The 114802-nt window shown below is 50.5% G+C and overlaps 5 protein-coding genes across 10 annotated transcripts; all 5 read left to right on the plus strand.

The window, feature by feature from the left end:
* The first annotated feature begins 39875 nt into the window (after positions 1–39875).
* CSF3R (colony stimulating factor 3 receptor) lies at positions 39876–62220 on the plus strand. Of its 3 annotated transcripts, none has more exons than XM_048825713.2 (16): positions 39876–40051; positions 41916–42053; positions 43227–43526; positions 44134–44257; positions 45180–45367; positions 46947–47101; positions 48849–49002; positions 50029–50111; positions 50458–50671; positions 51557–51748; positions 52592–52693; positions 53258–53404; positions 56333–56473; positions 57498–57588; positions 58230–58311; positions 58992–62220. In XM_048825713.2, exons 2-16 carry the CDS (start codon positions 41987–41989, stop codon positions 59523–59525), a joined length of 2574 nt encoding a protein of 857 aa, XP_048681670.2. In that variant the 5' UTR covers positions 39876–40051; positions 41916–41986; the 3' UTR covers positions 59526–62220. The 3 variants fall into 3 exon arrangements, with proteins under 3 accessions (XP_048681670.2, XP_048681671.2, XP_048681672.2); XM_048825714.2 differs by having other exon boundaries at positions 58995–62220; XM_048825715.2 differs by having other exon boundaries at positions 43287–43526.
* A 3030-nt stretch (positions 62221–65250) lies between these two features.
* On the plus strand, positions 65251–78012 carry MRPS15 (mitochondrial ribosomal protein S15). Its single transcript, XM_048825728.2, has 8 exons — positions 65251–65434; positions 67407–67469; positions 67979–68054; positions 71335–71383; positions 72907–72991; positions 74975–75033; positions 76768–76959; positions 77807–78012. Exons 1-8 carry the CDS (start codon positions 65311–65313, stop codon positions 77924–77926), a joined length of 768 nt encoding a protein of 255 aa, XP_048681685.1. The 5' UTR covers positions 65251–65310; the 3' UTR covers positions 77927–78012.
* A 548-nt stretch (positions 78013–78560) lies between these two features.
* LOC142069600 (cornifelin homolog B-like) lies at positions 78561–86628 on the plus strand. The gene is made up of 5 exons (XM_075121361.1): positions 78561–79175; positions 80669–80802; positions 81137–81273; positions 84890–84987; positions 86563–86628. The coding sequence occupies exons 2-4, from the start codon at positions 80691–80693 to the stop codon at positions 84983–84985; spliced, it is 345 nt and encodes a 114-aa protein (XP_074977462.1). The 5' UTR covers positions 78561–79175; positions 80669–80690; the 3' UTR covers positions 84986–84987; positions 86563–86628.
* Positions 86629–86748: 120 nt separating this feature from the next.
* On the plus strand, positions 86749–105437 carry OSCP1 (organic solute carrier partner 1). Of its 2 annotated transcripts, XM_048825726.2 has the most exons (11): positions 86749–86945; positions 92080–92109; positions 97990–98144; positions 98853–99020; positions 99478–99558; positions 100264–100367; positions 100820–100948; positions 101637–101706; positions 102500–102639; positions 103430–103493; positions 104236–105437. In XM_048825726.2, the coding sequence occupies exons 1-11, from the start codon at positions 86834–86836 to the stop codon at positions 104350–104352; spliced, it is 1170 nt and encodes a 389-aa protein (XP_048681683.1). In that variant the 5' UTR covers positions 86749–86833; the 3' UTR covers positions 104353–105437. The 2 variants fall into 2 exon arrangements, with proteins under 2 accessions (XP_048681683.1, XP_048681684.1); XM_048825727.2 differs by lacking the exon at positions 92080–92109 and having other exon boundaries at positions 86751–86945.
* A 1403-nt stretch (positions 105438–106840) lies between these two features.
* LSM10 (LSM10, U7 small nuclear RNA associated) lies at positions 106841–108991 on the plus strand. Of its 3 annotated transcripts, none has more exons than XM_048825734.2 (2): positions 106841–106982; positions 108162–108991. In XM_048825734.2, exon 2 carries the CDS (start codon positions 108179–108181, stop codon positions 108548–108550), a length of 372 nt encoding a protein of 123 aa, XP_048681691.2. In that variant the 5' UTR covers positions 106841–106982; positions 108162–108178; the 3' UTR covers positions 108551–108991. The 3 variants fall into 3 exon arrangements, with proteins under 3 accessions (XP_048681691.2, XP_048681693.2, XP_074977400.1); XM_048825736.2 differs by lacking the exon at positions 106841–106982 and adding an exon at positions 107028–107162; XM_075121299.1 differs by lacking the exon at positions 106841–106982 and adding an exon at positions 107489–107724.
* Positions 108992–114802: the final 5811 nt, after the last annotated feature.

The following is a 114802-nucleotide window of genomic DNA, read 5'->3' on the forward strand; positions in this document are numbered from 1 at the left end:
CAGGGCCCTGGACTAGCTGGACCAGAAGTCAGATGTCTTCAGGAGGCTGGATGGTCACACTGTTCTGATCGCCAGCCCTCAAAATCAGGCCCCTGGGAGATGGCTCAAGCTGGGCACCCAAAATGACTAGCCATTTTGGACACATACGGCAGCAGCCTTTCTACTCTCCACTCGTCTCTCGCACAGTGCTGCCAGGACAGCTTTAAGGCAGGGTGGCTGGGCAGACGCTCTCTATACATCTTACAGCCATGGCCATCTCTCTTCGCATCCCCACACCACTGCCAGTCCTCACCCGTTGCCACATGCAGTCAGATTTAGGCTCTTGGGAGATAGGAATCTTGGCCCCACGCAGATCCATGACAAAACTCCCATTGACTTCGGTGGGGCCAGGATCGCTCCCTTGGGATTTAAGACAAACACCCCAGGTTTTTTGAGGCGGGGAGGGAGATGTTTGCCCTACATTGGCGGCTCACCATCCCCCATGCACACAAATGTCCTTGAGCAGGAACTTCTCTGAGGAATCCCAGCTTCTCTGTCCATTGTGAGGCAAACCATGAGGCAAAGAGAATTCATGGGCAGGAAAACACTCCTGAGACTCCGAGCATCCTCCCTGCCACGGGATGGAAACGGCTCTTCCAACCACTGACCAGTTCAAGTGTAAACAATCCAGGTGGCTCCGGCAGTCAGCCGGCTGCAGCCACCTCCTTTGTGTGGTAGAAGAAGCAGAAATTGGATTCAGGGAAACAGAAAACAGTTCCCTTGAGAAGATGTACATTTCCATTATACTTAGGTGCTGAGTAATTGGTGGTAATACAAGAGATATGGGCAGTATCATTATACTCCAGACTGTGCTGGAGATGTATTATCATCATCTGTCATTATCTGGGCTTCCTTGTGGCTGCTAAATTGTAGAACATGATTTTAATAACCCTGGCAGGCAAAAATCATTTTTCTTTTGTCACTTAACAACTCGGCCTTATTCAACAGTTCCTTTAAATAATAAAAAAAAGAGAGAGAGAATTAATTTCTGGTGGAATACGCAGAGCCACAGTTTGCCTTTCTCTGCATTTGCAAAAACTCCCCAGTGCAGCCAGACAGCACTCAAGGACATTGCAGATAATGACGGGTGAAGTTGAGAAAGGTCGGGGACTCGTACAACCATCCAAATGTCTGGACAAGGATGATAACGACAGCAACACCACATGCTCCCCAAACTGTTTTGCAAATGAATGTCCACGTTATATACACTAGGGGATCGCTACCTCCGCTGCTGAAATGCAGCCACCTCTAGTGTAGGACAGTAGCAGCTGCTGGGAAGGGCAAATTGACGCCACACAAGCGTTTGGGGCAGTTTTTTTAAGTTTTAGCCAAAGATCCTCAGATATGCTTGGCCTGGAAGTCTAGTGGCCAAGGGATGGATAGACTCATTCCAGCAGAGGTGGCCGCAAGCAGCTATGGGAAAGGCTAACCTGACAGCCCAGGAGTTGCTTCTGGATCTGACACAGACACCACCCTGCCCTTACAACCACGGTGCTTCGTAAAGCACCTTGCGCTACTCTGGGCTCAAAGACTGGCCCAGGGCAGGAAATCTGGCTTCAAGCCTCCAACACCACATTCAAGCTCTAGGGTGTGTGGCTGTGACAGGGGCTGCAGAAAAACCAACCCCTTTACAAAGCTGCAGAGAAGTTCTCCCACACTCTAGCCAGAAGAACGGTCTTGCCGTGTCCTGCAGCACTTCTCACTCACAATGCTGGAATCAAGCTGCCTGGTGAAATCCCAGTTTGTTTGAGTCACTTCAGATCAAATGACCTCAGAGGAGACAGGCTGGGGAAACTGATAAAAGAAAACAGGCTGGTGGGGAGACTGCACGGAGATTGGCTCAGCATTGACTCTGACACCTTCAGCAGCAAACTCACAGAAGAGACTAGATTGAAGAGGAGAGTCCTTAATCTGCCTTGTCAGAAAAGCCTGGCGAAATTAATTGGAATTTGCAGACAACAAACCAGCCCAGGCGTGTAACAATGGTAGCAGTGATAAGTGTTCTAAGCATTCTGTTACTGGGATAAGGCCTGCCACAGCTGTGTCTACAAAATGGATTAGGTGTCACTTTGGCTGATTTATAGCTTTCAACTGTTTAAAGGAGCAGACTTGCCACCTGACACAACCCAGGGATTTTCACTCCGATACCAAGGTTGATGTAGGTTGGGATTTTTTTTTTCTTTTCCTTTTTAATTGTATTGCGGAATGGAAGGTCTGGCGATATTAAATCCACGGGCCTGCCTGGCTCCATACCTGTGAGGAGCAGGAAGGAGACTGGAAAGAGGCACTAACTTTTAGCCTTTGATACAGGACACTCAAAGGAGCCTAGAGCTGTTAGGTGCCCAATTCCCACTGGAATTCAATGAGCCCCTAACTCCCCTGAGCTCCTTTGAAGACCCTAGCCTCACGTTTCAGACCTCTCTGTTCTGAAGATCCATCCTGTCCAATCACTCCCATGGAGTGAAACTCACCCAGAACCAGGCAAGGCCCACGCGCTATTTAGACTCTCACCACTGGACCCAGGGGATGCTGAAATCCTTGTTCTGCCTCCTCCGTGCTAGGGTGAATCTCCTCCTGAGATCAGCCCGCAGTGCTCTCCTTACCCTAATCAGTGTTGTGAGGCTGCACCCCGTATTCTTCATAAAAATATGGTTATGACATGAATATGGCATACCTAAGACATATTGTATGCATGAGGGGTCACGTAAGGTATCATTCGAAAGGTTACGATTTGCTGAATGTGATTATCCAATTTTTGTGCATGTATCATTTCTGTATCTGAAGTTAGGAATATTAACTAAGTAACAATTACAGCTGTGTGTGTACTTGGGGGAACGCGCACCAGACAGTAGGCAATCAGCCTGAATGGGCCATTTAGGAAGGACAATAGAACTTTGAAGATACTACTCTCCCACCTTCCTGAGGAGCTTCCTGGGATGTTGCTTTGACCCTGCAGGGGCATCTGATGATGTCACCTGGTACAAAGTACCACCTTGGACATTGCTGGGATTTTTCCACTGGAAACAAAGGATTCCCGCCTCATGTAAATCCTACTTAAGGCTGGGAAGTGAATCAATCGGGGCTCTTCTCCATTGCCTGAAAGCACCTGACGAGACAAAGAAACTAAGCTGGGGAAAGTCCAGGGCTGAGTCCAGGCTGAGACAGGGGTCTAGTCTGTAAAGAGAAATAACTGGAACTTTAAGCTGCAGTAACTCTGCAACCTGCCTAAAATGACATTTAGGGTGAGAAATTGTATTTAATGTCTTCTGCAGCTTCCACGGTATGCATCCGATGAAGTGAGCTGTAGCTCACGAAAGCTCATGCTCAAATAAATTGGTTAGTCTCTAAGGTGCCACAAGTCCTCCTTTTCTTTTTGTGAATACAGACTAACACGGCTGTTACTCTGAAACCTATTTTCTAACCTGTTTCTTTAATGAATTAAGTTTAGGTTGTGGGTTTTGTTTTATTTGCTCAATAATCTACTTTGTTCTGTTTGCTATCCCTTATAATCACTTAACATTTACCTTTGTAGTTAATAAACTTATTTCTTGTTTATTTCAAAACCCAGTTTGTGCAATTCATACTTGGGGAGGGCAAAAAGCTGTGCATATCTCCCTCCACATTGAGGGAGGGGCAATTTTTATGAGCATGCGCTGTACAGATCTCTCTATACAGCACAAGACAATATAATTTTGGGTTTACACCCCAAAGGAGGTGTGCACGTGAGTACTGGGTAAATCCCTGAGCTGAATCCTCCCACAGAGAGCTGATTTCAGTCTGTGTCTGCAGCTGGGTGTGGCCTTACCTGGGTGTTGCCAGAGAAGGCTTGAGGGCCTGGCACAGCAAGGCTGGTAGAACAGGCAGGCTCAGTGGAACCCCAGAACATCAGGTGGCATCCCGGATGGGGGGTCCAACCTGTCACAAGTGTAATTCTGAGCTGCCATCAATCATCCACAACAGACATCCAACAGCTCTTGAGGGTCACTTTGGATGCTAATTCATGCCTCTGGCCTGGGAAACTCCTATAAGCAGGGTTTCTCTTGAGATTTCTAGGACTGGGGTGGGAAGCCCACCATAGAATCATAGAAGTGTAGGCCTGGAAGGGACCACAGTAGGTCATCTCGTCTAGTCCCCTGCGCTCAAGGCGGGACTAAGTAATAACTTTTACTAGACTATTCCTGGACAGGGGGTTGTCTAACCTGTTCTTAAAAACCTCCAAGGGTGGAGATTCCACAACCTCCCTAAGCTTAACGACTGTGACAGGAAGATTTTCCTAATGTCCAACCTAAACTGCTCTTGCTGTGATTTAAGCCCATTGCTTCTTGTCCTTTCCTCAGAGGTTAATGAGAACAGTTTTTCACCCTCTACCTTGTAACAGCCTTTTATGTATTTGAAAACTGTTATCATGTCCCCTGTCTTCTCTAAACACACCCACTTTTTTCAATCTTCCCTCACAGGTCATGTTTTCTAGACCTTTTATCAGTTTTGTTGTTCCCCTCTGGACTTTCTCCAGTTTGTCCGCATCTTTCCTGAAATGTGGTGCCCAGAACTGGACACAATACTCCAGCTGAGGCCTTATCAGTGCGAGCAGAGCAGCAGAATTACTTCTTGTGTCTTGCTTACAAGACTCCTGTTAATACTGTGACAGGGAGGTTTGAAACTCTGCCCGGACATTCGGAAGCTCAGCAGGTGCGTTCCAGGATCTTCCAGCAGCGCCGCTGATGCATTTGACCGTAGTGTGCCCCATATTGGTCCATCCATGCTGCAGGGCTAGCATACGTCACAGAGAGATGGGGCATTCAGAAGCACAGCAGATGTGTCCATCCACCTTGACGTGCCCCGAACAGGTGACAGTACAATGCATGCCTTGTAGCTGACGGCACCTGCAGTTCTGGCAGGGGCCACAGGGTTAACGGCCTCATGTTATTCTGCAAAGCAGTTCCCATTACCCCCTCCCTCCTGCGCAGCACGCCCTGTGCCACGATCTCGGCCTGACGTCTACCCACCAGCGAGAGCGTTCCAGCAGAACGATATGGGCACCTGCGGTTACTGAGATGGGGAGGGGGAATGCACCCTGGTTTATTCTCTCCACTCTCCGAGGCAGACGGAGCACATATTAAAAGGGCCACCCTGGGACACCAAGAGACGCTTGTACTTTTAAGAAATATGCCTTTTTTTTTTTTAAAGCGGTTGCTTAGCCCTTTCTGCAGTTGCTACAGGCAACAATCTGCCCAGGCCCCGAAGAAAAGCCATATACAAGAAACACTTAACAGGTCTGACACCATCGGGTCAGTCTATCTGCAGAGCTCACTCTCCCCTGACGGGAAATCAGTAACGCCACAAGTGATAAGGGGTATTTATGTGGCAACAGCTTGTGTGCCGGCAACGGCACCTCACCCTGGGATGCTGCTTTCCATAACCGACTGTCCTCATAACCCAGCCTCATCTCTTCGCCGTCTCCGTCGCTCCTGGGAGGGATAACTATAAGTCGACACCAGCACGTTCATTGGGGCCAATTATAGACCATTTTATTATTATCTGAATTACCTCTGGGCAACGTCTTACACAGGAAATTCATATTTAATGGCCCGGGTGCCGCCGCTGGGGTTCACATGGCAGCTCTGTTGGCAAGGAACCTCTCCCCTGTGACACCTTCTTTTTGCCCGTCACGGTGGGGAAAGCACTTTGAAAGCATCACCCCATCTTCCTGGGCAGAGCATCTGTGTTATCCCTGAGCTGCAGATGGGGAAACAGAGCTACAGAGGTTCAGTGACTTGCCCAAGGTCACAGAGAGAGTCCGTGTCAGAGCTGGGATTAGACTGCAGGGCTGGCTGGCTCCCTGGCCTGTGCTCAGAGCCCAGGCCTAAGGGGGGATTGCTGGTGGGCACTGGAGCCTGTCACCTCTAGGCCACCAATTCAGCTCTGCGGCCAGGTGGGGAGCTGGAGCTCCTGGAATCCCAGGAATAACAGTGTGTTGTTATCAGAGAAAGAAAAGGGTCGGCTGGGCCGGGCTCCTGTGGTTAAAACTCTCCCACCACAGAAGCTGCGCTGTGTCCCATGTGCAGAGAAGGGCAGCAGCAGCTTCTTATCCGAGCTGCGTGTGACAGACACGTTCCAGGAAACAGGAACATGCCTGTCGTCCCAGTCTGAACCCTGGACTTGGCAACCCCCCCAATGCAACCCTGCTCCCACCTGGCCTTCCGAGATGCTCTGCCGTGGGCTGGGTCTCTCGTCGCCTCCAGCGACGCAGCACCTGGTTCGAAAGCTCTGTGTTTGTGCAGCACGACCGGTGAACTCCCTCTTGTCTCCACGGGGCATGGAGCCCCGGTGCTCGGGACCCCGTTATAATGTCCCCTCGTTGTGTTTCGTTTCCAGGGAGGATGCCTCACACCATGTGCTGGCTGGGCACTGAAACGGGTCCTGTGGTCAGCGCCAGCCCACAGCCCAGCTCTGTAAACAGGAGGGATGGCAGGGGGCGCTGCATGCTGCCAGCCCTCAGCAGAACTCAGGAGGGTTCTTACAGGAGCATTTCACTTTCCTGTACCAGAGACACGTCCCTGCAGTGTTCCCGAGCATTATTGCCCAGCTCTGCCTTCCTGGTTAGTTGGTGTATCTGCCCAGCTCCTTTGCTTCCCACATCCCGTGGCTCTTCAGTGAAACGATCCCCTTGAAAGCTGCTGGGTTTCATGCCTCAGATGCTAGAAGGAGTTTAAGGGATCATCCCAGACCGCAGCAGTGATTCACTGAGGTCTCTGGGAAGCTCCTGCTGCTTTGCAAGTCACCGTTTGCATAGGGGCTTTTTTTTCTCTTCTCTCTGAAAAAAACCATCAGAGCATCAAGGCTGAGTCAAGCTCTGCCTCCAGCATGGTTAGCTCACGCAAGGGCTAGCTGGAGAAAGCGGTGTAAGAGTCCATCGCAAAGTCGCACGTGCACCACACAAACACTCACACAAATGTACACTAGCACCAATGCAGACACACACCTAAACACACGTGTGATCACACAAAGACACACTATGTAGTGTCAGGCACACACAGGTGTACACTCATACAAGCGTACGGACATCTACTTGTAGGTACACACACACACACACAATCACACACACCTGCTCAGATCTCTGTCACGTTTGCTCGCTGCATCACTTTCCTTAATCTAAGTAGTTTTTCTGCGGATTGGCAATACAAGTTTCCCCAATGCCTCATGGCTGACAGAGTCCCATATGGCACAGGCCTGGTCACTGACGGGGGCAGTTTTGCAGGGCAATAGGTGCCAGGTGCCCGCACCGGCTGCCAGCTCCCTCGTTGAGACAAGTTATTGTTACAGAGCGATTGTGTCTCGGACGCTGGCCAAGCTGCCGATCAGTCTCCAGCCCGAGGTCAGTGCTTGTTGCATGAGCAAAGGAATCGAAAAGCACCGCTGAAGCCCATTTACAGCTCCTGGGAACTGTTCTGCTCTCAGCATGCGTGTGTGTGTCGATGTGCGTGCGTGGGGGTACATGTGGGTGTGCAACGTGTGCGTGCACGCGTCTGCATGCATGTGCGCACAAGCACTTAGACCTAGGCGAGTGTGCAGCACACGCAGCATAATTCAGAGTCCTTCCCACAAAGTGCGGCTCGGTGCCATGCAAAGGGCGTGCACTGTACCCGCTGGGTGGCCTGGCATGACAGTTCTCTGCCCTTGCTGGAGGGGATGGACTAACCCTTCGCTCAGCCAGACCGCGCTCATGGCAGACGGGCCACATCTTCTCCTGCACGCTCTAGCTCACACCTCCCTGCAGGGCCAGCCGCCCAAACTGCCCCACATCCCTCTGGGCATTCACCAGTGGTGTCATGCCACAGCCCATTACAGAACTCTGTCATCATGGGAGGAGGTCTGCAACCCCCCCGGGTGTGAACAGAACAGAGACAAATACAAATACAAATACACCTCTGCCCCCGACTGAATGGAGAGAACCCCGAAAAATGCTCCAGGTGGCAACACTGGCAGCAGCTCTGCATTCCCTGCAAACATCCTGCTCTCATGTGCCATCCTGTTCCCCCAGCACCATCCCCTTCTCACCGCACCCCAGGCTCTGCGGACATCCCTTGTGATGGTCTCTGCCCTGGGGACACAACTACAAAGAAAATCGCATGTTCTGGAGGAGTGAGCGTAGGCCAGGGAGTCAGGACTCCTGGGTCCTATCCCAGCTCTGCTTTGGGTTCCCTCTGTGCAAAAGGGAGGGCAGGATCTGGCCCCAGAGGTTCATGGCAGGGCCCTGGCGTCATCCACAAACCCCTCAGTCTTTGCTGATGTTCTCATTGTCACCTGCACCCCTAGTTCTGCACCGCAGCCAGGGACCATTTATTCAGCTCCCTGCAGGGTCCCTTCCATTGTAAGGATCGCTGCACGTGCCGTACTTCCTGCGGCGTTGCTTTCTCCCAGGAAAAACAGCACCAGAAATCCAATACCTACCCAGCATGAATTCTCCAGCATTGCCACAGCTGGGCGTGAATGGGGCTCTCTCTGCTACTGGGCATGTAGAGGAGAGAGAAGGCTGGATCTTGGCTGGGATTCCTCCTCACTAGCTCTTAGCCCTGTGCAATCCCACAGCTGGCTGCTGGGCTGTGCAGTTAACCCTGGACACAGGGCAGACCGAGCTCCCCGCGGCTCACAACGCAGTCCAGGCCACAGCAGAGAAACAAGCCCAGCCCAAGACGAGCCCAGCTCGGCTGCTCACTGACGAGGAACACAGGCCACCTGGGAGCCTTCCCTCACCTGGGCACAAACCAGAGGCAAATGTAGCTGATTGTAAACTCGGATGTGGTTGGCTGTTTGAGCAGCACGGAGTGCGCCTTTCCAGAGCAGCTGCGTGGGCCTGGAGGGGCCAGGTGGGCACGGGCAGCCGGGGCGTGGGCAGAGGGGAGGTGGGCTTTGCTCTGACATCCCGAATCCCTGTGAGTATTTAGCAAAAGATAATGCAGCTCACAGAACACTAGAGAGGGAGTGTGGGGCAGGACACGCATTCCAGCTGGAAAGTGGCCGCAGGGACCAGCCTGCTTCCAGAGGAGAGAATCCCCCGGCTCCCCGCACGCACCACAAATAAATCCCCCAGCTCGCACGCAGCCTTGGGCCCTAGCAGCTGCTTTGACTGAGGAAGGAGATGTTGGCCAGGACGCCTGAGGGATCTTTGGCAGAAGTGAGACAGGGCGGAAGGAGCTTCACTTGAATGTCTCCTCTGAAAACCAGCAGCCTGGAAGGCCCCTTGCGCAGCTCAGCCCAAGGGCTGGGGTGAGCTTTGCCCCAACCTTGGGAGTTTACAGCTGGGCTGGGACAGTCACCTACTGCGGCTGGAAGGGGCAAGACCAGAGCTGGTGTAATTTGGATAGATACCTGCAGATAGCCACACGTTTACTCTTTGCTGCAGGAAGACTGTCCCCTCCTGGGGCAGGGAATCTGGGAACTCAACCCCTTTGCCGCTATGCATGTGCCAGAAATAGAGTTGCTCTGAGGTTTCAGTCCCAGCCTTGCCAGTGGCCTGGGACAAGTCCCTGCCTTTCTCTCTGCCTCAGTTTACCTAGTTGTGGGGCTGTCAGGATGCACTGGGGCTCACCGAGCCTCCTACTAAGAGACAAAGAAGCTAAATCCTGCCCCATCGCCTTTCATGGCTGCCAGAAAATGGGGCAGCCCCATCGACGCTTTCCCTTGGCCTCTGCCAGTGCAGGCTCTGAGCAGCGCTGATGCAGAATAAGGACAGATCACGACAAAGGAAAGACATAAACGCCTCCCCCCGCCCCGTTCTCTCGCCCTCTCTGGCTCTAGGGGCACGACCCCAACGCACCGTGAAGCCACACTGCACTCAGAGGCCACGTGTACGAGAACGAGCCCAGAAGGGGGGAGGGATAGCTCAGTGGTTTGAGCATTGGCCTGCTAAACCCAGGGTTGGGAGTTCAATCCTCAAGGTGGCCATTTAGGGATTTGGGGCAAAAATTGGGGCTTGGTCCTGCTTTGAGCAGGGGGTTGGACTAGATGACCTCCTGAGGTCCCTTCCAACCCTGAGATTCTATGATTCTAAGAAGAGGAAGCTAGAACCTGCGAGACAGGCACAGAGGTGGCCTCAAGACCTTAGGGGAGGAGCAGGGCTCTGGGTACATTGCTGGGGTGTCAGACAGCTGTGCCGAGGGGGGCACCATTCCCTCCCTTCCACCAGGATCCAGGTCACTCCCCTGGGGAGACCAGAGCCCAGGGACCTGTCTGTTCCTGAGACGTGCAGGTGGCCAGTGCGGGGACCGGTTAGCTTAAAACATCCCAGCAACTGGCCCCCTGGCCAAGCTGGGGCCTCCATCCTGGAACCCAGTGGAGCAAAGAGGCTGCCGGTTTCCTCCTGAACAAAGGGCTTTTCAATCCCATTCGCTCCATCCTCTCTCCCGCAGCTGGTTTTAAAGCCGGCTCCTCTCCTTTGTCAAGCTGCAGTCGCCCTGTTTAGACAGAACCGTCTGCGAGCTGTCCCCCATGTCTGCGGAAAGCGCTGCGAAAGGGACGTCCACCCCCTTCCCTGGCTGGCCCCATCCCCCAGCATCTCACATGACTATAAGCCCCCCGAGTCAGCCGGCCGACAATCTCTCTCTTCATTCCAAGGGTTTCTACAGCAGACCTGGAAATGGAATGGTGTGATTCAGTCCCCACCGTGAAAATCACAGCCGGGCCGCCCTCCCCACTGTCAGGTGCAGCCGCTGCTTTTGGCTTCGCCCCACTTTCATCAGAACCCCCCATTCGGTCCTGGCTCCTGACAATATTCACCCTGCCCTGGTCCTCTCCTGCACAGGACTCGTGATCATTCACAGCTGTCTATAATAACCTGTTCTTAGGCTCTGATCAAAGGCCCTTGAGTGGCTTTCCATTGGCTTCACTGGGCTTTGGATTGCATGCCTGCCAGTGCTGCAGGGAGTGAGCCCTGCAGCTGGGCAGACAAACTCACGCTAGCTCAGTTCAAGCTAGTGCACTAAAAATAGCCATGTGGATGTGGCGGTTTGGGCTTGCCCATGGATCTTTGTACTTCCCTGGGGAAAGTCTAGCTCCGTTTTTCATTCACTCCTGCACCAGAATCCTAGTGCACGGAGAGGCCGGAGTCTTACCGCTCAGCATGGTATTACGGATGGCTGGAGTCTCTCTACCCCCTTGCCATGCTGGCTCTGTGCGTCAGATGCTCTGGAAATACAGTGGATGCAGTTTGCTGGTTATATTGTAGCTTTGCAGGTCACAATCTCCTGGCTCCCAAAGCTGGTGTAATAACTGTGGCTGCTTGTCACAACCGCCAGGAGGAATTGGGGGATCTGAGTCATTTTGACCCAGGCTGACATTTTCTGGTTTATTACCCTGAGAATATCTCATTTGTCCCTCCCCTCCCCTTAGCACATGTCGGCATCAGGCAATGAACAAATCAAATTACAGGGAGGCTAATAAAAATGACGGGGAATAATGTACTTTGGGAGGATACCAGGCTGCTCCAATGGGTTTCTAGCTCTATGTATCATTTGATTTAAGTCACTGATGATTGAAACCACCAAATACCCATCATTTAATTTTCCTTTGTGATTATTTTCAACTCAACTGACTGAACGTGTTCATACATTTATGGCTCTGGACATTTCGCCAATAAAAGACAGCAGATCTGCCCGAGCTGCCTATTAGCAGAACAGTCTTGTGGCAGCATTAATCCCATAAGCAACCAGAGGTATCTCCTCCCACGTGCAATACGCACTACGCCAGGAAGCGAGGGATAGCATGCAGTGAATCCACGTAAAGTGTGCAGAGGCAACATAGGTGGTGGCTCGGGCTAGTAGCCTGAGTGCGTGCCCCACGGCTCTGAGTGCGTGCTCCGCAGCTCTGAGTGCGTGCCCCACGGCTCTGAGTGCGTGCCCAGGGGCTCTCAGTGCATACCCAGGGGCTCTGAGTACGTGCCCCGCAGCTCTGAGTGTGTGCCCAACGGCTCTGAGTGCATGCCTAGTGGCTCTGAGTGCGTGCCCAGGGGCTCTGAGTGCTTGCCCAGGAGCTCTGAGTGCATGCCCAGGGGCTCTGAGTATGTACCCAGGGGCTCTGAGTGCATGCCCAGGGGCTCTGAGTGCATGCCCCCCGGCTCTGGGCAGCTCGCCTGAGTGCGTACCCTGCGCCCTGACTCAGCAACACACCAGGAGCACAAGCAGCCAGCTGATGTGCGGAGGACCCACGGGCTGGCTCTCGGCTGTCCGTCAGGATGGGCAGAGTTTGAGCCAAACCTCTCGAGACCGATGGAAGTTCCCCAGGCACTTAACTGATTCCCGGCTCCTCCCAGCTGCTCCTAATCCTGTGCCGGTCTCACTGCATGAAGGAGCTGTCAAAATATGGCAAGTCTCCTTCTGAACAAAGGGGAAAACCAGTGTTTGGTTGTTAGAACAAAGTATTTTGACAAGAAACAAAAAGTGAACTTCACAGGGTGAATAGCGCTAGATCCAATGTATCCAACATCTAATTGGCACTTGGCTCAGGCATGTTTTATTCATCCCCTTCTAAATGGTTTCCAGTGTTTTCTTAGGAGCGACTCTCCTGCTCCACGTTACCCTGACTATTGATTACGGTGCCTTTGGGACTTACCGGTGGTACTATCGCTGTGAAATATTTCTAAAGATGTTTTAACCAAAGGGAGGAGCCACTGAGGTCAGCCAAAGGGTCTCTGCAATTAATACCGGGTAGCATAGAGGTCTCAGTAGAGCTACAGTGCATTTTAACTCAGGCAGTTGGATGGGCTTGTGATTATGGCCCTGGCCTGGGGTGCAGGAAACCTGGGTTCAAGCCACAGACTCTGTGAGCCTTGGGAAGGGCCCTGGTTTCCGATCTGCACAATCAGGACAGTAGATGTGCTTTGCCTCACAGAACTGCCAGGAGGATAAATACGTTAAGGGTTGCGAGGCCGTCTAAGCCCTAGCACAGACAAGGTGCTGAGCGCCTGCAATGCATGGAAGCCAGTGAAGAGAAGCCAATGAGAACTACCTGCACGCTTAAAGTTAAGGAAGGGCTTCAGGGCTTTGCTAAATGAGTTTGGAGGGAGTCTGAGCCATTGGGGGTTTAATTAATTTCTGAGGCCCGCTCTGCTAGCTGGGCTAATTCAGAACCTGCGCCTGAAAGCTCCAGCTCCTGATTCTAGGGCCTATTCAGCAGGAGCTTCCAGCCACCCATTTACAAAGCGAAGTATTCTCCACAGGATGGAAATATCGATAGCCCTGTGCAGAAAGCAGTAGTGATTGTGTGTATATTTAGCCAGGCTATTGTGAGATTTTTTTAAAGCATTTCTAGAAACGGTTCTGTTCCTTCAAAAGACAACCCCTGTCAGGCATTCGCTGGGGCTAACAACCTCGTGCTGCAGCTATTGACTAAGAGTAAATAATTTTCGGATATATTTTCCCCCCGATAAAAGCAGAATTTCTCTATTATGTTTGGGGGTGTTTATTAGAGCAGAAAAATGACAGCACTGCACTTTCAGCATGATTGCCTGGAAATGTCAGAAATCAGGCAAGCACCGAGTGGCACTTTGGTATGAAATGCGCCTTTTTGTGCCTTCATCAAAAGGGAAAAGGTTGGGGGTGGGGATGGGGGGAATTAGTACAAAAATCTGTCTCCTCCAGTAGCTTCAAAGAGGCCACATGGGACTGCGCTGACCTCCTGGGTGGAGGGAAAATCTGGCAGGTGGAGTTTTCGAGCCACCTGGCACCGCTCTAGAGCAGCAGACAAAATGCAAGGGGGATGGGGACCTGCATGGAGGGGACGTGCGTCTTGCTTGGCTATGGCACTGCTGCAGCAGAGGGGACCCCACTCGCTGGATCTGACCTTCCTTTAAGCCACTGTCAGCATCCGAAAGGTGAGCATCACAGAGGGTCAGCGAGCACTCGCAATGGGAGTGCTGCAAGGAACAAACCCGTAACGACCAGCCAGATTCTGGAGGACTCGCTCTGCCCCAGCGGAGGCTCAACAGCTGCAGGACCTTCCAACTGACTTGATTTTGAGCAGGGAGGAAAGCGTGAGGAAGGGTCTGAATGCCCCCGGATTTCCCTGCCCTGCTCCAGCGAGAGGTGCTCTCTCTGTTCCAGGGCCTGCCCATCCCTGCTCCAGAGGCCTCCCTCAGTAACTGGGAGTTTTGCTTTAATCCTTGTGAGGCCAGCACTGCCCGTGTCATCCCAAATCCCGGCTCCAAGGAGTTAACAGCGCGGCACTTGGAGCTGGACGACTGATCCCCTCTTGTACTCTAGATGCAATTTCTCATTTGAGATAACATCATAGAAGCAGCTAGCTCAGACGCCTGCCAGGTTTCATTACCTGGCTAGTAGCAGGTAGGAAAAATGTCCAGTGGCATTTTTCTTTATACTGATAACGGGAACACACCAGATATATTGTTACCTTTCCCTCCATCTAAACAAAGCTTAAGCCTTGACTCGCACTGTCTAAAGACGCGCTGTACTGATTGACTGCTGCTGAAATGCCTCATGCTAAGTACCCTTGACAACTGTCTGCTTTTGAGGCAGTAGGGATGTGTCCACGAATATTCCTTCAAGCTAAAAGGGAATTTACATTTGACCCCATGAAAGGAAATACTTTTTCCACACACTTATCCAGTGGAACTCACTGCCACAAGATGAGGCAATGAGCTGGTAGCCAGCCATAAAAACTTTCTGCAGCTTGGCAGCCCCTCCTTCTTCCTCCAAAGCTGGAGCAGCAGCCTGGGGCAGGGCACTGCTCCCTGCCATGGAGAAGGGGTCTCTGGTTGTGTCTGGGGGTTGGGCTGCGCTCAGCTCTTGCTCTGCTGAGGCTGGGGCACCCCGCTGTGAAATGCACTGGGGAGGCCTCGCTCTGCCTCCTGGCAGATTCCCCCGCAGTCACCTCCGAGGAAACAACCTCTCCCCCACACACACCCCAATTCTCAGCAGGGGCAAGGCAGGGGGTACCGTTCCCATAATAAGCTGCAGTTCCATTGTGTCCCGTTCCCTGCTCAGATGAGAGAAGAATAGTCCAATCCCAAGCAGCGACCAGCCCCCTGGCTCCCAGGAGGGATTTTCTGGATCCCAGCAACAAGGAAAATTAATATTCCTTCCTGGTTAATTACCGTACCGTGTTGGGAGCCTTGTTCAAGGTCAGCCTCTTAGACCCTGTGTAATCAATTCATGACTAATTTACATATGCATCGTTGGCCAGGCCTTCGGCAAAGGGAGCCTTGCTGCTGCTCGGGGGTGATTAACTCCTGTAACGTGAGGGGCTGGGAAGAGCTCCGGTGCTCTTGTTTGTATGGCAGTAGCTCGCAGAGGCCTGGGTGAGACACACTCCCTGCCCCAGCGAACTCACCATCTCACCGGGCCAGACAGACAGAGGGGAAAGTGCGGCCAGAACCGGGAAGTGGCTTGCCCGAGGTGAGTCACCCAGCAGGTCAGGGCGGAGCTGCGATCAGCAGCCAGGTCCCCAGGCCACCACTACTGGGCCCTACTCCCAGGGCCATGCTGCCAGGATTCGTACATCCTCCTGAGAGATGCTCCCTGCTCTAGCTGTTGGCTCTTATATTTTGTCCATTGGTTAGGCAGGGCCTTTTTCAAAGCCTCTCTCCAGGGGGCCGGCACCTTCACTACGATATTAAAATCCAAACCCAGCAAGACAGGGGAGGATCAGCGCAGCAGGCTCCAGGCATGGCCAATGCAGCTGTTTCACATCAGTCACTAATATTGTTCTGCGGGCACCCATGCCTGTCCTTCTGCTGAGGGCACGAGGTCTGGCAGTGGATATGCCGGAACCACCCTGTGACCAGGAGCCGCGAGGGCTGCAGGGGCAGCTGACAGTGATGTATGGCTGCAGAACCACCTTGGGTTTGAGGAGAAGGCAAATGTGTGTGTAAAAAGCTGTGGCGGGATAAATTGCGGTTGCGTGGCAGGCTCCAGGGCAGAGGCAGAGCGAGGAAGGTGGCAGGACACACTGGCAGGGAAGGCCCCTGGTACCCCCCTCACCCAGCAGAGTAAGCAGGAGAGGCCCACACCCGCACCAGGGACATTGTACGCCGAGAGAGAACAAAATCCCAGCAGCAAACAGCCCTCCTGTGACCCCACCACGAGGAGTCCTGCTCTCAGCATTGCCCGAAGACACTTCTCTTGGCAGGTGGAGTTTCTGGAACTAGTGTCTTCTCCTGATCCCCTGTGTGTGGCACTGAATTGCTCTTTCCTAACAACACATCTCTTACCCGCTTCCAGACTCCTTACACAATAACAAAACTGGCCCTTAAAGAAAAAAGGGAAAATGAACGGGAGGACAACATACTATACAGAGTCACAGCCCTTCTGAAACAGGAGGTGTTATTTAAGGAAAATAGCTACAACCGCAGACACAAATAAAAACTTTTCTGCACAGCTTGAGCCCCAGCTTTGTCTCCGTTGTACACCAGGGATTACGTCATGCCCGGAACTCTGTCCTGCAAACAGGGACATCTAGTGGCTGAACAGTAAACTGCAAGTGAACATATCACATTCCTGAAGGTGATGCAAAGGGCAGCCTGACCTTTCACCCCTGCGGCTGGGGTTTAGAGCTTGCTTGAGAACCTCCCCATCCAGCGCTCTTGGTTTGCTCTGCAGTCCCCTGAAATTATTCCGCCGTTAAGAGGGACACACCAGGGTGTTTGATGTCCTCTGAGCCTGGGGGGGGCAGGGTTAGGGTCAGAGGTCGGGCTTCCTGCTACTCACCATCAGTGTCTGCTTGTGTCCCCGAGCGAAAAGACTTTGGGTTTCCGGGGCCCCATAAGACTGACGGGCAACACCTGGTGAGCTTTTAGCATGCGGATAGGAACGTGTATTGTTTTGATGTGTTTTCTCTGCAATGTACGAACGAAGGTGCTGCTTAGAAGGGGCTGGATGGTGACCCGTGGCTCCAGTGGTCATGGCCCTCGGAGAGAAAGCAAAGTGCAGGCGCTGGCCGTGAGGCAGTCTGGCTTGCAGGGGTATCACAGTGTAAGGCAGGGAGCTGAGCAGCTTTAACCCCACCCCACCCCGAGTCAGAAAGGAGGGGGATAAAGTCCCTGCCCAGAGACAGGTGACAGCTGGAGACGTGGGACCTGGAGTGGACCACGGGGTTGGGGGACAAGCGCAGTTACCCTGAAACTGTGACAGGCATTAACAGTCTCAGGCTGGAGACACTCCCGGCCCCAGTGCCTACACTCCCTCCTGACCACACTTTCCCAGCAGGTTCCTCCCTTTGAAGCCCTGCTCCCTCTGACCCCTTGTTCCAGTTCTGAGGGGGACACGCAGAGCCGGGTTTGATGGAGTCAAGTTCTGGGTCTCCTTTTAACTCTTCCTCCTTGTGATGTCGGCGCTTCCGGGTTCCCCTGCCGCGGTGGGTTAACACGGCTCCACAGTGCCGTGTCAGCTGGAGCCCTGGTGCTTCAGAGGAGCTCTCAGCTGTTCGCTGATTCCATTCAAAGCCTCCTGCTCAGGCGGGGCTGGGGCATGGCCCATTTCAGGCAGTTCCCTCCCGACTCAGAGGCTCCCAGTCTCCCCCTCCTCCCGCTTGAGCCCGTAGCTCTCTGCCCTAGCTCCTCGGGCAGTGCCCATGAGCGCAGCATCTGGGGATGCATTTAGGGCTCTGGAGATCACAACCAACGCCTGGAAGCGCCACTTGGTGCCTGCCCCCAAATCAAGGTTTTCTAACACACAGGGGCCAGGCAAACGGGCTAAACACTGGGCCCTGGGCCCAAGCACAAAGCAAAGCCTGAGCCTTCACGGAGTGGTTTGCCCCTACACTGCTGGTTCAGCCTTGGCCTGGGAGGAAAAACAGCCAAAATCCACAATTCGTGCTGCATTTTCCAACCCAGACAGACTGGGCAGGGGCGTGGGGGAGACACGCCTTTCCAGCCGGCTCAGCCCCCATTTACAGACCACAGTGCTGTGGATAAACTCACATTAAGTTTGCACCATCTGAGCTTCATCTTTCAAATCTAAAGACCACAAAAAGCAAAACACAGCACAGGAGCAGCCTGGCCTCTGGGGTTGTGAGGCCCACGGCATCGCTAGCAGCCCGTTGTGGAGCTGCAATGCTAGCCAAGCTGCTGGGGTAGATGCTCCCCATATGGAGTGCGCGATGGATGGACCTGCACCGTGAACTGCCGTGCCGGGATGTGGGGGTCTCTGCAGAGGGCAGGTACTTGCTGGCAGCCGGCGCGCTCAGAGGCAGGTGCAGGATATAAATTGTGAGCGCTTTGCCCCAGTGCTCGTTCACAAAGGCTGAGGCCACTGGTTTGGGGGCATCTCTGAGCAGATGTTCTGGGCCCTATTGGTTGTCGTGGGCCACAGATGGTTTCCCTGCAGCCTTTTCAGGGGCAGCTTAACCTTCCAGATGCTGGTGTGCCCCCCTTCTGCCCAGCCTAGCACTGCGCTGGGCGGTCAGACGCCACCATCCTGTCTCGCCGGTGAGAGGTGCCGGGAGAGTTTGCTCCACATAAATGGCTTGCTGCCAGCAGTTAACCAGCATTCATTGCTGCCATATGGAAATCAATTTAATAGAGCAATAAACTCTTCTTAATGAGATTGCTAACCAACTGCAACATCAGCTCTGGGCACAACATTGCCGTGTAACTGAAAATGTTCCTAATTTCTAGGCTTCCGTAATGAGTGAGAGGCTTAATGGCTGGATGTGACGGAGGCCAGACTGGGCGTTCTGGAGTAGTGCAGACCAGAGACTGGCTCTCAAGCCCTGCCTGTGTAACCCACACACCTCCTGGGTGTGGTGTTCTGTCCCATCTGCTAGCACCAAAACCACTTAGAGAGAGACAGAGAGATTAAGGAGTCTACTCTACAGCCTTAGCTAACAGCCATTTGGCTTTTAGCTCATGCACTAAGCTCCAGAGGCCCCAGGTTCAATCCCACCTGCCAACGACCGGGGTCTGTCGGTGTTACACCTGCACCGCTCCCTGGCCACGGGTGCAGCTGCCTCCCTCAATCTGCGCCCAGAGGAGCGTGAGTATGAGGACTGGGACAAGGCTTCCTGGGGTGGGACGCTTTGGGGGCACGGTGCAGGGAGGCAATGGGAGAAATCTCGCTGTCTGTGGGCAAACAAGGCACTCGATTGCGGGGCTGTCATGCCAGCACCTTAGCCACAGCTAAATTCACTCTTAAAATACCTGTCACCGTAAAGGAACACCCGGAGTTTGTAACAATGTGTAGGGTTCAAAATCAGTCACTCTCGGGGGCACCGCAGGCAGCAGTGCCAGCCTCCTGCTCATCGGGCGATTGCTGGGAAGGAAATCCCTCTCATTCCAGGGGTGGCTCAAAATGCCAGCTCTCTGCTCTCAGGGCGTCCTCCCCGGGGGCCAGCAGGCACTTGGCCAAAGTGATGGCCCACGCGCCCCAGGGACGAGTCTGAGTGTGTGACTAATTCCTCCACGGCGCCCTGCTACCGCGGCTTTCTCACGCACCCTGCAGGCGCTCCGGCACGCAACTCTGCAATGTGACCTCCTCAGGTCCCGCAGCCAAACTCCAGGAGAGAAAAGAAAACAGGACAGAATAACCCATAGCTCTCGGGGCAGGACGAGAGGGGCAGCTTTTCCTGGGGCTACCCCCAGCCTTCAGAACTCGGCTCCTGCAGGGGTAGATGCCCTCGGTAATGGCACGGGAGAATGGACACAGTCAGATCAGTGTCGCAGGCTCAGCCCCAGACACCTGACCGCATTTCCCAGCCATGGGGCTCCTGGGGGAGCCCAGGGACTAGAGATGGGCAGGAAGTGACTTTTTTCCTGCCAAAAATTTTGATGAAAACGACCATTTTTCTTCTGAATCGTTCAGGTTTTCACAGAACCCTTCCACTCAACATTTTCCATTTTAAACCCCAAAAGTTTTTTTACAAAACCTGGACATTTGCTATAAAAATGGATTTTTTTCACAAAAATTTCCATTTAATTGAAAAGCCACTTCCTGGCCCAAAAAAGGGCAGCAGAAATTTTTCAACCAATTCTAGAAGTAATGGATAAAATTCTGTTCTACGTAGGTTTTTATCCCGCGCCATCGCCATAAGGGTCTGAGCGCATTCCAATCCTGCATTAAGCAGCGTGACTCACATCTGTCCTGGGTAGTTTGTTCTCCCTTCCTCTCCTGGGGGAAGAAGCGTGTGCGTTTTGAGAGGGTTAAATATCCCTGTTGCTCTGTGTTTCTATTAGAGAAGACACATCAAAGAAATGTGCCTTGCACTTGAAGCAGAAAGTGGCGAGGTTTGTGATCCGGACCATCCTGGGGAAGGGTCTATCTCCTGCACAGACGAGTGTCACTCTTATTGTGGAGACCGTCATGTGCCAAAAACTGGCCCAGAAACTGGAGTGAGTTTCTCTGGTAGACCCCCTACCTACTCCCCCACCTCACTTGCATCTGTTCTTCATGCTCCATACGTGTGATGCCCACAAGATGGCGCTGGGCCCCCTTCAGGCATGGGGCTGCAGCTGGCGTTCTCCTGAGGACAGGTTTGCTCACCCCACGGTGTTACTCCGGGTTCTTTCAACCCAAAGCTCTTGGCAGGGTTACTCTGTGCGAGTGGTGTCAGGAAATAACTCAATGGAGACACCGTGGTCCAAAAAGTCTAACACAAGAGCGCTCTCACTTAAAGCTAGACTTTACTGAAGCACTTACATGCATCCGCAGAGGGTTAGTAAAACACCCCAAGACCGAAGTTTGGTACCATAGCAGCCGTCTGATTGGCCCATCTTCCTTGGGGAACCCAAACTGTGTCCAGGAAGAGATCCCACTAGTCCAAACCTGTCCCCCCTTATCTATCCTTGGTAGACAATAGCATGTCAAGAAAAACACTTGCTAGTTTCAAAAGCTAAGCCCAAGGTCTCCTCAGGTTACTCATTAGCCAGCTGTATTCCTGCAGGGTCTGCATGCCTTGAGGCCTGGACAGACACAGCCCAGAAGGCAAATATAAATAAGCCTCTGGCTTTTCTCCTCAAACACAGACCCCAGCATGTCCAACAGAGACTTCATCCGGAAGGGGTGCAGGGTCAGGCAAAGGTTGAGCAAGAAGTTCCCTTCCCTCTTGGCTTAGTCACTGCACTTGCAGTGGCCTGCCTTATAAGACCTGCTGATTTGGGCTGCTGTTAGTGACAAGTGTGATAACCAATGTTTCACTCTGGGGAGTGGTCCCTGGCCCTTTTACTGCTCCAGCAAAATCTCTCCATATGCTGGGACTAGCCGGGCAGCAGTGTGAGGAGGATGGCTGTTTCTCCTGGGCGGCTGGGTATTTCAGATTCTGGGCCCAGCTGGAAGGAGTCAGGAGGCACTGTGGGAGCTGTGGACAGTTTAAAGTAAGACCAATAAAATGGCCTGAACTATATTTAAACTCCCAGAAGATTCAGCCTGAGATTGGGCAAAGGTCCAGACCAGTTCTGGTTCCATTTACACCGATGAGCCAAGTCCTGTTCCCCTTATTCATCAGTGCCAAAGGGAATGTTGCCGGAGTGAGGAGTGAGCAGGGAAGGCAGGGACCCCGGAGCACTGCCTCACTTTATGAGCATTGTTACCCAGGTGGCCCGGCTGATGCTCCCACTGCCCTGCCATGAGCTGCTGTGCCAGGCACTGTTTGTCTTTGCACCTTGGTCAGCAGCAGGCCCAGCAAGTCAGGCCTGGGCAAGAGGACGAGCGTTTGCATTTAGCAATGCAGCATCCAGCCTTTCCCTCCCGCGCACCAGGCTCCCATTCAAGCGCTCGCTCTCCCCTGCCTGCATACGTGGCTGGTTCTGCTCGTTCAGTGCCTGGGCACCCTGAGGCTGAAACACAAGCAAGTGGTGCCAGCACCCCCTTTGCTTCTGGGGATCAGCTGCTGTAGGGCTGGAGCTCAGCACGAATTCCACCCAGCACAAGCCTGGGGAACCAGGAGACTTGAGACCCCGGGGGAGCCCAGCAAGGAGCAGCTACTGAGCCAGGGCCCCCCGCCTGAGCTGGATTCCAGCTCCTGGGTGTGTTTAGATGCCAGTGATGGGGCCCATGCTGTCCCAGGAGTAATGCAAAAACCTGGCAATGGAAAGGTCTTTTAATTGGCCCACTGCTGGTGTCACTCCAACCTGCAGCAAGGAGTGGGAATAATGCAGTCATCAGCTATTAACTATTAGCTTCACGTCGGACTCAGTTTTGTTCTTTATGTCAGTCAGTGGCTAAACTCACTTCATTCAGTCATTACTCCCAGCCACGCCCTGAGAGCCTTACTTGGATTTTACTGTGCCTGGGTCCACGCTTAAAATTTACATCGACTTAGCTACATTGCTCCTGAGCGCCATAGGTCAGCCGACCTAACCCCCAGTGCGGACACCTCTAGTTTGACAGAAGAATTCTTCTGTTCCCCTGGTACCACCTCTTGGGGAGAGGGATAAAGCCCTTCGATCGACACGGGAAGCGTCTACACTACCGCCGCTGTACCGCCTGCAGTGCAGATGTGCCCTCAGTCCTGACTCCGGCAAAGCTCCCCTTGGTTTCACTGAGAGTTTTGCCTGAGTGAGGGTGTCAGAACTTGGCCGTCTGTCTGGCACCCAGCTCCCCATCTCTCCTGACTGGGGGTGAGTCGCTTTCCTCCTCCGCCACCCTCCTGGCAGGTTTAATTGATTGCACCAGGCACCACAGTGCAGGAGCAGAGACACGACTGAGCCACTTTGCCCCCCGAGGCCCTTGCCGTGCAGTGTTACCCAGGCAGCCTCTCTATTGCATTTGACAGGCCAGGCCCAGGAGCACGTAAACACTCATCGATCACATCGACCCGGCAGCCCAGCCCCCAGCCCACCCAGCAACCCTCCAGCACGGAGCAGGGGCGTCGGCACGCAGAGGCCAGGACAGCCAGGCGTTGCTTCCAGCTTGCTGGCCATGGACCCTGCACTGCTGCTTGCTGGAGCTGGCTGGGGAACACGGCCAAGGAGCCACAGCACACAAGCTGATGCTCCACGGGGACAGCGGGCGGGGTGGCAAAGGTGGGGGAACAGTGCCATCTAGTGGGTGATGGCAGGAGGATCTGGGGAAGGCCTTTTCCGCAGCAGGATTTCGGCTTACTTACCAGCGCTGTCGCATTCCCCCAGTGTGTGGGCGTCACTGGCAAATAGAGCAACAGCGAACCGTGGCAGCTAGGCCCTGAGCTCCCGGCTATGCGCACGTGGCCCTTAGTTTGCTGAGACACTTCGCTCTGCTGTATTGTCTGTGGGTACTGTCAGCCAGTTCGAATCAGGGGAGGCAGGGGCCCTCTCTGAGCAGCAGACAATAAATCAGACACAGCCAAGGCAGTGAATGGCTGAATGCCCCCCCACACACACACACAGAGCCCAGCAACACACCAAGGTTAAACCCAGCAGGAGGCGGATTGGGCGGGATGTGCCAGGCATGCTGTCTGCCCGTGAGTCTCCCTCCTCCAGGACCAGAAGCCCATAAAGAAGCTGGGAAGTCAGAGACAGAAAACCAGTCCCCACTCTGCAGATCTAGTGCAGAACTGTTCCCTCTGGCAGTTTGTCCAGCCTAGTTTTAAAAGCCCCAGTCAATTGGCCCGCTGTCTGGCAAACCAGCCTTTAACTGGGGTCAGAGTAAAGTTGCAATGGGGCAAACACTGCCCTGTTGGCCCTCAAAGGCAGCTGCTCCCATCCCTCTCTGCTCTCGCAGCACGTAACTGGGGCCAGTCAAGGGCACAGAGCTCCCATGAGCCAGGGCCAAATACCCGAACTGCAGATGCCACCAGCATATCCCGAGGCCACACAGTGCCACACAGTGCCATAGTGGGAAGAGAGACAGAACCCTGGCCACATCATGTCAGCTCCCTAAGCACTGTCCCTCTCCTGCAAAAATCTCCTGTAGATCCGCCCGTTGTTTTCCTTTTCCCCTTTGCAGCTGGATTGTTTGTCTCTGCCGCGCCCAGTGCATTGCAGTGTGAATGGAAGCTGCCACCAGGCTGGAGCTGTATGCAGTGTTACCACAAGTAGCTCTGGCTGTACAAGGAAATTAGCAGCTGTCAGCCTCGGACAAAAGCAGATTAGCAAAGCCTCTGCTGCTCAGTGTCTCTTTGACTTGGTCTGTGATTTTCATCTTTAAAGGGCCTGGATAAAATTTTCATATTTTGCAAATAGCTCTGGATGTTAAGAAACAAACCCATTGCCTGCCTAGAGAAGCTGAAAATGCTTGGTGATTGGAACAGACAAAGATCTTCCCTTCTGCAGGGAACATAATTATCTCTTTGCAAATCAAAGGCCATTTCAAATCTGTCATGTTTTGTATAGATCACAATAGGAGCTAAAGTAATTGAGGCCTGGAAAAGTAACATCAAAATAAAGCGCAAGCAAGATTGCATCTTCCCTCCCACATTAACCAGTGAGTGTCATTTATTATTGCGGGAGCCTCAACTGAGATTGGGGCTCTTTGCGCGAGGTGTGAGACACTCTTCCTGTCCCAAAGGGCTTGCAGCCTAAAGAGACAAGACAAACAGGTGAAAGGAAGAATCATTATCGCTGCTTTATAAATGGGGAAACTGAGGCACAGAGAGATTTTTAACGGGTCTGGTTTTCAGAGGTGCTGGGAAACCCACAAAGTTGGCGTCAATGGGCATTGCAGGGGCTCAGCATCCCCAGCATCAAACCTGGGGCCAGATTTTCCAAAGTGCTCAGCCCCCATGTAGATACCAAACTCAGTAGCTTTGACTTTCCCCAGAGCCCAGCACGTCGGGGCCCGGTTGGGGGCTGAGTGGCACAGGAGGATGAGGTGCACGGCAATAGGGTCATCAAGCAACACAGCTCCGTTCTAGCGAGTGGACCATCTCTGGGCCATGCCAACACACCGACCACCCGGTGGAGGCAACGGCCTTTCAAGAAGCTTCTCCTGGAGCTGCTCTGAGCCACCTCAGCCTCGGGACCTTTATCCTCCTCTCTGCGGTTTTTCATAGAGAGAGGGGGAGGCCACCCTGTCTGGCAACACACCGGGGAGCCACAAAAAGCCTTCCAGCCCCAGGAGGAGGGGCCCGGGCACGCTCTCCTCCGGTCCATGCCTCTTCCCAGGAGCTCTCCCATCTGAGCTGATACCGGTGATCAGGGTATGTCTGCCACGCCAGGGCTGCCAGCAACTGAGCAAGACTCTGCCGTCCTGGCTGGCACCCTTGCCAAGTAGGGTAATGATACTGGATAGACAAGGGGGGCAGACACAGAGGGGTGAGGACAAAAAGGAGGGGGCTGCAAAGTGTCCCTGCCCCCAAGTGCTGGCCGGATACTTGCCAAGGGGGGCTCTGGGGCATCTTCCTTCAAGATCAGATTTTCAGGCATAACCACAAGGGATTGTATCAATTGCCATCTTAGCTGAAGGGCTGAAAGCAGGAGCCTCAATAGTTGGAGCTAAAGAGACAGGTTCTGCAGCTGGGGGAAAGAGATAGATAGATAGATAGATAGATGGAGTAGATGGAGATAGATAGATGGGGGGGGTGTATGGGGATAGATAGATAGAGAGATAGGTAGATAGATTAGATACTGTTCCCTTCAGCTGGATATAGTAATCTGCTTCGTTTTGTGTCCTCAACTCACGTGCAGCGTTGCTATATTGCATCTCAGTGCAGAGTGAAGTGGCCTCTGTTTTTCTTTACTACCGTCATTTAAAGACCCCGGTGAGCCATCCAGATGAGAGTTGCTGTATAAACGTACAATTATTATCGCCGTCACTGCTGCACAGGACCCCTGAGTAACCGAGGCGATTTGTGCCTAGAAAGCGCACAGCATAAATACATATCGAGGTCTATTTAGCTCCCACTTCTCCGCAGATGATGAAGAATTACCAGGTGTCTGTCAGGGAGGTACACAGAGGTCACCCTGGCTGTGCCTGATTCTCTTTGGCCTTATAGCTGTCTCGAAATGCAGTGGATTTTTTCTTTAGCAGTTCCGAGCAGAGAATTGTATTTGTATCTCCCTCCCTAATTGAGCCTCTTTCTCTCCCATCCCTGGTGCTGGAGAGTCCCCTCCAGTGAGAGTAGCAAATTGCATTGCTTTGTAACACCACTTGTTTCGCCTGCCCTTTCTGGAGGCCCATTCATATCAATTGTCCTTCTGCTGGGTTTGATTTATGGACTGTGTTTTGCTGCGCTCCTGCCTGATGCCAATATGTTTGCAGAGAGGAACTGGCTACGGGGTGGACCCTGTTGTCTGCAATGACAGAGTGCGCACACCCTCTTTTGCTGAAGGGCTGGAACAATATGGTTTGTCTGAATAAATCATGTCGGGTGGCAATTAAACATGTCTCCCAATACATTAGCGAGCGTGTACTAGGAGATGCACCAGATTTTACACTTAGATCTTCATGTTAAGTGACTGGCAATATTTTAATTTTTTATGGAACTAAAAAAACCGTCTTTTGGGGAGTCAGATTCTTGCGGGCAGCTGAGCTGATATGAGCAGGCAAATGTACTTTATACGGCTTAATAGCAACAATCCATCTGAAGGGCTGAGGAGCATGCCTGAGGAAGGAAGAGACTGAGGAACATTTTGAGGGATTTTCTGTGCAGCTTTTTCCCTGGCTGCTGACCCATGAGTAAGGCCCCACTGAATTCACGGTCCATTTTGATCAATTTCATGGTCATAGGATTTTTTAAATCATACAGTTCATGATTTCAGCTATTTAAATCTGAAGTTTCACGGTGTTGTAGTTTTAGGGGTCCTGACCCAAAAAGGAGCTGTGTGGGGGACGCAAGGTTATCGTAGGGGCTGGGGGGGGGGGTACTGCTACCGTTACTTGCAGCTGCGCTGCCTTCAGAGCTGGGCAGCTGGAGAGCGGCCGCTGCTGGCCGGGGGCCCAGCTCTGAAGGCAGAGCCCCCGCGAGCAGCTCCGCAGCAGTGAGGACAGCACGGTCTGGGATCGCCACCCTTCCTTCTGCGCCGCGCCCTGCAGAGCTGGGCCCTCAGTCAGCGGCCGCCGCGCTCCGGCCACCCAGCTCCGGAGGCAGCAGCGCAGAAGGAAGGGTGGCGTGGTATGGTATTGCCCCCCTTACGTCTGCGCATGGGCGGCAGGTCGCATAGGCAGGGGGAGGCATTGCCTCTCCAAACAGCCAGGAGTGACCCCACCCCCTGCTGTGATGCTCCCTATGTGCAGCTGCGGCGCTCCTTTGGGGCTGGCGGCTTGCCGCAGGACTGTGCCAGGGGCCGCAGTGGGGCGGGGGGGTCTCTGGGCTCCAGCAGGACCTGGGGCAGAAGGGGCGGGGCTGGGGGCTAGCCTCCCCCAGCCGGTGGTTCACACACAGCCCATACTTCTGCGCTGCGGCTGGCGGGGCTCCCTGGGCCATCTGAGGGGATACATGCTTCTTCTGCAGCCGGGGTCTCCGCTCAGCAGCTCCCACTCCTCCTCCTGAGCTCAGCGTTCCCGTGCCACGCGGGGGCACCTCGCGGCTGTGCATGGGGCTGGCAGGCCGACCCTGACAACGTTGGGTCTGTGCCCTGCCCCTCAGCACAGGGGTGTGACAGCTGCCAGGGGACGCAGGGCTGTGAGGCACAGCCAAGGCTCCCTCACAACCCCGCCACTCCCGGGAAGAGTCCCGGGGGGGCTATGTGCTCCCCTGGCGTGGCTGCGGGCAGAAAGGCTGCAGAGGGTTACGGGTGGAGGGCCAGGCAGAAGAGGTTCTGGCTGTTTGGAGCGAAGGGGAAGCCCAGCCTGGTGTTCAGGAAGGGTCGCCCCTCACAACACAGACACCTCCTGGCTCTCTAAGGATCTGGGCAGGGAAAGGGGCCGCTGCAGGGTGGAGACATGGGGCCTGGGGCCCTGGGGCTGGAGGGGCAGCAAGAGCAGGACAGTTACACTCTCTGCAGGCGTGGCAGAAGCTGTGGGGTCTCTGAGGATCCCTGGGGACACTGGGATCAGGAGAGCGGGGCAAGGGGGAGGGGGTGATGGCATGGCCCCTACAGGCCGCTCCCCCTTATGCAGCAGCCTGCGCTCTGAGCAGTGCCGGGGGGTGCCCCGCTGCCCTTCGCTCGAAGCTTTCAGGCTCAGTTACCAGACGGCACCCACACATAGTTACTCTGGAAAAGCCCTGAGGAACAGCCACGGCCACTTCCCCTTTTGGGGTTCCCGCTCTCGCTGTGTCACAGGGCGGGGAGCAAGGGCATTGTTGTGTCATTGACCAGGAGCCTGCTGTTCCCACCAGCTTTCACCTTCACTTCTCCAATTCCACTGGGCAGCCCTGCGCACCCCACTCTGCCCTAGGCTGGTGGTGCCCAGCACCTACCACTGGGTGCCAGCCAGCCCCGGCCACCAGGGCTCACCTTCCCGTCTCAGAGCCAGCTCCCTCCTTCCCCTTTGTGCCCAGGCACCCAGTGAGGACACCGGTTGGTGCCAGCCACACACAGGGCTTCTGGTTCCCAAAGGGCCCTTGTCTGCTAGGAGCCAGCCTGATTCCCGGGCCACGACACAGAGCACCGTGCACCATCACGCAGCACTCACTCCTAGCCCCCGCTAAGCTGGGCCACGCTCCGCCGGCACCAGGGACATGAGCTCTAGTCCCAGAGCCCTCGCCCTGCTGCACTCCACACTTCAGGGAGTTGAACCAAGCCTGACACAGGGTCCCACACTGCCCGATGGGAGGGAGCAGGAGGAGATTCTCAGGAGCAGCCTCTTCCTGCCCCAATCGCGTCCCTGGAGCAGCTAGTAACTGTGCCATTCAGCCCCCATCTGTACCCGCCCCTCGGAAACTGGAGCTGCCAGGGGTATTACCAGGGACATGCGGAAAAGCCTGTGTCAGCTGAACCCCACTCACTGGGGCCTTGGGTTTTCTCCACATCCCTGTTAGCTCCTGTGTCACGGAGTCCCTGGGCGATGCTCTGGAACTGCTCCCTACGAAGCCAGTCAGGACTCTGGGGAAGTCTCCTTTCTGGGAGCAGCCTGTCTGCAGGACACACAGCTCACACAGCTTCCACCTTCCTGGGTCTGACCTCGGAGCATTCAGCATCCTCTCCCCCTCCGTGCGCTTCCCACAGCGAGTCCGCTTAGGCAGGGCTCCTGGGGTAGCCAGAGGGTCCTGCCCCCCAACTTTGCAGTCAGACGGGACTCTCAGCCAGCCAGTAAAACAGAGGTTTATTAGACGACCGGAACATGGTCTAAAACAGAGCTTGTACGTGCAGAGAACTGGACCCCTTAGCTGGGTCCATTTTGGGGGGCAGTGAGCCAGACAACCACGTCTACACTTCACTCCATGTCCCAGCCAGCCCCAAACTGAAACTCCCTCCAGCCCCTCCTCCTCTGGGCTTTGTCCCTTTCCCGGGCCAGGAGGTCACCTGATTCCTTTGTTCTCCAACCCTTAGCTCTCACCTTGCAGGGTGGAAGGGCCCAGGCCATCATCTGCCAGGAAACAGGGTGTCGGCCATTCTCTGTGTCCAGACCCCTGCACACACCTGCCCTATAAGGCTCTGCAACCATCATACACCCTTCTCCCCCCACCTAGATACTTAAGAACTGCATAGGGGAAACTGAGGTACCCCCACACTATTCAGAGGAACCATTAAGAACAGTCCCACTTCGTCACATCCAGTCTCTGCACTTTCGACGGATAACCACTGTGCCAGGCACTGACCAAGCAAGAGACAGGCCTGCCCAAAGTGCTCCCAGTCGGAACTGCCCAGGCAAAGGAAGGATTATTGTCCGTTTTATAGACGGGGATCTGAGATGCAGAGAGATATGGGGACATGCCCAAGAACCCAGAGGGAGTCAGTGGCAGAGCTGAGAAAGCTCGTGTGCTGGCACCAAGACCCATCTCAATGGATGGACCACTGACCAAAGGAACAGAAACCAGCACCCCAGAGCATGCAATGTTTGAGCAGGGCAGCATCCTGGACCCCATCAGACCCATTGCCAGAGCTGGGGTACATCCAAGACCATGGTGGGGGAGACCACAGGAATTAGCAGGGCCAGGAGAGAGGGAGAGAGGAGAGCGTCAGGGACCTATTGGCAGCTCAAGGAACGAGCCAAGTATTGGCATATTACACCCCAGGGGCGGGGGGAGGGAGCGGAGCACCGCTGGCTTCAGGCAAGAGGAGAGGGGCTGTGGGGCTCCAGCATGGTGTGAGAGCCAGAACCCAACCCAGTCCAAAGCTCGGGTGCAGTTCACTTGCTCCTGCTAAGACAGGACCCCATTGCTGGGGATCCGAACCTCCATCAGGTCTCCAAGGCCAGCCCCTGAACAGGTCGGACAGGCGTTGGCCCCCCAGCACCCGCTGGAGCAGCCAGGCTGTCGGGGTTGGGCCCTCGGTGTACCCAGAATACTCAGCACTTCTCTGGCAGCAGCTCCCTTCGCGCCAAGGGTTTCAGTGATGCTTGTACCTGCGCACCCCGGGGTGACTTCCGGGGTGTCCCAGCTCCTGGGCATGGCTGGGCTCAGGTTCCCCCTCTTGGCCCTGGGGCAGGAGGAGAGGGGCAGCAACATTTGTTCTTAATTCCATTTTTTTTGTTTGTTGCTTTCAAGCGGCCCCCCTCCCAGGTTCCCACGAGGACATGCGTGTCGCCATAGTTACAAGAAAAGGAGCTCCCACTCTCTGCAGTAAACAGGCTGCAAGAAGTCAGGTTTCCGTGGTAAAATGCTCAGGTTGCTACACTCAGGGAAGATGTTGCAACCGCAGCCTCTCCTCCCCATCCCCCATCTGCCCCTGCCTCTGCTCCCATCACTTGTCTGCAGGAAATCGCTGCTGGACAGGCGTGGGGTGAGGCGGGCATCAATCAGGGAGGACGGAAGGGCACCCACAACACGAGGGGAAAAGGGTTTCTGATTTTTTTATCAGAACTGCCAAGGCCAAAGTATCCTGGTTCTCCCCCAAACAGACATCACGAGGTGCCCCTCTCCCATGCGTCTAACCCTGGGCAGCATGCCCACACTCCCCACAGCTATACACGTGTTGTCGAGATTCCAGCCCTCATTGCACTTGTACTGGGGTGGGGACTGTCTTTTTGTTAAAAGAAAAGGAGTACTTGTGGCACCTTAGAGACTAACCAATTTATTTGAGCATGAGCTTTCGTGAGCTACAGCTCACTTCATCAGATGTTTACCGTGGAAACTGCAGCAGACTTTATATACACACAGAGAATATGAAACAATACCTCCTCCCACCCCACTGTCCTGCTGGTAATAGCTTATCTAAAGTGATCAACAGGTGGGCCATTTCCAGCACAAATCCAGGTTTTCTCACCCTCCACCCCCCACACACTCCTTTTCTTTTTGCGAATACAGACTAACACGGCTGTTCCTCTGAAACCTGTCATTATGCAAGGCACTGCATTTAGCCGTATGGAGTGGAAATCTATCAACTGCATGAAGAAACTTGTACAGATACAGACAGACATCATCTTCCTTTCCAAATTCAAACAGATGGACATCGTACCAAAAGGACTGAAGGTCAAAAATCCATTACAATCTACATACCACACAGACTATGCTGACAGCTTGTGCCTCACGCTCTCAAAGAAACTGCGGAATCACCTGATCAAGATCCTCTACAGCAAACAGGGAAAGATTAAGAATGAGCTCTCAAAAATGGATACTCTCATAAAGAACCAACCTTCCACACAAACTTCCTCGTGGCTGGATTTTACTAAAACTAGACAAGCCATTTACAACGCACACTTTGCTTCTCTACAAAAGAAAAAAGACAGTAAACTTTCTAAACTACTACATGCTACAAGGGGCCACAGCAATGGTTCCCTCACCCCACCTAGCAATATTGTTAACCTATCCAACTATACTCTCAGCCCAGCAGAAGCAGCTGTTCTGTCTCGGGGCCTCTCCTTCTGCCCCTCCACCCCCACGAACAAGATACAGTTCTGTGGTGACCTAGAATCCTATTTTCGACGTCTCCGTCTCAAGGAATATTTCCAAAATACCTCTGAACAACATACTAATCCACAGAGGTCTCCCTGCCAACACTACAGAAAGAGGGATTCTAGATGGACTCCTCCTGAAGGTCGAAACAGCAGACTGGACTTCTACATAGAGTGCTTCCGCCGACGTGCACGGGCTGAAATTGTGGAAAAGCAGCATCACTTGCCCCATAACCTCAGCCATGCGGAACGCAATGCCATCCACAGCCTCAGAAACAACTCTGACATCATAATCAAAAAGGCTGACAAAGGAGGTGCTGTTGTCATCATGAATAGGTCGGAATATGAACAAGAGGCTGCTCGGCAGCTCTCCAACACGAGTTTCTACAAGCCATTACCCTATGATCCCACTGAGAGTTACCAAAAGCAACTACAGCATTTGCTCAAGAAACTTCCTGGAAAAGCACAAGATCAAATCCGCACAGACACACCCCTGGAACCCCGACCTGGGATATTCTATCTACTACCCAAGATCCATAAACCTGGAAATCCTGGGCGCCCCATCATCTCAGGCATTGGCACCCTGACAGCAGGATTGTCTGGCTATGGAGACTCCCTCCTCAGGCCCTACGCTACCAGCACTCCCAGCTACCTTCGAGACACCACTGACTTCCTGAGGAAACTTCAATCCATCGGTGATCTTCCTGATAACACCATCCTGGCTACTATGGATGTAGAAGCCCTCTACACCAACATTCCACACAAAGATGGACGACAAGCCGTCAAGAACACTATCCCCGATAATGTCACGGCTAACCTGGTGGCTGAACTTTGTGACTTTGTCCTTACCCATAACTATTTCACATTTGGGGACAATGTATACCTTCAGATCAGCGGCACTGCTATGGGTACCCGCATGGCCCCACAGTATGCCAACATTTTTATGGCTGATTTAGAACAACGCTTCCTCAGCTCTCGTCCCCTAAAGCCCCTACTCTACTTGCGCTATATTGATGACATCTTCATCATCTGGACCCATGGAAAAGAAGCCCTTGAGGAATTCCACCACGACTTCAACAATTTCCATCCCACCACCAACCTCAGCCTGGTCCAGTCCACACAAGAGATCCACTTCCTGGACACTACAGTGCTAATAAACAATGGCCACATAAACACCACCCTATACCGGAAACCTACTGACCGCTATTCCTACCTGCATGCCTCCAGCTTTCACCCTGACCACACCACACGATCCATCGTCTACAGCCAAGCTCTGCAATACAACCGCATTTGCTCCAACCCCTCAGACAGAGACAAACACCTACAAGATCTCTGTCAAGCTTTCTTACAACTACAATACCCACCTGCAGAAGTAAAGAAACAGATTGATAGAGCCAGAAGAGTTCCCAGAAGTTACCTACTACAGGACAGACCTAACAAAGAAAATAACAGAACGCCACTAGTGGTCACCTTCAGCCCCCAACTAAAACCCCTCCAACGCATTATTAAGGATCTACAACCTATCCTAAAGGATGACCCAACACTCTCACAAGTCTTGGGAGACAGGCCAGTCCTTGCCTACAGACAGCCCCGCAACCTGAAGCAAATACTCACCAACAACCACATACCACACAACAGAACCACTAACCCAGGAACTTATCCTTGCAACAAAGCCCGTTGCCAATTGTGCCCACATATCTATTCAGGGGACACCATCACAGGGCCTAATAACATCAGCCACACTATCAGAGGCTCGTTCACCTGCACATCCACCAATGTGATATATGCCATCATGTGCCAGCAATGCCCCTCTGCCATGTACATTGGTCAAACTGGACAGTCTCTACGTAAAAGAATAAATGGACACAAATCAGATGTCAAGAATTATAACATTCATAAACCAGTCGGAGAACACTTCAATCTCTCTGGTCACGCAATCACAGACATGAAGGTCGCTATCTTAAAACAAAAAAACTTCAAATCCAGACTCCAGCGAGAAACTGCTGAATTGGAATTCATTTGCAAATTGGATACTATTAATTTAGGCTTAAATAGAGACTGGGAGTGGCTAAGTCATTATGCAAGGTAGCCTGTTTCCTCTTGTTTTTTCCTACCCCCCCCCCCAGCTGTTCTGGTTTAACTTGGATTTAAACTTGGAGAGTGGTCAGTTTAGATGAGCTATTACCAGCAGGAGAGTGAGTTTGTGTGTGTATGGGGGTGGGGGGGATGTGAGAAAACCTTGATCTATGCAGGAAATAGCCCGACTTGATTATGCAAAGAGTTGTCACTTTGGATGGGCTAGCACCAGCAGGAGAGTGAATTTGTGTGGGGGGTGGAGGGTGAGAAAACCTGGATTTGTGCTGGAAATGGCCCACCTGTTGATCACTTTAGATAAGCTATTACCAGCAGGACAGTGGGGTGGGAGGAGGTATTGTTTCATATTCTCTGTGTGTATATAAAGTCTGCTGCAGTTTCCACGGTATGCATCCGATGAAGTGAGCTGTAGCTCACGAAAGCTCATGCTCAAATAAATTGGTTAGTCTCTAAGGTGCCACAAGTCCTCCTTTTCTTTTTGCGAATACAGACTAACACGGCTGTTCCTCTGAAACCTGTCTTTTTGTTATGTACCACACCTAGCACAATGGGGCTTAAGCCTCCAGGTTTTACCTCAAAGTAAATACTATCACCAGTCAAAACTACTAACAATGACATCTGTCAGTCAGGTAAATCCTTGCCAAGCAGTACGTAACAATGCTCGGTGTTGTGTGAATCCTCCCGTATAACAAGAGACTACACTGATGATCCTAGAACACTCCATCTTACAGCAGATTACTGGACCTTTGCTGTACAATGCTGTCTGTGTGTTTTTAAATGTTTAGCAAGGCATGTAATGAAAGACTTTATTGGAATGCATGCGCTCAAGGGTCCAGAGTCCGCACTGTAAGGACTAAAAGCTTCTGATGCTCATTATACTTAGTCCTGCCTTGAGTGCAGGGACTGGACTAGACGACCTCTCACAGTCCCTTCCAGCCCTATGATTCTATGATTCCAACATTACATTTGAAAATTTTAACCCCTACAAGCTGAGATTTGTGCACTGGGCTTGACTCACTCTCATTAATATGGCTGGACAATCAGCACATAGAACAGGTGCTGAGGGGAGCTTGGGATTTCCCATCTTGGAGCAATTACATTTGCCATGGTAGTGCCCATTCTAAACCCAGAGAATTCCACCAGGACCATGGCACGTGTCTATATCACGGTGCAGTAAAGATCCTGATTTGAAAGGCGCCCGTTCTGGAATGGCTCTGCATTTTTTAAGCTGGGCCCTAACAAAGTGACAGCAAACAGCTCCCAAAAGCACAGGAAGCCAGGGCAGTTGCCATTTAAATTTGGCTTCAGATGTGAGCCGGTGTCCATGTAAGGGACTACTCAGGCAAGGCATGACCTGTGGAATTCAGATGGAGGAGACACCATCTCTGCAGACCTGACTTCCCCAAGTGCACCATGCACTAAATGATTGGTGTTCAGGGATTGGGACCAACTGCTGAATTCTGGGAGGAGGGTTTTATTTTGGAAATGCTCTTCATTCCAGGAGCCCTGGGGACAGCTCCATGCCAGTCCCACAGCTGATGGGAGTGGCTCAGTCCCGCTGCTGTTAGCTATCATACAGTTTTTGCAGCAGGGTCCAGCAGCAGCTGCTAGGGCAATCCCGTCTTATAGGCACAGAACCTGCTTGGCCCTATCAAAATAAAGCCACTGCTGTGAGAGGCAGCAGCAAAGCTGGGTTGGGGAAGTGTTATTTACTGGAAGGTTTATTTATAATCCCATCCCTAAACTCCATCTGCCAGTCTAGCACCTGGGCTAAACTGATAATAGCAGGGAATGGATTTTTGGTGGGATGGGCGGTGGAGGGAGCTCAAGTGATTGAAGCCCTAGCCTAGGCTGTGATGTTCCCTTGCTAATGGGTGGGATGCAAAGCAAATCATCAGGGAGGAAACAAGCGAGGCAAGTGACTGTAGGGCAGGATTGCTGGTGCCCAGACCGGGTCTTCCTCTGGCAGGAGATAAGCATCTGATAGCTCCAGCCTTATCTCCCTGGCTCAGCCCCACGGAGCCCCCTGCCTGGGGTAACAGTTCCATAAACACTCAGCCCTAGAGAGTGGAAGCCAGCAGGAGCTGAGCAAGATAGCACGGAGCAGTCGCTCTGGTTACTGGTTGCAGGCTGCTTTCCAGCAGGGCCCGGAGCTCTCACTCTTGAAAGACAAGAGACAGATCAGGTTTCAGAGTAACAGCCGTGTTAGTCTGTATTCGCAAAAAGAAAAGGAGGACTTGTGGCACCTTAGAGACTAACCAATTTATTTGAGCATAAGCTTTTGTGAGCTACAGCTCACATGCATCCGATGAAGTGAGCTGTAGCTCACGAAAGCTCATGCTCAAATAAATTGGTTAGTCTCTAAGGTGCCACGAGTCCTCCTTTTCTTTTTAAGAGATAGATCAGTGCAGCACAAAGGGGACTCAGCCTCTCTCCCAGGGAGCCACCCACCAGAGCAGACAATGCTCCCTGCTCCCTCACAGTGAGGAAAGTGGAAAAGCCTCTCACTCAGCTAGCCACCATTTAAGTCCCACCACAACCCGTGGGGCTAGGGCCTTGTGCTGCCTCCTCCCCCCTTCCCCCCACGGGGTAGGTTCCACCCCCCCAGTGGGGTTTGGCAAACCCCACGAGTATTTATCTTTAGTCCACCAAGTCCCTCTGGATGGGGCACGTTCACCGTTAACATTTACAGTGAGGGGAAACTGGGTGCAGTGACAATGGCTACGCACTGGCACAGGGCTAGCCAAGGGGTTTGCTTTGGCCTCCTGCTCCCTTTAACTCAAACTCTACTGTTGTGATGAAGTGCCGGTGTCTCCCCAGTGAATTTCGCCCGGCCAGCGAGAGCTCTCTGACCAGGGGGTCTGGGAAGCGAGCAATACACACCGAAAGGGGCATGGTCTGTTGCATTTCCTAGGGAGCAACCTGGAGGCAAGTGTTGCAGGCTTCATACTGTCCAGAGCAACAGTGGCTTCACGCCCGCAGAGCAATGCAACCCCTTCTGGAGGAGAGGAGAGGAGAGGAGAGGGTTTCAGAAATAAGCATAACCCAAGCTAGAAACTGTCATGATCACAGTATCAACCAACACACTGGATACTGGCCAATGTATCAGTCAGCAGACTGGTCACTATGTGCCTGAACCAAAGCCCAGTGAGTCAGCGGGACTCTTTCCAGCCTATACTGCCAGTTGGCATACTGGTGCTCACATGTTCTCCAGCTAGAGAAGACACAATATGAGTTGAGCTGGGCATTATTTCTCTTGTGATGCCTGGGCTCGGGACCTCAGGTCAGCGGGATGCCCTCCGCCCCACCCCCACCCACACCCCAGAGAGAAGGGGAGCTGATGTGAGATTCTGGAGGAGGTGGAGGCATCGGCTCCCCCTGCACACAGGGCCCAGGGAGCAGAGGTGTGCAGGCCTCAGCCTGATGGGTTTGGAGAGGCAGACACAGCAGTTGTTTGTGGCGGGGTGCTGCATGGGCAATGAGTAATGTGCCACTAACGCATATCAAGTAAACAAAGACATTACAGATTCCATAGTAAACAGCTGTTTGCACAATAAATGCTACCACTGGAAAGGTCACCAGTGCATCATGGGATTGGGCAATGCTCTGTTTACACAATTGCTCCCGTACTCCAGCTCAGCAAATGCAATGTGCTTGTAACACGGTCTAAGGGATGTGATGCTGCCCTAGGACGTGTGGGAGAAAAAACAGAGATGTTTGAAGCGGAGATGTTAAAGTCTAGGAGCCCTCACCAATGACCTGTCTCGAGCATGGCTGTTCCCAAGAGGCAGCTAGAACCCAAAGTAGATCACAGACCTCTACAAGTGAAGGATTTGTTTTCAGCATTTGTATCGCAAAAGCCACCACAAACTAGCCCCTTCATAGGCACAGAACATAGCACCGCCTACACACAGAGAAGTTAGAGAAAAACATCAAATCCTCTTGCCCGGAAGGTTGCAACATAACATGACTTAATTTCTTAGAATCAGAACAATAACACAGAAGAACCCAAACTGGGAAGAGACAAAGCAGGCTGCTCCCTAAAATAGAGAGGCCCAACTCACTCTACTTTACACTAGGCTGGTTCTTTGCAGACCAACTCCAATTGCACACTTCCTTATAGAACCCCCTGGCCTGCAAGCAGGCCCAAGAAAAAAACCTAAAATTTAAAGTAACAATCTACAATTTTAATACAATTTTCAATACACCACAGTTGGATGTCTCAGAAAAAAAGACAAAACTGTGAAAGGGCCCAGAAGATAACGCCCCCTCTGAGTGCTAGAGGGGCCCTGCGAAGGCAGAGTTAAGGGTTATTGTGTTTCTGTCTTGTCATTGCAGTAACTGAGCACTACAGAAACATTGCAAGCGTAGTCTGTGTGGGGAATCAGTGTTATTCCCATTTCACACCGGGGCAAGTGAGGTTCACATGAGGAGAACTACTGAGCAGAGAATCCTCCCACAGTGCCAGGAACACTGGTTAAAACTGTAATGAAATGGAATTCTGAAAGGCCTAGATGAACGCGATCCCACAGGGACAAACCAGCCCAGCTCCGTAAAGGAAATACTGCACCTCTTCAATCTACTAGAGTTCCTGGAGAGGGAGACCCAACTAATGTCATTGATTTGGACTTTAAATAGCTGTTGACAAAGCCCCTCACAAGCAGCTATTAAGGAAACAAAATCAACTTGGGGTGAGAGGCAGAGTATTGTCCTAGGTCAGACACTGGCAAAGAGGCGGGACACAAAGGATTAGATGGCCAGTTCTCAGCATGGCCAAAGGCTGGTGGTAGGGAGCCCCGAAGAGCTGTGCTTGAACTTGGAGTGGCGAATTCTTGGAATGAATCCCAGCAGTGCCATAGTCAAGGCTGTGTCTTGATTTCCACTTCAGTGGCACTTGGACTGTGCACCCCACATCATCCTGGGGTGAGTCAAACCCATCAGCATGTTCTCCTGAGCCCCTGGGGCTTTTGGAACGGAGCTGGCTGAGCACATGCTATGCTGGGGGGAGATATGTCCTCAAATCCACAGGGACTTTGCTGAGGTGGGTCTCCCCTTTTCTCGGCAGCCTTTGCTAGGGCCCACCGGCTCATCACCTTGGTGCAGGAAACTCTGGGTGTTTAGAAAACACTAGCTGAGCTTAGCGGGCGGGTGCTGAGTGGGCTCGGTGGCCTCTGATACACAGGAGGTCAGACCAGGTCCCTTCTGCCCTTAAACTCTATGGCTCTGTGACTTGGAGGACCCTGTGTCCCAGCACACGGCCGCTCCGCCAGCTCTTACTGGATTATCCTGGATTTAGGCCTTCCCCATTCAGTCTCTGCTGGGATGGACCCAGGAGCAGACCCCAGGGAGGATGAGGAGGGCGGGCAAGGGCAGCACTCACAGTAGAGACCCTGGAGGGTTGTTCTCCGGTGTGGGGTGAGGGGACAGCTGTCACTAAGAGCTGTGGAAGGGCCTGGCCATGGGACCAAAGGTGGAGACTGGGGGATGGCAGGGCTCTCCCCGATGTGCCACTGGCTGGGCAAAACCCTGGAGAACATGCCGCAGATGAGTAGGGTGGTTCTGAGCTCTCAGCATGCTGCCTTGAATGGTGCACTGGGCTGTACAAACAAGGGCACTTAAAGCGCACATCCAGCCCCTCCCAAAGGCTGCACTCTGCTCCAGGGCCCCTTGGATGCTGTATTCCTCCTGCCAGCCTCTCAGAGGCCAGGCTGGCCTGGCTGGCTCTGGCAGGTCACAGCAAACTAGAGTATTATTGCCCCATCCCGGCCGCTCATGGACTCCCTTTGAAGCTCAGTGGGCGGGGGGAGGACGAGCAGGGAGCCCTTTCCCCAGCCACTCGCTGCGTGTGATGTGCTCCTTCCTTCCTGCCATAAAGCCAGGCAGATACAGCCTGCGGGGAAGCATTTTGCAATCACCTTTTCTGAAAGTCAGAGCAATTAACGGCACTGGTTGGTGGGTTTCTTTTTTTTTGTTTGGTTTTTTTTTTCTTTCTTTTTTGAGGAACTAACGGTGAAAGCAACATGTTAGAGAAGAGCTGGAACACTCTGCTCTCCTGGGAGCCAGGGGCCGGTCCTGCGAGGGAGTAGCGAGCCGGCGCGTGCAGCACGAGGCGCTGAGATGAGGTAAGGGATGGAGCTCATGCTGGCTGGGTGCCGACTCAAACTTGGGTTGTACAGAACGTCCGATGGGATCCCACTGCTCTGGCTCGGCTCCATCCTTGGCCAAAGCTGCTCGGGGTGGATCGTCCCCCTTTTAACAGGTGGTGAACGATGCATTCTTGTGAATCTGGGGGTCCCGGCATTCAGCGCCATCCTGCTGCTGCGGCTCAGAATCATTCAGCGGCTGTTCAAAGTTTGCACGGTGCTTTGGAGCTGAGAAGTGTTATCCCGGCTCGTTTCCCCGTAGCAGGGGTGGAGAGATGGAATAACCTGTTCTCACACATCACCAAGCACCATGAGCCACAGATCCAGGCTATCATACCATTGACCCCACCCACCGAGGGGATCCTTTTGTGGGACTCAGTGGAGCAGCCGGATATCCAGCCCCAATCGTGGTGGGAATTGGCAGCAAGGAGCAGGTGAGGGAGTCAGAACCTAGGACCCAGCAGTCCGGGGTTCAGGAGCAGAGGGAGGGGTGAGGATGGGGGAGCAGGGGTGGGCTGGGAAGAAGAACATGAAAATAGTTTAGAGGATGTACAGACTGCAGAGGAGGGGGAGGCAAGATCCCAGTGGCCTGCAGATGTGGCCTGTCAAGTAGGGAAGCATTTCCTCATTCATTCCTTTCGTGAGACTATAAATAACCCCAGCCTCGAGCCACCTTTCATGTTTCTTAAACCCACCCATTGGATGGCATGGGAGGTGAAACCACCCTGGCACTGTGGCATGCCACATCTGGACACGAATACAGCCGTCCCTTCTCTGCAGGAGCCGAGGGACCTGCCTGCCTTGAGTGTGGCTGAGTGGAGCTCTGAGCTGGCTGCTGGGGTCGCGCTGGTGGCCGAAGGTCATGCTAGCCTCTCCCCACGCATGGGGCTGGTATACTGCCAGGGTGCTTTCCCATTCTCTGTGCTCTTTGCCAGCCCAGGCAGCACCGGGGCTGTAGGGGGGGAGGTTTGGTTGTACAGGCTACAAGCTCCTTGGAGCAGCAGGGGCAGTCTCTTACTAAGGGGGTGCCTACCCAGCAGCTGGGAGCAAGTTCCCAGCCTGGATGGAGACTCGTGCTTGCGGGGCCAAGCTAGCATGTTATGAACAGCAGGGTGGGCGTTGTGGCTCTGGCCATCTGAGCTCAGACCTGAGGGGGGCAAGTCTCTGCCTGAGCCAAGAGGCAATCGCTCACCCTGGGCATCACCGCACCCCCAGCCACTCAAGTTACTTTATTTCCCAGGCTGGAGGGGGCTGGAGGGGCTGTGTGAATGTGTTTCTGACACAGAGAGGTGGCCTGAAAATGGGCAGTGACAGGCTGCAGGCACACAAGCCTTGAGTCCTATGAGCCTCTTCGTCCCAAATGTAGTCAATGGGAACAGCTGGAGGGGCGTGGAACACGCTCACTTCTGTATGTACCACGGGCGAGCACTGAAAGGACCCGTCACATGCCACCACCATCTGTAACACGGGTCAGCACCAAGAGCATTTGTGCTTGGCTCTGCTCTCCCAGGATGTGAACGGTGTGGAAACGCTTTGATGCAATCAACCAAATGTCTCAGACCAAGGAGGAAATTCACAGCCTCAGGGTGCCGATGCAAAATGAAATTTGCTTTGTGAAATACAAATGTAGTGTATATGTCAGATGCCCAGTTAGCGTGTGTGTCTGTGTGAGATAGATAGATAGATAGATAGATAGATAGATAGATAGATAGGGGGTGCATCGGGATAGATAGACGGATGGATGGATGAACCCAGTACATTTTGCCTGCTATGTAACTCAGAAAGTCTCTAATGTAGGATTGTACCAGGCCAGGTTAATCTGAACACATTCCCATCTCCACAGCCATCATCCCGGGCCTGTAAAGGGGGCTCATTCTGTGAATTCCAGGTGATGCCAAAGCCCAGGATCAGATCATGGCCACACACTGGAACTCTGGGATGCTGCTGGGATGCTCCACACTCTTCCTTCTGCTCCTGGGAGGTGAGTTTCAAAGGGACGTGGTTCCCAGCAAGGAACTGGGAAATCCCTGACTCCGTACAGATGCACTTGACATCAATTCTGTGGCCAGTATGGAATGAGTTTGCTAGTGTCCATATCCCAGACTCGGCGCTGACTGACAGTGGCGGCAGGGGGCTGTGTTGGGGACTAGCCTGATGGAGAGGTGGCTAATCCAGGTCAGGCTGGAGAAGAGTGGTGGGACGGTCCCCCTGCCCTGGCGGTACTGGACCCTGGATCTGTAGATAAGTGGAGAATTTCCCAGCCCAGTGCCATTCGCCAGCCACAAGTGAAAATGATAGATCAATGTCTCAGGGCTTTGAAAGGGAAGAGCCCCACTGAAGTGACCGTGGACCGAGCACAAGAGCCCAAAAGCAAACGAAGGCCCCACTCCTAACATGTGACCCTCTAGGACAGACCCCTGAGCCTGGGCCCCAATCCCAGACCCCGCGGCATCCCAGTCCTCCGAGCCAACGCTGGAGCTGCTGGAGTCCTGGCGCTGGTACCCTTCACACTCTAACAAAAGGCACTGTCCGCATGTCTGGCCCTTTGATTGTTCCTTTGCCATTTCAGACTCCAACATGGCCCCTTTGGTGCTAAGCTCTTGCTGTGCAATGTGATAGCTCCTTAAAATCTCCATTTGGGAAAGAAAAACTCAACCTTAATGGCAGCAAATTTAAAGCTGACAAAAGCAAACACTGTTTTGCACCATTAGCCTATGGAACTCCCTGCCACAAGGTCTCCTTGAGACTGGGGGTTTAGCAGGATCCAAAGCAAGGCTTGGACATTTATCTAGCTAACACCACCATCCAGATTTGCTATAGAAAGGGTTAAAATTCATAGAACTTTGGAAGGGGTATAAAGTCTCCTCCTTCAGGGCATCAGCCAACCAACGGGGCTGGGGGAAACCTCTCCCTGGGGCAGGTTATCCCAGAACTGCAGGGTTTTGGCACCACTCACCCCGTGCTGCAGATGAGATACTGGGCGAGATGGAGCCCAGGTTTCTAAACATGGGGCTGGCTTTCAGGAAAAAAGAGTAACACACTCAGGCTGCAAGAAGGATTTCCTGGCGTGCCGGTGAAGGAGCAGGCCAGAGGGGCAGCCTCTTCTGCCCCAACGCCCTGTCACCCTGATGTGCTGTTCTCTCTCACTCTCCAGGAGCCCGAGCCTGTGGCTGGGTAACAGTGGACTCACCCACCACTCTCTTGGGATCTACAGTCACGGCCTCTTGCACCATCCAGAGCAACCGCTGCAGTGGTTTGGAAGGGGAGGAAATCCAGATCACATGGAGACTCGACAGCATGTCCATGTCAGGGAGCCAGCACAAGAGCGCAGAAGGAACAGAAGTTTCCAATCTCACCATCAGCCATTTCAACCGAACCAGGGCCAAGCTGTGGTGTTACGCGGTGTGGAACGGCACCCCACAGCGGATAGGCATGGCGGAGATCCACGCAGGCTGTAAGTCATGGTCTCCTCTGGCCTCGACTCAAAGGGCCATGTTTTCCTGCATGTGCAAATAGCACATCCCCGTCCTCTTGATATTTGCACCAGCATCCCTTTCCTTGCACCAAAACCCCTGTGTTTGCACATGCAAATTGGGTTAAACTGAACTCCCAGTGGGGGCAGGTAATTAGGGGCCACTACCTCATTTGCAGGCACGGTCACTCAGACTGCCGTTAGCCATGTCTCCAAGAGGCTGGCTGGATCTGGTGCTGAATACCGTCTCACTTCTTTCTTGCTTTGGCCAGGGAGAGATGGGGTGGGGGTTATCATTTCCTGGTGTGTGGGGGAGGGGAGGTCCGTTTGAGGTCATGTGCAGGTTGGCAAGCTATGGCAGTGTGGGGAGGGAGAAGCTTGTGCTTGCTGCCTGGCTCGGGGTTCCAGGGCTTCAGGCATAGGTATCCTCTATACATGTTACAGGAGAGTTCTACAATTGTAGGTAGGTGAATAGTTAACAGACACAGGACCAGTCAATGGTGCTCAAGGACACGCAGCTTAACTGCCCAGACCTGGGAGGTCCACTCAGTGCATCTCAGATCCTTTCTCCCCATTGCTTTCTGCCTAGATCCACCAGCAAAGCCTGACAATCTAACCTGTATGATGAACCTCACTGAGAACAGCCTGACGTGCCGATGGGACCCCGGGCTGGACGGACACCTGCCAGCCAAAGTGGCTCTGAGAAGCTCCAAGTAAGTGTTGAGCCGCAGCCGCATGCATGGCCTCCAATCCATCAGCAGGGCCATGGTCAGGCCTGTTTGCCCATTGCACACCACGCATGGAGAGCCCTAGAAATTAGAGGGGAAAGGGGCCCGTTTGGGTCCCCTCCTTCCCTTTGCAACCAGCAGCAGCCAGGAAAGCATGTTCCCTACAAGTATCTAGAGTTGTGTCAGTCTGCTTTTAAAAGCCCCAAGCAATGAGGCCTCCAGCCCTCTGCAGACTGTCTGGAGGCATCTGTGCGCCGGGGGATACCAAGTCTTGCAGGCTGCTCGGTACAAGCCCCTTGTTGCTTTCCCTGGCTCTGTGGCCTCGGATGTGTCCTTTGGCCATACAGTCCCAGGGCTTAGCGTCACCCGTTGGTACCTTGTGTAGCAATAATTGTTCAGAGTTGTGTGCCGGAAGCAGCCCCCAAAGCCCCGAATGGGACCAGATTACAGCACCCGCTATGGGCCACTTTGAGAACTCCTGACACCACATGGCCAAGTGGCACCCACCATAGAGCAAACTTAGAGCCACTGAGACTTGATCCCAGCCTCCCTTTGACACCCAGCCTCTGGGATTGGACCTCAAAGAGTCGCTGCCGGCAGGAGCCCATCCTCTCCCTGAGGCCAGCCTTGACTCCATGCCAGCGCTCCGGCTGACTGAGCCTGCTCAGCTGAGATCTCCCTTCAAGAACTGTATTTCCCCTGCCTCTGGCCTACCCTTGGGTATTGCTCAGAGGGTCCCTCTGCACCTGCACAGAACCTGCCATGGATTTCCATGTCCCTGGGTGTGACCGCTGGGTGCAAGTTGAGAGGAAGGTGAGGCTGGTAGCTCGGGCAGATGGGTCTCCAGTGAGAACACACTGAATGTTCGTGGGGACCTACAGACTGACCCTGTCTCGTTGCACTGCAGGAGCAGAGGCCAGTGTGAAGTTTCCCAGGAGGCGATCCCAGACTGTATCCCACAAGCCGGCCAGAACTACTGCACCATTCCCCGCAGGTTTCTCCAGCTGTACCAGAAAATGGACATCTGGGTGTCCGTCCAGAATGCCCTGGGCACAGCTGAGTCTGAGCATCTGTGCATCGACCCCACGGATGTAGGTGTGTAGCGGAGCTGGGGGCTTCCTTTGTAGCCACCTAAATCAGAGTTTGGACAAAAGAACTGAGAGAGAGAGAGAGAGAGGGAAAGTTAGTTCTGTTAGACCAAGTCCCATTAAAACACTTCGGATTCTTAGCTCACACTTTATTTTAAGGTTCCATTTATAAATGGTTTACGAAGGGTTAATAAAGGATTACTAGCTGTTCTAAGCTGGTTACAGATGTGAGTAGGATGTGTTATCAGTGGTTACAAGCATCTCAGCACAAAATGTTATAGATGGTTATAAGCAACCTGTTGACTGACTGGTCCCGCTAACAGGTGGTTAGCCATTGCTTGAGCTGTGTGCAGCTCGAACATTTGGCCCTTCCACCAGCAGCGGCTGATCCAGTCAAAGATATTACCTCACCCGCCTTGTCTCGTTCATGTATTGAAACATCAGCGAGTCATTTATTAACCCTTTGGAAACTACTGATCAATGGAACCTTCGTGTCAAATACGATGTATCCTTATTACTATCATTTTGCTGTTTAAGGTCCTGATTCGAAGCCCATCAAAATCAGGGAGAGTCTTTCCATTGACTGGGCAGGCCCTAAGTGCTCATTTCTGCCAGTGAAATCCTGACCCTGTTGAAGCCACTGGCAAAACTCTGGCATAGTGTATCAGTACCTGGGATTTCTGTTACCAGAGCCCCTAGGTGTTGGGGGGAGGTTACTAAGTAGGAGTTCGCAAAAAGAAAAGGAGTACTTGTGGCACCTTAGAGACTAACCAATTTATTTGAGCATAAATAAATTGGTTAGTCTCTAAGGTGCCACAAGTACTCCTTTTCTTTTTGCGAATACAGACTAACACGGCTGTTACTCTGAAACCTGTCTCTAAGTAGGAGTTAACTCCCAACATCCTGGCCAAATTACAGTGCAGTCGTTATAACTTGCTCACTGCACCCCCCCCTCCAGGCGGTTTTGGCTGATGCAGGATGATGCTTCTCTCCGCAGCACAGAGCCCTTCTGCTAAACAGCTGCTTCATGTCAGCCCAACATTACAGCACGAGGTGGGGTAATTCCTCTCCAGGGTGGGGAGGGGGATAAGTGCATTGGGAGGTTTCAGGAGGAAAGACACAACAGGAATGCCAAAGCAACGATTAATTAAAGAGTTATTGTCAATTATTAATAATAATACATTTCCCTCAGTCTCTGATTGGCCCCTTTTCCCCTACTGCAATTATGGATCAATCTCCCCGTAATGCCCTGAGACTCATGCGTGGGAGATTGTTTCATTTCATTTGCATGTTGAATCCAACTCCTTGACAGATTATTTCTATTTCCCTTGGTCTTTTCATGCTGCATTCTTTTAACCATTTATTTTTCTTACTCACCTCGCCGGGGCTTAAAGCCAGAGCCAGGATTAAGACAAACCCTAAATCAGATCAGATAGATGGCTGGGATCCCCCGTGTGAACCCCAGGGTCTGGGGCTCCCACTGACTGCAGGAGAAGGTGTGCCGGCAAACGATGAGTGGGGTCGAGCCTGGGCTGTGGTTTGTGCTTTTCCCCATCTCGCTAGCTACCTATCTTGATTCCCTGTAGCCAAACTGGATCCCCCTGTCCTAAAGAGCATCCAGTCAGTCCCTTTCCAGACTGACTGCATCTCCGTGGCCTGGGAAGGGGCTCCCACCAGCTCCCACATAGAGCAGCAGTGTGAGCTCCGCTACAGGACCCATGAGGACCCTGGATGGACTCTGGTGAGTGACTGGCTGCGGGAGAGGGAGGCTGGCTGGGGCATGGCTCCATGGGGCTGTGTTCCTTTGGAGGAAGTCTGGTCCAGTGGCCAGGACTCCTGGGATCTGTTCCTGCCTCTGTTTCCATGGGGCGACTGAGAGCCCCCCATTTTCCCCATCTGTAAACTGGGAGATTCCAGCTGCTCTTCCGGCAGGGTCCTGAGGGGAGAGAAGTGAGCCATTGGCTTCTTTCTGCTGTTTGGAAGGAGGGAAGGAAACCTCTCCTGTCCCCCTCAAGCCCCCACTCCTAAAATGCAGTGTCTGCTCTTCAGTTGTAACCATTCAGCTCCCTGCCACTCAGGGATAGTCCAGAGACTTATTCTGCACTTCCAGTACCTTCATTTGACCCTCCGCCCCCTCCCCTCGTCACTGGGTTTGCCACACACCCTGTGCCCACTGCTGATGGGGCACAGAAGAGAGGCAGCCTGCTGGGCACTGACAGCTAGATTTCCCAAGAACTCAGGGCTGGATCTCCAAGTGCGCAGCGCCCCCTCCCCCCTCCCCCCCCCCCCCCCGCCTCCTATCACCACCACCATCGGAGACAAATTTCCCACCCTCAGGAGCTCCCATTGTGACACTGGTCAGATTTTCCAGAGCTCACGCCCAGCCCCCTGGGCTCTTTGGGCAATCGGGCCACTTGCTTAGATGCCAGAAAGGGAGTAGAGCACTTGGAAATCTGGGGTGACGAGGCTTTCTGAACACTTCAGCCTACGGCATGCGGGGGGCAGACACCAGCCACGGGGGCCAAGATTCTCCAAAAGTGGCTAGTGATTTGGGGGCCTGGATTTTCAGAAAGTGCTGAGCAGCCACCCTCTGAGACTCAGGCCCCTTTAAGGCGTCTCCGATTGGTGGCTCCAAATCAATAGCCACTTTTGCGCCCATTGGGGATCTGGCTCATTGAACCCAGTGGAGCGAGGCTGAGCGCCTGCCCCACCAAGCAAAGACCAGAGCAGAGCGATCCAGGCCAGACAGCTTGTAATTCCACCCTCTCGGAGCCACTAACAATCACGTCTTCGTCTGTGCTTCTCCAGCCCCATCAATGCACCTCCTGCCGCCAGCCCGTTTCCGCGCCACTCCCTGGCAACCTGCGACACAGATTTCCTTTGGAGATGTCCCTCTAGTCTGAAGCAGCACCATTCCCTTGTTTAGATCACAAGTTTCCTGGGCTGATTCTCCCCTCCCTTAGGTGTAACACCCCCCCACCCCGCCCAAAAGGCATGGGGTTCCCCTGGGGGGTGCGCGGAGCCAGGCCCCTGGAGCCTGGCCCTGGCCTTTAAGAGCGGGGCTCTCTGGGAGCACACAAGAACCGATTCCCCCCGGGTCTGAAGGCTGCGCTGGCCGCAGTGGACTTTGCTCATCAGATCCCACACTCTGTGTGTGACTCTTCTTTTCGGACCCGTCTCCAGTGGGCTGTGCAGCTTTGTCCACAGAGGGGTGAAAAAGCTTTGCTGGGAAGGAGCAAGAGAGAAGCGGGGCTGGCTTCCCCCGGGCCCAGTCCCTCACGCGCTCAGTTACATCCACAAAAGGCTGCCACAGCAGAACGGGTTGTCAGGGGCTACCCCAGGTAGCTCTTCACGCCCACTTCAGTCTCCTTTGCCCTGGTGTGAATGACGCGCAGGGCACAAGCCGGGGGGGAGGGTCCGGGGAGGGTCGGGGCCACATGGGGTTGCCTCTGACAGCTGCCAAAAACGTTGCTTTACTTTGCAACCAGGTCCCCGACATTGTCAGCCCCAACCTGAAGACCCATCACTGCGGCTTCCTCTTTGGGACGGATTATCGCTTCCAGATGCGCTGCAGGAGGGTCACAGCGATGGGCTACTGGAGCGAGTGGAGCCCGGAGTGGAATTACATCACCCACGAGAAAGGTGGGTCCTGACAGGGGGACCAGCCGCACCACAGGGTCAGACTGACTCAGGCCCAGGGACCCAGGGAGTCCTTCCCATGCCAGGGCTGTTGGGAGGCCCCGGTGTGAAACAAACACGACAGAGAGCCATCCTCACTGCTGCCCCATACCCACCCCAGCAGCCTCAGCCGAGAGACCACGGACTGAGCCCTAGGGCTGGGACCCCACAGCGTCCCCAGTGCTGGTGCGTTGTGATCCCACAGCGCACCTGGGGCTGTGGCTTTGCCGAGTGACCGGGGCAGGGTGGAAGGACACAGTGACACACGCAGAGCTTGGTGATGGGGCACTGAGGAGGACAAAGGAAGAGGCCCAGGGGCGCCTGGGGTCCGACCCCTGCTTATTGGAGTTTGCAGTGGGTCTCTAAGGCGCCCCATGCTGGGAGCAGTGCCCATTTACTGCCCCTGGCATGTGGATCAGGCCAGTTTCACTCTCGCACACGGCCTGGCTTCTGCTCTGGGGCAGGTGTTGTTCCGGGTGATTATTTGCTGGGCGATGGGCCAGCTCGGTGCACAACGAGGAGACAAGGGCTCTGCCCGAAGGTGCCCACGGTCTAAGGGCTGCTCTGCACACAGGTTTGGTCCCTGTAAAGCAATGTCCCTTAGGGGTGTGATCTTTTACCCATCTGTTTATACCTGTGGGTGCAGTTATAGTGGGCTAAGGGGGCCTTGTCCTGGTACAGCTATTCCTCTTCTCCTATACGGAGAAACTAACCTGGCATCGGGCACCTTTATACCAAGAGACCCACCCACACGGGGACGGTACCAATGTAACTGCCCTGGCAGAGGTCCGGTATAGCTTGTGACCGTAGACCAGGCCTAGGAATGGGGCTTGCAGCTGTCGAAGGTGCAAGACTGAGTTTTAGTGACGTTCCGATCCACTGAGACCAGCACATCTGTGTTGGGTCTGTCACATGTGTACCAGTAAAGGGCAGCTGGGAAGAACGGGTGAAAGAAACCCCCACTCCTCCCTCTCTTCTTGCGTGCCCTAGCTCCTGCAGGGAAGCTGGACGTTTGGTGGAAGATGACTCCCGTGGACTCTGGGAAGAGAGCAGAGGTTCACCTGCTGTGGAAGGTAAGGCTGGACATGACCCTAGCAGCAGAATGCACACGTGGCTCGTTGTACGATGGCCCCTATTATTACCCATGGCTTGTCTGTGGGGGAAGAGACAGGTGAGCCCTTTATCATGGGACACACTGAGACTGCCCCAGCCCCTGTCACTGTCCTGGGCTCCCCATTGCTAGGACAGTCTGCCCCACCCTTTTCTCCCCTGCCCAATTGTTGCTGTAGGACCCGTCCCCCTAAGAGCTAAGCACCAAACACGGTAAATCAGCCCTGCATGGAGCTCTCCACAACGGGTTCTGGTCGCAGGCCGGGGGCCCCACACTAACCCAACCGCGGTTCTACCCACTCTGTGCAGGCTCTGAAGCGGAACGAGATGAATGGCAGGATCCTGGGGTACTGGGTCTCCCTGAATCCCAGACGGAGGAATGTGGAGCTAACAGCTGTCTGCAACACGACAGAGACTCAGTGCAATTTCTCTGTGCTGGCTGGGGTCAGGAGAGTTTATCTCGCAGCCTATAACTCAGCGGGCGAGTCTGCAGCAACAGAAGTTATCTTCCTTGAGAAGAAAGGTAGGGGCTCGCTAGACATCCTTGCAGTCTGTTCAAAGCAGCATGTCTCTGAAACCCTGAAAGCACCTTCAGGTGGGCTCCGCTCTGCAGAAACCCTTTGATTTCTCAGCTCCGCTGCACGTGGGCCAGGAGCCCCCCCTGTCACTCCTTTGTCTGGCTCCAAGAAGTTGGACTGTCTGTATTTGGTCACGGCCCCAGTAATAAGTAGAGGCACTTGCCTGTCGGAGTGTGATCTCTGGGCTCCTCCGTGATGCCGCAGACACGCAGTGACCCCGAGATGGGCTCCCCGGTGCACTTCCTGGGCTGCAGAGCATTGCAGGGGAGCCAGGGATGAAACCCGGCCGACACCACACTGGCCTCAGGCGCATGTTGTAAAGGCTGTTGAGAGTGATTAGCCGGAGGGCCAGCTCCTCAGCTGGTGTGAATCAGCTGGAGCCAACGGAGTGACACCAGTTTACACCAGCAGAGGAGCCAGCCTGTCATCTCAGAACCATCCTTTTGAACGACAAGAGAGCAACTAATGGCCAGGCCTGTGCCCTGAGCAAGGGCAGAGTGCGAGACCCCAGACCAGGCAGTGAGTCCTGACATTCCCATGGCTGCTTGGCAAGAGAAGACGCTTCCCCGGCTCGCAGACTCACAGACCCCATGCCCTCTCCGCTAGCCCAGGCAGCTGCAGAGGGTCCATGGCATCCTCTGGGTTTTCTGACTCCACAGTGAGCTCAAAGAACAGCAGCACAGGTTCTGATGCCCTCCCCGCCGTCCCCCCATCCCTGCCCACCCCCTTCCCCCCCATATCCCACACACAGCTTCTGTCACCCCTCCTGCCTCCTGGGGCTGCGGCTGTGACTGTTTGTGCCTGATTGCGCCCTCCCACGGTGTTCGCAGGTCAGCCCCTGGCCGGGATCCACACTTCCCCCTGCGATGAGCACAGCCTCTGGGTGCACTGGGAGGCCCCCAGAGCCACAGCCACTGGGTACATACTGGAGTGGCGCCAGGCATCCTTGCCGGGGCCAGCTGGACGCAGCGTGAGCTGGCAGGTGGAGCGGAACAGGAGTGCTACCAAGGCACTAATCCGAGGTAGGGCACTAAGGGGCAGGGTTTGGGCAGAAGCCTCGGGCGTGGGAGGGCAGCAAAGGTGGGTTCCTGGCCTTTCGCCCCTTCGATTCACTGGTCTAAGGTCTGTCCGCAGCACATGGAACCTTAGAGGCTGGACACCTGCCAGGAGGGGATCTGCTGGCCCGGGCTTACAGGGGGCAGCCTGGGTTGTGTCTTCTGACTCCCCATGTTTCTGAGCTGCCCCTCGATTTTACAGGTCTCTGCCCTGTATCCATCCACCGAACCCCCCGTCTCTGCTCTGTATCCATCCTGCAACACGCCCCCGTCTCTGCTCTGTATCCATCCACCGAACCCCCCATCTCTGCTCTGTATCCATCCGCCGAAGCCCCTGTCTCCACTCTGTATCCATCCTGCGACACACCCCCACCCTGTCTCTGCTCTGTATCCATCCACCGACCCCCCGTCTCTGCTCTGTATCTATCCACCGACCCCCCCATTTCTGCGCTGTATCCATCCACCGACCCCCACGTCTCTGCCCTGTATCCATCCACCGACCCCCCTTTTTTGCTCTGTATCCATCGTGCAACTCCCCTTCCAGTTACCATGTACCTTCCAAGGTTTGTTTTCATGCCCATAATGTCAATGCTATGCCATTTAACCCCTTGGATGCTGCTTCATGTACCAGGTACATGATGGGAAGTAAACATTTGATGCATCAGCCAACCCGTGGTGTCTGATTGACTGGAGATGCAAGGTATGCTGGCAGTGCAGAGGGCACCCTCCCTGCTTCTGAAGATTGAGTAAAGGGCTCTCAGTGCTTGTAGCCTTGCTGGTTTAATCACCTCCTCTTGTTTTCTCTTCCAGAAAATATTGAACCTTTCCAGCTATACAATATCTCCGTGTACCCCCTGTACGCGGACGCGGTGGGGCTGCCCCTGCACACAACAGCCTATTCAAAAGAGAAGGGTATGTGTTTCTATAGCATCTCCCATCCTGAATGACCCCAAACTGCTTCACAAACTAAGTCCAGGCAGCATGACTGAAATGCAGCCATCTCTGGGGTGGAGGGTGGCAGCCCAACAGCACACATGAATGGGGGTGCTGAAAGACCAGCCCAGGGCAGCGGGCCAAACCCCTGCTCTTATGAAAAGTGTCTCCTGGCTCCGTGGAATTTGGCAGATCAGAGGATTAACTGCAGAATGATCTTCTGCAAGAGATCACCGTGCAAGAACCACAAGACAACCAGAGTTCTTGGGTAAGGTGCTCAGCTGGGGCAAATCAGTGTAATCCCACTGACATACTGCACCGGCATACACCAGCTGGGGATCTGGCCCCCTGCTTACAGGGCATTCAGGTGCAGAGGTGTGTGGGTCCTGGGCTCCTCGACCTCCAAGCAGTCAGATTTCTCACAAATACCTGCTCTTATCTAGGCCTCTTTGCCCTCCGGCCCATATTGGGGACCCTATAGGAATCTGCACCACAGTGCCCTGGGCTGCTTTTTGTACCTTTCGTGTTCTTCTCCCACTTCAGCTCCATCGTGTGCCCCTAAATTCCACCTAAAGAGCATTAGCAAGTCCCACGCCGAGCTCAGCTGGGACCCAGTCCCCATTGAGATGCAGAACGGCTTCATCACAAACTACACCATCTTCTGGACCAGCACCACCAGGGATGAGCTCCGTAAGTCCTGCCTGCTTCACTGCCACCCTTACACTCGTCGACCTGCCCAGTGCTTTGTAGCACTGTATTTCCCATGGGCTTGAGGGATAGTAATCCAAACGTGATCCCCTGCACAAGGGCCTGTCAGCAGCAAGGAAGCTCCCACCATGCAACATGCTTAAGGGCAGGAGCAGGGATGGGTGTGGGCCTCATTACAAATGTGGCCTTGTCTGACACCTCTTGCGAGGAACTCATGATGAGATAGATGGGGGTGTGTCTGGGACACATTGTGTCTGATGGCTGGGCTAGATGGGCCTGGGGCATATTAGAATTGGTCTCCTTGTGAAAGTCCTTTAAAACAAAACCCTCTGAAATATGGAATTAATGGGAACAGCAGCAGGGGAAGGGGCAGAGAGGGGGCTATTTCTGCAGTGCGCTAAAACGCAAGGTACATTTTAGTCCTAGAGATTGCTAAGAGTTCGCTTGTTACAGGCATGCAGGTTGTTTCTTTTTCAACCCCAAGCGACTGGGCGCAATGCAGGAATCCCTGCGGGAGGGGCTCTGGCCCAGGCTATGCAGGAGTCAGATTAGAGTGTTATAATGTCCTGTCTCTTGTGGCTTTAAAAATCTATGGGGCCAGATCCTCAGCTGGTGTAAATCAGTGTCACCCCACTGACTTCTCAGGATGTGGCCCTGTGAACCTATATCTGTCTGTCTAAGGTATTATACAGCTTCCATCATCACAGTGTCTGAGCACCTCCCTGTCTCTAATGGATCTATCCTCCCAACCCTCCTGTGAAACAGAGACCTGCTCTTATGCCCATTTGGGCAGGTGGGGATCTGAGACTCAGAGACAGGTTTGTACAGGTATTTAGGCACCTAAAATGCAGATGAGGTACAGTGGGATTTTCAGAGGCACCTAGGTGCTGAACTCCTGTTGATTTCAATGAGGGCTGGCAGCCTAAGTGCTTTTGCATCCAAGAGTTTTAAAAGAGCTGGCTGAGGAGCTTGCTGAACCATTATTGTTGTTTTTCAATAAGTCTTGGAACACTAGGAAAGTTCCAGAAGACTGAATGAAAGTTAATGTTGTGCCAATTTTTAAACAGGACGACCTGCGTAATTATAGGCCTGTCAGCTGACATCGATCCCAGGCAAGATAATGTAGGGCCTGATACAGGACTTGTTTAATAAAGAATTAAAGATGGGAGATATAATTAATACAAATCAACATGGGCTTATGGAAAACAGATCCTGTCAAAGTAACTTCCTATCTTTTTTTGCTGAGATTACAAGTTTGGTTGATAAGGTTAATAGGTAGTGTTGATGTACTAGACCTAGACTGCTGGAAGGCTCTTGCCTTCGTATCACATGCTATTTTGATTAAAAAACTTGAAAGATATAAAATTATCATGGCAGACATTCAGGGTTTAAAAACTGGCTAACTGATAGGTCTCAACATGTAACTGTAAATGGGGAATCATCCCTGAGCAGCTGTGCCTCCATTGGGTCTTACAGGAATTGGTTCTTGGGCCTATGCTATTTAACATTTTTATCAATGATCTGGAAGAAAACATAAAATCGTCACTGATAGTTTGCAGATGACACAAAAATTGTAAATAATAAAGAGGACAGGTCACTGCTTCTGAGCGACCTGGGTCACTTGGGAAACCAGCTGCAAGCAAACACTATGGTTTTAATGTGGCTCAATGTAAATGTATGTGTCTAGGAACACCGAATGCAGGCCCTACTTTCAGAATGGGGCTCTATTCTGGGAAGCCATGATTCTGAAAAAGATTTGGGGGTCAGGGTGGATAATTTGCTGAACATGTGACCATGTGGCCAAAAGGGCTAATGCAACCCTGGGATGCATAAATGAGAATCTCAGGGAGGAACAGAGAGGTTATTTTACCTCTGTATTTGGCCCTGGTGCAACGGTTGCATTACTAGTGTGCCCAGTTCTGGTGCCCACAATTCAAGCAAGATGTTGATATACTGGAGAGGGTTCAGAAAAGAGCCACGAGAATGATTAGAAAACCTGCCTCCTAGTGACAGACTCAAGGAGCTCCATCTATTTAGCTTAACAACAAGAAGGCTAAGGGGAACTTGATTGCAGTTTATAAATATCTGCATGGAAACAAATATTTAATTATGGGCTCTTCGGTCTAGCAGAGAAAGATCTAACATAATCCAATGGCTGGAAGTAGAGCCTAGACAAATTCAGACATGGAAATAAGGTATACATTTTTAACAGTGAGTGTAATTAGCCATTACAACAATTTAGCGAGGGGCCTGGTGGATTCTCCATCACTGGCAATTTTTAAATCAAGATGGGCTGTTTTTCTAACAGATCTGTCCTGGGAATTATTGTGGGGCAGGTCTCTGGCCTGTCTTGTACAGGGGGTCAGACTAGATGATCACAGTGGTCCCTTCTGGCCTTGGAATCTGTGAATCTATAAACATCCCACTAGGCGCCTACCTGCATCCTATGGTGCCCAAATCCCTTTGCAAATCTGGCAGGAGAGGCTGAATGACCTACGCGTGGTCACACAAGCCATCGGTGGCAGAGCAGTGAATTGATCCCAACTCTCCTGAGTCCCAGACCAGTGCCCATCCTTCCTCTAGGTGTGTGAATGTCGGGGGCTGTACTATAGGTCTGGGAAGTGGGGGGAGGTTTCAGGGGGTCACACTGTGGTGGGGTCAGGGTTTTATTTTCTCTTCTCCCTCATCACCGTCCCCTCTCCCCTTCCCCATTGTTGTCCTGTCTTTTGTTGAGGAGATGGGGGCTCGATTCCAGTCAGACCCACTGGTGCAGGTGACCACGGCCCCAGCGCTGGGCTCTGGATTTAGCTCCTGGAGATGATGCCGGGACTAGGAGCGGGTCCGTAAGCGGTGTGAGCGCGCGGCGGGATTGGGAGCTCAGGGTCACTAAGAGCTGTACCTGCTTCCTAGGTGCCGTTGTGAACTCCTCCTTCACCACCTTCACCCTCAGGGGCCTGCTGCCTTCGACGATGTACAAAGTGCACATGATGGCGTCCACAGCAGCCGGCAGCACCAACAGCACGGCTCTGACGCTGGTGACCCCGGCGCTGGGTAAGGCCGTGGGCTGGGACCCCACGGCGCGTGGGATGGGCCCAAAGCGGTGATCAGAGGCGCTATGTGGCCCATGTGGCAGCGGTGGGGGAGGAGATAGCCCTGGGACCACACCCCTCACACTCACACACACACACACACACACATACAGACCGGCACACACACGTGCACACAGACAGGCATGTGCGCACACACACACACACACACCCATGAACTCTAGGGACAGATGGATCCCAAGTTGCATGTGAACTTGGCCCAGCCCCAGGTGGCAGGGGAGCACATGGGGGTTGCTGAGGCGACTGGGACTAATTCCTGGGTCCACTCCAGCTGCTTAGCACAAAGCACCCCAGGATCATAAGAACATGAGAGCGGCCATACTGGGTCAGATCAAAGGCCCATCTAGCCCAGTGTCCTGTCTTCCGACAGTGGCCAGTGCCAGGTGCCCCAGAGGGAATGAACAGAACAGGGAATCACCAAGTGATCCATCCCCCGTCACCCATTCCCAGCTTCTGGCAAACAGAAGCTACGGACACCATCCCTGCCCATCCTGGCTAATAGCCACTGATGGACCTATCCTCCATGAACTTAGCTAGTTCTTTTTTGAACCCTGTTATAGTCTTGGCCTTCACAACATCCTCTGGCAAGTTCCAAAGATTGACTGTGCGTTGTGTGAAGAAATACTTCCTTGTGTTTGTTTTAAATTTGCTGCCTATTAATTTAATTTAGTGACCCCTAGTTCTTGTGTTCTGAGGAGTAAATAACACTTCCTTTGTTTACTCTCTCCACACCAGTTATGATTGTATAGACCTCTATCATATCCCCTTAGTCATCTCTTTTCCAAGCTGAAAAGCCCCAGTCTTAGTCATCGCTCCTCATGTGGCAGCCGTTCCAGATCCCGAATCATTTTTGTTGCCCAACCCCCACCTGCCTCGGGGGGGTGCTCCGGTCACGCCGTGCCGCCCACCTGACCCCTTGTGCAAAGGGCTGAGCTTCTGGAACAACCCAGATCCTGTCTCTTTTCCAGATGAGAAAGAAATCCAGTATCTCCTCCTGTTCTTTGGCCTCTTGTGTGTCTTGCTCATAGTATTAATCGTCTGCTTCCAGAAGCATCGGAGGTGAGTGCCCATGGATCAGCAGCCCTCTATGGGCTTGGCAGCGCGTTATTAGCCACTTAGCCTCCCGTGTTGCAGCTGTGACCTGTGCGGCCCTTCTGTGCGACACACGGGCACCGACCTCTGCCCAGACAATGAAGGGGGCTGGAGTCAAAGGGCTGGGCAGACATTTCCTCCCTCTTCGGCGCAGGGACACTCACAAGTATGGGAGCTTTGTGCTTTTCACACCAGGCCAGATCCCACGCTGGGGTGAATCAGTGGAGCTCCATGGGGTGTGGACTCAACCCCAGAGGAGCGATGTCCTCTTCACTGACGGCAGGTATCTGAACAGAGGCAGAGGTAGGCTCAGACAGGTGCAGTGAAGGACTGTGCACTGCCTCCAGTTATTATTTATATTGTGATATGACAGACGCAGAGCCTCTGCTGGGTGCTGTAAAAACACAGCCCCAAGCCCTGGATTTCATCCTGCCAGCTGAGTCTCTGCCAATCCCCCCCAAGAACCCAAGCCCTGGATTTCATCCTGCCAGCTGAGTCTCTGCCAATCCCCCCAAGAACCCAAGCCCTGACAGACCGATCGGCCAGCCGCCCTGTCATTAAGCATCCCCCCGGCCTCTCATTGAGCTTCTTTGTTATGTGACCAACAGAGTGAAGAATCAGTTCTGGCCCAGCGTCCCGGACCCAGCTAACAGCAGCCTAGGCAAGTGGGTGCCGGCCGATCTACAGCAGGTAAGAAAGGGTCCGGCAGGTGTCAGTCCTCCCCCATCACTGCTGACTCCAGAGCACAATATTGAGTCACCCCTCACCACCTGAGCACCTGGCTGGGAGACTGTACAGTGCCCTGGTGAGAAGGCCAGACACAACTGCGATGGGCAGGGATTAAGCACCAGAGTAGAAAAGAATAGAAACTAGCAGCTGGATCAGCAGCAGCCAGCCTAGCAAAGCTCCTTCAGATCGGCCGGTAGGGCCTGGTAGCAGGATCAGCCCTGCTGGGCAGCCAGGTCTAGCAAACAGCTCAACTGGCAAAGCGTGGGGCCTGATCCTGCAAAATGCCGAACACTGACTTACTCAGCGCCCTGCAGGATTAGGCCCCATGGTGAGATTGCAGCCAGGCCCCAAAGCAACATGGGAAGGAGCGCCGCTTCTGGGTGCTGCAGTGGGGCTGAGAACACAGAGCCTGGCGGGAGAGGGGCAGGACGGGGGTGGGGGGTCAGAGGGGCTTGCGCAGCAGATGGGCTGGGGTGAGCAGGCGGTGCAGAGAGTGTCCCCCCTTAGGGGTACTGAGAAGGGGCGATAGGGGAGGCGGTAGCAGTCAGGAGAGGGCTGTGCCCTGCAGTGGGGCTGGTGGGGCCAAAGCTACGCACCTCACTATCGGTCCGGCCTTCCCTGAGCAAACGCCTGTTTCCCAGGAGACTCTCCAGACAGCCAGCGCGAGGGAGCCTGGCCTGGTGACCATTTCTGACATCACAGTGCTCGAAAAAGGAGCCGAGAAGAAGGCACCGCTCTGGGGGAAGAAGGACCCCATCCCAGCAGCTGCTGGCAGCTTCCCGGACCTCCCCAAATCCTACATCCACCCCAGCAGCTCCAGTCTGCCGAGTGGCAGCCGAGCTCCCGGAGAGGCGAGGCCGGGCTCCTACGTCAATGGTGCTGGGGCCGTCCAGTACGCCAAGATAGTTGCAGACGGCTACAGGGGCCAGCAGCAGCACGTCCCATCTCCCCTCTACATCCGCTCCGACTCCACTCAGCCCCTGTTGAGCGAGTCGACGCCCAGCCCCAAGCTTTATGAGAACCTGTGGTTCCATGGGGCCCCGCAGACCGGGCTGCACTGCCAGAGTTCCCAGGGGGACGCAGCCTTCCTGGAGGAGCCGCTGATCGACTTCCCCCTGCTGCAGGGCCTGAAAATCAATGGGGCCGAGGACCTGCATGACTTCCAGAGATTCTAGCACCTTGTGGAGGCCTGGAGAATGGGCAGCTCAAACAGACATGCGGCTCTCCTGGCCAGCCCCTGCCCTTCCCAAAACCTCCATGGAGTAGGCACCGAGCTGCTGTTTGCATTTGCACCACATACTCTCAAGGCAGTGGCGTGCCTGGAGCCTTGGGGAGGCGAAGGGCTGGCCAGCTGTCCGGGGAAGGTGCATCCCACCGCCCTGCAGGAAATCGGAGTCTGGCTCCCTGGCTGGCAGGGGTGGAAGCTCACATCCTGATCCTGCTCAGGGAAGCAAGGAGCTGGGTGCTGTCTGCTCTGCTCTTCTGGACTTCAGCGAGGACAGTGTACTCTGCAGCCCACAGAATCAGGCCCTAAGTACCTTCCCTGAAAGCTCCTCTAGTCTCTTTCTCCCCAGGCCAGCAGGGCTGGGAATACTGAAGAGAGCCCTACGGAGGGAGAGAGCAACCCAGGCAGCCCCGCTGGCCGACACTCAGGGCAGTGCTGACTTACTAAAGGAGCTGCAGCCATCTGCAGCTGGGGGAAGGTGGCTATGATGCAGAGAGGAAGGACGGCGGATCCCTGAAAACAAAACATCAGCTGCGTGCAGGGTCCATGCAGAGGCTGCAGGCTCTGGAGTCCAGACTTGCTCTGCAGCTGTCTCCTTTCTGCAGCTACTGTCCCCTGTGATGCCCTGGTGGGGAGGGAGCCCCGCAGACTTGGCTAAAGACTTTATAAAGCTCCCTATCTTCTAAGGAAATGTCAATGAACAGTCTTCTAAGCTCATTATCTGGCTACCTGGGGTTCTCTGGCAAGGACCAAGCCACGGCTCTACGTGGCCCTCACGGAGATGGGTAGCTGAGAAACTTCACTGCACTTTCTAAACCCCAAGTTAATGTTATGCTATTTATTTGCTTCTCTATATGCTCACTTGTTACCCTGGGGACATTTGCAAAGAGTCAGCGCAGCAAGAGCTATCTGAGGCCAGGGGACAGGTACTAAGCTGCTGAGCTGTTTACTGCTAGGTCACCAGTTCAAACCTAACCTAGGTCCATAGTGACCAAAAGTCGGGACCTTTCATGGGTCTTTAGGGGTTGGCGTATGAAATGAACTGGGTGTCCAAGTGGGACCATGTTACCAAAAGGGATAATGAACTCACCGGTCAGCCTGTGAGGTGGGACGTCCAGCCAAGGGCGTGGGGTGCTGTGAGGAACGTGTGCCCTGCCACTGCTCAGGCTGTGCACTGGGGGGCAGGATGATCCCATGTTTAGAGCGCTAGCCTAGGATGGGGTCGACCTGGGCTAGGTTCCCTTCCTCACTCCTATGTGACCTTGGGCATGTCACAAAGGGTGTGTTTACTCTGCAGTGTAAACCCAGGGCTGTGGGACCTGGGCTTGTGGACTCGATGGTTCCAAGCCCTCACTTGAGCATCTACACTGCATTGCACACCTGGGTTTACAATTGCCGGCCCCAGGTCTCACAGCCGTTCTAATGGGTCCATACCGCACTACGCAGCCCTTCTGACTCCGATCTGTGGCTTGGCCTGCAGCCACACTGCAAAACAACAAGGCTCGGACCTGACACTCAGCGGGACTCAGGCTCTGACTCACCCCCCCAGCAGGACCCAGGTCCTGAGCGCTTGCTGACCCCCAAGTCAGACTGATTTGTGTGTGGACCGAAGCGGGGCTTGGGCTCAAACCTGAGTCAGAGCCCATGCTGTGTGTGCAATGTAGACATACCCTTCGTCTCTCTAGGCCTTGGCTCCCTATCTGAAAGCACCATCCGGCCTCCTGGTGTGTCATTGGGATAAATGCCTAAGGGATTGTGAGGTGCTCAAATACCACAGCTTTACAGGGAGGCAGTACCATAGATGGCAAGTAAATTAAGGCATTGAGTCTCCCAGCCTGCCAGCCCAGCATGGAACCGCCACTAGCCTGTTTACTTTTTGAAACAGTATTTTTTAATCAATTGGGCTGGCTTCGGAGCTGGAGCGTAGCGATTTTCCGTAGCTTTGGAAGGAGTAGGCTGGGCACGGGATGCTGCAGCGGAAGCTGCACTGCAGCAAACCCACCCCTAGCTCACCCTGAGAAGCCCAGAGATGAAATGCAGCTTCTTAAGGCTTGTTCAAAACTCCCCCAGTGTTGGGGTTTGGGCAGTGATTCGAGTAGACCCTTCTTTACACTCAACCAGTTTGCTCATCCTGACTGTCAGCTCAGGAAGTTATTGGTCTGCTCGCATCACAGCAGCATTAGCTGCTGTCAAGCATTAATATAGCGAGTCGCGATCCCTGCTCACCCTGCGGGGCAATGGTTTTTCAAGCTGCACCTGACCTCCGCTCATTAGCCATAGGGTTATTTCCTTTCAGGATTTTCAATCGAGCCATTTGGCAGGCGGGCTGTGCTTCAGTTCTCTCGGTTGCTCTCAGTATTGCACTGGATGGGACTGTTGGGTGGTGGTCCAGGCTGCCAATAAAACGGTTATTATGTGGCAGTGGGGACTGGCGATGCTTCGCAGGTAAAGTGTTGTACAGCCATGTAACCATTCCAAACCTGTATGTGTTGCCCCAGCAGCCACTCCGACTCCGGCTCTGTGTGTCGTATACAATTCATAGGGAAGGTTTCCCTTTCGGGTTTTTTTTTTTTTTATGTTACCTTGGTTTGTTTCCTTTGAACACGTCATTGTAACGTTCTGAAATCGAGTGTTTGCCAGCTGTGTGTATTTGTTTCTGTGATGCTGCAATGGTTCTGTCACCTCTTGCTCTCCTCTCACGGGCAGATTGGCAGGAGGTGGGGGGGGCTTCTGTTCCCTCTAGCTCTACTGCAGGAGTGACATATCCACCCATCCTATCATTGCTGTTATTACTCTCCAAGCCAGGCCTGAACTAGCTGCTGGAAAGGGTAGGGGGGCAACATAGTATGGACCTGATCTCCTGAAGTGCTGAGAGCCCCCAAACCCAGCTGAAGTCAATGAGAGCTGAGGGTGCTCAGCACTTCTGGAAATCAGGCCCTAGGTGACGTTCAAAGTCCAGCGCTCCTGCAAAAGGCTGGTTTTCTTGAAGGGACACTAGAGGCAAGCAAGCCAGGCCCCGGCATGTTCACACTGTGCCGGCCAGCAGCAGTTCTGTGCTGGAGCAGGCAGATCACAGCTCGAAGTTCAAAGCACTTTATGTCATCACTAAGAGTCTGAGAAGCGACGCTGCACCGAGTGTGAACGGGGACTGTCAGCCACAGACACCTGACTTTGAAAATCATTCTTATTAAGACACTTGCAAAGCAAGGGGAGAAAAGAGATTTGCTGGCTGGGCTATCTGTTTCTCTGCTCCATGTGCCATCAGTTACCCCGTGCAATGTGAGTGTGAAACACCATCAAATCAGAATAGTAACAATTCATTCCCACTGTGCACTGGGGTAAATGGCTGCACAAGACACAGGGCAGCAGGAAATCAACCTTGTATTTGCTTCTGTGAAACTCACATTAGGAAACCTACAACCAGCCAAAACCCACCTGGCTCAGCTTCCGTTATCGACTCCACTCTCCCAGCTTTGCGTAACCTGGGGCGTTTAAAACGTTTGGTGTTGAAACCAAGTGACATTCACATTTCAATGTGAACTTTGGCTGCTCTTCTCTAAGTTTTACTTTGAGAGTTTGGCGTTGTTCAGACCATGAGCCTCGAAGCAAAACTGACAAGGGTGACACAGGGAGGGTGCATAGAGCACCCAGGAGGACATGCAAGTAGTTGCCAGCCATGCTGAGGTGGTCTTCATCCTGCGAGAACAGGTGTAGTAATCGTCTGGTAACGCCGCTGAAGCTCGGAACCCTGAATTCTTACCTGCTGCAAAGGCCACCATGATGCAATCCTTAGCCATGATGCAATCCTTATTTGATTGACAAAGCCCTGGCTGGGATGATTTAACTGGGAATTGGTCCTGCTTCGAGCAGGGGGTTGGACTAGATGACCTTCTGGGGTCCCTTCCAACCCTTATATTCTATGATTCTATGATTGCCAGGGTTTACATGCCATCCTATTTGAAGGCTTCCCCAACTCACAGGCCCTGGGATGGGCCAGTTCCAATTCAAGCCAACTCCACAGCAACTGAGCATCAGTACAATCTGGCGGCTCTTCAGCAGCCCCCTGGGGAACTGAATGGGGGGAGGGTCTCACTTCCGTTCCCAGAGGCATTTCCCTCTTGTTTGCAGTCACAGTAGCAAGGCTGAGGACTGAATGAGGCAAGGAACCTGCACCTCCTGCTCGCCTTCAGAGGTGAACCCATCAGTGCACTGACGTAGGCTGGAGATAAAATATGGGGGAATCTGCTACTGCCCATCCCATCCCATCCCATCCCTGTTTGGGCACCTCTCCTGTGTGGGGCTCTGCACAGAGTCTCCCATGGGCACTCCTCCCCTGCACATCTAACCCTGTTCACGTTCCTCATTCCTTTGGGGCCCCTCCCGCCCCACTGTCAGGATAGCCTTTGAATGCAGCAGCCATGCCTGGCTGGCACCTTCACTGAACTCCCCTAAAGTAATGTGACGGAGGAAAACAAACCCTTGTAACTAGAAGGCAAGCACTTCTCCCTCGAGAGAATGAGGGAGTGACGTGCACTATTTTTTATAAATCCCACGTGTAGCTCAGTTTTCCTGCGTGAGGTTATCCTGCCTGACCACACAGAGTTAAATCGAAGGGGAAACTGACAGGAAACAGAACAATGGCAGAGAACAGGTAGTCTCACAGAGAATGCCAAGGGTCCTGGGGGAAACAATGGGGAGGCTGTTCACTGGGGAAGACCCCTGGCCTGGCTCTAACAAGACTGGCAAAGTCTACTCATTCCCAGGCTTCGCCATGCACCAAAGCGGGTACTAAAATCATAAAGATGTTGGCCAAGGAAAGAAGAGAGGTTGTCAGGGGCTGCCCAGAAAGCGTCAGGGAGTGCTGACGGGGATGCTAGGAGACGCCGCAGGCTGCTCCAGGACAGTCTGCTTCTCCCAGCCCGGAAGGTAAGTGGGCTGAGTGGAACTTACCCCAGCTTGCAAGGAAAGATAAATGTTCAGAGAAGGGAAAATATGTGCATAGACCTTTATGGTTTTTATCTTTTGCTCTAGGTGCTTTGTACCTTTGGGTGAATAAATACGGCTTGGTTTTGAAGAAGCTGGTTTTGGGTCACTTTAATCAACTCTCTGGGCACAGTTCCCCAGAGGTAAAGGGCTTACAGGTGCCAAACCCCGCTGGGCTGCTTGCGTTAGCACTAGTGGGGAGCGGGGGCACCCGGAGGGCCGGGAGCAGGACGGCCACCGCCCCATCCCCAGGATCAGCACCTCCCTTCGGCGGTGCCTGCCCCCGCCCGGGTGAAATGGCACGCACCCTGTGCGTGAGGCCACCCCGCACACAGGACACCCCTCTGCCAGGCGCCCGCGGGCACGACCTCGCCTACCCCCCGCTGCCGGGGCTGGGGCGGCGTGGCCGCAGCCAGACCCACCCCCGGCTTATGTCCGCCCCGGAGAGGGGCAAACCACCCTGAAGCAGGACACCCGGCCGGCCTGCCCCAGGCAGGGTCCCACCCCGCGGGAAAGGGGCAGGGAGCCAGGCCCGTCCCTGCGGGGCGCACCCCAGGGGGGCTGACGGGCCCTGCTCCCCCAGCCCACCCCAGCAGCGCTGGGAGCCACGGGAGGAACCGGGCCAGACCCCACCCTCCTCAGCTGGGCAAAGGGCCCCTCCCCGGCCTTCCATCGATTAGCTCGGCGATCGACGGGCCGGGTCTGTCCCAAGATGGCGGCGCCCATGCCAGGCGGCCGGTAGGGCAGGGGAGATGCTGCTGCTGGGGCTCCGCGCGGCGCTGGGCTGGGCCCGGAGCTGCCGCCTGCCGGGCCCCGGCTGGAGCAGGGCGGTGAGCGGGGCCCTCCGCCTGCCGGAGACGCGAGACCGGCGCTCGGGTGAGCCGGCCTGCGGGGTTCGGGGGGGCCCGCACGTGGGCCGGGGGGCCGGGGAGCAACGGGAGGAGGGGGCTGGGGCTGGGGCTGGAGCTGGGGGGGAGGGAGAGGAAGAGGAGGGGGTTGGGGGAGGGGGGGCGGGGAGCTGAGGGGAGAGTTAGGGGAGGATGGGGGAAGAGGGAATAGCTGGGGGGAAGGAAGGGGGGGTCATGGGAGGAGGGGCGGGGAGCTGGGGAAGGAGGAGGGGGATGGGGAAGGGAGAAGGGGGGTGGGGAGCTGGGGGACGGAAGAGGGGGGTTGGGGAGGAGGGGTGTGGAGGAAGAGGGGGGTTGGGGAGGAGGGGTGTGGAGGAAGAAGGGGTGAGGGGAGGAGGGGCAGGGAGCTGAGGGAAGAGTTAGGGGAGGATGGGGGAAGAGGGAATAGCTGGGGGGAAGGAAGGGGGGGTCATGGGAGGAGGGGCGGGGAGCTGGGGAAGGAGGAGGGGGATGGGGAAGGGAGAAGGGGGTGGGGAGCTGGGGGACGGAAGAGGGGGGTTGGGGAGGAGGGGTGTGGAGGAAGAAGGGGTGAGGGGAGGAGGGGCAGGGAGCTGAGGGAAGAGTTAGGGGAGGATGGGGGAAGAGGGAGTAGCTGGGGGGAAGGAAAGGGGGGTGTCATGGGAAGGAGGGGTGGGGAGCTGGGGAAGGAGGGGCGGGGAGCTGGGGGACGGAAGAGGGGGGTTGGGGAGGAGGGGTGTGGAGGAAGAAGGGGTGAGGGGAGGAGGGGCAGGGAGCTGAGGGGAAGGAGGGAAGAGTTAGGGGAGGAAGAGGGATAGGGGAAGAGGGAGTAGCTGGGGGGAAGGAAGAGGGGGGTCAGGGGAGGAGGGGCAGGGAGCTGCAGGAGTTAAGGGCCATGGGAGTAAGGGGAGGTTCGGCAGCAGTTGTCTGAGGACTGCCCGCGGGGTGGGGGGGGCAGGAGTTGCTGGTAGGGTTCTGGGCTGTGAGGTGCTGCAGGGGCGGGGTGTGCTGCGGGGGCTCCCTGCAGCTTGCTGCCAGGACAAAGGTGATGGGGGAAGCACAGAGTCCTGCAACTGGGAGATTGGCCCCAAGGGTGGGTGCTGGTCCTCGGGGGAAGGGGGAGTCAGGGGTACTTGAGGCCCCAGGACAGGGTGAATGCCGGATCCCAAGGTGCAGCGTATACTAGAGTGTTAACAGGTTGGGATAGGTGAGGACCAGTAGAGCCAGGAGCCTTCTGTGCAGGTGGAAATGCTGGGTCAGTGGCTTCTTCGTTGGCTGCTGGGGATGCTTGATCCCCGGATGCTGTGATGGTGCATGGTGCATGCATCCAAACACGCGCACAAGCACCAGTTTGGGTGCCACAGGCTTGTTTACCAGCTACTTTAGCCGATTCCTGCCTCCGCCTCTGAGAGAAGCTTCTGTGCCGATATACCATTGCTGCCTGTCTCCTGTTCGCCTCCTCTCTGTCCCACTATGGAGCTTGAGCTGCTCCAAACCTCCTATTGTCATCAGACCGCATTTTACGGTGTGTTGGTGACACAAATGAACAGGAAATGACGGGCTGGTTAGTACAGACAGAGTGTTCCTGTGGTCATCCGGGACAATTGCTGTAACAGACTGGAGAGCTGCTGCATTAAGATGTAGCGAGGAGATGGTGAATTGCACGTCCTTTAATGCTCAGTAATGGGCAACGTCAGCAGGAGCCTGCTATTGAGAGTGCTCTCCTTCAGACTCCCTGCTTCTCTGGACATGCAGCATCCTTGGATTCTGGTGCAATCGAACATCTGCTTGAAATATTTTCTCTAGTGCCTCTGACGCAGACCTAGATAGCTCACATAGAAGCCCAGGCAAAGGGTGCTCTAAAGACAATCTCCCAATACAAACTTATTTACGTTATATTGAGTATATGCTTACCAAATCTCAAAAGCATATAGATGAAAGATATTTATGTGTCTAATAAATCTTTGCTTTCTTCCATGAAGTTTACAGCCCGCTTGTTCAGACAGCCAGAGGTTATGTGAGGCCTGTTAAAAAGAGGAAGCAAGGTATGGTAGAGACCAGATTTTGAGCACATTTCACAATGTTTTATTCTTAATAACATTAAAATTATCACTAATTGGGAGTGGGTGGGAAGGATTGAACCTTTAAAGTATTATTAGACACTTGAATCATGCTGCAGAAATCCTAAAAACAATTTTCAGACAGTAAGCATGCTGGGTTGTTCAAAAACGTTAATTGGACTGTCATTTCTCGAATACACAGGGAATGCTCACTGAAGTCAATAGGAGCATTTGCATTGATCTCAATGGGTTTGGATCAGAACCTAAATCCAGAATACTGAAGCCAGGAAGTGGGATCATATCAACTCCCATCACCTGTCTTCTCCACACTCAAGTTCAATTCAAAACTGCTTTCTTGGTTTGCCCTTCACAGTTGAAAGAGCCATCCCCTCTTTTCTCTTGAATTATCTCCCTCTGATTCATTCCCCCTCCAAGGGTATGAGACAGCCCTGATTTGATGTGCTGTTCCCCATGTGTTGATCTTTTCTTTGCAGCACTCCCCAGCCATCTGGATGACCTTCCTCCTACCATGCTGAAGAAAGATTATGCCAATGTCCCAATAATAGATAAGTATGTTGCAGAGTCAAAGGAAGGGGGACTGCTTAATCACTTCAGAGATTTAATTATTAAAGACATCCAGCCACAGAAAGTCATAGCTGTAATGCTGCAAGTACTTACATAACACTGTACAGTCATTCGTCTAGAGAGAACTACAGAAGTTTTGAAATAATGGGTCCAGAGTGTGAAATTTGCAGAAGTGGCCACTGATTTTAAGAACATAGGAACTTAAGAATAGCTATACTAGATCAGAGGAACTGTAGGCAGTCCAGAGGGAATGAACAGAACAGGGTGGTCCATCCCCTGTCGTCCAGTCCCAGCTTCTGGCAGTCAGATGTTTAGGGATACCCAGAGCATAGAGTTGTCCCCCTGACCATCTTGGCTAATAGCCATTGATAGACCTTTTTCCATGAACTTATCTAGTTCTTTTTTGAACTCTGTTATACTTTTGGCCTTCACAACATCCCATGGCAACAAGTTACACAGATTGACTGTGTGTTGTGCAAAGTACTTCCTTGTGTTTGTTTTAAACTTGCTGCCTATTAATTTCATTGGATGACCCCTAGTTCTTGTGTTATGGGAAGAGGTAACTAGCTCTTCCCAAGTCACTTTCTCCACACCAGTCATGATTTTATAGATCTGTATCGTATCCCCCCTTAGTCGTCTCTTTTCTAAGCTAAACAGTCCCAGTCTTGTTAATTGCTCCTCACATGGCAGCTGCTTCATCCCCCCCATGTTTTTTGTTGCCTCTCTTGGCACCTTTTCTAATTCTAATAGATCTTTTCTGAGATGGGGTGACCAGAACTGCACACAGTTTTCAAGGTGCGGGGTACCATGGATTTATAGAGTGGCATTATTATATTTTCTGTCGTCTTATCTCTTTCCTAATGGTTCCTAGCATTCTGTTCGCTTTTTTGACTGTAACTGCACATTGCGTGGATGTTTTCAGAGAACTATCCAGGATGACTCCAAGATCTTTCTTGAGTGATAACAGCTAATTTAGACCCCATCATTTTGTATATATAGTTGGGATTGTTTTCCACTGTGCATTACTTTGCAGTTCTCAACATTGAATTTCATCTGTCATTTTGTTGCCCAGTCACCAAGTTCTGAGAGATCCCTTCGTAATTCTTAGCTGTAGAGATCCCTTCGTAATTCTTAGCTGTCTACTTTGGACTTAACTTTCTTCAGTAATTTTGTATCGTCTGCAATTTTTGCCACCTCACTGTTTACCTCTTTTTCCAGATCATTTATGAATATGTTGAATAGGACTGGTCCCAGTACAGGCCCCTGGGGGACACCACTATTTACCTCTCTCCACTCTGAAAACTGACCATTTATTCCTACCCTTTGTTTCCTGTCTTTAAACAGTTACTGTTCCATGAGAGGATCTTCCCTCTTATCCCATGACTGGTTAGTTTGCTTAAGACTCTTTGGAGAGGGATTTCATCAGAGACTTTCTGCATGTCCAAGTACAATATATTCACTGTATCCTTCTTGTCCACATGTTTACTGACACCCTTAAAGAATTCTTATAGATTGGTGAGGCATTTTCCCTTTACAAAAGCTGTGTTTGACTCTTCCCCAACATATTGTGTTCATCTACATGTCTGATCTTTCAGTTCTTTACTCTAGTTTGAACCAGTTTGCCTGGTACTGAAGTTAAGCTTACTAGCATTACATTAGCTATCCTCCAGTCATCTGGTACAGAGGCTGATTTAAGTGATAGGTTACATACCACAGTTAGTAGTTCTGCAATTTCGTATTTGAGAACACTTGGGTGAATATCATCTGGTCCTGATGACTTACTACTGTTTAATTTATCAATTTGTTCCAAAACCTCCTCTAGTGACACCTCAGTCTTGGACAGTTCCTCAGATTTGTTGACTCAGGTATGGGAATCTCGCTCACATCCTCTGCAGTGAAGAGCAATACAAAGAATTCATTTAGCTTCTCTGCAATGGCTTTGTCTGCCTTGAGTGCACCTCAAGGTCCAGTGGCCGGCTTCCTGCTTCTGGTGTACTTAAAAATGTTTTGCTATTTTTGTCTTTTGCTAGTTGCTCTTCAAGTTCTTTTTTGGCCTGCCTAATTATACTTTTACGCTTGACTTGCCAGAGTTCATTCCTTTCTATTTTCCGCAGTAGGATTTGACTTCCAATTTTTAAAGGATGTCTTTTTGTCTCTAACTGCCTCATTTACTCTGTTTTAACTATGGGGGCATTTTTTGGTCTTCTTACTGTTTGTTTTTTATCTGGGGTATACGTTTAGTTTGATCCTCTAGCATGGTGTTTTTAAATAGTTTCCATGGAGCTTGCACGCCTTTCACGCTTGTAGTCACAAGAAAAGTTCCTTTTAATTTCCACTTATCTAGCTTCTTCATTTTGTGTCATTCTCCTTTTTGAAGTTAAATGCTACTGTGGTGGGTTTCTTTGGTATTTGCCCTCCTACATGGATGTTAAATTCATTTACATTATGGTCACTGTTACTGATTGGTTCAGCTACATTCACCTCTTGGACCAGATCCTGTGCTCCACTTAGGACTCAATCAAGAATTGTCTCTCTTCTTGTGGGTTCCAGGACTAGCTGCTCCAAGCAGTCATTAATGATATCTAGAAATTTTATCTCTGCATCCTGTCCTTATGGATACCTTACTTTCTGGGTGCCCAACTTGAGATGCCTTGGTGGTCTGATTTTCAGAAATGATGGGCACCCAGAGGAGGAATCTGTGGGTACTTGGATGGCCCCTTCTAGAAATCAGGCCTTGAGATGTCTCAAGTTAGGCACCCAAAATTAGTGGTCACTTCTGAAATTTGGGCCCAACTGCATCTGTGTGGCTGGACTCTCTTGCCCACGTGGAATCCCACTGACTTTGGGGGGATGCTGCACAGAGATAGTTTGAAGGATCATGGCCTTAATCGGAATCCTTTTGTCTTTGAATGTTCACGGAAAGCTAATCTTCAGCACCCGGATTGCACGTCATGTAGGTTTTGGAAGTTTCAGCACTTCATAGTGAATTGAAACATTTCAGCCGTAGTATCCAATTAAACCAAAAAGCTACAAACTACCTCCACTCTTAGTAATGATTTCTTTCAATGAATGCAAGAAATGGTTTGATTTCCTTATTACTTTATATTGGTAGAAAGCCTAATCTACTCTATTTTAAAGCTCTTTGAAATACTTACAGAAATGCTAATCTGTTCTGAAAATCTAAATCAACCTTCTGAGCTAAAAACAAATAAATACATTGCATGTTCTGCTTTGTTTTGTAAATCAATCTCTGATCTCCCTGCAGGGTTGATGACGTAGTGAAAAGGCTGTTGTCTCTGGAAATGGCCAGCCAGGTTAGTTTCTTTCTGCTTGTGTAAACGCTGGGACTTTGGATGGCAGTGTCTCTGTAAGATCTGTCTATATGCGCAAAAATATTTCGTAATTTACGTCTTCTGGTTTGTTAGTTTTGCCAAGTGACTTCAGACCTGGTGGTTAATAACTCACCCTGATCTGTTGGTAATTAGCTCAAAACACACCTGAAATTCACCAAAAAATTCTCTCATTTATACTAGTAAAATACATGTATGTGCTATTATTTTTTACATATATTAAAATAAGTGAGAAAATACTAGAAGAATCACAGAAAGAACCATAGGGCTGTTGAGTGCCAGCAAATGATATCTGTTAATTCTAGAAAATGATACACGGTCAAAATTCATTTAAAAAGTGGTTTTATTACTATTTTTCAAGTGCCCCAAAAATGCAGGAACATCAAAGACAAGAGAAGGCCCTCATCCCATGGAGCGGCTTAGTATCTAAATTCAAAAATGTACAGCAAGAATAGGACATATGCAGATAACCTGTAGTTCTCCAACTGCACTGAGAGAGACCGGGCCCAGTTTCTGGTCCTTCATCATGCTGGCAGGAGCTGAGAGCACTTTGGTGTGATCATGGTCAATTCTACAAACTGTTAAATGTCTAAGTGCTGCTCAAATATTAATATCTGGGAAGCATTTAGTATTACTACCCTTGTGAGGTGCAGAATACATAACTTGTGGTTAGGCTTGGAAGAATTTAATTATTTTTATATAATTTTATGCATAATATCCATGTTTATTTTTAAGCATTTTTGTATTTTTTCATAGTTGCAGGAAATTACGGGGGGGTCAGACAATAATTATTTAACTAGACGTTGAGATTCAAAAAGTTAAAGCTTTATAACCTTTAAAACACAAATTGTCAAAATATACAAAGTAAATATCCTTAAATCAAACTCTAAGTTCTCATGCAGCATTTTTCTTACCTTGCCTACCTGTAAATTTTGACTGTTATTGGGGGAAATGTTTTTTCATCTGTTTGTGTGTGTACATACAGTGATACCATCCTTTACCGACTTTTACCAATTAAAATCTAAACCTTTCAAGCCTAGGCTGGTGTTGCTTAATAGCAGATCTCTCTGGCTAGTTAAAGAGAGAAACTGCCAAGGTTCTGAAGGGGAGTCACGCATTCCAGCAGGGCTGGATGAATGAGCATGTCAGCTGAAGGGAACGAAGGGGGTTGAGTGTGAGCAGGCACCTTGCTTTCCACATCTCTGTGTGTGTCTTTCTAGTGCTTACAGCTGAGACCTGAGTTCTTCTCTGCTATACTCTGACACTGTCACCATCTCACACTCAGTGGCTGCCTTTCCCTCCACTCTTTGCTGGCTGAAGAAGCTCCTGCATTGAGCAAAGCCATTCATAAAATAGTTGGCTTTTCCCCACACTTCCTCTGGGCATGTTGGGTTGGTGTCAGTGCTTTGAGGCAGTGGGGTATCTTGCATCCAAAATAATCCCAAATAGCAGAGCTGAGGGCCTTGGTTTCTGTCTGTTGCCCACAGAGAGAGAAGGTGAAGATAAAGACACAGCAGCTGATAGAGAAGGTTCGGAGGACTCCCAGTGACAACGGTTCCTTCGAGGTACAAAGTAAGTCCAAGAGCCAGAGGGAAATCCTCAATGGAGAGCATCTCTTTGCTTTAATCCCGCTGTTTCCCCTATCATTTTACCAAGGTTCCTGTGGGAACAACAAGAGCCACCTTTGTGGGAATGCTGGGAAGGTGTCTCACCTGCAGTACGGCGCTGGGGGACCCTCAGCAGCTGGGAGTGCAACAGATGTAACATGCTTATCCACTGGCAAAGGGAGCAGTTTGAATTTTTCTAATGAGTGCCTCTGGCTGCTGCATTCTTATAGCTCCCTGCTCGAGAGACCTGGGGTGGAGGATTCCTCTACAACTGTTGATGTTGCTGCAATACTTTTCCAGTAATATGTTTGTTCTGGTTTTTCCTCCACTGTTTCTGCAACTGTGATGTCCCATGCCTATCAGAATGAAGAAATACTCTGGGGAGGGAGTGCATGACAGAAATTGTGGCTTTTGAAAGATCACTGTTGGGTTTGGAAATAAAACTCCTTTCTGTACACATACCAATTGTTTAATGAAACCCCAAAGGATGGGTGCAGAAGTAGGGGTCAGGCTGCTGCATGACAATTCATTTGACAGAGTGTAATCTTGTCCAAAGTTTTGTATGGGGCAGGGAGAGGTGAATCCCTCCAAACATGTGACCCTGCGTTAAAGCTCCACACTGCATCTGGCACCCATTGCCACCCCTTTCCCCATCTGGAAAAAAGAGATTTGCCTCTCCAAGCTTAGTCAAAGTGCTCTAAGATGCTAGAAAGTTCACAGTACCATCATCCTTCCTTCCAATGCTTTCCATTACAAATGTCTGCTAGGAGCCTTTCCAGTTACAACGCGGAATCATAGAATCATAGAATATAAGGGTTGGAAGGGACCCCAGAAGGTCATCTAGTCCAACCCCCTGCTCAAAGCAGGACCAATTCCCAGTTAAATCATCCCAGCCAGGGCTTTGTCAAGCCTGACCTTAAAAACCTCTAAGGAAGGAGATTCTACCACCTCCCTAGGTAACGCATTCCAGTGTTTCACCACCCTCTTAGTGAAAAAGTTTTTCCTAATATCCAATCTAAACCTCCCCCACTGCAGCTTGAGACCATTACTCCTCGTTCTGTCATCTGATACCATTGAGAACAGTCTAGAGCCATCCTCTTTGGAACCCCCTTTCAGGTAGTTGAAAACAGCTATCAAATCCCCCCTCATTCTTCTCTTCTGCAGGCTAAACAATCCCAGCTCCCTCAGCCTCTCCTCATAACTCATGTGTTCCAGACCCCTAATCATTTTTGTTGCCCTTCGCTGGACTCTCTCCAATTTATCCACATCCTTCTTGAAGTGTGGGGCCCAAAACTGGACACAGTACTCCAGATGAGGCCTCACCAATGTCGAATAGAGGGGAACGATCACGTCCCTCGATCTGCTCGCTATGCGCCACACAACCCAAAGGCAATGTGTGGGTTAACCAATTCCAAGCATCCACGTCGCACAAACCACTGCGGCGGGCAGTTTCAGCACAAAGGCTGAATTGGCCAAGGAAACGGAACTTCTCACCTCCAGAGGCAATCCCTACAGGTCAAGTCTGATGTAAATTGGTAGGGGGCAGTGGGTACTGCCAATACTGAAATTCACTACCAATTTAAATATAGCCACGTATTGTTAAACAGACTGGGCTTCTTCCTGTTCCTCTGAGATATCCACCAAGTGGAACAGAGTGAATATAAAGCTGTCAGCAGTTAAGCAGGGCATCAGGCATTTCAGCTGTAAAGACAGGCTCCCAATTGTTATTAAAATCATCTTAATACATACTATATAATTTCACAATAATTTTAAACTGATGTTTAGGTTTTTGGTGTTTTTAATTTTGAAGGTTTGTTTTTTGCATTTTTTTTACAAATTCTGTACAAATGCCCAAAGTTCTCTGCAAATCTGATACCCAAAACGTATCTGCTGTAGCATCAGGGAATGCATTGCTGCTTTTATGCAATCTCTTGTTTATCTTTTATAGCTGCTATTTTGACTGCCAAGATTCAAACTCACCGGGAGCACCTGCAGATGCACCCCAAGGTAATTCTCATTAGATATGTAATCTACAAATTTGAGACCAGCCAGTGGGTCTTGTACTTTGGTTCAGAATTAGAGGATTTGAATTGTGTGGAAGATCCTAATTCAGTTTTTAAAATGTCTGTATCTCCTCCCTTCTAAAGCAGTGAGGTCACTGGTAGCGTTTGAAGCTGGAGGGTACTGTAGGCAATAGCTCATGTTTCAAGGATTGCTTTGAATTTTGCTGCACCAGACCGGAGAATCTATGGATCACAGTTACATTTTCAAAGATTGAAATTTGTCCAAGTATGTTCCTGGAGCAATGGAAGCCACTGACTAGATGCATTTGAATTAACAGCTAAACTAAATCATGCTGCTAGTGCAGACAGGCTTTTCATGTGTTTTGTTATTTAACATTGTATATTTATGTATTTCAGGTACAAACCCATTTCCTTCTGACTATAAAACATTTTTACCAGATGGGATTTATCTCAATGCCACAGTGGCTTAAAATCTAGTCTGTTGTTTCAAGACCTCCTAGGTTCGAAGTCCAAACTTGGATCATCAGTAAAAACAAGTTTGTGGACAAGACACCCTTAGGTTCTTGCTGCAGTTGTACCAGCTTGGAAATGTATTAACAAACATGCCCCCAAATGTGCTTCAGTTTCTCGCATTAAAATTGTTTCCCGTTTATCTTTAAGTTTATGGAATTAAAGTCTTCAAGTTTATGGAATTAAACTCTGGCCTGCACTCCAGAGTTAGGTCGATGCAAGGCAGCTTACTTCAACATACTTATGGAAGTGTCTACACTTTCATTTTGCTCCCACCAACGTAACTGCCCCACTACACTGACTTAATAACTTCATCTCCATGAGCGGTGTAGAGTCACGGTCGACGTTGTGGGGTCAATGCAGTGTCAATGTAGACTCTGCATTGCTTATGTCAACTGTTGCAGGCTTTCAGGAGCCACCCCAGACTGACAGTACAATCAATACAAGCATTCCTGACACGAGGAGCAAAGTGTAGAGAGACACAAGCGATGTAACTACTGCAGTGGCTGTGTGCCAGCATAAGTTTGGTCGACTTAATTTTGTAGCGTAGACTTGGCCTGAGAAGGTAAGGGTTGTTATCCTGGAGTGGGATCCAGCAGCAGTTCTACCTTATGTTTCAGTAGAAAACAGAAACTCTTGCACACTGTCAGCCAAGTACATTTCAAGTGTTGTGCGTATAAGGTCGGGAGGGGATTGCTTCTGACCCCTGCAGGAAGTTCTTCTGCCCTGAAGCTGGAGATTCCCTCTAATAGCATGGCTGAAAATTATCCAAACTCCTTTGCAAAGGATGAACCAATGGACCCTGCCAGGTCAAACTGGTCCCAAATGCTTCTGTGTGATTTTTGGAACAATAAATGTAAATGGAAGCAGAGGTTTTAGCCAGTAAGACTTCCCCTGCAGACTTTGGCACCTGGCCATTGCAGCTTATGCTAGTGCAGAGGAATGTGAAATTGAGCAGTAAAAGGGAATACACAAATTGAAACTAACCTAGCAGAAAAATTGTAAATCAAATGCAAAATGCAGTTTGACTTTTCAAATTTTCTTCTAGAAATCTGAGGTGCCGGTTATATCATTTAAAGAAAACGGTTCTTAAAATATTACTCTTAACCTGACTGAGTCCCCGTCCGCAATAACCCAGACTGTTGTGAATTGCTTATTGGGATGGAATTAGTCTGACTGCAACTAACGAATATTAAATCCTCTGCAGGACAAAAGTAACCGGCGTCGCATGCTGATGGCCATAGATCACCGGAAGAAACTGCTCAAGTATCTGCGTCGCACCCGCTATGAGACTTTTGAGCGCACGTGCAAGCAGCTGGGCATCCAGTACACATTACCGCCACTCTATTGCAGGAGAATGACCCGGCGATGGGCCGCTAAGAAGGCTTTCTGCCTCAAGGTACGAAGTGGAACTAGCAAGCACAGCTCAGCATAGTTTCAAGGGGAGCAGGCTGGGGACTTGTTTGCACATCTAGAGCAGATTTTCCTGCTACGGGGCACAGTGGTTTGGATCACTGTGCTGAGGTGTGGGAGGAGGGGAGGTTGTGACTATCCTCGGTTTAGTGTTGCAAGTTTGATGATCGCTCTGGGATGTGATTGGAGTTCGAAAAATTAATGAAAATTAGAGGAAGGTATGAGATCTTCCAACAGCTCCATAGAAGGTGAGTTAGGAGCTGGATGTGCTGGAGTCACTGAGTGAGCTACAAGTGCAGCATGCTTTTTAACTATCTGGAAGCTTCAGGTTTTGTTGCTGAATTGCTATGAATGGGAGACTCCGCTTTCCACTGCGAACGTGGGACAAATCCACTTCTTCAGAGTTCCACGAGGAGAATGAATACGTAGAAGTGAAAGTGTGCAAGCTTCTGTTATTTCCTGGGAAGGGATGTGGGCCTCAGCTGTGGGTCACATCTACACTCATGTGACTGAGAGCAGAAGCAAAAAACTGTATTTAAAAAAAACAAAACAAAACCCTGAAAACAAATACAGTACTTTGGCCCAGCAAAAGAACAGCTGCATGGAAATGAATATATCAACTGGAATTCTTGTATTTGGAGTCCCAGAAAGTGAGAGCATGTCAGGTGCAGTTGCTTTTATTGAGACATGTAGTGTCCCTTCTAAACCTTGATGTTCTGGGATTGAATGGATCTTCCCTAAGTTCTTGCATGACCCTGACCTGATGATAGAACTGTTTTCAGCAGGGATACACAATCTTCTTTCTTCCCTTCCCCCCTACCGCTCTCCTGCAGGTTTTCAATGAGGTACAGAAACTGAAAGCACCCGAGAGGCTAAAGCAGAGACGAGAATGGCAAGCAAAAGCAAGGGCCAGAAAGGAGCAGACGCTGCAAAGTGAAGGGACCCCAGTATAGCAGCACCCTGAGCAGATCTTGCATTCTGTGCCTGCATGTGAAAAGTAATTTGTCCCTCCAAAACGCAATAAATGATTTTAAAGCTACCATTTCCAATGTCTTCATGTGGGAGGAAGGTGTGTGTAGTGTGTCCTCTGTATCGGGTGTAACCTGACTGTGCAGCAGAAATATCCAGTGGGTGTAATGAGTAGTTTGAGGCACTACAGTCAAGTGCGCTTTCTTGAGCCTTGTCCTCACTGATTGTGCTAACAAAACTTTAATTTTAGGGATCCCACTCCATCGTAGGTTGGCGAGTGATTGTGTCTTCAGCATGAAGCTCCCTCCCTTTAGATGGGCGTCTAGCTCAGGGGAGGGCAAACTACAGCCCATAGGCCGGATCTAGACCATCAAGGCTTTCAATCCAGCCCACGGGATTGCCAGCCCCAAGGCAGGATCCCTGCCTGCCCTGGCCCCACACTGCTCCCGGAAGCAGCCAGCACCATGTTCCTGCAGCCCCTAAGGGTGGGAGGGAGGCAGAAGGCTCTGTGCGCTGCCCTGGCCAGCAGGCACTGCCATCCGCAGCTCCGACTGGCTGGGAACTGGGGCCAATGGGAGCTTTGGCGGTGGTACCCACAGGCGAGGGCAGCGCATGGCAGAGCCACCTGCCCCACCCCCAGGAGCCACTGCCGGACACGCTGGCTACTTCCGGGAGCGACACGGGGCCAGGGCAGGCAGGGAGCCTGCCTTAGCCCCACTGCATGCCACTGCCACCCCAGAGCCACTCCAAGGTAAGTGGCACCAGACTGGAGCCCGGATCCCAATCCCCTCCTGCACCCCGTACCCTAGCCCCCTCCCTTGCGCCCCCTGCCACACCCCTCCTGCACTCCAGCCCCCTCCTGCACCCCAACCCCTTGCCCTGAGCCTCTTCCTGCACCCCGCACCCCCTCCTGCACCCCAACCCTCTGCCCCAGCCCTACATTCATGGCCCTGCATACAATTTCCTCTGGCCAAAAGGTTTGCCCACCCCAGTCTAGCTCCTCTTATCACACAATGCAAAGTTAACCTGGAGAACTCACTACCCAATATTGCTGATGTCAAGAGTTTAGCAGAATTCAACCAATGATTATCCATAGAAATGCCTGATAAAGGAAACGAGGGGCAGTTTCAGGAAGTTAGCTGACTTGTGATTTAAGACAAAGCCCCTGTACTGTACACTTCGAATACATTTACCCTTTCGGTTCTCTAGCAAGTGAGCAGACAAAGCTTTGAGGTAAGTAGATTTTTTTTCATTTCAAAATGTACATAAATTGCATGTTAAATTACTCTTAGTTATTAATCAGGGGGTAGCCGTGTTAGTCTGTATCCACAGAAACAACAAGGAGTCTGGTGGAACCTTAAAAACTAAGACTTAAAAAGTCTTTAAGGTGCCACCAGACTCCTTGTTGTTTCTTAGTTATTAAACCATTTCTAGTGCATATTAGCCAAGTACAATGTGTGCATATTAATTTGTCATGCATCCAGAACTTTTAAAGCTGCTCTTTGAGAAGCATTCTAGACCTTCAGAATGCTATGTTTACTTAGGGAAAATAGATATATTCACAATATCAGCAGTCTGATTGAAAAGTGTTCTGATTGATATGCCAGAGAGCTAGCTGAAAATTTTTCATTTCTATATCAGTGGTTCTCAAACTTTTGCACTGGTGACCCCTGTCACATAGCAAGCCTCTGAGTGCGACCCCCCCCCCCTTACAAATTAAAAACACTTTTTAATATATTTAACACCATTATAAATACTGGAGGCAAAGTCGGGCTTGGGGTAGAGGCTGACAGTTTGCAGCCTCCCTCCGCCCCATAATAACCTCGTGACCCCCTGAGGGGTTCCAACCCCCTGTTTGAGAACCCCTGTTCTATATTTTAATATAGAGGGATTTTTTTTTTAAAAAATCCCAGTTTAGTAATTGGGAAACAGTCTCTCTCTCTCTTTATATATATATATAGAGAGAGAGAGAGAGAGCGACTTGGACTTTTTTTGTATTTTCAAATATTGAATTGCATTTCTAACAAACAATTCTGTTTAGTAACTGATGTGTGGTAAATGAACACGTGTAGATAACTGACTGCAACTGTAAACTCATGATTAAGGATAAGATTATGTCACAGAAGTCATGGATTCCATGACTTTCTGAGACTTCCATGACATTGTCCACTTCAGCCCTGAGGCGTTGGGGCTGCAGCTGGCAGAGGCTGTCCACAGCTCCCAGACACCAGCCCCAGAGCCCTGAGCCACCGTGGGGGGGCCTTGGCGCACTCAACCACCGCAGCAGCAGTGGGTCCTGGACTCCCCCCACCCCACAGCAGGACTTGGGCTCTCATTCCTGCTCCTGCCCCTGGGGATTCAGTCATCTTCCCCCCACCCCTATCAAACCCTCTCCATTATTTTTAGTAAAAGTCATGGACAGGTTACGGGCTTCTGTGAACTTTTGTTTAGTGCCTGCAACCTGTCTGTGACTTTTACTAAAAATAATCATGACGATATCTTAACCCTACTTGTGATTAATCTTGTGTGCTAACTTCAGACAACACAGATTGGATAAGGTCACGCACCCTTTGTCTCCATTTCCCCATATGTCAAATGGAGATTATACTGACTTACTTCACATGAGAAGCGGAGGGCTAATATTGCTCTTTTTATAAGTGCTTAGGCTTACTGGTTCTTTAAGGGGCAAATATGATCTCTAGCTGCACCTTGGGCTTTGTTTGCAGAGGCTGCATTGAGCACTAGACAATGTCCCAGACCGTGATCATCCAGCAACCTGGCTCCGTGGGGTCTGCTGTCATGTCCCCAACTGGTGACTGGAGCACCGGGAGGTACGAATGTTGTGCAGACTGTGCAACATGTAAGTACAGGACTTGCTGCAGTTGAGATGCATTTTTGAGGCAAGCCAGATGATCTCTGAGTCAGGTAACAGGCCTGCCGACTACTGAGGCTCTTTTTGAAGTGCATCAAGCACTGGGTGAGCATTTCTGTGAAGATATTAAACATAGGAAAATGGAGAGGGCTGAGACCTGACTACGTGTTAAGGAAGTTGAACAAAAGGGGAAGGGGTAGGTGTGCAGAGAGGGAGGAGGAATATAGTTCCTTTCCTAATGGTTCACTACCCCACATTGGCAAAACTGACTGATGAATGACTGACGTCCTGTACGTTGTTTGTGTATACTCTTGTTTTGAAGGCTGTTTAGGTACGTTTTGCCCAGCACTTCTGGCATGTTATGTGGCAAACAAGTATGGAGAGAACTGCTGCCTTGGCATCGCTTTTGGAGGCATGACGGCGCTGCGAACTCACATGCGTCTCTCTTACGGCATCCAGGTAGCCTTGCTTTTGGGAAATTTTCCCTTCTTGTTTCTGTCTTTTGAGCAATGTTTAAATTAGGTCAGGCTATCCGAGCAGCAGGATTCTATTTAGATTGTGAAATGGACGTAAATGGATCAAGAAAGCACCAGCAGCACTGAATGGGAACGGATGGAGGGTAATCTTTGCTGTGGAGATGTCTAACATTGTCTGAAAATAAGAACATATCTGCTGTATTGGGTGAAAGTTAAAGTTCTGCACCCTAGTCTGCTGGCGGGCAATGCCTGATGTTTCAGAGGAGGCCAACACCGCTATCCCCACCCCATTACACAGTTCAACAATTGTACAGTGTGGTACATGGGAAGGAGAGATTCCCTCCTGATCGCTGTGATGATTACCTTGCACCCTGACTTTTGAGATTTTTATTACCCTTTTTTCACCATGGATAACTTCAAACGTTATTGCTCGCAACACAATCCAGCTACGGTATTTGACTCTGCCTTCCTGTGGGCAGTGATTTCCATGGCCCACCACATACTTTGTGATATATAATTCCTTTCATTTGTTCTAAAATTATCCACCCCTTGATTAACTGACTCCCCACCCCTTAGCTTGTTTTCCAAGATAAATAGCCAAATTCTCAATCCATAGCACGGAAATGCTTCCTATGTTAAGGACCTATCTGACCACACTGGCTGACTCAACCCTCACCGGAAACTCCTTTGTGTCTAATGGTTCGACCAGATGAGAGAATCAGAAGTGTTAGACATGGATAAATCCTGTTAGTCTATCTGCTTGGTGGAGATTAAGGTTTCAGTATGTAGAACAGAATTGATTATGAAACAACACACTTCATCTAGCTTTGGACCAGCGGCTTAATCATTTTAACTCCTTTGCTAGGACCTTTTGATAGAGAGTGATGTTAAAATCCCTGACTTTTGAACAGAGCTTAAGATCTTCTGTTAATTCCTTACCTACCACACTTGCAAAACCTGCACAAATGAGTTTGTTCTGTTCTGCAACAGCACAAATAACTGATCCCCTGTGGAGAGGGAAATGCAGGTCTCTTTTTTTCAATGCTACAGTTTCTCTTTTTGTCCAGCAAATCGTTACATTACAAAACACTTGGTTACTTTGCTGAGGAAGTGGGGAGATGTGCTGTGGCTGCAAACAGCCTCTCCCTGAATCGGAGGCTGCAGTTAGAACTATTGGGCCTCAGCTCTGGTATTCAGCCCACGCATACTGCTTCCCCTTTGCTTTGTGTCAGACAACAAATACCAGGGCTGTCAAGCAATTAAAAAAATGGATCGCAATTAATCATGCTGTTAAACAACAATAGAATACCACTTATTTCAATATTTTTGGACATTTTCTACATTTTCAAATATATTGATTTCAATTACAACACAGAATACAAAGTGTACAGGGCTCACTTTATTTTTGAGTACAAGTCTTTGCACTGTAAAAAACAAAAGAAATAGTATTTTTCAGTTCCCCCAGTATAAGTACTGTAGTGCAATCTCTTTATCATGAAAGTTTGAACTTACAAATATAGAATTATATACAAAAAACCCTGCATTCAAAAGTAAAACAATGTAAAACTTTAGAGCCGAAAAGTCCATGCAGTCCTACTTCTTGTTCAGCCAATCGCTCAGACAAATTAGTTTGTTTACATTTGCAGCAGATAATGCTGCCCGCTTCTTGTTTACAATGTCACCTGAAAGTGAGAACAGACATTTGCATGGCACTGTTGTAGCTAGTGTTGCAAGATATTTATGTGCCAGCTGCACTAAAGATTCACATGTCCCTTCATGCTTCAACCACCATTCCAGGGGACATGCGTCCATGCTGATGATGGGTTCTGCTTGATAACCATCCAAAGCAGTGTAGACCGACACATGTTCATTTTCATCATCGTGAGTCAGATGCCACCAGCGCAAGGTTGATTTTCTTTTTTGTGGTTTGGGTTCTGTAGTTTCTGCATCAGAGTGTCACTCTTTTAAGACTTCTGAAAGCATGCTCCACACCTCATCCTTTTCAGATTTTGGAAAGCACTTCTGATTCTTAAATCTTGGATCGAGTGCTGTAGCTATCTTTAGAAATTTCACATTGGTATCTTCTTTGCATTTGTCAAATTTGTAGTGAAAGTGTTCTTAAAATGAACAACATGTGCTGGATCATCATCCGAGACTGCTATAACATGAAATATATGGCAGAACGTGGGTAAAACAGAGCAGGAGACATACAATTCTCCCCCAAGGAGTTCAGTCACAAATTTAATTAACACATTATTTTTTTAACACGTGTCATCAGCATGGAAGCATGTCTTCTGGAATGGTGGTTGAAGCATGAAGGGACATATGAATTTTAGCGCATCTGGCACATAAATATCTTGTGACACCTGCTACAACAGTGCCATGCGAATGCCTGTTCTCACTTTCAAGAGACATTGTAATTAAGAAGTGGGCAGCATTATCTCCTGTAAATGTTAACAAACTTATTTCTCCTAGCGATTGGCTGAACAAGAAGTAGGACTGAGTGGACTTGTAGGCTCTAAAGTTTTACATTGTTTTTGTTTCTGAGTGCAGTTATGTAACAAAAACCCCTACATTTGTAAATTGCACTTTCATGATAAAAAGATTGCACTACAGTACTTGTATGAGGTGAATTGAAAAATACTATTTCTTTTGTTTATCATTTTTACAGTGCAAATATTTGTAATAATAATATAAGGTGAGCACTGTACAATTTGTATTCTGTGTTGTAACTGAAATAGATATGTTTGAAAATGTAGAAAAACATCCAAAATATTTAATAAATTTCAGTTGGTATTCTATTGTTTAACAGTGTGATGAATCAAGATTTAATTTTTTTGAGTTAATCGCGTTAGTTAACTGCGATTAATCAACAGCTCTAACAAATACACATGGGGCACCTCAGAAAATAATACACTACCATCCATGCCCTTAAAATAACAGTACCTAGAATCCATCTCTGTAGCAAAATATACGGTAGTGAGGACTGCCCCTGTTCTTTCATCAGTTGTGGCCTCACTGAGGAAGCCACTGATAGGGAGGGATGGTTAGTGGTATCTTTAATTAAACAAATTTTAAATAAGTCTGTTAAGTAACTGGGTGAGAACTGGCCTTTGGAGCCTCTCACCTCTAAATCACTGAATGAAAATTGTCAAGGTGGGTAATGATCAAAAGTCATTAATGTCTGACAGCGCTTTGCCCTAGATATGAAGTGAGTTTTAGTGGTCTCAATCCAGTTCCTATTGGCCATCAGCCTCCTGACAAACTGCTCAAGTGGCTTGTAGTTGAGAAAAGCATGTCCAGTCCAGTTGGGGCAAGTCTATACCTGGTACAATAATTAGGTTATGTCGGTAGGTATTTTTAAACAAAATCTGAAGCAAACCTAGTATTTTGAGGAATGGAAATGTACTATTCAGACAAGGCATTGCCAAGAGGAAATAGCTGCTTATATTAAAACAAAATTCCTACCTACAGCACACAACAGGTGTCCCCAAGCCATATAAAAGCACAAATCTGTGACCATTTCAAATAAACAGCACAAAATATTGGATTTAGGATATGGTTGATAATAGCCCTCCCATTTTATCTGGTGTACACAGGGAACCATCTGCAGGGACGTACTGGCGATGTGCTTTTGTGGCCCTTGTGAGATATGCAGAATGGCTCGTGAAATGAACATCCGCTCTCCACACTAAAGGTAAAGAGCACTGCGAAGTGGGCACTCGGTGGGTGAAATCCCAGACACGCCATTGTCCTTCTTCACGAGGGAAGAGGCATCAACTTTTGCATGACTGCCCAAAAGATCTCACTCTGTGGGCTAAGGCCCAGACCCCTCCATGCAGTTCCGGTGGTTGGGATGCAGTATTTCCGTTAGAGGATGTGGCTGCAGGGTGAGAGGATAAAACTAGCATGTGTGTGTTGCTGGCTGATAAACGCTGAGTGGCTGACTGGGGCTGTAATGTTCGGGGGGGGGGGGTGAGTTCTGTGGGAGGATCTGCAGTAGCTGAGATGGATTGGGGGGGGTTCGGAGGGGCCGAGGAGTGGGCAGTATTTGAGAGGACGGGGGAAGGGGAGGGTATATGGGTGGGGGGATTGGGGTGCATGGGGCAGAAGGGTGTGTGACGGGGGTTCAGGGGGGAGGGTAACTGGGAGAGGGGTTACAGTGTGGGGAAGGGGCAGAGGTGTGGGGAGGGAGCACAGGGGTATGTGAGGGATCTTGGTGTCATTGGGGATAGTTCTCTGAAAACTATCTGCAGCGGCAGTCAAAAAAGCAAACAGACTGTTGGGAATCATTAAGAAAGGCATAGATAATAAGAGAAAATATCATATTGCCTCTATATAAATCCATGGTATGGCCACATCTTGAATACTGTGTGCAGATGTAGTTGCCCCATCTCAAAAAATATCTATTGGAATTGGAAAAGATTCAGAAAAGGGCAACAAAAATTATTAGGGGTATGGAACGGCTTCCATAGGAGGAGAGATTAATATGACTAAGGGGGGATATAATCGAGGTCTATAAAATCATGACTGATGTGGAGATAGTAAATAAGGAAGTGTTATTTACTCCTTTTCATAACACAAGAACTAGGGGTCACCAAATGAAATGAACAGGCAGCAGGTTTAAAACAAACAAAAGGAAGTATTTTTTCACCCAACGCACAGTCAACCTGGGGAACTCCTTGCCAGAGGATGTTGTGAAGGCCAAGACTATAACAGGGTTCCAAAAAGAACTAGATAAATTCATGGAGGATAGGCCCATCAATGGCTATTCACCAGGATGGGCAGGGATGGTGTCCCAAGCCTCTCTTTGCCAGAAGCTGGGAATGGGTGATAGGGGATGGATCACTTATGAGGGAGAAGGGAAAGGGATGGGGTAGTGAAGGGTAAGTGGGAGGGGGGCAGAGGGGTATGTGAGGGGGAAGGGAAAGGGGGTTGCAATGTGGGGAGGGGGCAGAGGGGCATGGGAGGGGGACGGGGATGTGGGATGGGGCTTGGGGAGGGGGCAGAGGGGTAGGTGAGGTGGGGGAGGGGCAGAGGGGCGGGATTTGGGGAGGGGGCAGAGGGGTATGGGGGAGGGGCACGAGGGGAGGGGCAGAGGGGGATGGGGTTTGGGGAGGGGGCAGAGGGGTGGGGGAGGGGCAGAGGGGCGGGGTTTGGGGAGGAGGGGCAGAGGGGCATGGGAGGGGGACGGGGATGTGGGATGGGGCTTGGGGAGGGGGCCAGAGGCGCTGTCCCCCCCGGCTAACTCGGGCCTTTGTTTTTGTTGCAGGCCCGGCCCGAGCGGCGGACCCGGCGGGGGCGGGGGCGGGGGGGGCTAATAAAGCTGTTACCGACCGAGCCGTCTCCCTGCGCCGCGTGTCGGGGGGAGCCCCGGGGATTCCTGTCGGCCAAATCACCCCCCTTCCCCTTTAAGAGGCCGACTCCGTCAATAAGCCGCCCCCTGATTGGTTGCCGCCCCCTCCTCGGTGCCCTGGCAACGGCGTCCGCGTTTCCGGGAGCCCGGAGCGGGCGGCCCCTCAGGCGCTGCCCGGCCCCGCGCCATGTCGGCCCGCTCGCTGCCGCTGCTCTTCCTCAACCTGGGCGGGGAGATGCTCTACATCCTGGACCAGCGGCTGCGGGCCCAGAGCATCCCCGGGGAGAAGGCCCGCAAAGGTGAGAGCCCGGCCCGGGGGGGGCCGCCCCCCGCCCCTCCCCAGAGCATCCCCGGGGGGGGCCGCCCCCCGACACAGCATCCCCGGGGGGGCCGCCCCCCGCTCCGCCCCTCCCCAGGGGCCGCCCCCCCAGACAGAGCATCCCCGGGGGGGCCGCCCCCCGCTCCGCCCCTCCCCAGAGTATCCTCCCAGACTCAGCACCCCGCGGGGCCGACCCCCTGCCCCTCCCCAGAGCATCCCCCCCCCCGGGGGGCCGCCCCCCGACACAGCATCCCCGGGGGGGGCGCCCTTCGCTACAGCCCCCCCCCCCCCGCCCCTTCCCAGAGCATCCCCAGGGAGCAGGCCCGCAAAGGTGACAGCCTTGTGCTAGGGGACAGCCCCCAACCGCCCCCCCAGCATCCCTAAGAAGGGCCCCAAAAGTGAGGCCTGGGGCAAGACTGCCCTGGTGCTACTCTGCCCACTCACCTGCCATGTATTGGCTTTAGAGCCCCTCCAGTATTGCAGGCTGGTGGAGAAGTTCCTGTGTATCATAGCCTAGGCTGACACTGGGAGCGGGGCGTAGGGAATGGAGCATGTGGGAAGGTCTAGGGCTTTTTAGAGGAGGCAACTTCACCACCACCCCTTTCCCTGCACCTCTGAAATGGACCCAACTTGAGTTCCATCCCTGTGGCAGGCTTCAAAATGCTCTCCCCATGGGGCCAGTAGGAAGCTTTCCTGGAGCAGCTCAGACCCTTATGCAGAAATTAGATACTTGTTTGGGTTTTTTTAAGGCCCCACTTCTTGCCCCAGTGGTTTGAAAGGGGAGTCTTGTGTCTGTGACTCAAACTTATAGTTGCTGTTTAAAGTCCTGTAGACAGCAAACAATCATGTCAATTTCACAGTGGTGCTTAGGAATCTTTGAGCCACAGAGGCAGGGCTGGCACTGTTCACCAATGAAGGGGATATGAACACCAGAGGCTGCGGGTAGGGTGGAGCAGCAAGCCCACAAATCAAGTGCCCCTGCAGGGCCGTGAAACAACACTTTCCCTTCCAGAAGCCAGGAGGGCTGGTGCTTCAAATGTATCAAATATCTACTATGCACAGAATAGAAAAATAGGACAGAGTTTGAAGACCACACCTGGGTGCTCAGATGCCATGTTGATAAGTGCAATATAAACACCTAGAGAGAATCTGAGCACCTGGGAATAGGGGAGGTGCATTTCTCACCTGTATTATCCCTCCTGCACCTGGGTGACTGTAGCTCTCCCTCTCCTTGCCTTTTGGTTGGCCTCTGGCTAGTAGCTCAGATGCTAGGACTAAGTTCGAGAGCCCTAATGGGGAGGCATCACATCTCCAGATGCTGGTGATGGATATCTGCCTAAAGACTCAGTTTCCTTTACATGTCTGACATTTCTAGAGTTATGTTCATATTTACACCGCTACGCAATTTAGCTTCATCCCTAAAGAGAGTCAACAAATAATTCACACACTCTTTTGGATCCTATATCTTTGGCTTTCTGTTCAAGAGGCTTTGTACACTGCCCTCTAAATAGCTGAGACTCCATGAGCAAATTTTGTGCTAAACTAATTTTAAAATGGCTTGTTGCAAGTACATATTGAGCCAAGCTGTTTTTTTTCTGGAACCATGTTTAAAATTTGTCTTTAATGGAGTTTTAGACACAGCACTGCTGGATACTTAGACTCATAGATGTAAATGGTGATGTTACATTTTGAACAGAAAAATTCTGGCTAATGTAAGTGTGTGTGTCGGGGGGAGGATATTGTTGAATGTGGATCAAAGCTACACTCCAGCTGTCTATACTCCATTTCCATTCTGTACGGCACAGTCATGCTCTATCCCCCTACCTAATATATAGGTTTCTTCCAACTGTTACATCTTTTATGGAAACCTTGAAATCAACAGTTCCAGTCTGAAACCAAGGTTTGTGATTAGATCCCCTTAATTTAGGGGCAGATGTGAGCACCTCGTAGCTGCCTGGGTGGAAGCCTGTGTATGGGAAATGTATGTTCCACTAGAATAGGAGTTCCACTAGAATATTATAATGTAAAACGATACGACGTCGTGCAGAGGAGAAAATGTGCCCAGGTGGAAGACTTTACTGGGTGTGCAGAGGACACATTCTTTGCTGCTTTGGGGAAAGGAATGACTCCTTCCCACTGATCCAGGAACAGACTGGAGGGCAGCATCTACATCTCTGCTCTTGGTCACTGTGAAGTAGAGGAGAGGAGGGTGGGAATTAAAAAAGAAAACTGAGGAAATCCCAGAAGACCAAGAAGCAAATAGAGAGAACACCAGTCATGGATGTACAGAATAAGGTGAAATATTATCCTTCTACTAATTCCATCTACCAAGAAGCGACTTTGCTGCAGCACAAAAATGACCTCAAAGATGCTCATTCATGGTAGTGTCCTGTTTTTAGCAATTTCACTCTGAAATATGATCAATCACTCTCCTGCTCCAAAGTAATCTACCGTTTAGTAGTAAATTAGTCTCATGCAGTCATGTTTGTTGGGTGATAATTTCCCTGTATTTCATTTATATAGGAGAGTTATTAATATACTTACTATGGTATCAGAAGGATCCTGCAAAGACAACATAGTCATAACAAGCATTTCCTAATCAGGCCATTATGGTCTTAGATTAATAGATTCCAAAGCCAAAAGGGACCATTGTGATCATCTAGTCTGACCTGTATAACACAGGCCATAGAACTTCCTGAGAATAATCCCTAGAGCAGATCTTTCAGAAAAGTATCCAATCTTTATTTTAAAATTGTCTGTCGGTGATGGAAAATCTACCATGACCCTTGGTAAATTGTTCCAATGGTTAATTACTCTCACCATTATAAATTTATGCTATCTTACACTAGGTATCTCTCTGGTAATGACTGCATGAAGCTGTTATCATTAGGGCTCCATGTTTGGCACGGAGGTCGCGGAAGTCATTGATTCTGTGACTTTCCGTGACTTCTGTGGCAGCCAGTGGGACTGACCCCAGAACTGCCCAAGCAGCTGGATCCAGGGCCAGCTGTTCAGGTGGCCCTGGGGACAGCCCCACTGGCCGCTGCTGGAGCAGCTCGGCAGCCAGCCACTTGGACAGCCCCGCAACCAGCTGCACCAGCCACTGCTGGAGTGGCCCCGGAGCCAGCTACACTGGATGCTGCTCTGGCAGCCCCAGGCAGCTGGCACCAGGGACCGCCTGAGCAGCGGTCTCCCAGGCGGCCAGGGTAGCCGCTGCTTGGCAGCCCCTGGCAGCTGGTGCTACTGGCCCTCCCCCCCCCACCTCCCCAGCAGCGGGGCCCCCAGACACCTCCCTTAGCAGCAGCAGCCCAAGCTCCCCCTCAGCAGCACCCTCCACCCTCCAAGATTTAGTCAGGGGTATTTATAGTATAAGTTATGGACAGGTCATGGGCCGTGATTCTTTATTTCTAGCCCGTGACTTGTCCATGACTTTTACTAAAAATACCCGTGACTAAATCGTAGCCTTAGTTATCATACTTATCTACATCTCCAGAAAAATCATCACTTCTTTACATACTAGAGATTGCTACACTTATTTCAGTAAAGAGCTGGAATGGGTGGAGGCTTACAATAGAAGAAAGTAAAAACTAAGATTGTGCATTTGGTTATCATGGAAACTCAAATACACTTGAATATCTCTGTATTTGTATTTTGGAGCTTAATGCCTCAGGGATCCATTTATGGAACCAAAATAACTCAAGATTTGGTCTTCTCAACAATATTTTCATTATCCTGGTTCTGAAATATTGCAATAACAGCAGCTGAGGTGTTATTTTTGGAGAAACAAAACCACACAATTTTAAAAATAAGAGAAACATAAATATATGACTACTGGACTTTGTGCCTACCCTAGTAACATGTTTTTGGACCCTGTATTTATCAAGTTGTAGCATCATTATTAAATGTACCTCCCCCTTCGATTTCATACTTACTGCACAAAAGCTCCAACCTTAAATCAGTAGCATTATGCAACTCTCATTGTAACATTTTCTGAATTAAACAAATTAAGGTTAAAAATAAACCACTTTCTTCTCCCAACCATGATTTTATATGGGGCAGGGAAGGAGAGCCCAAGAACTTTAAAATTTCATAACAATAAGAAATAAGGGAAAAGGTTCATTATGCTTTTCCATCTGTCCTCCCAACCTGAAAAAAACTGCTTAACAGTAGCAGAGGATAGATTACAGGAAGCTATTTTTAACAATTCATATTATAATGGCTAAAGTAATGACAGAGCTATCTTATTGCACCATCGCTGTGTACTGTTCAGGTGGCTGGAGGTACAAAACTTAGGTTTGGCCTACACTACCAACTTATGTCAGTATAACTACATCACTGTGGAATGTGGAAAATCCACCCTCCTGAGAGACGTAGTTATGCCAGTCTAACCCCCAGTATAGACAGTACTATGTCGACAGGAGGGCTTTTCCCACTGACATAGCTACCACCTCTGGGGGAGGCGGAGCACCTGTGCTATCAGGAGAAGCTCTCCTGTTGGCGTAAGTAATGTTTTCACTACAGCTCCAGTAGCTGCACCGGTGCAGCTGCAGTGGGGTAAGTGTAAACAAGCCAGTAAACATAATGACCCATGAGGTGTGAATTAGTGAACAAGTTCTGACACATCTCGATGAGAACATAGGACCTGCACTGCTGTAGCTGCATTTTGCACTCTGGAAGATTCAGGCTTTATTTCGGTTGAGATGTGGTTACAGCTATGTTGTGATATCATTGGTTAGAACTGCGGACTCTCTATTGTTCACTTGTGAGTAATAAATCTAGTTGTATTGAAAAGAACCAGACACATTAGCTCTTCCCTTTCCCAGCTTGATGTCAAAAGTGCTGAGCATTTGCTTGGGATAAAATTCTGGCCTCAGTGAAGTCAGTGGGATTTTTGCCAATGACCTCAAAAGGGCCAGGATTTCACCATTAGTGTTTGGTTTTTAATGTGAGTGAAAGGTAAAAATAGCAGGCAGCCTTTTCTTGTTAAGCATTGAATGCTGACATGAAAAATAAAGTCCATTAACTAGATTTTTCCAATTTCTTTCTTTTAATCTCCTTGCAAGTATTGTTCTTACTACTTGAACCACTGTTTTTGTTTTGTATGCTTCGTGTAGATGAATGGACAGATGTGGACAGGAAACGAGGTACTGTAACCTTTTAGCTGCATGCAGTAGATCAACACAGCCATTTGCACATACGCACACCGAACCCATATGCACATATACACTCCGAACCCTGTTGCCACAGTGTTGTAGTTGTAGCAGTTGTCAAGAACACAAAACAGGTGATTCTTCAACCAAGACTTTCTGTTTAAAAAATACATTAATAATTTTAGATCTAAACACATGTAAATCAAAGACCCTTTAACAATAAATATCTTTCAATCATGCAGCCCTTAAAAATAGCTTCTCTGAAAATTAATTATAATCAGAGCAATGCATATTAATAGATGGTATCTTCACCAGAGAACTTTCTAGCCAAATCTGAATGTCTTAGTTGATTAACCTTATAGAAATACAAGCATATGACTGCATGAGTTCTGTGAGCATTGTTCATGTGTAAAATGCAGGCAGTAATCATGTATGCTGCATAGCAGTATTTCTGTAAGGATATTCCCAATTCCCTAATTCTCTACCTTCCCTGATCTCCAGTTTCCAGGGCCCAACACCTCTTTAAACAGCTTCCTTTTAATAGTTATGATTCAGTTTTCAGAATAAAGCCTTCAGCATTCTCTGTACATTAAGCTAAGGTTCTTTTCACTTGATATATAAGTAGGGCTGTCAAGCGATTAAAAAAATTAATTGTGATTAATCGCACAATTAAAAACATTAATCATGATTAATCATGCTGTTAAACAACAATAGAATACCATTTATTTTAAATATTTTTGCATGTTTACTACATTTTCAAATATATTAATTTCAGTTACAACACAGAACACAAAGTGTACAATGCTCACTTTATATTTATTTTTTATTACAAGTATTTCCTCTGTAAAAAACAAAAAAAATTGTGTTTTTCAATTCACCTCATACAGGTACTGCAATGCAATCTCTTTATCATGAAAGTTGAACTTACAAATATAGAATTATGTACAAAAAAAAAGAAAACTGCATTCAAAAATAAAACAACGTAAAACTTTAGCGCCTACAAGTCCACTCAGTCCTACTTCTTGGTCGGCCAATCACTCAGACAAACAAGGTTGGTTACAATTTGCAGGAGATAATGCTGCCTACTTCTTGTTTACAATGTCACCTGAAAGTGAGAACAGGCATTCACATGGTACTGTTGTAGCTGGCATTGCAAGATATTTACATGCCAGATGCGCTAAAGATTCATATGTCCCTTCATGCTTCAACCACCGATCCAGAGGATATGCTTCCATGCTGATGAGGGGTTCTGCCTGATAACGATCCAAAGCAGTGCGGACTGACCCATGTTCATTTTCATCATCTGAGTCAGATGCTGCCAGCAGAAGGTTGATTTTCCTTTTTGGTGGTTTGGGTTCTGTAGTTTCTGCATCAGAGTGTTGTTCTTTTAAGACTTCTGAAAGCATACTCCACACCTTATCCCTTTCAGATTTTGGACGGCACTTCAGATTCTTAAACCTTGGGTCAAGTGCTATAGCTATTTTTAGAAATCTGACATCAGTACCTTCTTTGCGTTTTGTCAAATCTGCTGTGAAAATGTTCTTAAAATGAACAGGTGCTGGATCATCATCTGAGACTGCTATAACATGAAATATATGCAGAATGCGAGTAAAACAGAGCAGAAGACATACAATTCTCCCCCCAAGAAGTACAGTCACCAATTTAATTGACGCATTATTTTTTTAACAAGCATCATCAGCATCACCTCTGAAATGGTGGCTGAAGCATGAAGGGGCATACGAATGTTTAGCCTATCTGGCATGTAAATACCTTGCAACGCCGGCTACAAAAGTGCCATGTGAACGAACGTCTGTTCTCACTTTCAGGTAACATTGTAAATAAGAAGCAGGCAGCAGTATCTCCCGTCAATGTAAACAAATGTGTTTGTCTTAGCAATTGGCAGAATAAGAAGTAGGACTGAGTGGACTTGTAGGCTCTAAAGTTTTACACTGTTTTGTTTTTGAGTGCAGTTATGTAACCAAAAAAATCTGCATTTGTAAATTACACTTTCATGATAAAGAGATTGCATTTCAGTACTTCTATGAGGTGAATTGAAAAATACTATTTCTTTTATCATTTTTACAGTGCATATATTTGTAATAAAAAATAATAACATCAGGTGAGCACTGTGCACTTTGTATTCTGTGTTGTAATTGAAATCAATATTGAAAATATAGAAAAACATCCAAAAATATTTAATAAATTTCAATTGGTATTCTATTGTTATAAGTGCGATTAACTGTGCTTAATTTTTTTAATTGCAATTATTTTTTTGAGTTAATCGCGTGAGTTAACTGCGATTTATTGACAGCCCTATATCAAGTGGTATTGACATGTGAATATGCTGGAGTTTGCTTCCGTTCTTCTCTGTGGCTCCACAATGTGTTTTGTGCAGTTACATGTTCTTGCAGCATTTAAAATGTACTAGCATATCAAAAGGCTCTGTCGGGCTCTAATGTAACACATTCAAAAGTGGGATGCGGAGGATAAAACCACCTGATTTTCATATTGATTTGGTCCAAGGCACAAATGTGGATTCCACATAGATCAATCAGTAAAGCTTTAATACTTTAATTGTGCAAGGATTATACAGTAAAAACATGCCGTATCCATTGCTGGATGCTACTATTAAAAGGAAGGATCCCCGAGGAGTCAACAGTCCAAAATCACAAGGTTCTGTTGTTGATGATATCATGATGATTCAGGCATCATCCATCCTCATCTACTTCATTGACTTCAGTTATTTATCATTAATATAAAATTGTTCACATTTACACAATGAGTAGCTAAAGGAGCTGCTGCAACTGTGTAAAATGTAACCAGTGACTGGTGTCTGAAGCAGTAATTAGTAGTTGGCGGACTGTAATGTGAACATGTATGTGTCTGTTGTTCACGGCTGGAGTCAGTTACAACGTTGGTTGTCAGCAGTTGTGTACCTGGATTTTGTTTTAAATGGAAACTTGTAGCAGGTAAAAATGTGTAACTGTTTTGGTCTTGGATTATTCCTTTGGTTGATTTGAATGTAATCTGGGAAGCATGAGCTTTATCAAGAAAGAAAGTTATCTGCTTCCTGTCATGCTGGTGAGCCATCTGTTGTTAAACTGCATTAGAAACTGAGATGTGTGGAAAGAAAAGGAGGACTTGTGGCACCTTAGAGACTAACAAATTTATTTGAGCATAAGCTTTCGTGAGCTACAGCTCACTTCATGTGACATGATTATGGAAAAACCTCTGTGAATCCTCCATCTTCTCTCTCATCCATTGCATTCTCTCCTTGTGGGAATGTCTCCTGTCTGCACTTGGATCCCTTTCCCTGGTCCTGCTTGCTGAGCTCCCTCTGTGCTTAGTTGCCTTTTTGCTGCATTGCTTAGAGTGACGCGCCTCTGTTTTTTTTTTATTTTCCCAAACTCAAATGGCTAACATGTTCTCCTTGGGAGAACCTACACTCTGGGATCCCTTTGCTTGATCCAAAGCTATTGTCTTTAGTTCCTATAGTGAAATGTGGTATTAATTTCTTTATCAGAAGTGTGTTGTCAAGGTGTGTTTTTTTGAATGATACTGGGGTTGACTGTGCCCTTTTTATTTGTTTATTTATTTGAATATTTGTTGCTTTCACAGATCTATTTTAAGAAATGTGAATGGTTTTAATTGCAGGAATTAATTTATGTAAGGATTGATGTGTGTGGTTAATACAAGTCGTCCCATTCCATTCCATTGTGAAACACTTATAGAGAGACTTTGAGTATTGCTGCAACTCTAAATAGGATTGTTCTGCTACTTGTTTGGATGGCACTGGTAACAGGTGAAGGAGAAGACCTTAATGGATCTTGGTGGGCACAAAAAGTGTGCAGTGTGTGCAAACAGCTATAAAATATTCATGTTCGTATTGCCATGGGGCAGAAGGTCTGATTTTTTTCATGTCTGCCCAGCTGCAAAATAAAGTATGTAATGATTGATACTTATTAACATTGCATTAGATTTTCTTCATTACTAAAGGGATGTTGGATTGTCATTGTACTGCTGTGAAGCAAACTTTTCTGGCTAGGACTGACAAATAAAATGTTTTATGGACAGTACATTCCAAAGGTGGGCAGTGGGGGGAAGAAAAACCTTTTAATCGTAGTTGCTTTTATTTGGGTCACAGCTTCTTAGAAGCTGAGAATAGATTGGGATCCCCTATGAAATGTCTTAAGATGCCCACAAGGGGAAATGCTATTTTGCATCTTTGTAAATATTACCTCCAAGCAAGCATAGAGGGAATTGCATCAGTAGTGACTTGCGCTCCAGCACCCTGAATTATCTGTTTCCAGCTTCTCAGCACCTGAATGGTACCTAGCAGCTGCCCTGGATATCTAACTAAGTTTCCAGTATTATTTAGTGCCAGAGAAGGTGAAAATTGCTGCGACATAGCTCCCGCTGCTGTGCAGTAGACCCACTCACCACCCCCGCTCCCACAATAGTGAGCGTGCACGGCTAACTCTACCAGTAAGAAATAATGTCAGTATTTATATAACTAATCACGACCACCAAGTATCTCTTTGTTCTCTGACTTCTGTCCGAAGGTTTCTGTAATCTGCTTTGAATTTGCTAGCATCACTATCTTTGGTAGTGGTCATCTGCTTGGAAGAGGCTTAATCCTTGCTCTGTAGTCTTGGTATGGACTGCAATATTCGCTTTCATTCAGCATTTCCATAGTGGGACGTGAGTGTGTGTGATACAGAGTTTAGGGCCAAATTCAGTGCTGAAGACAGTGGAGTTACACCTCCTCGCATCACTGCTAAATTTGTCCCTGGTGGCCTTGGTCCCTTTCAGAAAAGCAGTGTACAGTGTACTCTAGATGTGTACGCTAGCAGTGTACTCTGATGGTTAGATCAGAGCACTGCGAGGCAGGACGCCATGGTTCTGTTCTTTGCTCTGTCACTGCATCTCTTGAGTAAGTCACTTAACAGCTCTGTGCCTCAATATACATATATAAAAAGGTACTATTCACCTCAGCAGGTTGCTGTGAAGCTTATTAAATGTTTTGAGGTGCTTTGAGATTCTCATATGAAAATCACAGTGGAAGAGCTCAGTATTATCTTCCAGTGATGCCAGTGTTTGAAATGCTTTCCTTACCACCAAAAATCCAAATCTGTGCAACACAAAAACTTCAGACAAGGAACCTTGAATAATTTGATAGACTTCTGTTAAAAAGAGGAAAAAAAATGATTTCTTACATTTCTAAAGGGAGAAAAAGATTCAGTTGACCATAATTTATTTTAAGATGGTAATGTGTAAGTCCAATCTAATTTAGAACCACAAAGCTTTCCCTGTGGAGCAGAATTACAGCTAAATAGGCATTAGATGCAGTATCAGCCTATTCACTGAACCAGACATTTCTAATTTAAATAAAAAAATAATAAAAGTGATAGACATGACTTTAAAAACAATGCATTAAAACGAGTCTTATTCCCATCAGAAAAAAAGTGTTTGTTGCCTATGGCTATGTCTACATTACAGACTTCTGCCAGCCCAGCTCTGTCATTCGCAGGGGTGAAGAAGTGTGATCCCTGACCTACAGAGCTGTGCCAACGGAAGCTCCTAGTGTAGATCCATTTATACTGGCAGAACTGCACTTTTACCAGTATAATTTGTTTCTCTCATGGGAGATGGTTTTTGTTTAGCTGCGTCCACACTTGAAGTGTTTGCTGGTATAGAATACCAGTATTTTTTTCTGTTGTGGCTCTGTGTGTGGTTTGCATAGGTAACAATTCATATGAATCCTCGCACACCCGACTGTCTTGTGTCCTCCATGTGGAACAAAATAGAGCATTAGCTATTTCTGAAATCTGTCAGTATAGAAAATCAACAAGATGGGTTCTTTTGTCTTTACAGTTATGAATGATATCATCACAACCATGTTCAATAAAAAGTTTATGGAGGAGCTGTTTAAACCACAGGAACTCTATTCCAAGAAGGCCCTGAGAACAGTGTATGACCGGCTGGCTCATGCTTCAATCATGAGGCTGAATCAGGCAAGCATGGATAAGGTAAAAAGATTGTCTTCCCCTCATAGATTATTCTAGATATTAGAAGCCATTTGTTGCTGTCTTCAATGCTGCTTCTCACTGGGTGTTGATTGCAGTAGAATTTTTTTATATCATTCTCAGTTTATCAAGCATTTTGTGACAGAAATACTCCATGCAAAAGTTCCTCCTCTTTGCTTTCTTTCTAAATCCAGGAAAGATGTTAGAAAATACACCTTAGTATCAGACACATTAAGATAACTCAAAACAACAACAAATTCAAAACTCTATGTTTCTGCTTTGATAGTGTGAAAGTGTTTGATTTGGGGTATTCATTAGGTGTGTCTTAATTTTAACTGTGTGTATGCTTATTACTGTTTGGGCATCCCCAAATTCATACCCTCAATTTTGTATGTGCAAATACCTGAATGTGTGCCTGCAAAGAGTATTTCTACATGCAAATAATTGTGGCTGTAACTAAGGAGGTTGAGGGAAGCCCCTGTGAACACTTTACCCTATGGGTTTAGATACTAAAAATTAAATTCTGCATGTAATAAGTATGTATAAAACCTACCAAAGGAATAAAAGATCATAGCTCTTACCATACAGGTATTGGGATGAGTTTTCAAAATCACTTTCCAGATTAAACTTGACTTGACAGTAGGATTTGCACCAGATGATGACTGACCTAGGCTTTTTGATCTAACCAGATTTCCCTGTATTATTTTACAGCTCTACGATCTTATGACTATGGCTTTCAAATACCAAGTTCTGCTCTGTCCTCGACCCAAAGACATACTGTTAGTCACTTTCAATCATCTGGATGCTATCAAGGATTTTATACGAGACTCCCCTAACATTCTTAACCAAGTGGACGAAACATTTCGGCAGCTAATCGATGTAAGAGCCCAGTTATTGGATGAACTATAGACCTCCCAGCTGTTTGTTTTTTCACTCTTTTTCCAATGTGGATCTTTTCTTTCAACCTTAGGGAACAACTGAAATCACTCTGCTCCCCTCTGAACCTGAAGGAAGGCTCTGAAGTGTTTTAAAAACACTGCTTGAAACTGAACAGTTTAGAATTCCAGTGTTGTTTTCATATTGGCTCACTTTAAGCTCTTTATTTATTTAAGGCCCAATCCAATTCCCATGAAAGTGTAAGTCTTTCCATTGACTTCAGTAGGAATTGAATTTGGAATTGGTTTGTTAACAATGACAGCTTACCACACTGCCCTTTTTTGATTTTTATTTGCAACACAATTTTGACATTTTTGTGGCCACATTTGACTAGATGGGACAGGTCATTCACAGAACAGCTTAGAAACATTACAGTTATAATTTCTTTTCTGTTCTCTAGATGTACAGTTGTCTCTCTGCTGGTGAATTTCAGCTGATCAGGCAAACACTCCTAATTTTCTTTCAGGACATGCACATCAGGGTAAGTGTCCCATTTCATTAGCCCATAAGAAAAACAGTGAGTTTGATTTTGTGGCAATAAAATGTACGTATTTTGTTATAATTACATTATTTTGAAACAGGTGTGTTTTTGCTGCTCGGGCTTGTAACTTGCATTGATGTGCTTGATCTCTCTGTAACTGAAAAAACTGAGCACAATATAAATAACAAGTGTGCCCAAGAGCTTTTACTAAATGAACGTCCCCTTCACTAGAATGGTATGAAAAGCAACGACTGTCCATACTCAGCTGCAGTTCTTTAAATACTAATATACAGACTGTTTTCTGGACTTGCGTTTTTCATTATTGGGAGATTTCACAAACCCAGAGATACCTGTTTATGTACAAACTCGACTGACAAACATTTTTCTTTTTAATTAAAGGCTTGACTAAGAAACCATGAAAAACTGGGGAATGACAGCAAGAATTCAACATTCCTAAATAAAATAAAGGGTTCTGTTTTATTCATTTGAGTATGATCAGTTAAAGTTAGACTAATACTTCCAGTCTGTGGACGATGACTAGAATATGACTACTGTGGGCCCAATCCCACAGTCCTTTCAAATATCAGCCTTCCTTTGATTTTTGGCAAGAATTACCATGCAGGAAGGCTGCAGGATCAGGCTCCAAATGGTTTACATTAGGAGTCATTTGACTGGTATTTTTGTGGGTGGGGTGTTTCTTTGCAGGTCTCCATCTTTCTAAAGGATAAAGTACAAAACTCCAATGGTCGCTTTGTGCTGCCAATATCAGGTCCTGTTCCATGGGGAACGGAAGTTCCAGGACTCATCAGGTGATTTCTAGACCATATTTATTATGTATGCAGCTCCCCCAGTGTGCATGGCTGCCCACAAAGGAGCAGTTGGTACCAACTGTAAAGAGAATACTTGTCCAGTGGGAAGTGCACCAAAACGATCATTCATTTCGCATAGATCACTGAACATCTGTTGGGTATTACTTATATAGCTCAGGATTTGGAACAATCTGGCAATGATCTGGCAATGAAAGGCTTAGTATTTCATCTGTAATCCCCTGTTCCAGCCCTTATGTTCCAGCCCCTTATTTATTCTTTTAAAATTACACCACTGCCTGTTATCAATTTAGTAATTTTTTATAATAGTATCAAACATTTGACAGAAGAGAGCTTGATTCCCCATCCTCCAGTATGAAGAGCAAAGCAAGTCAGCACTAAAGAGCATCACTAAATATCTTGAGATAACAATGATTTATTTTTATTCCTTTAAGGATGTTTAATTGCAACGGAGATGAAGTTAAAAGGGTTGAATTCACCAATGGTGGAAATTATATCAGTCCACAAAGGGAAGGTTCATTTGATCTTTATGGAGACAGAGTGCTTAAACTGGGGACAAATATGTAAGTAAACTGTCCTACATAGAAACTACATATAAAATTCTTAATAAAACCTGCTGAAGGTCAGCCTTGAAGATAAATGGCTCTTGATTTGTTGAGGAAAATATGTCTTCAGTCTTTGTATCTCATTGGCTTGTTGATGCCACTTCTGCTGCTCTTTATCAACTTGACACCTTTAGTTTAGTGATGTCTTCCTGGGAGGAGAATGACACAACTAGCAGTAGCTATGTATGGATGTATATAAATAGCCCCAGAAAAGAAACAGCAAAATCTTAACTCCTGTCCACAGCAGAGCTGAGGAATGGCTGGATCTGGTTTAGTACTACACCTTCTCTGAGCTGCATGTAATGATCACTTAGGTTGCATTCAGGGAATACATTTGATAACATAGATTTCTTCTGAGTAATTTTGCCATTCAGGAAAGAAGAGTTAGGAGTACTTTTTGCACATTTGTACTTTTCTTCACTCAAGCACTTTAGCACAGTCCGTATGTCAAAAAACTGAATTAGAACTGCTCATCCCAATTATTCACTGTCCCCAGAAAAGAATGTATGGTATGGATTTAATGTTATCATCCAGAAACCGTATTTTGAGCCTATGCAGGCAGAGAAGTCTCTTTGGCTCCTACCCTGTGTACAGGAACTGACTGTTTTTTCCCTGCATGCAGTAACTTTTTTATTTTTCCCTCTAGGTACAGTGTTAGTCGGCCAGTAGAGACGCATATGTCAGGAGCATCCAAGAGTTTGGCATCCCACGCAAAGGTCGGATGTCCTTCTATCCCCGTCATGCTTCACTAAGTTCTTGACCTCAGTGACATTCTGTGGCAAAAAGTATTTCGGTCTAATTACGCATTTATGTAAAAAAGTATGTTCTTTTATCAGTTTTGGATTTGCCACTGTTTTTAGTTTCATTCAATCTTCCCTTGCTCTTTTATGAGACATGAAGAACAGAAGCTCCCAATCTTCCTTTTCTAGACCATTCAGTATTTATATACTTTTATCATGACCCCTCCTATTCATCTTCCTTTCTCAGATAAACAATCCCAGCCTCTTAAGGCTCTGTGTGTAGGAGAGTTTTTCCAGGCCTCTATGTTGTTCGCCTTCTCTGAACTCCTTCCAATTTTATAGTGTCCTTGTTGCCATGGGCTGACCAGAGCATATTAGAGGAAGCTACCAGTGGTTTATATCATGGTTTAATAATTTTTTTCTGTATTGTTCTCTGTCCTGATCTTTATGCATGCTAAAATCGTTGTTTTTGTTGTTGTTTTCCCTAACCAGTTGTTTGACCTATTGAAACAATTGGAAGTTGGTTTTACAGACTTTTCAAGTGTTCGGTTTAGCCAGGCAATTATTTTGTCCTGTATGTGTAACCTCAGTTTGAGTCCATATGCGCTAAACATCAGTCGGCCACCATATTGCTTCTATAATATAAAATATTTAATAATAATATCACACTGAAAAATGTTGTCCTTTACAATACCAGGAACCAGCAAAACGAGTATAGTCCTTCTTTTTCTGTTTGTCCATCCAATGAATCCATTATTGTTTTCTGCAGGAGAATGCAGCCCCTAACCCTCTTGCTAAAGAAGAACTGAACTTTTTGGCTAGACTAATGGGAGGCCTGGAGATCAAGAAACCCAATGGCAGTGAGCCGGGATTCCGATTAAACCTATTCACAACAGACGAGGAGGAAAAGTATGCTTAATTCCAACGCAATTTTGTGTGTATGGTTTTGGTATTGGGGTGGGGAGAGGCACAGCATTGACAGTCCTGGAGACTGAAGCCCTTTCTCCAAAGCGAAGGTACAGCACAGGGCAAGCTTTCTATTATGGCTCAATCCTGACCTAGATGGATCCTCTCCAGGGACAAGAGAGGAGTTCAGTGTCTCTGGTGTGTTCACACCTTGGCCACTGCTGAAATTACCAACCAGAAATCCAGTTAGCACAGGTGGGAGTTTTTTGTAACGTGGAGTCTTCTCCACTATAAAGTGACTGAGGCCTCTAATTCCCCATTGGATGGTAATGACTTTTGATCGCTAGTGACCTGATAGATTTGAACTTGTGGCTGAAGCAAAATATTCTCTATCCCATTTCCAATCTCCCTCCAGCTCCTTTTAAGCAAATAAACATTTCACAAGATAAGAGCTTTATTATAGCCTTAATGACAATTCAGCGAATCCGGTCTCTCAGCTCTAATCATCCTAGTCTCTTTGATAAAGGATCTATTTTCTGTCTGCGGGGGGAGGGAGGGAAGAGGAAGGCTGCCATTCCACTGTCTGATTAGTTAAAGTTAAAGCTAGCTGGATGTGTTTTGTACTAGAGAAATACTAGCATCTCTCCATAGTTAGCAAAAGAATCATGGATGTTCAGGGGTTGCTATATGAAGAAGGATGCTCAGTAAATTAATAACCAACCCGATATTTCCCCTTCACTCCCTTATCTGTCATACATGAGATTAAGTAAACTTTTTTTATGCTTTCAATCAGATATGCAGCATTGACCAGGCCTGAAGAGTTATCTTATAAAGTTATCAACATACAAGCAACCCAGGCATGTATAGTGTATTTCAGATCGTTGATGTTTGTCATCTCTTTGTTTCTGAGAAAATAATTGATAAATTTTAAAAATATTAATGTATTTTGACAAAACCCTGTTAAGATCACAAATCAGTAATGGAAATTATGTGCAGACTTAGCAATTACAAAGTAATAGAATTTGAAATATAGCAAATATCTGCAACTGTATCTCCTTTACTCACCTGCCAAAGCACAAAGTTTTAAAAATATATAGCCTAGAGAAGTCAGACCCTATGGACCATTTGCCTGCTCCTGTTGCCCTATACCTGCAGATCCTCACATGCTTAACTTTAAGCAGGTGGTTAAGTATGTCACCTGAGTTTTGTATTCTGATTCCAGTCCTGTGGTCTGCACAGGCCAGAACTGCAAGGGCAGGCTCCATCATTAGCTATTTTAAGGGAAAAGCAATGGCCAGTGTTATCATTAACCAATGGGGGGAAGAGGGGGCTACACACTTGTTTTTATTTGTAGTGTTTACAAAACTGGTGGTTCATCAGGGGTTTAGTTAATTTCTCTGTAACTGAAAAGAATATTTTCTTAAACATACTTTTTATGTTAAAATACATAAAATTCAGAATGCTGAGGGATTTTCTAAGGTTATGATGACAGTTCTAAATTAGGTCAAATTTTGGACCTAAAGTCTTGAGGTGAACTCTCTGACAATAATTGTGAAATTAAGAATTTAGATGTTGGGTTTTTTTTTTCCTTTTCAACAGGACCAACAGCAGAATGAGGAGCTGGCTCGAATCATGGGAGAGTTTGAGGTGACGGATCAGCCCAGTCAGAGCACAAGCAAGGGAGATGATTTACTGGCTATGATGGATGAATTATGATACTCTGCTTCCCAGAGGCACAGGCAGAACAAGAAGCTGTTTATTTAGTCACTTACAATTTGACATAGAGAGAAACCTGCTGCTAGTCTCCTACCACATGGAGCTATTACAAATCCTGTCTGTCTGTGTCATGACTGAATGCACAGGCCAGCCTCTGAGCCCCGAATCAGTCTGGGTGGCATTAATACACATGCTACCAAAACCACTCTGATTTTAAATGTGACCTTTCAATATTTGCCTCCTTCATTTTCTGTGAAAACTCTAGATTGTTCCATGCCTCAGACTTAGAATCTTGCGTATTTCAAGGAAAGGGGAAGTGGGCATTCATGTTCTGCCCTGAACCTTAGCTGGGGGAAGTCTGGATACGTTAGACACCATTTATAATGGGAAATGTGAAGCTTGGTGTAATATATACTAGCTTGTGTGTGGTTCTTAAGCACTCATGGAAGGAACAGATCCTTCTCTTTGCCAGTTGAGCCAGAGATTTTGTGTGCTTCAATTCATGGAGCTAGCTGTCTGTCCACCACTAAACAGTAGCAATCTCTTTTTTGCTGCACTCATAAACGTGAGAGGCCTCGAAATGACCGACTATCAAAGAAAGTGTCGTTGTTGCGTTTCTATGTACCTGATGTATATTTGTTCACTTTTCAGTAAGGGACGGTAACATTCGTCACTATTTGTTTCTACCCCATCACAAAACAGCGGACTCCAGTTCTTCAGAAATATTTTCCCGAGTGCATAGGTTTTTCTGCCTTAGCGTAAACCTGTTGGCACTGAGCAATGTAAACTTCAGCCCCTAAAGGCTGTCTACCCCTTTTCTTATTGCCCCGTAGTGATATTCCTCTTTATAAATGTAGCAATTGGAAAGTAACTTTCAGCTGGATTACTTTTGTGGTCTGTTGTTTGCAAGAAATAAGGAACCTTCTCTTGGCTACAAATTAACTTGTCGATATGAATAAGTGGATTTAGTTCCAGTAAAATGTCAATAGTAGATTTACGGTAATAAATCAGGAGCTGATCCTAAATCATACATGCTAGTGAGGGCAGGGGCATTTTCTTTTTATCATTAAAGTAAAACAAGCCTAGTATGTGGATGAGTATAAGAGGGAGTTCAGGGTAGGGGAGACGGGGGGTGGTTCCATGGCCCAAGGGCGGAGATGGGGGGGTTCTATGGCCCAGGGGGGGTAGGGGAGATGGGGGGGTTCTATGGGCCAGGGGGGTGGAGAGATGAGGGCAGATGGGGGGTTCTATGGCCTGGGGCAGAGATGGGGGGGTTCCATGGCCCAGGGGGGTAGGTGAGATGGGGGGGTTCTATGCCCTGGGGGGGGTGGGGAGATGGGGGTTTCTATGGCCCAGGGGAGATGGGGGGGCTCTATGCCCCGGGGGGGGGTGGGGAGATGGGGGTTTCTATGGCCCAGGGGAGATGGGGGGGTTCTATGCCCCGGGGGCGGAGATGGGGGGTTCTATGCCCCGGTGGGGAAATGGGGGGGTTCCATGGCCCGGGGGGGAGATGGGGGGTGGTTCCATGGCCCGTGGGAGGAGATGGGGGGGTTCTATGCCCCAGGGGAGATGGGGGGGTTCTATGCCCCGGCGGGAGTGGGGAGATGGGGGTTTTTATGGCCCAGGGGAGATGGGGGGGGTTCCATGGCCCGGGGAGGGGTGGGGAGACGAGGGGGGTTCCATGGCCCGGGAGCGGAGATGGGGGGGTTTTCTGGCCCGGGGGGGTGGGGAGATGGGGGTTTCTATGGCCCAGGGGAGACGGGGGATGGTTCCATGGCCCGGGGGCGGAGATGGGGGGGTTCTATGCCCCGGGGGGGTGGGGAGATGGGGTTTCTATGGCCCAGGGGAGATGGGGGTTTCTATGGCCCAGGGGTGGAGATGGGGGGGTTTTCTGGCCCGGGGGGGTGGGGAGATGGGGGTTTCTATGGCCCAGGGGAGACGGGGGATGGTTCCATGGCCCGGGGGCGGAGATGGGGGGGTTCTATGCCCCGGGGGGGGTGGGGAGATGGGGGTTTCTATGGCCCAGGGGAGATGGGGGGTTCTATGCCCCGGGGGGGTGGGGAGATGGGGGTTTCTATGGCCCAGGGGTGGAGATGGGGGGTTTCTATGCCCCGGGGGGGTGGGGAGATGGGGGTTTCTATGGCCCAGGGGAGACGGGGGATGGTTCCATGGCCCGGGGGCGGAGATGGGGGGGTTCTATGCCCCGGGGGGGTGGGGAGATGGCCCAGGGGTGGAGATGGGGGTGTTTTCTGGCCCGGGGGCGTGGGGAGATGGGGGGTTCTATGCCCCGGGGGGGCAGATGGGCGGTGGCTCCAGGGCCCAAAGGGGCGGACGCAGTGAGGGGGCGGGCCTGCGACCTACGGAGGGCGCCCAGCCCCGCCCCACCCCGCCCCGCCCCGGACATGAGCCAATGGGCAGCGGCCGCCCTGCCCCCAAACGCGCGTTGAAAGGGGGCGGGCCTCAGCGCCTGGGCCCCGCCCTCTGCTCACTGCGCAGGCGCCGCTGGGCGCGCGGTGATCTGGGGAGCGGGTCCGGAAGAGGCCGAGTTCGGCCCGGAGCGCGCGGAGCCTGGGGGCGGGGCCAGCCCGGGGCGCCCCCCCTCCCCCCGCCCCTGCAGGAGCAGCAGCCCGGTGAGCGAAGCCGCCAGCCTGCGTGTGCGCGCCCGCGCGTGGCTCCCCTCCCCGCGGGCACGCGCCGGCCCCGGCCCGCGTCGGGAAGCAGCGGGTGCGGGAGCGGGGTCAGCCGGGCCGGGCCCCTCTGTCCCCCGTGGGTGGGGGTCGCTGTCTGAGCCGGGGCGACCCGGCTCCACGGTGAGGGGCTGGCCGAGCCCGTGGGCTGTTCTGGCCCCTCGCGGGTCGGGGCGGCCCTGTGACCCCCCCCCGTGAGCGCTGGCAGCCCCCGCGTGGGTGCGGGGCGTGGGTGCGGGGCAGGGGGCGGCGGCGGGGTCTCCGCCCGCGGCCGGTGTGGGGACGCGCTGCTCCAGGAGCTCAGACTGGACGCGACCCGCTTTGGCTTCAAGGGCAGGCGGGCTTGGTGGCCCCTCAGAGACGGACCCGTTTGTTTGAGCCTCGGCTTTCGTGGGCGGCCGCCCACTGCGTCGGATGCGTTCATCTCCCCCCTCTGTTTTCCACTGCAGGCATCGGATGAAGTGGGCGGCCGCTCACGAAAGCTGAGGCGCAAAGAAACGGGCCCCGTCTCTGAGGGGCCACAAGTCCTCCTGTCCTTTTTGCGGAGACGGAGGAAGGCAAAACCTGCCGTTTGTTTGAGCATCGGCCTTCCTGGGCTACCGCCCGCCTCCTCGCTTTGGGATCTCCGACTCTGCCGCTCCTGGGCCCCTGCTCGGGCGCCTAGGCCTTGCTGCCTCGCGAAGGGGTGCGTGTCCCCAAAACGGACCCCACGGCAGGCACGGCCTTCCCCGGGACTGACTGGTTTCGGCAGAGTGGTTTAAGGAGGGAATGGGACGGAGGCCTGTAGAGGGCGGAAGTGAGGCTCGTTAACCGGGGCTCCTGTCCTGTCTGAGGCGCCTGCTGATGTCCGTGATGTGCCTGTTGCAGAGAGGACTTTGGAGACTGATGCTTCTGGTTGTCTGGCCAGCGCCGTGTACCAGTGCTCAGTTCATCCTGAAAGCTTCAGCCGTGTACATATGTGTTATATAATGTGGTCCGGACAAACTGTCCCCAACGTTGCAGAGCTCGGGACTAGCGGAGGCCGGGGGCAGTCGGAGGTAGCAGCAGGACCTGTTGGAGAGAGTTAACGTGGGGTGAATTCAGCAAGCGTTACACAGGCTTCTCTTGCTCTTTTCCTTGTAGTTGGGTAGCGCTGTACAATGGAAATCAGCCACTCTGTCAAAGAGCGCACCATTGCTGAGAACAGCCTGGTCATCCTACTCCAAGGTATCCACGGCTACGTCACCACAGTCGATCTCCGCGACGAGAGCACCGTGCAGGGCCGCATCACCAATGTGGACGCCTTCATGAACATTCGCCTGGCTGAGGTGACCTTCACAGACAGGCAGGGCAGAGTCTCCCAGCTGGATGACCTGTTTGTGACCGGCAGGAATGTCCGCTATGTCCATATCCCTGACGAAGTGGATATCAAGGCCACAGTGGAGAAGCAGCTGCAGCTGATCCACAAGGTGCGCTATTTTGGAGGCCGAGACAAAGGGAGAAAGGAATTCCCTACAGCAAGACACAAATAAACTCTCCTGGGCGTTGCCCAGAATTCCCAGGGAGCTCTAACCTGGAACGACAGCTCTCAGATCCCTTATAACATCACCCCCACTTCTGTACTGGAAATCTTCCTGTCTCTGCTACCGTTTTAGAGACTACAACAAACATGTCTCATCCTGAAAGATCCCCTGGGCTGCTCTATCAAATCCCTTCTCCATTTGTTACAGGGTTTTGGTTTCTTAGGGCAGCTTCCTGACATTGGTGTTGGCGGGATGAAGGGGGGGGGGGAATGCAGACAAGGGATCATCCATAGGAGTTTATTTTTAAATTTTAAGGCCTCTGTGAAACCTTCTGGTGTGTTTCTTGATGCTCTGGCAGGTAAAGGGAAGGAGGACACTTTTATATCCTGTCTCGTTCTTAAGTTGATCAGTAAACTTTTTTTTCAAATAAAATCTTTATCCAGAAACCAACAGGCTTCTTCTGTGTTATCATTAGGTCTCTCCAGTGCCCTTTGCCAACTCCATTGATCTGTGGGTTGGGCCATAGCTCTATTTTTATTCTTTGATCAATGGCTGGTGGATTATTTCTGTTATCACATAAATCTTTGCTCACCAGCTAAGACCTGAGAATTCGCTACCTTCTCTCCATTAGGAAGTTAGAACCAGAAAGATCCTTCTGAATGGAAGGCAAGATGGAAATCTCAGCTCATGAGACAGGCCAGAGGGCTAGCTAGCAGGGACAATTGGATTATTAACTGACCCCTGGTTGCTCACCGTGTGTTATCCAAATGCTAGAAGTGGTTTTGCCTTTGCAGTGGAAAAGAGATCAGAAAGGCCTAGGTCATTGCCGCAAAAAAATGTAGCCATGCCATCTTTCCCTGGCTGATTAAACCCTGTCATCTCTGGTGTCCTGATTTAAAATGAAATGAAGTGAGCTGTAGCACACGAAAGCCGATGCTCAAATAAATTTGTTGGCCTCTAAGGTGCCACAAGTCGTCCTGTTCTTTTTGTGGATACAGACTAACACGGCTGCTACTCTGAAACCAGGGATAAGCCATCCTTGCTCTGCTGTGCGTATTCAATCCTGTGTCCGGGTGAGGTGGGTCGCACAGGCTGTGCCAGAGGCAGGAAAGCACACAGACTGCTGATAGCTCAACGGGACGAATCCCCTTCTCTGACACACACAGAAGGAGTCGCTCCTGAAATAGTTATGCCCTGGTTAACAGCTGACAGCCCCGGAGCTCTCCTAGCCTGTCACTGGTGCAGGTGAGATGGACAGTGACCCCTTGGCCAGTCGGGCTGGGAGCCCTTGTGCCTGGTTTGGCTCTCTAGTGAGACACAGACCAGTGTCAATAGTGTCTAGCTGAGTTTGTCCATTTCCTGCTAGCAGGTGGGTGGGAAGCTGTGAAGCTGGATCTTAAGTGGGGAAATAATAAAAGGATCCTTCCATGCACATGCTCTGTCGTTTTTGCCAGCCTGGCACCTGCTATGAGAGAGGACTTCGACCCCTACTGCTTTCGTCCTGGCACAGTGTACCAGCACTGCATGGCGTAGTCACAGAAGTCACACAGCCTGGCCTAGCCCTCCTCTGCAGAGCACAGTGAGTGATCAGTGCTACGTGGTGCTGACATTTGGTTGCACAAGAGACAGGCCATCTAACCCAACAAAGACATGTCAGCCGCAGACCACTCTGTTCATCCCAGCCATCCAGGGGGCAGGGAGGGTTTACCTAATCTTAGTAGAGAGGTGACTTTCACCAGGGAAAGTAATTGGACTGGAATTGCTTTTTGATGATTCACAGGTCTAAATGTCCCTCTGGACGCAGCAAAAGATGTCCCTGCCAGCACTCCAGCTCTCTGCTGCTCCCTCGAGCCAGGAAGGAGTCAGCCTGGGCCACAGCCAAGGGCAATAGATGATTTCATCCTATTTTGACAGGGCTCTTTTTGCCAATCAGCACTATCTGGCTCCTCTGAGATGGAGCTCTGGTCTCTTCACTCACACACAGCCCAGTCCTGGCCTGTATCACAGGGTGACCGCGCACCCGTTGTCTCCTGTTTATCATTCGAGCGGGCAGGTGTGGGGTTGGCTGAGTCACCTGCAGCAGGTCAGCTGGTAGCTAACACATGGGGACTGTCAGAGCTGGACTGTGAGCTGGCAGGAGCAGTGTGGGAGCTGGAATGGTGTGGAGGGGAGAGCAGACTGGTGAGCAGAGCAGAGTCTTGACTTCCAGCTGCTGTTCCCAGCTCTGAGAGGGGTTGCGGTCTGGAGACTGGAGCCACGGGACTGGGAGTCGGGACTCCTGCGTTCTGGCCCTAGCTCGGGGAGGGGATTGGGCTGTAATGGTCAGAGCAGGGGAGTGGGAGTCCAAACTTCTGCGTTCTAGTCCTGGCTTTGCCAGTGATGCTCTGTGGCTCGATTTCCTCATCAGTGGCCTGGGTCGCGTGAGGCTGAATCCCTGTACCGTGGAGGGGGCGGAACTTGGAAGCCCTGAGGCAAGGCACTAGCAAGGAAGCTGTCTGATTTACTCTTTCCAGGATCTCTAGGGCAGCAGCTGCTGCAGGGTCATGTGCAGCCGGAATGGTTCAGGGCCAGCCCCGGCACAAGCAATGAAAGTGACAGCTTGGTCACCACCCTGGGTGGCTTGAGGGTCTGCATGGCATTAGCAGACATGGGCTTTATGGCTCCCCAAGCTTTGGGGCTGGGAGGAGTTGTTTCTCCTTGAGGGCTGGCAGTCTGCTGCGATTGTAGTTCTGGGGCAGAGCCTGCACCTTGTACTAACATGGCCCACATGGAGTATGTTTGGGACATGACGCTGGGCTGCCATTCAAGCCCCTCTGGTGGGTGCCGCATGATGGCGCAAAGCAGCCTGCTCCCAATGCTGGGGCGGGCTGGGCTTGACACTGTCGATGTCCACACTGCTGCTCGGGAGCCTCATGACAGCACAGAGCAGGGAGCCAGGGTTTGTGCAGCAGGCGGCTTTTCCCTGGGCCTTCGGGAGAGGTGACGTTACATCTCCTGGAATATGATCAGGGCCGAATTCCTCATCACTGTGCACCACCTGCAGCCATGTTTGGATGGGCAGAGGGTGAGGCATTGCCCAGTGACCACGCAAGTGTTTGCACCCACTCAGCCCAGGGGTGAACAGCCCCCCTAAAGTGCTGGTCAGCAGAGTACTTGGCTCCTACGAGGCAGTTCCCGGACTGGGCTCTGACATACCTAGCGAAGGCTCACCTAGCTCGTCCAGCAGGGGACAGAGCCACGCCACAGACACACACAACTAACACATCCAGCTGCATCCCTCCCAGATCTGACCCCTCCACACATCCCAGACCTCCACTCACACATGCATTCTGCCCCCGGGTTATGTTTTTCTCCAGCTAGTGAAAGTTAGGTGGGAAATGCCCTGACTCAGCAAGAATCACAGGCCGTTTGGAAAACTGAGACACCCGCTTTCACAAGCTGGCTGGTGCTGCCGCTGGGACCTTCTCTGAGTTAAAGGGCCCCCCGGGAGCTGGTGTCGGAGGAGGGGGGCTTGTGCCATCCTTCTTCGGGATCTAGGTTTCTCTTTCTTGGCACACATGCTTTGACTGTTGCTCTGTCTGCCTGAGCAGCCCAGGGAGGCAGGGCTCGACTTAGCTCACTGTGTCTGTGGAAGAAGCTGAGCAGCCCTGTGGGCTGTGGGAAGGGGGGACCAGCTGGCAGCCAGACAGAGCAGAGATGAGCGGCTTTGGGCACTGATTTATAATGATGTGGCTGTGCAACAGAATTAGCTCCATGGTAATCGGCCCCTGATTCCCTCGTCCCACCAGTGCCCAGCCAAGAGCCTCCCGATTTCATGCACTTTATAAAGAATTTGGACCTGAAATGGGTGCTTGTGAAGCAACAAGCTGGTGTCACTGGTGTTCAGTGCAGTGCTGGCAGGAGCTGGGCAAATTCTCCTGCTCCAGCTCTGCAGATAGCCCTCAATCCCAACCCGCAGCCCCCCTGCCATTCCAGTTCCGGACTGGTTGTCTCCTGGCCAGAGCCTGCCAATCGTGCCAATTTGGGGAGCGGGGAGGTGTGCATGTGTGCGAGGCAGCAAGAGCTGGTGTGTGATGAGAGACTGCAGGTGTGCGTGGGTGTCAGAGGTGAGCAGGGTGTGAAGAGGAGAGCGAGTGTGAGTGAGCGTGGGAGGGCGGGGCACTGCACCCTTGGGGAAGGTGTCAGCTCGCTGGCCCTGCAGACCTACCTCCCCCTCCCCCCAGCACGTCCATCCGTGTGCGTCATCCAATCACCAAGGCAACCTGGCTCCATGACCTCAGGGGTGTAACATCCCAGCAGCTTTGGAGGAAGAAAACAAACCTCCCTGTATCCTAACTACAGCCCGAGCTGTGATAGATGGGGGCTGGCGGGGGGTGCGTAGGGGTGTAGGCTGATTTTCGGGACAGGTTGCAGCTTTGTATCTGTCCCGGTGGAGAGAGCCAGCGGGCCCTGCTGCTGGATTCTGTGCTCCCTCCCAGTGATGTATTTGGTCCCTCAGCACCGTCTCCTGTTCCTGCAATGCTGCTGTTGCATGAATAAGGAGAGGCTCCGGAAGTGACATTGTCCCTTCTCGCTCTGGGGCCAGCGGGGTCTGGAAATAGCTCTCAGCAGTGACAATAACATGATCAAGATCAGTTGGGCATTAAACCCCGCTCTGTGCCTCAGCTGAGACAGAGCCTGGGAGAAACCAGCTAGCCCTTCCCACAAGCAGAAGACTCTGCCTGTCCTGGGGTCAGGGCTTCCCAAAGAAGCATGGGAAACCTCAGGCTGCAGCGTTGGGTGCCAGTGCGGGACAGGGATGCTGCAGCCTACCTACATGCACCTCTCAAGTCCCCTTGGGAGACAGGGGCAGCAGAGGGTGTGTCCCATCTACACCTTACTCCTAAAGGCAAAGTGACCCACCCCCCGCACACACCTGGGCAGTTTGCAATGTGTCCAGGTAGCTCCCAGGAAGAGGGATGGACCCACAGACCTCAGGACAAACAGCAGCCCCTTCTCTCAGCAGCATTGGCTGACTAAGTACAGTTCAAGCCTGGGAAGTGACTGGAACTGCTGTTTGTGCGGACCCTGGGCCAGTCTGGAGCAGCCGGAGAGACAGCTGCACATGGGTGGGGGGACCTTCTAACAAATCCCAGTCCCATCTACTTCCCGCTTTTAGGAGTGGGAGTGTCTAGGAACTAGGCCATGGGGGTTTCCCAAGCCTTCCCAGTAGGGAGACAGGCACAGTAACCACAGCCCAGGGGCCTTCATTACTCAGCATTTGTACAGTGCTGTGAGATCCTCAGCTGCATCTCCATGTCAGGAGCCCTGGGGCCAGCCCAGGTGTCAATCCTGCAGAGCTCCAGGGAGTGTACGGGGAGGGAGCTGCTGGTCTCCTTAGCCATGCTGGGTCTGGACTGCGGCAGAACTTGACATGTTGGGCCACAGACAGGAGCTTCCCTCCCCGTCCCCTGCCACCCTCTCCTGATGCTCATTAATGCAAGCGCTGGCCTCTCACATGGCACAGTCTAGGAAGGACCATGTGGGCTGTTGGTTCACTCTGCTCCCCTGCAGGCATGATGCTGTGGAGTAACTGGGCATTGGAATATCCCACGGTAATGCAGATACAGTAGAGTCTTCCCTGCCTCCCTCCCCAGTCTGTTCCACCCACAGCTCTCCTGTGGCTGGATGGTACAATCAGGAGGAGGAGAGGAATTGACTAATGCTCCTGGGGGTTTTGAGGTTGCCTCTCCTCCTTCTGTTGCTGAGAGGCAGAGAGAATCCAGAGAGAGAGGAGGGTGCCCTGCCTGTTACATGATTCACCCTGCGTGATGCAATTGCTTTAGAGTACCTGTGTGCAGCTGATTCACCAGAGGAGTGGCAGGGGGCAAAGGCTGGGAAGAGATTGCACCAGCTGCGCGGGGCTGCTTATTGGGCTGCTTCACAGGAAAGGCTGCTCCAGCACCACACCTGACATGAATCACCCCTGGCTAAACCTCTGGGAGTCTCATGAGATCACAGAGGGCTGCCTGCCATCTCTGATGCATCCCCATCACATCCCATTCTGGGTGTGGGGACTCAGAAACCCCCGGGGCGGGTTCGTGCATGGGCCCCACTTGCACTCGCTTTCCCGAAATCGCTGGCCCTGGCCCTGGCCCTGGCCCAAGGATCTGGGAGATCAGCTTAGGAACATAGGGACTGTCAGACTGGATCAGATCACTAGCCTGCCTAGCCCAGAATCCCCTCTGTGACAGCAGCCAGGAGCAGGTGTTTCACAGGAAG

Source organism: Caretta caretta, chromosome 19 (assembly GCF_965140235.1).
Source record: "Caretta caretta isolate rCarCar2 chromosome 19, rCarCar1.hap1, whole genome shotgun sequence".
Classification (NCBI taxonomy): Eukaryota; Metazoa; Chordata; order Testudines; family Cheloniidae; genus Caretta; species Caretta caretta.

Bases quoted from the DNA above. Each gene is read 5' to 3' on its own strand.
- LOC142069600 (XM_075121361.1), top strand. From the start codon at position 80,691: ATGTCCCAGACCGTGATCATCCAGCAACCTGGCTCCGTGGGGTCTGCT. The intron at 80,803-81,136 runs GTAAGTACAGGA...CTTGTTTTGAAG, and splicing joins TTGTGCAGACTGTGCAACAT to GCTGTTTAGGTACGTTTTGC. The intron at 81,274-84,889 runs GTAGCCTTGCTT...TGGTGTACACAG, and splicing joins GTCTCTCTTACGGCATCCAG to GGAACCATCTGCAGGGACGT.
- MRPS15 (XM_048825728.2), top strand. From the start codon at position 65,311: ATGCTGCTGCTGGGGCTCCGCGCGGCGCTGGGCTGGGCCCGGAGCTGC. The intron at 67,470-67,978 runs GTATGGTAGAGA...TTTTCTTTGCAG, and splicing joins TGTTAAAAAGAGGAAGCAAG to CACTCCCCAGCCATCTGGAT. The intron at 72,992-74,974 runs GTAAGTCCAAGA...TATCTTTTATAG, and splicing joins CGGTTCCTTCGAGGTACAAA to CTGCTATTTTGACTGCCAAG.
- CSF3R (XM_048825713.2), top strand. From the start codon at position 41,987: ATGGCCACACACTGGAACTCTGGGATGCTGCTGGGATGCTCCACACTC. The intron at 52,694-53,257 runs GTATGTGTTTCT...CTCCCACTTCAG, and splicing joins AGCCTATTCAAAAGAGAAGG to CTCCATCGTGTGCCCCTAAA. The intron at 58,312-58,991 runs GTAAGAAAGGGT...CCTGTTTCCCAG, and splicing joins TGCCGGCCGATCTACAGCAG to GAGACTCTCCAGACAGCCAG.
- OSCP1 (XM_048825726.2), top strand. From the start codon at position 86,834: ATGTCGGCCCGCTCGCTGCCGCTGCTCTTCCTCAACCTGGGCGGGGAG. The intron at 99,559-100,263 runs GTAAGTGTCCCA...GTTTCTTTGCAG, and splicing joins TTCAGGACATGCACATCAGG to GTCTCCATCTTTCTAAAGGA. The intron at 100,368-100,819 runs GTGATTTCTAGA...TATTCCTTTAAG, and splicing joins GAAGTTCCAGGACTCATCAG to GATGTTTAATTGCAACGGAG.
- LSM10 (XM_048825734.2), top strand. From the start codon at position 108,179: ATGGAAATCAGCCACTCTGTCAAAGAGCGCACCATTGCTGAGAACAGC.